Raw genomic sequence first — 117,761 nt, 5'->3', positions numbered from 1 at the left:
CTCAGGGTAGGGTACCCAGGCCCATTGCACATTGAGCTGGACCGGAGGAGGAAGGCTTAACCAGGTATGGGTGGGAGCGGTGCAGGATCGGAAAGAACATGCCCAGAGTCAGAGAACTGGTTTACTAGGGGGTCAGGTGGAGAAAGGTGTATTATGTCCTTGGGGAGGTGGCCAGGGGCAAGGTGGTCTGTGGGGCAAGGTGGTCTGTGGGGCAAGGGTTGTGTGTCCGTGCACCACTGGCCAGGGTAGGGTGTTGATGGGTGCTTCATCTGCATACTCAGGGGCTGTGGGGAGAACCTTATAAGGTCAAACAAGGGTAGAAGCCTGATAGCTGTCAGGGTGATACATTCTTATGAGGGCTGATGCTGGGGGAGCCGGCTGTAGCTCACCAGGTTGGGCGGGAGGAGATAGTCCAGCTCCTGCACGGCTGCCTCAACAGAGCCCTCTATGGAAACTTTGTGAGCTGAGCATGGAGAATCCTATGATGCTCCCGTGTGGAGTGGCCTGAGTGTTATAACACATTCTCACCACCAGGGGGCAGAGCATTCGTGGGTGCAAGAATTCTGGTCCAGGCAAGCGGCATGAAGGCTGTACCTTTCTCGGAGGCAGGCAGCGAAATTATCTGCATGTGTTCATCAGCATTTAGGTTGCTTTGTCTGTAGAAAAGATGCTGTGCGGGTTGGAGGCTTGGCTCAGTGTTAGAGTATTTGCCTAGCATGTGCAAGGTCTCCCCCAACACGTAGGGGAGGAGGGAGGGAGGGAGGGAGGGAGGGAAGGAGGGAGGGAGGGTGGAAGGAAGGAAGGGGCGGGGGAGAGAGACACAGGGAAAGACTTTTATCCTTACTTTTCGGTGTCTAGCGTTCATATCCTCCAATCGTCTCTCTGCTGAGTTGTGCTCAGTGTTGAAAGTCTTTTGAATACTGAGAATCGAAGCAGCTTATCTCAGGGCCATCCCCCTCATTCCTTCTTATCATTTATCACCCTCCACTCTGGATATTTCCCACGATGAAATAGTTGTTATGGAACTGATCCTTCTTTCCTTCTCTTTCTCTATCTCTGTGTGTGTGTGTGTGTGTGTGTGTGTGTGTGTGTGTGTGCTCTATGTGTGTCTTTCTTTGTATGTGTATCTTGGTCTCTTTCTGGGGTGTGTGTGTGTGTGTGTGTGTGTGTGTGTGTGTGTGTGGGTGTGTGTGTGTGTCCCTCTCTCTGGATCACCTCCCCTGGCCTTTGTACCATGTTTGAAAAGGTCGATAGATCTGCAGTTATTAAAATGAATCTTGGTGGGGCTGGTAAGATGTCTCAGTGTAAAGCACTTGCTGAGACTGCAGAGGGGACCCCAGTACCCACAAGCGCCCTGTGCCTATGGTCTCAGTGCTAGGGAGGCAGAAAGCCAAACCCCTGTGGCTTGCAGTCCAGTCAGTCTAGCCAGAACAGCAACCTCCAGGTTCTATGAGAGAGACCTGACCTTAAAATATGAGGTGAAGGGGCAGGAGAGATGGCTGAGCGGTCAAAAGCACTTGCTCTGAGGTCGTGAGGGGGCTTTTGTTGCTAGCTCTCAAGCCACAAGTCTGTCATTCCCCTAGGAACTCCTGGGAGCTCAGCGCTGGGAAGGACAGAGACAGGAAGATGGTTGGGGTATGCTGCTTTCTAGCTTTGCTGAAGAGCAAGCCCAGGGCTCAGGAAGAGACGCTGCCTCCATGGAATAGGTGGGACAGTGGGGTACATCGGACGCCCTCTCGTAGCCTCAGAGTTTGATCAGGCACGTGTCCTACACCCACGTAGACATGTACACAGACAAACAGACAGACAGACACACACATACACACAAGAAATTTTTGTGTTTGTTCTTGCTCCCTTGTGGCTTTTTTCCCTAAGTCTTGTTGGATCCACCGACTACCGACTCACTCCGTCAGGGGGAACCAGCCTAGAGCAGTGATGAGTGAGATTTGCCCTTGGCAGACACCGGCACTTATGCCCCATCCATGACTGACTGGGAATTCTTTTTCCCACCGGTATGAGACCCACAATTCCTTTGTAATATTCCCTGAACACCGTTAGCCTGTTTGCAGACAATCTGTCTGCCTGTGTTGATGCCAGAATGAGCCACTTTCAGTTGTGTGGTCTTTTGATCTGTAAACCACTCACAGTGATACTGTTTCATTACCTTTCTTCTCAGCGTGTTCTTAGCTTTTCGTGTGTGTTCAACTTTCCCATGTAAATCTGACATCCGTTTGCACGTGTCCATTTAAACGGAGTTCTTGACCTCTTCCTCTGAATAACGAGTCTATCCATCTCTCTCCCCTTACCCTCCTTGAACAGGGTAGTTAAGTTCAGAAGAGCTTGGAGAAAAAAACAGGAATCATTTAAAAATTCCTGCTAGGACTTGTGGTCTGCCCTGCAGCCTGTGAGGAAACCAGGGTACCCTAGCCAGGGCGTGGCAGGCAGCAACTCGAGCTGCTAAAGGTTGCTATTCGTCCATCAGTCCACAGTCCCTCAGAGTAACCAGAGGGACCGCGGTGTGGCAAGGGAGCGCAGCTCCCCACAGGGACAGAGGGACACATGCCTCTTTAGTTCCAAGCCTCCGAGGTGGAACCGTATTCAGTGGCACAGAGGTGGAGGTGGGATGAGAAGGTCAAGCTGCACCTTTGGAAAGGCGCCTGCGACCTTCCGGCCCGCTGTCTTTTACTCTCTTTGTATTCCTCTTGGACATTTGTTGTGTTTCCGGTGTTTTATCTTTTTTAAATCCTTCTGTAATGGAATGGATAGCCTGGCCCCATCGAAATCAATGAAGAGATTTGGCTCCCTCTTCGTGATTTCTAGTGCTAGATAAGCCAAGCTGAAGTCCCCCGCAAATGTCCGCAGGGACCACTTCTGAAACAGCGGGCGCCAGGCGACTCTCTGAGTGGTGATTTTTAAAGCTTTTATTTTATTTTATTTATTTTTTGCCATCTTCTCTGATAAGTAACATTTTCTGACAGTTAAAAGGTTCTTTGGGGGTTAGGTTTGCTAATTTACATTTTTAAAAACCATTCATTTGGTCCAGATTTTGAAATCCACACAGATCTAAACAGGGAAATAGTGGGATCCTGTGATTGTTCAGTTATTACTTTTGCATCTGTTCCTTCTTTACTTCTTATTAGGGAAGTTAATCCTCTGCTCACTTGATATGTTTTTGCCCCCAGGAAATTAGCTCTTAGACGAACTATTAGTTTTTTTCTGGGTTCTAAAATCTTTTGCTACTGATATTCACTCTATCCGTTTTGTTCCTCTTGAGAACTCTGGCCGGTGCACCAGCTCCTCCCAGGACACCGTGCACGCTGTCCTGGGCCTGTCCCTTCCTGCTGCACGTTTTCATCCAGGAGACTGTCAGCGAGGAAGCTGGTGACTCTTGGCCATGAGGTTCCCTATCCCTGTGATACTTGGGTGCTGGCCACACCTGCACCGGGTGCAGAACAGGAGCCGTCCAGGCTGGAACCGGCCAGCCAGTTTGAGAGCGAGCATGCTGGCACCACGCGCTTCCGGGTGCCCTGAGGAGAGCCAGGGGCTTCCTAGGCCTGTTTTTTCTTTTCTTTTCTTTTTTTCTTTTCTTTTCCTTTCTTTTTTTCTCTTTTCTTTTGTTAAAAGAAGGTCCTTTGATTTGAACCTTTAGAACAAGCCACAGACAGGCAGTGCTGTCTCTTCTGGGCTACAGAACAGTTGCTCAGACCTTCCGGTCAGTCGGTGGGAGGGGGTGGGGCAGAGAGAACTCCCCCTTGCAGCAGGCTAAGTCTTGCTTGGGATTGCTCTGCACTGTTTGGGTTTCAGGTTAGAAGCTGGTGCTGCCTGGGCACGCTGGGACTGTGACCTGCAGGAAGGAGCCCTGTCACCTGTCCCTCTCCCCTCTCCACTCGCCAGCAGCATCTTGAATTTGCCTCCGGAGAGTCAAGGTCAAGTCCTGTTCATGGAATGTGAGTAGTAAGATGGGCTGCTGGCACCCCTTGTTTATTTGACACCATTAAGTAAGAGGGTGGGAGAGCACACCTCTGCCACAGGATGGGTTTATCCGTTAAAATACAACTGCATCTTTTGATCAACAAAGCAGTTTTGTCATCAGTGATACAGTTAGCTTCTTTCCTATTGAGATGGGGCTGGTTTTAAAGCAATTGAACATATCTAGCCTTTAGTTGGGTACATTTTATTCGGTGCTTGAATATATAATAGCATTCTAGCAATTTCTAGAAAGCTCTGTGAGTTTATGCACCCATTGTAAGTTTAAATAAATTCTCTCGCACTAATTGAAATTTTACTGTATTCTTATGGGGTTGATTTGCTCTTTAAATAGTAATAGTGATTGTGAGATTCTCCCCTCGTGTCCCTCCAGTGTCTTGAACCATTCCACCGGCACTGGTGTAGGGTGTAGAAATGGCTCTGAGAGCTGAAAGTTATGTGATTCTAATCTCATTGGTCCCGAGCTTTGACACGGGTGACTTGGACATTCACATTTAAATGGTCCTTTATCCAAAATAAGTAAAGGTTATTCACTCATTTTGTCAAGGAACTCTGACTTTAAACATAGTGAGACTCCGATGTCTTCTTGCTTTAGTGAGAGAGCCGCTGGCAGATGTCCAGTGAGCTGCAGACGAGCCCGCGTGCTGGACCCTGCAGGCTGAGGTCAACAAAGTCACTGGAATATGCCTTCTCTGGTTCCCTCAGCACAGAACAGTTTTGAGTTTAAACAGCTGCTGAGATCTTAATCTCCTCACCAGACAAGGCACACAATGTCTTTACCCAGGGCCATCTCTCCAAGGAGATCAGAAAAGACAACCTGTACTCGTTCCTTTTTAAAATTAACACCAAGTGCACAAGTGAGCATTCTGCAGAGAGCCCAGCCCCTGCCCGCCAGGTCCCTACTCTAGGGGCGACCCACGGTGCCCATTTCCTGTGGATTCTCCCACAGTTATATCATACTGCTGTGCTTGATACGTGGTTATCAGCGCTGCTGGGAGCCGGTGGGACCCAGTAGGTGGACGTTTGGTTATTGGAAGAGCGACCTTGGAGGGGACTCTGGGAATCCAGCAGCCACTTATATTTCCTGGCCACCCTTTCTCCAGCACATACTTCCTCCATGGTTTGCTGCTCTGCCACAGACACAGAATCGGGGCTGGGGGGCAAGCGACCATGGGGTGAGACCTCTGAGACTCTGAGACCAAATGGCCCTTGCTCTTATAGATTCATTTACCTCGGGTCCTCGCTATAGGGAGGGGAAGCTGGTTAAGTATATGCACTCATAAGCTACAGGCAGATCAATGCACCCTCGGGTTTTCACTCTCTATGGTGTTAGCTGAAGTTGTTTATGTGAAATAGTATACAATTTGAAAATGCTCTGTGCACACCCCTGTGCACACTCTCCTGTGGGTTTCAATAGTCTTTACATCACTCCCAGTGAAACCTACTGTAAATGCCGCGTATCTATGTGGTTGTCACGTTGTACTGTTTAGGGAATAAGGGAATAACGGAAGGAGAAGGGTCCCTAGGTGCAGGACGGGAGTGCTTTCTTGGCAAACACTTCCTTTCTAGGACTGGTTGAAGCTGTGCCACAAATCTGGGGGCCCAAATACACTGTGCTGGGGAGCCTGGAGGACAAGTTGCTCAGGACAAGTGATGGGATTAAAGGTTAGGTCATTGTGAATGTCAGCAGAGCCTGCTAAGGAGACCTCCATGTTGGTAGGACAGACTTACACTTGACCATTACCCGACACACGGGGAACTCTGAAACTGTGTAAGTTGGCAAACCAGTAGATGAGAGAATGTTGACTTGGTTTGAACCCACACCACCTCATGCAGACCCCGTGAAGCCTTTCTCCTGTGATCTGATCGTGCATTTTTCCTGAGATTTTAGTTTTTTTTCCTTGTAGGACAGAAGGCTGGTAAGAAACCCAGCTGTATAACTGGCAGTGTTGCTGCAGTTCACCATTTGTATTTTGATTTCTTTTAAAGGTTTATGTTTTTTATATATGTGCGTACACTGTTGCTGTCCTCAGACACACCAGAAGAGAGTGTCAGATCTCATTACAGATGTTTTTGAGCCACCATGTGCTTGCTGAGAATTGAACTCAGGACCTCTGGAAGAGCAGTCGGTGCTCTTAACCACTGAGCCATCTCTCCAGCCCTGTATTTTGATTAAAAATTAATAAATAATAATTTAAAAAGCTTTTAATTATGTTTATGCATGACTCTTTGTGCGTAAGTGTGAAGGTGCCATGAAGACCAGCGGGGCCCTGGGACCTGGGAGCTGGAGTTACGGGTGGCTGTGAGTCACCTGACAGGGGCGCTGGGCACTGATCACATCCTTTGCGAGGAGAACATGCATTCTTACCCGCTCAGCTATCTCTCTGGTCTCCTGCACTTTGGTTTTCTGGCACATAAACACGTTCAGACAATTTTAAATGTGGTTATATTTGATGACGTTATATCAACTACTCAAAAACTCGGTGTTTTAAACTTTTTGAGGAGAGGGTGGCATGTATGTTGGTGGGTTCTTGCCCATCAGACACAGAAAGCTTCCATTACTGTCCCGGGCACTCACTTCTCCATGGTTTGGTTAAGGGGCCTACACTCTTAGCCCAGGACACTTTGTCTCATCTGGGCCTTTCTGTTTCCTAGCAACCAAGTGGACACCCCAAGAAGCCTTCAACCAGACCCAGTCCAGCTCCCTCCTGCGTGACCCGGTGGAGGGGAAGAACAGCACCAATTCCACCAGGACCCTGAGGCTGCCGGATACAACTGGCGCTGCGTGGTACATCCTCACCATCATTGGCATCTATGGGCTCATCTTCATCTTCCGGCTGGCCAGTAACATTCTCAGGAGAAACGAGAGGTCCTTGGAGGACGTTTACTGCTCAAACTTACCTTCTGAACTCAAAAGGAAAGGGTTTCAGAGCAGGGTGGCCCAGTGTCCGTCACTGATCACCAGCAACGCCTCAACAGCTCGGCCTGGAACCAAAGTGTGAAGACAGCAGGCTCCACTGAAGTCAAGGCCGCCACACTGGTACTGGGAGGCCTCAGAAGGTTTGCAGGTGCAACAGTTTGAGGACTGCCTGTGATCTAGAGAAGGGAACTCAGTCCTGGATCAGGGCAGGGTGACCAAGGACATTTTGGGCTAGCAGAGTATGAACAAACCACAAGTAGCTTGTCTTCAGGTGACAGGGTGTCAACAGTCACCAGTTCTTGTCTTCAGGTGACAGGGTGTCAACAGTCACCAGTTCTTGTCTTCAGGTAACAGGGTGTCAACAGTCACCAGCTGCTGTCACCAGGTGTTTCTGGTGTGGTAAGAGGAGACAGTAGAAGCTGAAGGTTGGAGGGACCAGGGTTCTTAGAGGGTTCTGGATACTCCTGGGACAAAGGGATGGCTTCTTGTCAGGGGATGAAGGCTGGGCTTGGGGTTAGATGCTCAGGGTAACATGTGACTTCTAGGGATTGCATATATTCTTGAGTGTCTGTCTGTCACCTGGAGTATGTGGGAGTTGAGATTGACTGTCCCCAGAAGTGACTTTGTCCGTTGAATTTAGGACCAAAGTCATTCATAGCAGAAGCTAAGAATTCTTCTTTCTTTTTTCTGGAAGAGTCTGGTGCACTGAAAAAAGCATTCATTTTGGATTCAGGCGTTCCAGACTCTGGTCTGGACATGTTCAGCCCTGTTCTGATGCCTGGGAACTTATTGCTGCACCTCTCTGAACATAGACAGGCTTCTAGGTCGCACGAGAGGAGTGCTGCCAGCCAGTCATACCATGTGGACGCGCTCTGGTGAGACTGTGCCTGTGCGTGTACTCTGAAATGGAAGGGACACCTAGAAATAGAGGTGTGCTGCAGGCTGAAGGCTGAGGGGCACGGCTAACACTGCTTGTGAGGCGGCCGTGGCGGTGTTGATCATTTTAGGACCTGGTGCTTCTCAGAATTCAGCAAGTCAACCTTTTGCCTTTAAAACTGAGATTCAGTTAGACCTCAGGCTTGACTACTGTGTTTCCGTACGTCATTATACTATGTTTTTGTGAATGCTCCCTTGGCCCCTGCTCTTCTCTTGCTGGCCCCTCCCTTTTCCCAAAGAGTGTCCCCGTCTGCCTTCACATCACATGGTGTGACCCTCTCTTGTCCCTCTCCCTTTAGACCTCTGTGTCCTCTCCCATAGCCTCTCTCTACTTCCCTGTGTACACACACACACACACACACACACACACACACACACACACACACACACGGGATCTCATAGGAGAGGTGGGGAAGCAGGTAATCCTGGCTGGCCAGAAGTTGGGGTGTGATGTAAGGCTTCACAGGGACTCAGCACTTAATACCTACAGAATGAGGAGCCAGGGTGGACCACCTGAGGCCACAGCCTCTCTTGATTCTGGGGAGTCCACAGCATATGGACACCCCAATCAGTAAGACTCTCCCAAGCCTGGCAGGGGTGACATCTGTGTGGGGCGCACAGAGACTATTCTATCGGCTACAGACTCTGTCAGGAAGTATGCATGAGATGACCCCTAACCAATTACAACAGAATTGATTGATATACCCTAGGGCAGGTCAGGAAATGAGCTGTCTATGAGTACCAAATGAGTACCACCCCCTGTCTGCACTCACATTGTAAGTAGATGCCTGAGGATTTAACACAGCAACAGCAGTTGGCCACGTCGGTTGTACAGCCTGCCGTTCCATGTGTACACAAACCCTAGAGTTCTCTGGAGAATATGAACTCTGCAATTGTCATTTGTCAGGAGGATGCCGGACCCCACAGCGTATCCCTCCTGGGCCATAAAACCTTATCATTGCCTGCCTTCCACACACATGGCCACCAATGTCTGTTCAGGGATGGACCTGTCAGGGTCTCCTCATCAATATACAGGCATCAAGGCTTCTCTCCAAGGCCGGGCAGGTCCTTTGTCCTACCACCCTGACTTACATATCATATGGAGTACACTAGAAAGCTTAATTAGTGGAACCACACATAAAACAGAGGCCCCAGAGATCCCTCTCACTAGAGCCACACAAGATTTCTCTGTCAAGTGGTGAAAGCTGATCATCCCCCAGAGGGGCAGAACAAAGTCTGGCCCCTCAGAACCTAAGTCCCCAGAAGTCCAGAAAAGAACCCCAAGGTTTTTAGGTACCTGTAGGGTAAGGCCATTGTGGTTACTTCTGCATATCTGTGAGCAAAATACCTAATTTTATACCATATCCAAAATGTGCCACCATCCAGGGACAGAAGCATACAAAATGTGAGTCTGCGAGGGCACTTCATGTAAAACCACAGCACAGACACACCTCGGTCCCAGCAGTACCATGGTGGAATGTGCGGTGGCCTGAGCCCAGAGCAGGAGTTAGCAGGGATACTTCTAGGGGAACTGAACACCGGAGCCAAATTCGGGGTTGACTGGACAAGGAGCAAGGGCCATGAAATCTGCATTGGTAATCATTTAGGGATGGTGACACCCACATGGTGACACCCACAGTGGGCTGGACCTGTCCTTGTCAATTATCAATCAAGGCAATCCCTCTCAGCCCTGCATACAGGCCATTCTGACCTGGGCAATCCCTGAGTTTAGACTCTTTCAGAGGACTGTGTTCTAGGCCTGTCCTTGAACATTAGATCCTGCTCTCTCATTCTGTGTCATGTCTGGGGAAGATCCTGAGATGGGAAGATGGTCCTTAGTCCTGGTCGTCTGTCCTCAGATCTGGAAATTATGCCTTTAAAACTAGTTGTTTTCCTTAAATGGTTTCTCCTCTCCCTTCCCCCTCTCTTTCCTATCTCCCTCCCCCTCCTCTTTCCCTCCCCCTCCCCCCTCTCTCCCTCTCTCTCTGAGACAGTGTTTCTCTGTATAACTACCCTGGCTGTCCTGGACCTCACTCTGTAGACCAGGCTGTCCTCAAACTCACCTGCCTCCCAAGTGCTGGGATTAAAGTCCTGAGCCACCACTGCCCAAGGTAAAGGATTTCTTTATAAAGAATGCAGTCTGTAGAAAAACAAGCATGGAACCTTTCTTGGTTGAGAAGAAAACAGGGAGGGCCCTTGACCTCTCCCCTGTGTTTGCTTTGTAAATGGGGTGATGATGTTTGTTTCAATAACATGGGGCACAGGGATTGATTGACAGGTGGTAGGTAAAGGGCCAGAGCCACTCCCAGTACTGACATCAGCGCTCAAAGCATTTTTTCTCTCAGTCACTAGCAGCTGGGCCTTCACAGTGATCTTAGGAGGCAAAGTCACTTCTCATTGGGAGTATCACCCCAGGAGCACATTTGGGGAGACTGGAGAGGTCCAGTAAACAGGCAAACAGACACACAGACACTAAGACATACACACACACACACACATACACACGAGATGACACACACAGACACTCAGACATACACATAGACACACACACAGACACACACAATGACACAGACAGACACTCACATACATACATGACATATACACAGACACAGACACACACACAGAGACACACACACACACACACACACACACACACAGGGGTGGGGGGCAGGGTTATCTGCTGAGTTACAAGTTGGTTTTGTCCCCGGGGCTTCTCTCTCCCTTCTTGCCCTGACTAGCAGAGGAGAAAGCCAGATCCTCTAGAGACAAGATAAACACACCGAGGGAGCCAGGTAAGGGCAGAGGTGTCCTCCAGCCTGTGGGTTAGGGGACCTGTAAGGTTGCTGGGTCATAACTGTCCCGTGAAGGTGCCTTGTAGGAGCTGTGTCTGTGGGGCACGGATGAGCTGGGGCTGGCTCAGAGCATCTCAGTCAAGCAAAGACCCCAGTGCCTGGGCCACAAAGGCTTGGACCTGAGCAACGTCTGAGGACGACCTCACTGCCCTGAGCCCCAGTGAGTCTCTATTCAAGTCCGTAAACATGGCGGCTTTCGAACCTTGGGTCTGTGCACTGACATGCTGGCCCCAGTTCACGTCTGTTTACAGTGCCAGCAGCCTGGAGGCTTCCTGGTGTTTGGGTTCTTCAGTGTTTTGTATGACTGGGCTCTAAGTGCTCTGAGCTCTGAGTGAAGCTCAGCCAAGCTCTGGGATTCCGGGAGTCCTCCCTCAGCTGGTTCCCCTCCACCTCACCGCCCCGTTCCTGCTCTAACAGATCCCCAAACGCAAAGCAAGTTGTGCCTTCTATCAGTTCCGATTCTCGTTTATCGGTTTCACAAACAATGAAATGTTAACGTGACCATTGAATTGGCAAAGATGAAAACTTGTTCATATTAAGTAGCAGCAAAGGCCACAAGCCTTTCTGAGGGCAGTGTTTCAGCCGTGTGCGGTTTGACCCTTTCTGTCCTCTGTAGATGTAGATGTGCACACTAATGTGAGGGTTGACAGCACCGTGTACTGAGGTAGGAAACTGTGGTGGAGGGAACTGCTCTGGGGACTATGGGACCGCCAACGCTTCCAAGCACCCTGGCCAGAGTTGGTGTCTACATCAAATTTGATCTGAAAACTGTTTTAGACTGCTGAAGAAATGTCTCCAGAGAAAATGGCCACAGGACACAAACTGGAAGCTGCTGCCCGTGGCCTCTAGAAGAGAACGTCTGGTAACCTCACACTTCATGTGAACTTGGCTATGGTGATAGCCTGGGTTTGCCTGAGTCCCAAGAAAACCCTGGGAGATCAGGGTAGAGGGAGGAGATTCCCATTCATCCAATAGAGGAGCGAGGGCCAGACAGTCGTCTTGTCTGCACTGTCATTGGGAAGATACACTTAGGCACATTCATGAACCACTTTTAGCTTTGGTTAAAGGAAAAAAATACAAAGGAAATTCAAGTAAAAAGGTGGAGAGAAAGTGAAACAGACTGGCATTTTCTCAAAGTAGAAAACTGAAGTGCTACTCAGTATGGTGCCTGTCTATAATCCCATAACTTAAACAGCTTAGGCAGGGGAATTGCTAAGAGTAAAAGCCCAGCCTGGACCAAACGCTGGCCACTCAGGGTTACAGAGCAAGATGTTGCCTCAAAAAATGGTAGCAAATCAAATGTACTTCAGGTAATGTGCTGAGTCAGCTCAACAATGGCAGTCCCTAGGAGAGGCAGGCATGCAGCCTACCTCCTTTACTCTCTGCCACTCAGATCTCCCTTCAGCCACCCGGGGAAACCACCATTGACGTAAAAGTAGACAGGCAGGTGGCACAGTTCACACAAGTGCGCAGACAAACACACTCACACCGTAGGCCCTCCCGAACACATCATGAGTATCCTCCGCCACACCGCACAATGTCTGAGCCACAGAAGGCACACGGTAAATACCTTTGAGGTAAATGGATGGATAGAATATCCATCTCCACAATCCAAATGAAAAGGAACCAGAAACCTGACCGCCATGAAAATATCTATCCCAGGAGTGACGTGAGGTGGCCTTTTCCATGCCTTGCAGCGTTCTGCGTCTGACGTGTAGTGATGGCACAGCCCTCTGTGAGGTCATCCTCCTCCCCCTTCTAGAACTCCCCAGATGGGAAAATGTGAACCACTCAGGAAGAAGCCCCATGGCCCGCTTCACCAACTGTCTTCTGAAGGACATCATCATCAGAAGTCAGTTTGACAGCACCAAGAGGAGGCAGTGTCTTCAGTATCTCAACGCTCTGAGGTCGCTCCAGCGTAATGGATACAAGACCGTGTATTTTGGGGAAACTGAGATCCCAGAAACTCTGGTCACCGGGGAAGACTTTAGTGATAACGGTTACATGCATACGCCATCCTGGTGTATTCTACATGCTGGGGGCAGTCAAGGGTGGGTGCCTTGGAAATACCGCATGTTCCTGAAGGACGACCTGCACATCAAGCAGGAAGATGGCCTATTTTTTGAGTTCTGCGACATTGCGAAGAGGGCCTATGGCAAGTGCGCCATCGTGGTCAAAGGGAGAAGGCAGCAAGATGAGACGAAGTTAAAGACAAGCAAAGGGGAGGAGGGCCAGGCCTACATTCCAAGAAGCATTAATTTAACAAGCATTGTGTGCTCCCCAGGAGTGGCCAAGTCCTACGGCCACGAACTAATCTCTCTGCCTCTCCCCTATAATTATCTGAACCCCTTAGACTCAGCCTGGTCTTTCGTGAAATGGTTTATCATAAACAACCGGAAAGAGTTTTGCCTGAAGTCTGTTGACAACGTCTACACTTACCAATATATACTCTTCAGTGACTTAATTACCAAAGGGATTGAGAAGGTTAATCTGACCAAGTGGAAGGCTCTAACCAACAAGGTTCGGAGGTGGGAGAACTATTATCTCGGGAAGTTCTCTTAAGGGCATCTCATCCACAAAGCGCTGAGCTGAATGGTCTTTGCTGCTAACCGTGGAGTCCAAGTCTGACTCGCCATCACCAAAAACACTCTAGGAGTGACCTCGAGGGATTACCGTCTCAACTGGGAGGTTCCTAAGGGTTATCCGCAAAGTCCTGGGGTTGATAGAGGCTCTTAAAGTTTGTTAGTATTGTATGGCATCTCAACTCTCATCTTGTGATGGCTACCTCGAGGACCATGCTTAGGGGAGGATTGGAAAGACTCTAGCCCAGTGGAGGGTTCTGGCAAGCAGGATTAAGGGACGTGTGAGCAAACCCTAGGTCTAAGAAAAACAATAAACACTCTGATTTAAATACTGAGCCGATGAACTTTAGACTATTCCACAAGGATCCACCATGCCATGAGCAAGAGACGTGAGCACACAGCTGTCGAGCCAGTGCTATTCCTCTGTGAGGTAGTGGCCGTATGTCCAAGCCACAAAAGGAAGCCATGAGGACATCAAAGGCTTAAGGGGTCTTAGGAAAAGGGGGGCTATGGAACCCACATATCCAACCTGCAAGAATCCCATCCCAAGGGTCCAAGGTTGCCATGGTGTTTATCTCAGGCCTGCTGAGCCACCTGCAGTTGGTACAATCTCCTGCTCAAACCCGGGGTGCCTGCTGTGGGCTGGAAGGATCTGTGCTTGCACGTCTGTTACAGGAAAAGCCTGACCCCTGCGAAACCCACCACAAAGATCCTGCTTCCTTATGCATGTTCAAGCAATGACTCTACAACAGAAGCAGTTACACTGGGGTGCATCAAATAATGACCTACATGAAAAATGTGGGCAGCCACCAGGTGGGAGCAGAAAGGCCGTGAGAACTCAACTTGGTCTTCAGGTTTGCTGAACCTGCAAAAAATAAAAATTGCTCTAAGGACAAGTCTATGAAAGGACTAGCTTACAAAGATGTCCACCAGTTCCCAATGGATTTAACTGTGGACGAAGTTGTAAAGCCAGGTCACTGCCAATGCGGAATGCTTCCTAGTTCAATCTTGTCTTCCTCCTTTCCAGAACCTTCTGGTGTTATTCAGAAAGAGGCTGTGGGATGAACAGAGGGATGGACAGAGGCATCTGCAGCTTTAATGCTCTTCAGTGGTAAGCTGCAGGTTCAGTGGTCTTTCCAAGTTGGAGCAAAGGGGATGCAACACACGCCTTATCTAAAGGGTGTCGCACCCCACACCACCAATCGCTTGGACCTACAAACTTCACCTGTTGCAGATCCAACTCTTACGCTGTGCTGTATGAGCTTCTGGTGGCTGCTGTAACAAAGGGCTGCGAACTTGGTGGCCGGAAGCAGAACTTTATTCTTTGCTGTTCTGGCTATGGGGAGCCAGACGTCATTTTCACGGACTGTCAGCAGCATGGCCACGCTGCTGCGGACTCTAAGGAAGACTGCCACAAGTGTCTCCCAGTTTCTGATGGCCCTCTTGCCCTTGGCTAGTGTCATCTGCTGTCCATGAAGCAGAAGCTGATGAACAGGCTCCATGGGCTTCGAGCCAGAAATGCTGGAAGAGTTAAAGGCCTCCGAGGAGAAGTGAGGAGGTTTGGGCAGCCTGCATGGGGTGGGTAGCCGAGGTCCCAGGTCTCTTCCTGTGAATGGTCAGCTATGGCAGAAGTGACAGTACCAGTGGCAGGTGCTGCAGGGCCAGCAGCAGGAGCCTGGCCAGCTAGGCTGGTCCAAGGTCCAGCCATGAGTGTTTCTAGAGAGAGATCTCTTCCCCATGCATTACAGCTCAGTAAAAACAGCCAGTCTCAGACAATCCTCGGTGAAATAACGTGTGTGCTCTAGTCCATGTGGGCAGGGACTTTATAAACATTGAGAGGTGGGATGGGACTTAGGGGTGGGTGTTTCCTGCTGACTCAGTTTGACCTGTTACTGATGCTCTCTTTGCACGGGAAGGGACAGGTCCTCTCCTATGTGACTGCCTGCCATGGTCCTCTCAGCGGGTGTCGTGTTCCAGAGTAGGCACAGGAGTAGATGTAGAGTGGCTGGCCTCCTGCTGATCTCAAGTCCCCGAGATTCCGGAATCTGAGCTCACTCAACCCCTCCCCAGCTCTCCTGTCTGGTGGCCCGGCCCACTTGCCCTACAGGCCTCATCACTTCCCTCTCCTCTGAGTCCAGCCTCCTGTCTCTGTACTGATTCTCCATTTGCATGTTTGCATCCTACCTGTCTTAGTCAGGTTTCTATTCCTGCACAAACATCAGGACCAAGAAGCAAGTTGGGGAGGAAAGGGTTTATTCAGCTTACACCTCCAATTGCTGTTCATCACCAAACGAAGTCAGGACTGGAACTCAAGCAGATCAGGAAGCAGGAGCTGATGCAGAGGCCATGGAGGGATGTTACTTACTGACTTGCTTCCCCTGGCTTGCTCAGCTTGCTTTCTTATAGAACTGAAGACCACCAGCCCAGGGATGGCCCCACCCACAATGGGCTGGGTCCTTCCCTCTTGATCACTAATTGAGAAAAATGCCTTATAGCTGGGTCTCATGGAGGCATTTCCTCAAGGGAGGCACCTTTCTCTGTGATAACTCCAGCTTGTGTCAAGTTGACACACAAAACCAACCAGTACACTAATGTACTTAACTGGACCACATATGCAAAGACTCTCTTCCTTAAAGAGAAGCCATGGGCTCTGGGAATCAGGAGTGGAATGCCTCTTCGGTCATCCACTGCTCTGAAGCTGTGTATGTTACCTTACTCTGCCCACTGAAGTGTAGCTCTTCCCTTTGGCAATTTGTGTGGTCTTTTCTCTACTCCACATGTGCTTGGAGATCTAAATTCCTTGAGAGCAATTAGCATGGTCAGTATTTAGATCTCCTGTCTCTCCAGCTGTCACTGGGTGTGTTACACCGGGGGTCTAACACGCCCGAGTTTGGGGGCGTAATTGTGCCTCACCCTTTGATTATATTGATCACTGTCTTGGGGTTTCTGTTGCTGTGAAAGCGCATTGGGACCAGCGATTCTTCATAAAAAAAGCATTTACTTGAGACTGGCTTACAGTTCCGAAGTTTAGTCCATTGTCATCGTGGCAGGAAGCATGGCCCTGTGTAGGCAGACATGGTGCTGGAGAGTAGCTGAGAGTTCTATATCTGCATCCACAGGTAGCAGGAAGAGAGAGTGACACTGAGCCTGGCTTGGGCTTCTGAAACTCAAAGCTCACCCCTAGAGACACACTTCCTCCAACAAAGCCACACCTACTCCAAGAAGGCCATACCTACTCCAAGAAGGCCACACTTCCTAACAGCACCGCTCCCTAAGAGAGTGGTTCCTATGGGGCTGTGGGATAAGAATCTTGAACTTGGCTGCCAGCTCTTGGGTCCCTGGTTATGTATATGTCTAAATGATCTGGTTACTCGTTAGTTTGCATGAGTTAATTAATCTGGTTCTCACAGCAGCCACAACTGAATCTGTATCATACAGATGTGGAGATCTGGGGTGCAAAGCACCTGTGTGAGCTGCTGCTGTGCACGGAGCTAAGACTCAAACGCAGTTCACAGTTGGGGTGCCACTCACAGTGCCTTGTTTATCGTGTGTCCAAGGTAACCCTGCCAGGCAGCCGCTAGCATCAGTTTCCCCCTTTGACAGACAGCTGGAGGTGAGCCAAATCCCCAGGGTTGTCAGTTCCTAAAGACAAGGCTGTGCTCACAATCGCCATGCTTGCTTCTCTTGTTTACTTGTCTTGCAAGTAAATCAATGGCTGGTGCCACCCAGCAGAGTGGCCAGTGTCAGCTACACACCGAGCGACAAGAGTGCATTTCAGCACAAAATGGAAGGGAGGCAGGACACCCTACAAAGCATTGTGAGTAAGGTAAACAAAATAATGGCATCTCATTTGGGTATTAGATGACCAGCATGGGCTAGCGGGAGTGAGTCTCACCTAGAAGTAAAACAAAAGAAAGTTCACCGTAACCAGTGCCCTCGAAGGGCCACACAATGTACAGTTTGCTTGTGAGGCATTAGCACAGGTGTGGAACGAGGCTTTCTGCCACAGACACTCCAGTAGAAAGTCACAGGGCACACTGAGCTTGGAAACCAGTGGCCCCTGCTGGAATCTTGTTAGTGACGAGACCTTGGGTAAACTGCCTTGCTTCCTTGAGGCCCGAGGTACGAGTAGCTCATCAGGAAAACAGGATGAAGGCCTTAAAATGGAGTCACGTGTGCCAAAGCCACCACATAAGCCCGGCCTTTACCAAGAGCTCAAAATGAAGCTCATGTCAAGCCTGAGGTGAGGTCAAAGCAGCTGTCGTCAGTTAAACTAATGTCGCCACAGTCACTGACTTTTTGTTATCTGAGGAGCAGGCTTTGTTCCCTGGCATTCCTGGCCATCTGCAGTCAGTTAGGGGGTTCACATGCTCATCCTTGTGGGGCTGGGGCAGCCAGGCTGCAGAACAACTGGACGCTGGAGGCTTTCTGGGAAGAAGCAAGTGAAAGGAAGGGAAGACATTTTCACGTACCGGTGCAGGGTTGAGCAACTTCACTGCAGACGAGTCCTCCGGAGTAGCCTTTGTGGTGTTGGAGGTGTTAGTCTCTCTGGCCTTTCTGTCTCCAGCTGCTATACCTCACTGTCTTTCTGTGGGCCAGAGATATCTGAGGAAGCAGTGGTCTAGAAATGATGCTTTCTTAGAACCAGCATGAATAAGCGTGGATTAGATATAAAAGACCCCCACCCTGTGATGTGATACCTGGTCCTCAGCTGTGGCACTATTTGGAAGTTGTCGGAAGCAAAGGGGGTCGCTGTGGGGAATACTTTGAGGGTTACACCACTGCCTTGCCCTGCCTCCAGTCCTTCCTCCCTTGCTGGTGCTAACCCAGAGCTGTCCTACCATGACAAGCTGTACCTGAGCCCAAGCAAACCCTCCTTCCTCTTAAGGCACTTCGTCCTAGCATGAGAAAAGGAAGGGACATTCTAGGGGAACAGACCCTTTACCCTTTGGCTCTGCCCAACCCTGCTGGACAACCACACAAGTGGTTTACACTTCTCCCATGGGTGAGTATTTTTTCTCCCGCACGGCAATGACTCTTTCCACACTCAGCAAGGCCAGGTTCACACATCTATGATGCCCAGGGCAGTGATCTTTATGATCATTTTACAAACACAGCAAGGTTGTGTTGGTAGCTGGCACCTAGACACATACACACACCAGTGGCAGGATGCTGAGGCCCGGGTGTATCTGGCCTTTGCTACTTTGTGGCTGCTTCTTGTCCCCACCCTTTATCTCCTCCCCCACCCTGTTTCACCTCCTTCCTAACACTAGATAGGAGAGAAAGAAGGGTAGAGGGAAAAGAGGAATTAGGAAAACCCCTAAACCTAATTTCTTTCCTTTTGTTTCTTCTTTGACGACAGCTACTAACATCACACAATCACAGAAACTGTCTACGGCTGGCAAAACCATGCCTCTGCTAGAGCATGAGGCAAATCACAGTCAGGTGCTGCGGACGGTTCGAAGCAGCCCCACATTCCCACGCCTGGGATTAAAATGAAAGCACCGTTTCTTAAAAAAAAAAAAAGACCAGCAATATTATACCAAAATTCCAGAGTTGTCACTACAACAGAATCCAGGACTTTCTACCAGGGAGCCCTGTGCCCATCTCTTCTTGGTTTCACGTGTCATTAGATTGAGCCGGGAGTCCACGGAGATGTCACCAGACGGGCGGGTACTGAAGTCAGAAGTGCCAAGGGGGCTGTCCTGGTACACGTGATGAATGCCAGGCGCCAGGGTCCAGGGTGCCAGCTCCGTGGGACACAGAGGTCTTTTCACCACAGACTACTAGGGAAAACTCCCTAATGATAAACTCAGACGCTATGCCAGCCATTTAACTAGCTGCGATGTGACAAGTACTCCAGTTCCCCTGGGTGGCTGGTCATTGGCAAATGCGTTCATTCCAACCTAAATAACTAATACCTCCTCTCATATTGCTAAGCAATTATCTCTCTATGTCCAGGTTACTGAAGGGCAAGAAAGGGGCTTAGAGAGGACACAGAGTTTGCAAAGGCCTCATTAAAGGAAGAGACAGAGACTGGATAGACCCTGGGGATAGGGGTGGAGGGTTCAAACCACAAACTTCCCACCTCTCTCCTCTAGGCCCTGAAGCCACGTGGACCCGACCAGCTCCAGACTCCTTCCATATCTGGAGCCACGAGCAAGCTCTGATAAAGAAGCTGGTCCCTGTCACCAGGGCAGGAGGAAGCCCAGCCCACCATGACCATGGACATACTTCTGGCAGTAGAGTGGGCTCCTAATAAGTTGTGCCTGAACAGCTATCTCTGTACCTGGGAGCTCGGCACCGATCCTGGCACTGAGCAAAGCTCTGGCATCCTGACCAGTGAAGCCACAGCGAGAGGCAACACTGTGAAGGCTGGGCACAGAAGTCTGGGGAGCCCGTCGTTGAGCATCTATGATTCCCTCCAAGGAAGCTGAGCCAGCACAGCCAGGGCTCTGCGGTCTCCGAAACACATCACGCAGACCTCTGCCTCCTAATCAGAGTGTGGGCTACTTTGGTTTTTCCCTAAGGTCACCACGAGGGACAAATGTCATCACATGGGTGCATGACGTGAGGCTGCCGGCCAGCACCTCCAGTCTGACCTGTGGGGTTCAGCTGTGCTCTGGCCTGGTCCGCTTGTTTCTCTTGCTATTTCCCTCTCTTCTCTGGTGCACCTCAGACTTTGCCAGCTTAGCCAAAAAGGCAGGTCAAGGTGTGTGTGAGATTAACAGGGGGCTGCCTGAGGGACGCTGGGGACTTCTCATGGGGAGAACATGGTGACATCTTACAGATACCCAGGGATGGCTATGCTGTTTTCTCACTGCACCCAGCTGCTGACTCTGGCTGTGGGCTGCTCCATCCAGTCTGCCAATAACTTCTAACCACTGCTTCCAAAACTACTATGTAAAGTACGGCTCGGATCCCCTGGGTTCGCTTACACAGGCAGTAAGACCACAGCACCAGCAGGTGATCGACCGTCTCCCCCTAGTGGCAGAACGGTGCATTCGCACAGTAAAGAAAGACAACTCCATCCTGTTTTAAGGAAAGCACTGGGTTAAGTCTAGCCGCCCCCCCCCCCCCCCCCCCCGGTCATCTGCGGAGTGATCCAAGGAGACAGTTATGCGTTCTGCAAAGCCAAGGGGTGAGCTCTAACTCCCATGGCCCGGGAGGCTGTGCTTCACACAAACGCCTGCAGGTCAGGCAGACGGGCTCCCTAGTTTAGGTCAGTGGGTCTCTGTCTAGAATACAGAAGGAATGTGGATGGGCCTGGTGGTATCCAGGGCCCTGCGTCTGAGGTCAGGCATGCTCAGAGCTGACTGTGTCCTAACTCTGCAGAGGCGTGAGAAGGGGTGGGGCCACCGGCAGGAGGCTGCTCCGGAGGGTTTAACTGAGACATGAGACTTGCTTATGGTTCAGGGTCAGGCATGAGCTCCATCTAGGCAGACCCACAGGATCCAAAACCTTGGACTCTGCTCATCTATGCTCCAGGATAGCCCCAGGTCCGAGTGGGGCCTTTGAGAGGAAGTGGCTGCTAGCGCCCAGGCAAACGCTGGAGCACCCTTCTTGCAGGTGGGGAGTTTCCGAGGACACAGCCTTTTACCTGTTGTGACATCTGCCCTCTGTGAGTGGAGGGCCATTCTGTACTGTGATCTCTGATGCTGTGTGAATCCTCCCCTGGTTCCCAGAGTGGTTAGCAACCATAGTAAAAATTTAATATAAGCAATTTCCCTACTGTTCATGTTCTATCGAGTGGACAAGAGTGACGGACATGCTACACACTCCTGTGGCCATCTGCAGTGGGACCCAGCACTTTCCAGCACACCAGGGCTGGTTCCCGCCTCCATCCTCCATCCACACAGTGTACCATGAGGTGAGAGAATTAAGCCTCTAAGCACCTTGGTCTCTTAGGTGCTGAGGGGAGGAGCTCACCATTGTTTCCTCTCAGGAAAGCATCAAACTGGTCGAGAAGTCGCTAGCACAGGCTAGCCTCTATCTATCAGCAGTCCTCCTACCTCAGCCTCCTAGGATTGCAGGTGTGAGCCATCATGCCTCTACAAGACTGATAGCTATGGACTCTTTCTAGACTGAGGTACTGTGATATCCCATGGCTCTCACCCTCCCCACAGAAACCCTCCCAGGCCAGCACAGGGTCCAGCCCTCTCGACATAGACAAGCACACAGCTTCCCTGATGGTACGCACAGTCACCATGGGAACAAGCCACACAAGCAGAAGCAAGTGGTGGCAAGTGGGGACATGCTGGCCGAGGCTTCTACTGGAGCTCCCATTGCTGGGGACTGTCCCCAACAGCAGCGTCACCATTGATGTGGGCACGCACATGCACCAGGATTTGCTATCGTAACTCCACAACCAGAATGTAGCAGAGAAAAGAAGGCTTGAAAAGTCCTCTTATAAGGTGTTCTGTGTTCGGGGGAGGAGGTGGTGAGAGATAGGGAAAGAGTGGGGGGGGAGAGGGAAAGAATGCAGACAGCCTTTTTAAGAATAATGCATTTTATTTCAGTAAACAAAATACTGGTTCTTCTAAAAACTTATAAAAATTCACGCTGTTAATCATTTAAGTTAAAGGTCTAGGCCAGAACTGTGTCCTCCTCTGTTAAGTCTTTCTTCTCTCTTCGCTGCTGGAGTCCACCCAAGCTGACATTTGAATAGGAAAATCTAGAAAGGAGGGGAGAGGACAGCAGTGAGGCAGGCTGGGTAGAACAGCATGGTGCTTTGTATGGTCAGAGCCAACTGCCGCTAGCTCTTGGAGACCCCAGGGAGGCCACTCAGTCTGACCTACTAATCAGTGCATTTGGACACCATGGGCTTCTTTCTTTGACACAGGCTCTGGAGGGGCTGCTAGCCTGAAACAGGCCAGCTCCCAGGCCGGGTCTACGTGGTGGTGTGCGCATGCGCGCGGTGGCCCTGGCTCAATGAAAACGTGAACTTAACCGGCACCGACGAGATCACTCGTGATCTTCCTGCCCTCCTCTCAGCTGACAGGAAGCATGACTCTGACTGCACCATAAACCTAACCACTTCCACTCAGCTGTCTGCCCTCGGCATTTTAAACTGCTGAACACCCCCTCACCTCCGACCAGCCCTGAGGTCAAGCACTTCCTGGTTATTTATGGTTTTCCGTCAATAAGACGCTTTTCGAAAGGCAAGGTTCCACGGTGGTAAGTTCTGCCTGGAACGTCTCCACTCTCTGAGGAGTGGCAGCAGGCTTGGGTGAGCGACATACGGCAGTGGTTCTCTGGTCTCATTATTGTACACTTCGGAGGTGGCACAGCTGGGGAGTGAGTAGGGTGCTTCACTTCCCAGATCTGTTCTCTCAGCCTGTTGTCACCTCGGGGCACTGTCAGGAGGGCTGAGGTGTGACGTGTTTAGTGAAACGCTTGCCCCAGTCTCACTGTTACCAAGGAGTCCGAGGGAACGCCCGCTTTCAGAGCATCAGGTGGGCAGTGCCATGACGCCAGAGGCGGTTCCCACGGTAACCCAGAGCTGACCAGACCATATAGGAATCACCTGTTGGACGTTCAAAGGACTAACTGCCCAGACTGAATGGTGGACACACTGCCCTTTCCTGAGGCTGGACCCTAGGAAGCTGTGGTCTTAACAAGCAACACAGCGGGATCCAGCAGCCATGTATAGAAATTCTGATGAGAAACCAGTTGGATTCTGGAACCAGAATCTAGAATCCTTGCTCACCTTATTTGAATCCCGATACTAAGAGAGGCTCGGAGTTCAGCTTGAAATGTGAAGAAACAGATTCCCACATGAAAAGTAAATAGTCAGGTATATCTGTGGCAAGGCCTTAAGGAGAGTTCCCAGGGCCCTTGAGTCCTGACTTCCCCACACATGCTCCAGAACCCTCCCCCACTAAAGCACGACAGGCAGGGAGCAGAGGACTGATCCTCTAATTGGTCAGCAGCGGGGCCGAGGCTCTGGCTCTGCACCCTAGCTGCAGTGCCCATGTGCCCTCTTGCTGTGACAGAGCAAGGATGCAGAGCTCTCAGGCCACCATACCCTTGGCCGGGCACTGCAGCCCTCTGGGCAGGTTTTGTCTGCAAAGCCCAGTACCTCTAAGGTCTCTTCAGTTCTCTTTCCTCTCTGATTGCCGCTTCTTCTCAGCTTGCAGTTTTCCTTCCAAGCTTCTCCTCTGGTACATTTTCACTCCCGCAAAGGCCAGGCAAAGGATCAGGGTCTTTGCTGCCAAGATATACAGCAGCAGAGGCACGTGTTCGAGAACCTCAAGGGAGAAAGACACAGGCTGATTGCTCTAGCAGTGACGAGGAGTCCTGGTTCCTTCCTTCTGCAAATGTTACTTAGCAGCTACAATGTTCCAAGCTGAGGCTAGACTCCTGGAACACACTGGTGTCCTAGTTAGCTTAACTGACAACTTGATACAATCTAGAATCATCTGAGAGGAAAGTTATGATTGGAGCATGTCAGGAGCTATCAGGATAGACTAAGGCTAGTAGGTGGCCTTCCTGGAGGCAGCCCACCATTTTTGCATGGTCTGTGATGGGTGAGCTCCATGATAAGTTCCAGAGACTTCATCTCAGGATTCTTCTTCTTGCAGCTGATATGTCTTTCCTGTCATTATTAAATTGATATAATAATCTCTGGGCACTAGTCCATACTATTGATCAGATAGATTCATGCAGATTAACAAGGATAAACTTCCATGAATTAATGCCATTTAGATGAATTAATGATTCTATAGACTTCCTGATTTGATTCAAATTTTAGGAAGAAAATTTTAAGAGATGGTTTTAGCGGCTTTGGTAGAAATATGTAACAAAGTTAGAATCAAGAACAGAACGTGCCCACTCCTCATAACAATAAGTAAAGGTGTGTAATAAGAAATACAATGAGCTTTCATAATCACACTAAAAAGAGAAATCGACTTGGGACAAGTTTGTGTTCAAGGAAAAACATTCAGGTCCAGGGATGAAGTCATGTACTATGAAAAGGCAAGACCACACACACACAAACAGTTGCTTTGAACTTATATCCAGCATGTTAGAATGAAACATTGCTTTGAACTTAATATCAACATCATTCTGTAACTCCCATTTTGTGTAACATTTTATCTATGAGGCAATTTTCTAAAGAACTTTTTGTCTAAGAAGGTATAAAAAGACCAGAGGAAAGAAATAAAGTTGTTGGTTGGATGGTTTGGCTTGGGGAGCTCTGCTCCATCCACCCAACCATCCACCCACCCATCCATCCATCCATCCATCCATCCATCCATCCATCCATCCATCTGTCCATCCATCCATCCATCACCCATCCACCCACCCATCCATCCAAATGTATATGTCTACTTGTTTCTATGTACATGTGTAGGTGTATGTATGTATGTATGCATGAAAACTTATTTGTGACATGATCAGGCCGGCCAGAGTGTGGGTGTGTGAATGTATGTGTCTGTGTGTGAATGTATATGTGTGTGTCTGTGTGTGAATGTATATGTGTCTGTGTGTGAATGTATATGTATGTGTCTGTGTGTGAATGTATATGTGTCTGTGTGTGAATGTATGTGTCTGTGTGAATGTATATGTGTCTGTGTGTGAATGTATATGTGTCTGTGTGTGAATGTATATGTGTGTGTCTGTGCAATGAATAAAGCATGTTGATTCTTTTCCTCTCCTTCCTCTCTGGTTCACAGAGAGTTAACCAGCCTAGCCAGAGGCTCCTGGCCCTGGACAGAGAAGGGAGTGAGAACAATACATTTTTTACTAAATCCACCGGCCAGCCACTGGGCAGCAGGTGTTAACCACCTAAGCCAGCATTTTTTTTTTTTTTTCGGAGCTGGGGACCAAACCCAGGGCCTTGCGCTAGCTAGGCAAGTGCTCTACCACTGAGCTAAATCCCCAACCCCCTAAGCCAGCATTTTTTAAGCACAGAATAAACAAGAAAGTTTTTAGGGTTATTTAGAAGTTAACAGCAACCATTCAGTATAGTTAGAGAGCTGGGAGGCCAGAGACCATCAGTCTTTAAAGCTACCTCTGTGCCCAATGCTGTGTCCCATTTCAAACCATTCCAGGCTGGGCTGGCTCTGGGCAGGAGGAGCCGCTTAGACCACACTGGCCTGTGGGCCTGTCCTTGTGGGACTGTCTTCATTATTAATTGATGTAGCCGGGCTCAGCCTACTGTGGGCGGCACCAGTCCCAGGTAGGCAGCCCTGAGACATATACGAAAGCCAATGTAAGGGGCTGGAGAGATGGTCAGGGTTAGAGTGAAGCCAGTCCCCAGCTCCTGATTCCAATTTATACACATCCATGTCCCTGCAATTATATCTAGACCTTTGGTGATTCCCTCTCATGTGGAGCAGATGCAGCACCAGTTGCTATTTCTTGGAAAGTCTGTGTGCCCTGTGCTTTCTGTGGACTGTCCCCTTTCGTGGGCCCAACAAAGGGTACAGACAGTCCTGACTGAACAGATGAGGCCTGTAACTGTGGGGAGGTGGCTGATGGGTGAGGAGGAAGTTGGATCCACTGTGGATGGCCGACTCTCCCATCACTGAATTTTCTAGTAACACGTTTTGCCCTTCCACCCGAATCTGGTTTACAATTAAGTCCTGCAGGTCAGCCACGACTCGGCTGGACTCGATACCTTAGACACTACTTAACTATTAGGAATGGCTACTGAGGGTTTCTGAGGATATTCTTTCTGGGATAGAATAATATAATGAAACCATGGGTGAGGAAGAAATACATTCCAGTTGCTTAATTTAACTAGGACAGTAACTACGTCCCCTTTCAGCCACTCTGTCACCGAGGAGTGCGGATCCCACAGCTTGGGTGCAGTGGAGGATCGTGATGATGTCAATACAAAGGACACGAGGGGCAAGTACCCCGATAATGGCCTGTCTCGTGGCTGCTCCTGAGCGCTATTGGACAAGCTCGACTCCATGCTCACAATCTAGCCGGTGGGGGACGTGAGCGCTGCCACATCACCCTCAAGTTCCCCAGGCTGCTCAGGGCTGAGACTGCCTTAGATCTGGACAGGGTAGTGTCTCGTCCCTACGAATACATCCTGGGGTTCTCGTATCATGGAGCCCATGCCACAGCTCATGGTTCTCTGGGATACAAGCCCCAGACGGCATCAGCGAGGGCAGGAGTGTGTTCTCTGAACAGGAAGTTAGAGAACAAACTGAAAAGGACATGAGTTAGCTGGTTCCATTATTTATTTTCTCTTTATGGGGACTGGAGAGGCAAGAGTTTCCAGGAGGGGGTGGGGTGGGGGTGGGGGTGGGGTGGGGTGGCGATGCCAGAGGGAGGGCGGATGATGCCAGCAGAGGGCAACCGTACTAAAGGGCTCAGAAACTGGCTTCAGCTGGCCTAAATTTCTCACTCATCTCCTCTTATTCTTTAAGTTCTTTTTATCTCTCAAAATAGGCAGACCTATAGGGAGAAAGTGACTACTGCTGGAGTGTGTGTGAGATCAACTGTGTGTGAGTGCATGAGGTTATGTGTGTGTGCGTGTTTTTGGAGAAGAGACTCAATTCACTAAAACTATCACTCTACTGATACAGTATCTCTACTGTTGCTCTTGCGTTAAAGGCTTGGCCCCCTAGTCCGCTACCATGAAGTGCAGTGAACTTTCAGAGAGTGGAGCCTTCCAGAAGGTTCTCAGGTCACTGGAATTATGTCCGCAGAGGTTTAAGGGACTCTGATCTGTCCTTCCACTCTGCTTACCTACTTCTGTTCTCTACCAAACGCTGTCAGTCACCCCCCACCACCCACACGTCCACAAAAGGGCTGGAATTTCCAGACCCCCTGAGCTCAGGTGTTCCACTAGTAGTGCGACAGACATCATATGTGGAGAGACAAAAAACCAAAGCAAACAAAAACCAAACTACTTTTTGAAACTATTCTCACCTTCCAGTTCATGGCGGGCCAGCTGTGGTTCACTTGTGATTGACGTAACCGGTACACATCAGCATGAGAGGCAGCTGCGAGGTCAGGACCAAGGAGCTGGAAGTTCTGACCTGGGGAGAGAGAGACTGAGAAACAGGTCAATGCAGGGCTTCCAGAGGAGAGCACTCTGGGAAGCCGCGTCTTTGACAGAGAGAGGCCTGTGAACAGAGAGCACGTAGAGGTGGGGCAGGGGTTCTGCACAGGTGACCCTGCTCCCTGTGGCTCTCTGCAGTCCCCTGCCCAGCGCTGGTCCTGAGTCACCTGTTCCTATCTGACTCCTCTGCGCACTTAACGCCCTCACTTGGAAATGGACCCGGCCTTCTCCTGACTCGACCGTGAGCTAGTTTGGGAAAGAAGGACCTTCTGAATGTTAACTGTGCTCATCCTGGCTTAAAATAAAAACCAAAAGTTACCTGGAGGGGAAGAATAAATGACAGCAAAAAAACTGTCCTGAGAAAATGGCTGGCTCATACATAAAATTTCTTCTAAAAAGCAGAGGAGACCTAGAGCAGGGGACAGTGCAGTGACAGCCCGAGAACAGAGGCTCTCCATGGCCTGTGTCTCATTAGCTATGACACAGGGTGGGCCCCTCTATTTCTGAAACTTGACTTTATGGGAAGTTATCCACAGCCTGACTCTACTGTGCTGTCTGTGCTGCCATGCTTAGATGAGCTAAGCCAGCGAGTCCGTATTTTACCCCCTTTAAGGTGGGGAGGAAATAAGGGGTAAGTGTGTGACCAGCTCTGAACCCACCCACCTAGTACCAGAGGTCTCTGTTCCAAATGGGTGTCTCCAGGTTCTTGGCACTGCATTTTAAAAAATTGAAGGTGTACACAGATGGGAAAGTGACAAGGACTTTTGTGCAGAAGCAGACGTAGTACAGGCCAGATACTCTACAAGAGGCCAACAGACTACTTGAGCTGGAGTGGACAAAGGCTGTGGCTTCCTTTTGTGGGTTCTGGAGGGGGAGGGAGCTCACTGCTAGCAGTGGGGTGTCCTTTAGTTCTAATTGATATGGGTTATGTAAGCTTTAGTTCACATCTCTTCCCACAATGCATTTGACTTTAATCCCAATTACTCATAGCCGAAAGTGGGCAAATGGAGATCTTTCCCCCAACACCCTCAAATGTTCATTTTAAGGTCATAGTTTGCCTTACTATGCATGCACCCAAAACCAGTATATGCTAGATCTAGCCATGTCCCCTAGCTTCAGGATATGTTTGGTCACCAAAAGGACTTACTGAGGGTTGTTGCCAAGGAGCTATAGTTTGGAGTGTCCATAGCCTTTTTTTTTTTTTTTTTAAGAGAGGTGTGCCTGCAGCTCCACACGGGCGTGGGGGAGACCCCAGCTTGCTTCACTGGGAAAGCACTCTGTGTAGCTCAAATCAAGCAGACCCCCAGGTTTTCCTCGCCCTTGCCTGTCTCACACCCAGTCAGTCAGATCTGGGAACTTTAGCCTCAGCAAGTCACCTGGATACAGAGGGAGAGCTTCAAAATCACACTCCTTCCTACGAACTTAAGGTTAGAATTAGGAAAGCAACGGGAAATTTCATACGCCTCATAGAATGGGCTTCCCGAAGTAAACCTCTTGGGAGACAGTGTAGAAAAAAGAAATTCCAGTTATAAAAAAGTATCTAATATATAAAATTCAGACCTCAGTCTATTCAAGGTTATAGAACTTTGAAAACCAACCAGCTATTGGCTCAAGATAACCAAGTTTTGCCTTTGACTTGCGCAAAGTCAGATAAACCAAGGAGCATATAATGCAAAGCCCTGTTTAAATGCTATAGCGGTGGTTAAGGTGCCACAAGTGTTTGCCTTTAAACAGCAGCAGATTCCAACCTACGCTGGGAAAAATGAGTTCTTTGCGTGTTATAACCTGCTGCTGGAATTTACACTTTGAACGTCTAGTAATCTTAGGGATTAGCCGTTCTGTATGTTAAAACAAAATAATCGTTTCCATTTTATTTTCATAATTCTTTCTTAATTAAGTTGTGTACATGTGATATGGTAGATGATTTAACTGTTGCCCACAAGTCACCTGTATGAATTGATACGCACGGGACGTTGACTCCCAAGGTCAAGGAAAACAAACGGGCCCAAGGTGCTTACAAGAGGAAATAAATGGAAGAAAATACCCAGGGGTCTGGAGATCTGGTAAACCCATTACGCTCAGCAGCAGTGTGACCTTGGCCTCTCAAAGACTCCTTCATTAGTAAATTCTCCTTCAGGAGTTGGCCAGTAATCACGAAGAAGCATGAGTAACACACAGAAAGCATTACTGTCTTGAAAATGTCTCTCCTTTCCTAATGGTCCTACCAGATAATGAACAGCGATGGGGCAGGATGCAGTCAGTACAAGGCGCCAGGCATGGGATAAAGACTAAGGGCAAGGAGGAGGAGGCCAGGACTCTACTCCGGGTGGCAGTAAGGGACAGGTATGTGACCTGGGAAAGCCATTAGCCTCCTGAGTCAAAGTGCTCTTGGAATATCAGGGTCCAAAGAGTAAGTCACCCACTCTGGAATTTACAACTCTTCCCTCTCTCTGATGTCACAGAACCTGATGTCAAAAAGACTAGCAAGTAGAGGGTTAAAAGGTAAGGTCTCGGGCTGGAGAGATGGCTCAGTGGTTAAGAGTCCTGACTGCTGTTCCAGAGGTCCTGAGTTCAAACCCCAGCAACCACATGGTGGCTCACAACCATCTGTAATGGGATCTGATGCCCTCTTTTGGTGTGTCTGAAGACAGCTACAGTGTACTTAGCTACAGTGTACTTATATATAATAAATGAATAAAAAAAAAAAAGGTAAGGTCTCAAAGAGAGAAACAGGGCTGAGGGTGTGGCTCAGAGTGCTAACTCAAAGCTCTGGGTTCAACCCAAGTAACTCACAAACAAGCTTGGTGCAGGCCTGTAATCCTAGCACTTGGGGGGTGGAGGTCAAGGGACGGGAGTTCAAGGTCACCAAGGTACAGAGAAAGAGTGAATTTGTGGCCAATCTCAGATTCACCTAATTGTGCTAAAGAAGGAGAAAGAGAATAAAAACCGGGAGTGGGGGGTGTGTGGTAAAAGCACAAGGAACTAACTCTGTAATGGTAGTGGAGTGGGTGGGGTGAGGAGAAGAGACCCAGATCATCCTCCATCATTGTCACCCACCGCTTTAAAATAAACTACACAAACCAAAGTAGATGACTTCAAGGCACCTTGTAAGCTTTCTGCAAATCGGATGACCAAGAAAGCTAAACTTCTCAGTGAGCTGTCTGCTCCAAATCACGGACTACTGGTGCCATTCAGAAACAAGCAGCAGCTGACAGCAGAGAGTGAGTCAAAGACAGCAGGGTGAGGACAGCTGGAGGCCATTAAAATATAAGAAAAGCCATTCAGGCCTAATTCTTCACGGTAGCAAAAGGGCTTAGACGATACAACTGCTAGTAGGTTTGATCTTTATTGCAAGGTATCTTGCCAGGTTTTATTCTAGAAACAAAGAAGGTATTCATCCATTCTGATTACACCAATGAAAGCAACATGGCCAATATTCTGCTTACAAGCTACCTGGCGGGGCTAACCAAGACGTGGGTCCACCAATCTCAGCATATTACCCACTCACTCCAACCGCTCATCACCTGAGCAGCTTGTGTGAACTGCCTGAAGCTGTTTTCACTCCCAGTCTCTACCCCTTTCACTCCAGTTCCTCAGCCAACCATTTAAAGCATCGGTAGGTTCAGCTCTCCCCTGATGCCTGGACCTCACTTAGCCCGCTCAGCACAGGCCTTGGTTTTCAAGAAATCTAGCTAGACCCACCTTATCCGGGTGGCCAGACTCCAAATTTTAAAACTTTGGAGAGCCCGTGAATTATGGTGCACCTCCCTATTAGCTGGAACGGCACACCTCATTTGAGCAACTCTAGCACCTGTGCGATCTGGGGCCCCACAGATCAAACAGGGCTTTGCTATCCCTGGGTACTTTAAGTGCCCAGCCAGGTTCTCGCCCCCACGCATGCGCTCCACTAAGGGGAGAGGAAGAAGGCCAGGAGTTATCATTGCTCCCTCCCTGCGTCCCCAAAACAACGGGACCAGACTATTAAGGTTCCCATGCTCTGTGTGGCCGTAACCAGCAAGTGTCATCCAGGGAGAAGCACGAACGCGAGGTGACCGAGGGACCCCCAGCGCCCCAAAGATTCAATCACACACTTACAATTCAATGCGGCGGGGCCTCCTCGTTTGGTGCTCACAAACCACGACTCCCACAATCTGGTCGTGAAAACTACATGTCCCGAAATGCACCGCTCGGAAAGGAAGCGCCATGATGAAGGGCACCGTTTGATACGCAGGCGCAGTGGCTCCAGGGTGGCTGCAGAGGCGCTGAGGGCAAAGACGGTGTTGCTCCAAGCGCAGGCGCTGTGGGCGCCAGGCCAGTTGCTCAGGGATCTGAGGATATTGAAGAAATCCAAATGGGACCCCTGAGGGTGGTCCGCAGCAGGTGGGGTGCGACCTGAGACCCATTGTTCAAGTGCATTGTTTGTTGACTCCTGTTCTCTAAAGCTGAAGACAAGAGGACCCAGGTTTTTTGTCGTTTTGTTTTTTTAGATTTAGCATTCCTCCGCGGGGACAATATGAATGCGTCCCTGTTGGGATAACTGAAGGATGCCCTGGCATTAGGTTCCCAGTTTCATTTCTAACCAGTGAACCCCGAAAGCGTGCCGGGTAGGGAGGGCAGACAGCAGCCCTGTACAAGATGGCTGTGGAGATGGAAAGTTCTCACCGAGCTCTCCACCTCAACTCCCTCTTTTGTGGAGTGGGGAACTGATGCCCAATGCTGACACTAATGGCAGGGTGGATACTTGAACCCAAGAAATCTACCTTCAGATCTCATTATGCCTCTTTGTGGAGATGAAGTAGAAAATGTTAGCTTGCAGAGGGCTTCACAGACCTGGTTGTGCCATCAAGAGAATATCACTTGAGACTTTTCATTTAATTTAATTCTACGAGGCATATAAAGGACACGCTATAATTATAATATTTCATAAATGATGAAACAGAAACGCAAAGAATGGGTTACCCCCCAGAGGTTTAGTCCAGCATGCGCCAGACATGGGGCTCACCATAGGTTGTGAGACTAGGATCAGATCAGCCCCTATCGCCTGTTCCTTTTGAGATAGCTTTGAATTTGCACTTTATTTAAGACTCAGGCGTGTGGAACCAGCAGGCTAAGCAGAAAGACTCTAAAGGAGACATGGAGAGAAAAAACCCCAGCTGTTTGACTTGGCGTTTTCGTTCGGAAAGCCTCACTTTGGTCTAAGTTGATACTGGAGGGGGAGCTGGGGTAAATGAATCAACAACTGGATACCTGTCCAACGTGTTAGTTACCTGCTGTTAACCCAACAAGAGACTTGACAGAGCATCTTAGGGAAGTAAGGGCTTGTCTAGGCTAGCTAAAGTAGGGTCCACAGCCAGGAGGAGAGTGCTCGAGGCTTGTACTTGCTTGGCCTTCTCCTTTAGGTTCCATCCAGGATCCCAAACCAGGGAATGGTGGAGTCCATGTAGAGTATGTTTACCCCCTCATTATAGCAGTCTATATTCCCCACAGATGTCCCCAGAGGCTTGTCTGTTACCTGAGTCTAGATCCTGTGAAGGTGACCGTATTAACTACCACCTAAAGATGTAGCATTTCTCTTGTTCCCCCTAAATAAAACTGACTGATTGATGTTCATGTCATAAATATACTTAATAAAGTTGACCGATTAATGTTTATGTTGTAAATATGTTTTCCAGTGATGACAAAGTACACGTAATGAAAGCCTGGATTTAGCCACCGATACGTTTTCCTGGCTAACAGATGAGCCAGTGAGCGTTTGGCTTACAGTTTAATTCTACGAGGCCTCTAAAGGACACACTATAATTATAACATCTCACAAATGATAAAAAGGAAATACAAAAAAATTTCTTTTTTTTTTTTTGGAGGTTTAGGCCAACCCATGCCAGACCTTGGTAAATTTACAAACACTGGGAAGGAGGCTGTGTTTTGTGTTGTGTTCTGAAGGGGAAAAAAAACTCCCTGTACATGACTTAGACCTGCAAGGGGCATGGCCAGCCGTCTAAATGACTGCATTTCAGAGAGATGTTTGTAGAAGAATTGTTCTTGCAGGGTCTCAGTGTTTGTGTTTCTAAGAGACACTTTTTAGATATAAGAATTATTCCTCAAAGGGAAAGAGAAAGCATTTGTAATTGTAAAAATCTGCTCTAGGAGAGGGTTCAGTAGCCTGTCTGCCTACTTTGGCTGGATTGAACAGTCGGCTCCCCTGGCCCAGGTTCATCTGGATAACCACTGTGAGCTGTTAGAAAAAAATATTAATGTTTATCCGAGTCTCTTAGGATATGAAGGCCAATGAAATAATTTAAACCAAGAATATACGATATTTACTGGTCAAGGTTGGGGCCTATAGTCAGGAAGGAGGCTCAGGGAACCTTGACTTGATACAAAAAACGAAAAGTCATTACCAGGGTAGAAAACCTGGCTGGACACAGCCCCAGGGTAGGATCTCTGGGTCTGAGCTATCCAGGTTGGACATGTTGGTGTGCAACAGGATGTTAGGCTTCTGGTCTGAGGGAGGAAGCCACGTATAGCTCATCTGCTCTTGGAACATGAGAGACTTATCCTAACACCATCTAGTTTCTCTGGTAGCACAAATGCGAACATGTAGGAAGCAGATGTTTCATGCACATCATCTCTCCTATAAAGAGACAGATATCGCAGTTGGCTTTATGGTGTGTGGCCACCAAAACTCACGTTAGAACTTGAGATGAGAGGGAGGCATGGCCTTCTGTGGCGGGAGCTTTACCCTCACTGGGCTGCACTGACTACCAGGGCACACACTGGTATAATGAGGTTGGATCTGGTATTTGGTCGTCCTCCCTCTGCATGCATTAAAGCCGTGTGATACCTTCACCAGGAACCTCAGATGCTGGTAGCTTTGCTCTCAATCTTTCCAGCCTCCAGAAGAACAGGCTCATCATAGCCCCTACAAACCGTCCAGTCAGGCACTGTCTTATGGGAACAGAGATGGCCTCCTTTGAGTCTTGCCTTTGTACTGTGAAGCTGGAAGGCCCACTCACAATGGCTGTGCCCAGAGTAAAGACACGGGGTATGGAGCACAGGATGCTGAGAATCCACACGTCTCTCACTCACCCTGGACGTCCTACCTGCGCTATCATGTCCTCATTCTCGTGTCTCTTTTTAGGCCGTGTCCACTTCCTGTTGAGCTCTGTTAAGAGCTGTCACATTCAAGTGCACAGCTGACTCCCCTCACCCCGTGTGTTAGCTCCTCCACCTCCCCACGCCCCATCTCTAACCCCCAGGAGCTCCCTCTCCTCTCACTCCCAGGTCCCAGGGCCAGTAACCCAAGCAGATAAACATCACGGAGTTGGATTAGTGAAGAAAACATCTAATCTTGATAGATTGCAGTCTTCTCATCTGTGGGTGAAGTGGCACAAGGTAACAACCTCCAAGGTGCCCTTCAGCTCTGGCATGACGACTCTATACTCCTTTGTGCAAAGCATTCACTTTATTTTTTTTAAAGGACAGCTTACATTGTATTACACACATAACATGATATATTGAAGCTATACACATTGTGGAATGACTAAGGTATCATCTCATGTAGTCACTCTTTTGTGGTAAGGATACCTAACTATCCTCTCAGGTAACAGTGTCTAAGGACAAAAGGCACCTTTATTGACCTTGGAGGGCAACGGGTCTAGAATGGCTTGGACCCTCAGCTAGTCCTTCCCCCCTCAGTCTCCTGAGGGTTGGGTTATGAGCGTGCATCCCCAGCCCCATTAAAATGTGTAGCCTTTGACCAACATCTCTTTAGCACCTCCACTGTGGTGCAAAGGATTAAGCAGCCACTGTCCAGCTTGCAGCAAATATCTAGCGGGGTGTTCTGTAGCTTGCGTCATGTCAAATGTGTGTGAAAATAAGCTATAAATGGGATCTAAAACCAAGTAAAGAGTACGATGTTTGGGAAGGAAGGCCACACTGTGTCAAGCCAGAGAACTTTTAAAGCTTAAGTTTCCTTGAAAAGTTAAAAATAAGTTGGGTTGCACTGGGGGCTCTTGAATATTTGATGCCTCTGGTGTGGGTTATTTGTCCTTTCAGTGTTTGCTCTGTCCGGATGTCCAAATCAGTTAAATACCAGGAAAGCTGTAGATGCAAAATAACCCCACACTTTTGTTCATTGACCACCTCGGACTCGCTGCCCATAAATCAGTGAGTAAATGCTCTCCCATCACTTCTGCAAGCCCGAGATAGATTTAAACCCCAGCGTCTGGACACTTTTGACTTACTCATAAACTGAATTTGCTACATTCAAACTAATATTTTATGAGAAAGAAGGTTGAAAGATTTGTAACTCTCTGCTTTCTATCCCCGCTGCCCGTGCCCAGTCCCGTTGCTTCATGTTTGCCTCTGTTCTCATGATTGGAATGGACTTAAATGACATTTACATTGCCTAGCAAGCAACAAGAGACCCTCAGCATAAATCTCACCCCACCAGGCTCACCTAAACCACTGAGATAGACCGCTACCTGCGTCCACCGCCAGCCAGGCTGCACAGAGGAACTAGCTTTCTTCCAAGCAAGGGCAAGTGGGGCCTCAAGGCGGCAGAAGCACCCCTTCCTGGGCAGATGGACTCTCGTTCTTTATCAGGGTGACACTGTGAACCCCGTCGCCCCCAGGTTCTCATGGATGGTGGCCTTGGAGTCTTCCAGATGCAAGATCTGACTCCTATACTTCTGCTGCCAATCCTCCACGATGTACTGGTGGTACGGGTCCTGGGAGTGCTCCCGCCGCTTCGACTTCACCGTGCTCACCAGGATGGCCACCACGATGAAGGCGAACATGCCGATCATCACCATGAGGTACAGGATGACGTAGTAGAAGTTCTCGGCATCCACTCTGGCCTGGAGCGCCTGTTGTTCGGCTGTTGTGTTCCTCCTCCAGCTGTCCATATAAGTAATGAAAACCTTTTTGAAGGCATCCTCCAGGGTCTGCGTCAAGTTGGCTAAAGTGGTCATGTTTCCCCCTTGCTGGGACGAGAACAGAGATCAGTAAAGGTAAGGCTCTTCCTCCCTTTGGCTACCTTCAGGGAGGTAGGGAGGTAGGGAGGCGAGAGAGAGTGGCGAGAACTCAGTCTCTAAGCCAGGCTAGTGCTGGCTTGAGTTAAAGCTTGGGTAGTCTTTAAGTCAAACACAGTCACTTTTTAAAATCCATTTTTTAATGCACCGTTACAATAAAATGTAATAGAAGGTGTGATGCTGTATAAAGGCGTTTACACACTAGATACACACAAAATGGAGAAAGACTTGAAGGAAGTAGAAAAATGTGTGCATATATATGGATGCTTATATAATCATGTATCTTTGGGGTTTTTTTGTTTGTTTGTTTGTTTTGTTTTGTTTTTGGTGTTTTTTCTCGGAAGTTCTTATCAATCATCTTGTATCTGTTTGTGCGGAGAAACATGGGTGACCTCTCGGCCACTAGCAAATGCATCCCTGTGTGTACATCATGCATGGCATGCATCCAGCATGCTTGCTGTTCAAAGAAGCAGTGGCATTTCGCTCTTACAAACTGCAGGGATTTACGTGCAGCAATAAGGCAAAAAATTGCAGATTTTTAAAAATATGTCCTATTTCCTAGGCTTATCAGGTGTGCCCAACCTGTGGCCCAGATAGCCATATATGCAGCCTTAAAGCATAAAGCTACTTAAAGCACTAAGAGGTTATGAGGTACTGTGCGTGTGTGTGTGTGTGTGTGTGTGTGTGTGTGTGTGAGCATGTGCGAGTCTGTGTGTGACATAAGTGTGTGTGTGTGGTATGTGTAGTATGATATGTATGTTTGTGTGTATGAGGCTGTGTGTGCTGTGCATATGTGGGGTGTGTGTGTGTAAAAAGTATGTGTATATGTGGTATGTGTGTGGTGAGTGTGTGTATGTGGTATGTGTGTGGTATGGTATGTATATATATGTGTACATTTGTTGCAATTTATGCAATATGTTGCAATATTTCTTTGTAACTACTTCATTACACAATTCTTCTGTGTGAACTTTGTTGATGACATTTGTCACAACGTCAAAAGGCTGGCTGTGGCTGGTAGAAAAACTTACACACACACACACACATACACACACACACACACACACACACACACACACACACACACACACTGGAAAAGAGTATTTTAGGTAGTAACGCCAAAAAATGTAAACGGAGCTTTCTTCACAGTAAAATTCGTCTCTCACTTTCATCCCCACAGCCACCACCATCTCTCTGAAACACTGTGTGGTCCTCCTGGAAACATCTCTTTAGGTTGCGAGTGCCCTTCTCTCCCTGCACAAGGACACCCTCTCTACAAGAAGGGAAGTAGACCTACCATTATCTTACATCACAGGGCACAGGACCTTCCTGCTATTCTTAAAATAACCTTGTAATTCCTTAACAAGATTTACCTGGCCTGCCCTGAGTTCCCACCTGACCCACTCCTGGCTTATCCTTATGGGGGATACAGCTTATGTGCACTCTAATAGGAGGGATACAGCTTATGTGCATTGTAAGGTGAGGGATATGGTTTATGTGCACTATAAAAGGAGGGATATGGCTTATGTGCATTGTAAGGTAAGGAATATGGTTTATGTGCACTATAATAGGAGGGATATGGCTTATGTGCACTGTAATAGGAGGGATATGGCTTATGTGCACTGTAATAGGAGGGATATGGCTTATGTGCATTATAAGTGAGGGATATGGTTTATGTGCACTATAATAGGAGGGATACAGCTTATGTGCATTGTAAGGTGAGGGATATGGCTTATGTGCATTGTAAGGTGAGGGATACGGCTTATGTGCACTATAAGTGAGGGATATGGTTTATGTGCACTGTAATAGGAGGGATATGGTTTATGTGCATTATAAGTGAGGGATATGGTTTATGTGCACTGTAATAGGAGGGCTACAGCTTATGTGCATTGTAAGGTGAGGGATACGGCTTATGTGCACTGTAATAGGAGGGATATGGCTTATGTACATTATAAGTGAGGGATATGGTTTATGTGCACTGTAATAGGAGGGCTACAGCTTATGTGCATTGTAAGGTGAGGGATATGGCTTATGTGCATCTGGCTGGTCACACCTCCTTCTTTTCCTCCGAGCCATGTCTTGTCTGAGAACATTTCAGTCTTGCCCTCCTACCTAGACTGTTATACCCCCTCGTGCTGCACTTCCTTGGTCCCAGCATGTGAGCTGCCTTGAACACGTGGCAGTCCTCTCCCTCATGGACAGGCTGTGTCAGGCATCCTCATCTGGAGAAGACCGCCCATAAATGCCCAGAAATTCTCCCATAAAACACATCCTCCCATTCCCTCATTTAAAACTCTACTCCCAATGTATATTTCACATCTGACTTTTTAAAGGGGACATATTTTTTAAAATTTTGTCCGTGTGTGTGTGTGTGTGTGTGTGTGTGTGTGTGTGTGTGTGTTGTCTGCATGTATGTATGCACACCATGTGCATGATAGGTGCCTCCGAAGGCCAGAAGAAGGTGTTGTAGCCCCTGGAACTGGAGTTACGGATATTTGTGGGCCACCATGTGTGTTCTGGGAACTGAATTCTGGTCCCCTGTAAGCACAACCCTGCCTGCCCCTCATCTGACCGTCTAACGTTTGTTCTTCAAAGGTCTCTAAGATCTCTCTTCCTGCCACTCAAATCCTGGCCGGCTAAGGAGAAAGTTAGCAAACAGATGAGACTGGTCCCAGGGACACACCAAGCACATTTTCCAAGAGGTGCGGCAGAGGAATGCATTGTCCTTTAAACAATGAAGTTTGCTCTGAAGGAGAAGAACTAAGATTATTTGTCTCCATGAAGTTTATGTATGCATATAGGAAGCTCTAAGTTCACTTTCAGGGGACCCCTAGGCTCCCCAACATCCACAGGTATCTCGAGGAGAGAGACTTAAGCAATGCACTCTGCTGCTTCCTGGTGTGGAGGTGTGGACACAGTTGGCAGCTCCAAGGGTGGAGTGGCCTAACTACCCATTGTTTGCTCAGCTCTTCTCTGCTAAGCAGATCGAGAGGACTTTTTTGTTCAGGTTTAATCTTAGGCTTGAAAGAGCCCACAGGGAATAAATAAATGCCTGAGTGCTACCCTCTGCCCAGGCTGAGGAAACCGAGTCTGAGGGGCTCACTGGTGTACACCGAGGCATGGGATGTGGCCTGGCTGGGAAGTTAGCCAAGGCACTGTGCGAAGGCCATTTTATTGATAGAGACTATGTTAGAAATGCTAAATGCTAAATGCTAAGCAGAACACGCTAGTAGGGGGAAAGGAATAGTGGGGTGAAAGGCAGTCAGGGAGACAGAGGGGAGCTGTAAGGGAGGACTAACCAAAGCTAAAAACGCAGGAGAATGCCACAGTTTGTACACCAATCTCCAACAGTACAGTAAGGGCAGGGGAGATGAAAGTTCGGTGGGCAAAATGCTAACTGGCTAACTGACAAGCCTGAGGGCCTGAGTCTGGAGGGGTGGCTTGTGTGTGTGTGTGTGTGTGTGTGTGTGTGTGTGTGTGTGTGTGTGTGTGTGTAATCCCTGTGCTTCTGTGGAGAGATGGGAGTTAGGCACAAGAGGATCCTGGGAAGCTAACAAGCTAATTTGTCTGATGAACACAGCAGTAAACCTGAGACCATGTTTTAAATGGAGCTCTGCCCTCTGACCTGTCCATATGAACTGCAACCTGTCTGGGCTTGCAATCACACCACACACCACACATGCACAAGCACATGCATATGTGTACACACACACACACACACACACACACACACACACAAATTAAGAAAATTAAAAATCTGCAAAGGGTAAAGGATAGATAACAAGCTACCTTTAAAAACGATAAAGGGGTTGGTTGAGATTTTGATCCCTAGAATAAGCAGTGACCTCACTCACATATAGCCATGTTTGGCCCTCATTCTCTTCCCCCATGAATCCCATGCGTTTTGCCCTCACTCTTTTCCCCTACAAATCCCACTTGAGGCACTGTGCTTTCGGGATACCCAGAGAACCCAGTGTGCATTCATTGAACTGTATGAAATCGCTGTGTTTAGGTGTAACTGGTCACCATCACATGGTTCCACCTATGGGAACTGGATTTCACTCGCTCAGTGGGTCTTGCTGAGTCTCAGAACAGGATGGGCCCCTGGGGAACACGGGGACAGCTTGCTCTTTGGTGGGCGGCTCGATGACAGCCTACACAGCACTAAGCTCCCTTCCTCTAAGATCAGGGCTCTCACATTGGCCACTGTGCCTGGGCTAGGAGCAAGCAACCCAGGCCAGGCCAGGACTCAATCTGTCCGACAGGAGGCCACACATTCCAGTAGCCTGTGTTTCCCCCTCCTGTGACTGGTTGGCTCAAGTGTATAGAAGACAAAAGACCAAGACCTTGCTTGCTTCTGTTGGCTGAGCTGCGTCTCCCGGCCACCAAAGGACCCCCCTGTTCCCGCTATTCCTACCACAAGTATATGATGTGATCTGACGGCCTCTCTGGACAGTACAAGGAGAGACACACACGTTTGATCCCAGTGACCGAAGCTTTCTTTGCTCAAAACACGATGGGTCACTGCCCTTATCTGAGACAGACAGCAAAGTCATGGATTTTTTTATGTGAAGAGTAGGAAAAAAAGTTATAAATACCTACATTTAGCATGAATCCTTCATTTAATAAAACACTTTCAACACTCTCACCTGAAGGCATTTACTGAAGAAAGGAACTAGGAAAACGTAGGGAGGAACGGGGTGGGTTGGGAGAAGGCAGGCAGGCGTGAACGAGACCACATGCCCAGAAAAAAAAATTTTTTTTTTTAGTTTTCTGAAATAGGAATAAAAAGTTATGTGATTTCTTTTAAAAAGATAAATAATAAAACTTACCTATGCAGTATGTGAGCTGTGCAGGAAGCTTTCAGAAAGCCAGGCTCTGCCCCTCGCTGGTGTTAGCTCTCCGGGGCTGTACTAAATCTCAGCGGGCTGGGCACTTTTGGCTTGAGCCCAGTAAGCCCTTGCTGCCTGGAGCCGGCAATCCTGGGCTTTTAGGAATCCGAATGTTTAATCTTATGTGGAAAGTTAAATACTGGTTGGCAGCTGGGAATTAACCCTGATGCCTGGACAGGGGTGGGGCACAGAGCTGCCCATGTGAAGCTCGGCTGAGGGTGAAGTGGCTCAAGTTCCCTCTGTGCGACATTACGTGAACTTTTCCTGGGGAGATGCTCGTGGACACCTGCTCACCCCGGATAGGGCACAAGTAACGATTCCATCCAAACTATCGTGGTGAACCAGAGTTTATCAGAGTCACTTACAGGATGAGAGATTCCTCACAGGAGTGCTGATATCCCTCCACGGCTGCACGATTAAAGAGCCCCACGCACGATTGGACGAAGATTTCCCCACGGCTGCACAGATGGAGTCCCCCTCCAGCCAACCGTCCACACTGGGTGTAGTCAGCACCTCCTGAGAGCTGGGTTGCTTGCTGCTGGGAGGGGAGGGCACAGAACAAAGTGAGTGAATAGAAGCGCAGATGAACTCCCGTGAGCCTCACCGAGACCTCGGAGGGAAGGTCTGTGGGCACCAGCAGCCATCTTGTTGAGGGTCAGAGGTGGTCAATGTCTACTCTGATTAAGAGGGAAGCTATGCTTGGAGCATCCCACACCAGGGACGCAGGATGCCCTCCTGCACCAGCTAACAACAAAGGCAGTCCCTCACCGACGCACTCACAGGCCAAGCTGATCTAGGCAGTTCTTTCATGGAGCTGTTTCCCCGGATAATTCTAGGTTGTGTCTAGTGGACAATCAAAGCTGACTGGGCAGGGGGTCCTCAGAGCAGGGGGACTACCTGAGACCTATCGTATGTGAGCATCGCCATGAGCCTGTAAGACTCTCAGCGAGAATCTTCCCTCAGGAGGGAGATCCTCAAGCCCAATGACCAGTCCGAGTCCACAGGCTGCAATCAGCAAGAGGATTTTTATTGATCAGGATACACAGGTATCTGTGGGCGTCCCAGTCAATTCGGAAGACTGGCGCGCCTAGCAGAGCCAGGGTGGGCTTTTTATAGTATTTTGGGGAGCAGAAGCAGGCTTACAGAAGCAGATGCATGGTTACAGGGATGTGATTGGTGGAGTACATGGTGGTCAGGGCTTCCGGGGGGTCAGGGACTTTTTCTTTTTCCTGTCAGGTGGCCCATGGAGTAGTGCCCATAATTTAGTCTGGTTTCTGCATTTTGTTTTCTTTTCTGGTCTGTTTCGTCTAAATGATGGGTCAGCTTGTCCCACATATCTAAAAACTTACTTTTTACTTCTATAGTTGAGGGCCTTGGGCTTGTACAATTCCCTTTCTGGGAGGGGGTCTTTCATTCCCCCATTTTCTTTTTTTGTCCTTGAGTGGAATCTTCCACTCAACTTGTTTTAGGTACCTCTGTTTTTTTTTTTTTTTCACCATCTGATACTGTTGTCTCAGCACAAAAGTTTGAATGACTGAAAGTCTGTATCTCTTATTATTCCTGTCTGATCTGCATAGAAACAACATTCTTCTTTTAGTGTAGCACACAGACTCTTTCTTTAAGGAATATCAGGTCTAATCTTTTCCTATTTTGAAGGACTACCTCTGAGAGGGAGGTTAGGTGTTCTTGGAGGTCAGCTAAAAAGTCTTTTTTACTCTTTTTATATCTGAGTCAATGGCAGTTCTGAATTCTCTATAAGCCTTGCATTGTAAGGCAACAGCAGATGTCCTTGTGCTGCCCTTGTAGCACCTAGATAGCCTTAAATAATTCTCAACTCTCTTTTGTGTCTTATTAAGTCTTTAGCATCAGGATTCTAATCTGGACACTATCTGAACCTATACACCAAGGTCTTTTAGAACTTCTAAACTTATATAGGTTGTGATCCCTGAGGCACAGTCCCAAGAAGTGTTAGGAGTACTAACATATGTAATGTTACATCATTTGTAATAAAAATCAAGCCTATCCTTACACCTATTCCGAGGGAACCCAGGGCAAACAGGCAAACATGAAATTCTTGTTTCTAAAACACACTCCTCAAGTGAGCATAATAGCAACCTCCTAGTCACTTAAGTCTAGGGAGCTTTTTGAAGATCTGAGTGTCCCTCTAGGTCCCAGCTCTCAGCCCCAACAACTAGTACGCTGCTGGTGAGGGCTGAGAATTGACGGCTGTCAGGGTGGTCAGCAGCACCAGGTACGGTCCTTTCTATCGAGGCTCGAGTGTCTGGGCTCAGTGTAGCTGCAGTCTCTAACCTGGAACTGATGGGATGTCTCAGGGGTCTCCGGGGCATAGGCTGCTGTCAGCTGTGAGCAGATTTCTTTCTGTATCACCTGTAGGTCTTTTAGCCTGGCATATAAATCATTATTACTATGACATGTTGGTTCAGTAACATCATCTAATACAGTCAGGGGAGCTGAGGCCCCATATAAGATCTCAAAGGGGGTAAGGCTGAATCTGGAAGGGGTATTTCTTGCTCTGAAGAGAGCAAGAGGGAAGGAGTGTCACCCAGTCTATGCCAGTCTCCATGGTCAATTTGGTCAGGGTCTCTTTTAGAGTTTTATTTATTTCCTGAACTTTGAGGTCTGTAAATACAACGTAATTTTCAATCAACCTCTGAATACTTGGCCACACCCTGGCTTACCTTGGCAACGAAAGTAGGGCTGTTGTCTGACCAGATTACCTTGGGCATTCCAAATCGGGGGAAGATTTCTTCCAGTATCTTCTTGATGATTGTAGAGGCCGTCTCTTGTTTGGTGGGGAAAGCTTCTATCTATTCCTGAAAAGATATCTATAAACACTAGGAGACATTTATAACCATATTTTCCTGGTTTTATCTCTGTGAAGTCCACTTCTCAGTAGTATCCAGGCCGTTCCCCACGGAGCCTCCTACCACAGTCAACTTGCCTGAAAACAGTTACCTTTTGGCATGGTATACATCAGTGCACTATCTGTTCCACGAGATACTTGAGACCTGTGACATAATATTTAGTTTTTGAAAACGTCTGGATGAGTTTGCTTACCCCTAAGTGAGTCCATTGATGCATTTGTTTTTATCATGGCCTCTGCCTATTTTTGTAGCAGGATCTTCTTTCTCGTTGAGGTGTACCAGAGTCTCTTCCTCGGCCTGGCTGGGTCATGGAGGGCCCTTAACATAGCCAGAATCTCTTTTTTTTCTTGCCCTCAGATGTCAGCAGGCCCCTCTGCTGATGGGCTGTAGCAAAGGCATACGTGCTGTCCACATAGATGTTAAGTCTCTTTCTCAGCCCAAGGGCTTTGGTGAGGGGAGCGAGCTCTACCCTCTGAGTAGAAGTGCCTTCTGGTAGGGCCTGAGCCCATATGACTCTGTTTTCATCTATCACTGCTGTCCCAGCCCATCTTTTTCCTTCTCTAAGAAGCTGCTCCCATCTATGAACCCATCTACCCCCTCTGGTGGCTGGTCAGTCAGATCTTTATGCCACTCCTGTGCTTTAGTGAGCTCCTGTTGACAGTCATGAAGGGGGGTGTCTAGGTCGGGGTCCGGGAGCAGGGTTGCAGGGTTTAGACTCGTAGGGGCAGTCTGGAATCACAAGGAACAAGTGGGATACCCGGCCCACGCCAAGGTCCACTGTTCTTCGGGTAGTCCATGATATCATTTGTTGCCAGTAGCCCCCGTATTCAAGGTCTTTTGCTGGACTCTAGCCCATTTGGGCGTAGGAGCACAGAGTGTTGGGCCCCCGTATTCACAAAACAACTGGGCAGGCTTCCCTTCTATCTTTGCGCATAGCCAGCACTCTAGGACCAAGAGGCTTGCCTTCCGGGCTGCTGGAGAGGCCCCTCTTGTTCTTCCTGGGGCAGTCCCTAACCCAGTGTCCTTTTTCCTTGCGATAGGCACACTGATCTTTAGCTAGGAATTCTCTTCTGTTGCCAGGTACTGTCTTCCTAGGTTCCCTAACTACTGTGGCCAGTATATATTCCTCTCCTGTCTTTTATCCCTCTTTACCTCTCTAGCTTCTTTTTCCTTTTGTCTCTTTTCTTCCTTAGCTTCCTGCTCTTTTTACCTTCTTTCCTCTTTCTCTTCCTCAGTCTCTCTCTCATATCTTCTGCATCTTCCTCTTCCTCTACAGCTATTAGATGCTGTCCACTTATGTAACTACACTTCAACTTTACTTTCTCTGCAACGTACACTAACCCTCAGCAACTTAGCTTAACCCTTCAAATTTCTGTAACTTTCTCTCTTTATATCTTTTCCTTATCTTAGCCAGATTGGTGGGGCATTTTCCAGCCCCTCGGAGACCCACCCTTGGAGCCTGGTGGCAGACCTGGAGCACTCCCTACCTTCAGGGGTATTCAAGTCAACAGTCAGGAGTGAGGGTCTTCCATCCATGTCTGGATTTATCTTTCTGGCCTCCAGTAGGATTCCGTCTTTCCTCAGTGGTAAAGAAGACCTGTAACAGTTACTAACAAGCATCTCAAATGGGATGGTGAGAAAACAAGAGAATCTTGAGAATAGAGGTCCACTGAAGAGGACAAATAGCATTTAGTCACACAGCTAAACCAGGAGGACTTTTTGGGACAAAAAGGCTGTTGTAAAAATAAGCACAAGCTTTGTGTCTGTGAAACAGAACGGCAAGCAGAGGGAGCTGATCTGTTACTGACCATCTCTCTGGACTTAAGAACTAATAACAAAAGGATGGAGAGATGGTTAGGACCTGGGTGCTAGATACCAAGTGGCTGACAAAAGAATTGTAACCAGTTCACCTGGGACTTTCAGGACCTCAGTAGCAGCCCTTTACCAAACTGTCTCAGTGGGCTAAAGGCCCATGGAAAAGAAAACATTAATCCTGACCTTGGCCACAGCCAAAGCCTGAATTCTAAATTTTGACTGGCAAAACAAAGTTCTTCACAGTTTGTTGCAGATTCTTTTTGAAACTATTTTAGGGGCTTCTCTGTCCCCCAACCTGGGGCATTTTGACCACAGGGGCAGGAACTGGCTGCTGTGGGGATAGGATCAAAGGCACTCTCCATATCAATGATGACTAACAGGGAAGGTGACTTAATGTTGGAGATCAACTCCTCTCTTGGAATAGGGCCAGCAGATAAGGCAGGCTCCCTTAAAGAACTTCTCTTAATGAACACTCTCCTTCTGTGAGCAAGTGTTGAAGGTCTGGTCACTGAAGGCAGCAACTGGAATTATTATTTTTTTTCAGGGCCAAAAGTCTCATAAAACAACCACTAACTCTATATTATCTTATTGTTGTCAAAGCGTCAACCCCGGCCGGCCTCATCACCTTGAAACTCCTCTTACGCTGACTTGGCCTGAGCTGCGCCACTGCCCACGCGCAGCCTGCAGCTTGCTAGCAGGCCTGCATGCTTGTCACCCTCAGCCCCTATATTTTCCTACTCTGTGCTGTCCCTTCCTTAGAAGCTGTGAATGTTTAAGCAACAGGGAGAATTTTTCTTCAGGATCTAAGGTAAAGCTTTCAGGCTCTTGTTAATACCTGCTTCAGACAGGGTCACTCACTAACCTGGAGTTCTTCATACACAACTGTTAACAGCAGCTAGAATGGACAAGGGGAGCAAAGGGAGGGGCATCTCTCCTTGGGGAGGAGGCTAAGAGAGAAAGATAAAACTCCCTAGCAGAAAACAATTTTTCTCAAGCAAATTATTTCCAAGTTAAGCACCAAGAGGATCAAGTAAAACTCCTTGACAAACAAAGCAAATAGTTTCATGATTTTAAACACAGTCGTCAGTCCAAGATTTTAAACACAGTCGTCTATCCAAAGTTCAAAAACGAAACAAAAGCCAAAAAGACACTGGACAATACCACAGAAAACAAACCAGACAAACAAGACCAAGACAAAGCATCCTATAACCAATTTCCACAGATATTCAAAGAAAATTAGGACACAAAGAAGACAAACAATTTCAACAGTCAGACAGACAGACGCACCGCGCGGCTTCGGTGTCAAACTGAAACCAAAAATTCAGACAGAGGCGACAAGGGTCCGGATCCTTCAGTGGATCCGGCTCTCTCCTCTCTCCTCCAACCCAAAACCATGTATCCTTCCGATACAGGCTGAGCCCCGAAAAACCGGGCTCTAAACACCCTTGGAACGTCTTCCAGGGCTGCGGGGGAGAAGTCCAAGCTCGTCAGCTCCTTCTCTGGCCCGCCCAAATACAAACGGTCTAGACCCAAGCCAAGTAACTAAGCATTTACAGAACAAGTCACAAAGCAAGACAAGACAGGACAAGACAAATGCTGGCCAGCTTACCTCCCGGTGGGTGGTCGGTGGTCTCTAGGCAGAGGATCTCCGATCCCGGACGAGCCCCCATATGTAAGACTCTCAGCGAGAATCTTCCCTCAGGAGGGAGATCCTCAAGCCCAATGACCAGTCCGAGTCCACAGGCTGCAATCAGCAAGAGGATTTTTATTGATCAGGATACACAGGTATCTGTGGGCGTCCCAGTCAATTCGGAAGACTGGCGCGCCTAGCAGAGCCAGGGTGGGCTTTTTATAGTATTTTGGGGAGCAGAAGCAGGCTTACAGAAGCAGATGCATGGTTACAGGGATGTGATTGGTGGAGTACATGGTGGTCAGGGCTTCCGGGGGGTCAGGGACTTTTTCTTTTTCCTGTCAGGTGGCCCATGGAGTAGTGCCCATAATTTAGTCTGGTTTCTGCATTTTGTTTTCTTTTCTGGTCTGTTTCGTCTAAATGATGGGTCAGCTTGTCCCACATATCTAAAAACTTACTTTTTACTTCTATAGTTGAGGGCCTTGGGCTTGTACAATTCCCTTTCTGGGAGGGGGTCTTTCAAGCCGGTGCTTCTCCAGGGGCTTATTAGCTTCATATTACCATCGCCACAACTAGACACACAATATACTATTGTGACAGCTGGGGGATCCTGCCACGGGGAGGTGAAATGAACCACACCAAATGTGTGCCCGGATTTGAATCTAATTTGAAAAGGGCCAACCAAAGTCACTTAAGAGCTGTGTAGCTGTCTGTGGCTGTGCGGCCCATGCTGTGGCTAGGAAAAATCAAATAGAAAGGCTAACTTCGTTCCACAGGTGGGTTTTTGATGGTCTCCAAAGGACATGGTTAGAAGTGTACGGGGTGTTAGGGGAAGGTAGCATTACTTATCTACTGGGTGTATCTCTGTAATCCTGCACCAGCTTCCCAGGAAGCCATCTGTCCCTGCCTGAGACGAGGCAAAAGCCAACCACAGAGAGACGACCGGACCATAGAGCTGTGAGCACCTCGCAGCAGTGGAAGCCGGGGGTTCACACGAGGACTCGCTAGGTGGTTGCGCCACCTGTTGGTGGAAAGAGTAACAGGCGTCTTTCCTCTAAAGCAGCCTTGAAGCTCTGAATCCCGTTGTCAGTAGTCAAGTCAGTTCAGGAGAGAGGTCTGTCACGGAGTCAAGCCTTGGACGCTGACAACCTACGTAAGGAAATTCCTCAGCGCCTTGCCTCTGTCTTCTTCAGCTGGAAGACGAAGGTGGCAAGAGTCCCTAGTTCTGTTGTGGTCAAATGAGACAAGGAAGACATCGCACTTAGCACACAACCTCGCACCTAGTAAGACAGTGTCATGGTTTGAATATGCTTGGCCCTGGGAGTGGCAGGAGGTGTGGCCCTGCTGGAGTAGGTGTGTCACTGTGGCCTTTAAGACCATCTTTCTAGCTGCCTGTGTATGGTGTGTATGTGTGTGTGTGTCTGTGTGAGTGTATATATGTGTATGTATGTGTGTGTTGGGAGGGTGTGTGTATATGTGTGTGTCTGTGTGAGTGCATGTATGTGTGTGTGTGTTGGGAGGGTGTGTATATATGTGTGTATGTGTGTGTCTGTGTGAGTGTATGTATGTGTGTTGGGAGGGTGTGTATGTGTGTCTGTGTGAGTGTATGTATGTGTGTGTGCGTGAGTGTGTATATGTGTATGTATCTGTGTGTTGGGAGAGTGTGTGTGTATGTGTGTGTATAGTGTATATGTGTGTATGTGTATACGTGTGTATGAGTCTGTGCATGGTGTATATGTATAGAATGGTATGCATGTGTGAATGTGTGTGTGTGTATATGTATATGTGTGTGTTGGGAGGGTGTGGGTGGGTTACTCATAAGTGTTATCACTGAGCTACACAATGAAGCCCAACATTTTGTATGGCAACTAAAAAATTAATTAAAAAACCCAGCATATCTATATTTTATAGACAATTAAAATACCTTTTGAAAAATTAAAGTATTCAGGAATATTTAAGGTACAGAAATTATTACAGTTCTGTACAAGACTAAAGTATTTGTTTGTTTTGGAGTAAATGTATTTCATGATTTCCGTTCCGTATCTACTGAAATGGGGATCATTTGGGGACGGACAGCCATTCTTGACCTCAGTCTTCATTATCAGTCTTCTCTGTGGGCAGATGCTTTTGGTAAAGCTTCTGCCTCTGATGGGACAGAGGCCAGGATGGGGCGGGTCTGGCACTAGAGAACAGTCTCCAGCTGCTCCTGGGATTGGTCTCATCGCCGTCACCGTACGTGCCCACTCTTCTCCCTCCTCTGAAGCAGCAGATCTACCTCTGCAAGGCCTCACCACAGCTGACCATGTGCTACCTTAAGAAGTCTTTGAAAGGATCCTGTGCCCTTGACGTTTAAAGGGGACCCTTCTCCAGGCATGGAAATGAAGGCAGGGGTGGACATGTAAATATACTAATGGGTGTGTGAAATGGGGTGCTAACCTCCACGGGGCAGAACCCACTGCATGGCATATTTGTATGCCCAATGGTTACATTGTAGTCATTGAGTACAGAGCTCAGACAGAGACAGTGACATGTCTGTAACCCTGGACTTAGGAAACAGGGGTGGGGCGAGTTTAAAGCCAACCCGAGCTGTGTAGCATAGCCACATCTCAAAAATCTATACAACAGAGAGAGAGAGAGAGAGAGAGAGAGAGAGAGAGAGAGAGAGAGAGAGAGAGAGAGAGACTGACTTCTTATTTGGAAATTCCCTAAAAACACCCAAAATAACCCAAAAAACAAAACAAAACCCTCCACCTCTTTCTCTATGCACACAAACACGAATATAATAAGGAAAAAATTTTAAGTATTAAAAAGACATTACAACTTCCCAGGCACCCCTGAATCTGGAACGGCATTGAGATGTTGCCTCTGGTGAGTGCTTTGTGTGTGACATCAGGTCTTCCACTGATCATCCAGAAAGAAAGCGGCCGCAGGAGCCCGTGGTCCATATCTAGAAAGCTCCCAGCTGCCACATTTAACTTTATCGTGTCTCTAGCCTGGCTAATCGGGCTGTTTGTAATAGGTTATCCTCTGTGAGGTCTGCAGAAAGGGACTCTAAACTCAGAGGCTGTGGTATTTGAAATGGCCACACTGTGTCTCCACAGAACCGTCAAGTGTGTGCTACATGTAAGACAGCAGTTGAAGTCGGAGGTTTCTATCTCTATGTAAAACGTTAAGAAAAAAGCCTTGCACACCCTCTGAGTGGACCGTGCTCACTCCATTCTGTCTCATTTGGTTGCTAACAGCCCCCAGCAAGACTTTAGAGCGCTCCCCCACAAAGAGTGGGGATGATGGATTAACTGTAGTCACAATTTCACTGTGTGAAGGTATATTATCAGAATGTCATGCTGTATACCTTAAGTATATGTAATAAAAGGATAATTAAAATATTTTTAAGTGTGTGTGTGTGTGTGTGTGTGTGTGTGTGTGTGTGTGTGTGCTGTTGCCTACTGAGGCCAGAAGAGGGTGTCTGATACTCGAGCTGGAGTTAGGTTGGTTGTGAGCCACCTCAGCGAGATACTGGGAATAGAACATGCATCCTCTCTGACAGCAGCCAGTGCTCTTAACTTGCTGAGCCATCTCTCTAGTCCTTAAGAGAGGAATTTTTAACTTCTTTACACTTTCATGAAAACTTTCTGAGATAATTTTAGACTCATAGAAAATGTTACGTCCCATGGACCATCCACTCAGCTTCTCGTGGTGATTACATCATCATAACTATGCAGAATACAAGAAGTAGGTTACTGATTTTGATAAGACAGCAACTATGAAACACACAGACCAGTCAGACCTTACTCTCGGGCACACTGACACACGCATGTGTTTGATGGACAAGACTCAAGGTACCGCCACCAAGCCCAAGAGTGCAGAACTTCCCCCATCCATCAAAAGCCACATCATGCCATTCCTTTCTAGCTGAGCCCTGTCTACCATTAGCCCAGGCAACTACCAAACAGAAACCCCTCTATTAATCTGTCACTGTGAGAGTGTTATGGGACGTGGAGCACATAGTAGGTCACTTGTGAGACCAGCTTTTCCCACACAGTCTAATGTTCTTCTGATCCATGCAGGCTATGGCAAATAGCAACTGGTTCTTTCTCCTTATTTTAAACTAGTATTCTGCTGTAGAGATGTGTCTCACAATCACAGTTCCTGTGGATAAACCTGTGAGTGTGCACAGAAACTCTCATTTCTCTGGGCTGAATACAGTAACTTCCCCACAATGATGGCGGGTGCATGTTCAGATTTATAAGGCATCATGAGACTAAAAATCCAGGGGGTCTCCAGGGTCACTGTATCATCTGACTCTGTAATTAGTTGTGAATACAAACCCTAGTTGCTCCAAAGTTTCCCAGCAGATCTTTGGTTTCCATTGTCCTTAGCTAGGAACGGCTAGGACTCTAGGAGATTTGAACCCTGAGGGGCCTCAGAGTTGATGCAGTCCAGCCTGAGGCTGTAGAGGAAGCCACCGGGATGCCAAGAAGGGGCCTGGCCGATGACTCCCCTGCACCTCTTTTGCTATTTTTACCGTCTTTTCTCCCTGCCCAGAGGCAGGCAGAGCTGCAGTCTCTGTGGTCTTGTCAAAGGTCAGACGGGACCTAAGTGCCTCTCAAAGCCTCAAAAAAGTCTTGCCCAGGGGATTTGACCTCGTGCTTTGTGGTCTTATAGGAGTCAGGCTGCAGTCACATGTTCAGACCCGAGTCAGCCTCTGACCTTAAATCCATACTGTGTCATCTGCTCTCGGGGAACTACTAATGGTCCAAGGTTCACATTCCATCAGAATTTACAGCCTGCAACCGTCTGTCTCAAGTTCACCCAGGTCTGTCTGCCTGCCTGCCTGTCTGTCAGAGGTTCACCCAGGTCTGTCTGTCTGCCTGTCTGTCCATCCATCTGCCCGTCCGTCTTTCTGTCTGTCCTGTCAACACTTCTTGCCAGTGCTCAGCTCCTCCAGTCTCTGAGTGTCTATAGAATGCCAGGCACTTTAGAAGGCTCTGGCCCATGCTGTCTCTGCAGTTAGGGTCAGAGAATGGCACTTGACAGATAAGAAAGAAATAGCCTTGAAATCAGAATCGCTGGGAATTCCTGACCCCATGCCTCAGGGGAAGTCTGGTCTAGGTCATTCCTTCCTATGGCTCCTGAGCACAAAATCTGTGACCTGTGGTCTCTGTGACTCAAACAGCAGCTTTCCTTCATTTCTGAGTTTAGAAATTTGAGTGTCTGTCACCAGGGGGTGCCAGAGAAGCGACTTAGACAGACAGGCCAAGAACCTTCTTGCTGATTGTGCTTTCTGTGTCCAAGTTTTGGGTTTAGTTCCAGCATTTCTGGTGCATCAAGCTCCTTATCAAAATAGCAGACGTCCCTGCTTCACTAAGGATCGCAGATGCCATCTTTCTGAAAGGGGCACGAATCAAAAAAGTAAAGAAAGCTAACAACACAGGAGTTTTCCCAGCTAGTTCAGATGCTCCTGGGACATAGAAAATGTCCCAAAGCCACACTCATTTTGAGTGACCTAAAAGCCATTCAGTTCTCCGTGCAGAAGAAGTTAAGTCAACCATAGCTTTATTCAATGTCAGGTTTGTTTGATCGACTTTGAAGGGCCACCATGATTTTGTTCTGAGTGTCAGCGCACAGTTCCTCATGACTTACTTACTAATGTCTTCTGTGTGGACAGAGAATGTGTACTCCTTCCGTCTCCAGGACCGTAATGTGGGGCAGAAACGGTGGTTTGTGGGTTCCTGGTGGGCAATATCTCATGATTCTTTTTCCTGATTTGGAAGCTTGCTGTATAGGGACTTTTGTCTGTAGTCTTCGGATTGCAGATGCTGGGATCAATATCAATGTTTGCCTGGGAACTTTTATACAAGGGCTCCTGATGAGTCCTTGGCCCCATCCCTCACCATATGTCTTAGCTCAAAGCTCTTAGCTTTAAGTCCAAGGAAAACACCTGTGTCGATTGAAGGCTAACGGGTTAAGATTCAGCTTCAGTCTCTGTGGTGGGTTTCAAGTCGAAATGGATCTTAGCCTCAGATCTGCCCTTCCTCTCTCCCTCCATCCCTCCCTCCCTCCCTCCCAGCAAAGCTATCAGTAAAACTCATCCTCCTTTGCGTCCAAAACCCATCTAAGGGACTCTTAATCTGGCCACTTTCCACCACAGTGTTTCGAAACCAACACATTGTGTCTTGTTCTTCCAAGGCTCACAAAGCATCTAATTTGAAGATGTCTCTTCATGGCTATCAAAAGAGTGGCCCTCTTCTTCACGATGCCACCAATGTCATTATGCAAGGGTTTGCAGCCTTGAAGGCTAGGAAAGCTCCTTAGAGGGAGTAGAAAGGAGGCCAACACAAGATGTCATAATGTCCCCAAGTCTTGGCTCTGATCGGGAGATCAGTGTCCAAAGATTTTTGGAAGCTGCCTCAACCTCCAAGCTTTCTTGCCACCCTTCTGGGGATCACAACTGCCATTGCTCTGTTTTCCCGGGATCTCTGTGCCTGTTTACAGGAAGCCTTCGCTCGGGAATAGTCGCATGTTTGCACCAGACCCCCAGACTTGAAGAAGATGAAGTTGTGGTGGCTGGGGTGGAGAAAAAGAATTTGTTGAGGGATTGTACTCCATTCCCAAATAAGTTCTGTCTGTCTGTCTCTCTCTCTCTCTCCCAGCCAGACTCTCTATAAAAGGGAAAACTGGACACCGGGCGGTGGGGAAGGAAGGGAGCGGGTGCTGGCAATTCTCCATGAAACGCGGACACCGCACTGTTTACAAATTCCTGCAGCCAGCCCTGGAATCCAGATGCAGACAACTCTGTTTATGTAACAAAAATAGACCCCAATACCGTGTGACTGGAGGTCGGGTCCCCCATGAGGAGACATTTGCTGCAGATGAAGTCAGAGGGGACATATTCCCTGGGGCTCCTGAGCAGGTAGGATGGGGCTTTTTTTGTGTGTGTTTTTTGTTTTTTGTTGTTGGTTTTTTTCGGGTCAGTCTTCTGGTTGAGGTCCCTTGCAGGACAGACATGTCTTTAAGATGTGTGGGAGCTGAAGGAAGAGACACCCCGGCATCTTTTCCTTGTTGTCAGTCACAAAGAGACATGGCCTGAAAGTCTCAGCCCTGTCCTCTCCCAGCATCGAAGACTGCAAGCCAGCCCATGTTCAGTACGAGGCTTCCTCTCATGGCCCCACCTGGAGAAGACTCGGTCCAACACATGGTTCTCATTGGCCACCCACGGCCTGGTCAGCAGGGAGGTTTGCATGTTCTAGAGTTGGCAGATGTGTCTCCAGTCAGACATTCCCTCCAGTTCTGGTCCAAGCCCCGCTTTCTTCCTAGCCCTTGTTCCCCAGGCCAGTGAACGGATGGCCGGCTTATGGCATGTCTCTCGAGACTCAGATTAATGTGTTCCCCTTCAGTAAACCTCCAGCTGTCCCCATCTGAAAGGGCACAGGGATCCCTTGTCTCTAGATCTTTCCCTCTCACCAGGGTCACCTGTGACTTTGAAGTCAGGGATGTGGTTCATCTGCCTAAGCCTTGCCCCAGACCTGGAGCCCCGCACAGGGAGTCAAGTTGTTCAGGGGAAAGCAGTGACATCAGATGAGGGTAGGAGCAGAGATCCTGTGTCTCCAATTGGGGATCCCTATGTTATTGGTTTTTCTATCACTATACTGAAATTCCTAAGGCTGGGTAACTTTAAGACGCAAAGTGGTTTGTGCAGTTCAAAGTTCAAGAACATGGTGCCAGAAACAGCTCAGCTCTAAGGAAGGATCTCACAGTGGAAAGGACCAGGCTGAAATCCAGAGAGACCTCCAATTGGGGCCCATTTCAGGCTGAGGACTGAGCCTCTTACCTGAACCACTGTGGGATCCATGTTGGATCCAGACCACAGCATGGTGCAAATCATGTCCCCAGCTCCTATGTCCCTAAGGAGACCAGAGCGCTCATATATGGAGGTCAGGCCTGAAGTCTCTGGGTCAGGTCTGTATACCTGGATTCTTGGGCCTCTCGAATAGCTACGTACCAAATACTGTATCGTCTCTTGAACCTGCTTCCTTCCCCTCCCTCCGTATATCCACTTTTCCTGGACACTCTCACTAGTCCGGTCTCCACATAAATGCTACCTCCTCAAGGACAGATACCCACACAGCAGCTCCTCCCGCCTAGACACGCTGAGCTTCTTACACATGTCGTATCACCTTGTGGTAATCACACCCCTGGTTGAAGGCAACTCCAGGTAATGTGTACCCTGTGTCACCTCTGCAGCTGGGGCAGCGCTTGGCAGTTCTGACGTCTGCTTTCCTGCCTGATTCCTGGACAACAAGAAACCTGTCTGTTCCCACCATCTTCCCAGCCCCTGGCAACGACTGTAATATATTAATGAGTGAATTAATGAGTGCACCAGAGGTGGCCCGGCAGAACACGAGACAGCTGGGGCACATGTCACTTTGAGAGGACACCAGGCTTGAACTCCACCAGGACCCACCATACCTAGGGCTTCCAGCTGCTAGCTGGTGATGATATCTAACCGCCCCCTGGGACCTTAAAAGGAAGAGAGGCCCCTGGTAAAACGGGACTAATACACAGTTGCGTGTAGTCATCGTCCCTTTTCTTTGGAGAAATAAACACAAGCATGTGGATATGAGGAGGGGGAAAGTTCCTGACACTCAAATCTCTGATCTTAGATGCAGACCCAAGGACAAACAGGGGCCGTGGAAGTCACAATTAGATGCCAAAGTCATGGTGCAAAGCAGGTCGAGATGGATGCCAGGATTGGCGCATGCACATACTGAGTCATTCACTGCCCATGGCCTCAGTCCCTTCCACCCTCCCACCTACCCCGTGTGCCCCCAGCAGAAGACAGAACCTTCTGTCTGGGGGCTTGAGTCGAGCCCTGCACAGAATTAACTGTAATAATTGGCAGGTGGGTTCCTGTTCCTGGCTTTCAATCCACCAGGGGCTCATGAAAAAAAAAACCCAAAAACCCTTGGATGCTTCACAGCTCATATTTAGCTTTGGCTCAGAGAGGCGTCAGTCTGTAATGACCAGAAAACAAACTGTGGGGAGCAGCTGCCCTGGGCAAACAAGAGATCCAGAGCAGCCTGAAAGGTCCGGGCTCCTCCAGCCCACGGTCAGCTTGCTCCCTGGGGAAGGAGGGAGCAGGAGACTGGCCTATTGGTCTTCTGGAGAGTGCAGATGTGGAAGAGGGGGAGGCTTGTCCAGATGTCTTCCCTCTCTTTTTAGAAGAGTAACCATTACCTACCTAGATTCTCCAGACCCTCAGTCCCCATGTCAGCCTTCCCATGAACAACTCTGGTAAGCAGGACCGTAGGTGAGCCACCATACGAACAGCATCTTCTGCCCCCATGTTCTCTCCAGTTGTGTCTGTTCCAGCCATGGCTAATCATCAACGGTGCTATCTTTTCTCCTGAGGTTAAGACTCCTTCACTGGGAACTCCAAGAAGCCATAACAGATAGATAAGAGTTGCTGTGAGAGCTAAGAAGGACTCAGTTCAGTTTAGTAATTCAGAAGAAGCTCAAACATGTCATCTGAGAGTGACTAATAAAGAGAAAAATGGAATGAGACATACTTGAGGGCCATGGTGTTGAGGCCAGTTACTGACAGAAGGGTCACTGTGCCTTTTCAAAACCAGGGTCCTCTCATGATAACCTTTGAGGAGGGGACCACTATATAGGACTTCATGAGAGACCTAGCCATGGTGGCCAAGGCTGGGGTAACATGTCCTTTGTGCTCATCCCATTTGTATCTGGAACCCAAAGCCTGTTCTCCTGTGTGGGGTGTGGGGTGAGGGGTGTGAGGTGTGAGGTGTGAGGTGTGAGGTGTTTTTCTTTGTCCTGGTTGGCTTTCTATTGCTGTGATAAAGCCATAATAAAGCCTGGAAAGGAAAGGGTTTACAGTCCATCATGAAGGGAAGCCAGGGCAGGGACTCAAGGCAGGGATCTGGAGGCAGGGACTGGAGCAGAAGCTATGGAGGAAGGCTGCTTATGGAGGAAAGGTTCAGCTACCTTTCTTATACAATAAAGACATCCTGCCCAGTGGGCTGGGTTCCCTCCACATTGGTCATTAATCAAGAAAATCCCCACAGACACGCTGGCAGGCCAATCTGATGGAGAACCTTTCTCAGACAGCGTCTTTCTTCCCAGACAACCCTTGCATATATCAAGTTGACAAGAACACTGACCAGAACAGGTTTGGTTTGGCTGATTTTGCTTCCGTTCTTCTGTCAAGCCTGAGCCAGCCTTCTACCCAAAGTGAACTCTGGGAATTCTGGGGGAACAGCCCTACCTACCATGGATGGCTTTAGGGTGGGCCTGCCTCATGTCTACCTCACCACTAATTCCCAGCAGATTAATTTATAGGGAAGTAAGGTGAAGTACTTGGGGCCTTCTTATGATTGGAGTTCATATTTAGGAACAGAACTGACAATTCCATGGCTAAATATATTTAGAAAACATACAAGACTTTTCCCCTGGGGCTTTACCATTTTACATTTTCTCCAGCCATATGTAGGGTTTAATTTTTCCGAATCATACATAGGAACATGTTAGCCCCTCCCTCCTCTTAGTCATGATCATGTTAATGGATGTGAAGTGGTATCTCATTGTGTTTTTTCAATTATTACATTTGCTTATTTATGTATTTACTTGTTTGTTCAGTGTGTTTGGGTGTGCTGGTCAGAGCACAACTTGCCAGACTCGGTCCTCTCCTCCACCTTGTGGTTTCTGAGGTCAGGTCTGAGGTGGCCAGACTTTGTCGCAAACACCTCATACCCTCTCACTGGCCCTTCCTTGGGATAGATACTACTATCTTGCAGTTTTCTAACTACTAATGGCGTTGAGCATCTTCTCGTGAGCTGGCTGGTTATTCAATCTCTTTGAGGAAAAAATACCAACTCAAGTCTTTTGCTGGGTTTTAAGGTGAGCTGTTCATCTCTTGTGTTGTTTTCACTGTGGAATTTAGGTCAATTGTTAGCCAATGAGGTCAGGGGTGAGTCAAAGGGACATTGAGGTGTCTGTGGGGGAGGGCGGGGTGGCAGATTTAGAGTCCAGTAAAATTATATGCAGGAAATAAATAAAATTCCTTTATTTTGTGTTTAAAGTTCTTTGTCCTCCCTTCAGGTTTTTTATTTTGTTTTGTTTACTGCTTCTGGGGGATGAGAAGATTAATTTTAATCTGATATATGCTTTATAACTCAGATCCTGAGTCATCTGCCAGCCATGCTTGGTCTTTCTAAGAAACCCGAAAGCAACACAAAGTCTAAGCATCTACGCTTCCTCCTCCTGGCCTCTTCCATACTTCCCTGGGAGTAGGTGATGGTGGTGGCAGTGTGGCTTTGCAGCCACAGAGCCCAGGAAACATCTTACCACCCTTGGCATGGTAACTTGTGGTGACTTCTGACTCCTCCGACCTCCTGTGTCATGTCCTCATCTGCTGGCTAAACCTTGCCAGGACAGAGACAGTCACCAAAGGCCAACTCCAGGTGACTTGGTTTTTTGGCAGAGGTCTGGCTGAGACTTCCGCCAGATTCTTCTCATGGAGAATGCACCTGACTGAGCTCAGTTATGCCGTGGGCTCCTCTCTTGAGTCTCCTCACCATGGGTAAACTCGAGCAATCTTGGGAACACACAAGCATTAAGACCTTCTTTAGAGCCAGTCTGCTTGGGTGAGCTACCATCCCATGTCAGGCAACTGCCGCATCCTCCCAGAACCCAAGGATAGTATTGCCAGTGACTCAGAGGAAGACAATTCAGGAAGTGGTCACTAAGCCAGTCTTGGGAACACACACTGGGTCTCTTTCACCTCTACAGCATGAGATACCATGGTGAGGACAGGTGGTCCTCTGCAGTCAGGGCCTCGAGCTGACCCTGAAGGATGAAGGCCTGGAGAAGTTCAAGACACACCTGAGTGGCTATTTCTTGTGTATCTAAGAGAGGACATTAACTGGACATCTGCTACAGTTTGACTATGCCCCTCCCCAGAAGCACATGCTGAAAACGATGCCCAGCATGACAGTGGAAGGAGCTGGACCTCATGGGGAGTGTGTGGGCCATGAGGATTCCACACCCCTAAACAGAGGTCCGGGAGCTCAGTTCATCTCTTGCTTCATGATGTTCCTCTTGCTATGTGCCTGCTGCCCAGTAAGGTGTAATGAGAAGCTCCCTAGATCTTTGTTCCCCTCGGCCTTAGACGTCTCAGCCTTTTAGAACTGTGAGCCAACGGACTCCCACCTATCATAAACCACCTGGCCTATGGTATCCATTCTAACCTCATCAGAAGGAGCAGGACGCTATCCGAAGCACCATTCACCATGGGCATCTCCAGCTCACTGCTCACAGTGCGACAGACGCACAGAGACTACATTTAAAGCTCCTCCCTGCCAGCCCTCCAGGAGCAGAAGGTATTCTGCTGATGTGTGTCTCTTCCGGTGTCTCTCCAATGTTATGGTGGGCATTGTTTTCGGTTCGTGCTTCTGAGGAGGGACATAGTCAAACCAAAACAGGTGTCCAGTTAATGTGTTCTAGATAAAAAAGAAATAGCCACTCGGGTATAACTCGATCTGCCAAGTCATAGCTGCTACTATATTAAGCTGAGGCAAGAAGGCCTCAACCTGTGGCCCCTTCAAAATGGAGGCATCTCCATTATCTAAACATTGCCTCACTTCTTGGGCTTCTTCCTAGGGAGAATGGAAAGCCAGCCCCAAAGACAGACCCCTTGAAGGAACATCGCCGAGGTGAGCTAGGGATTGCTTTAGATGAAGGGGGAGGGGTGGATAGGAAGCTCCTCCCACTTCTCTGACAGGAAGGGAGTTGTGGCTAAGGTGGGCTTTAATGAATCTATTCAGACAAGAGCAAGGCTGCTCCCCTGGGAAATGGCCTACAGTGTCAAAACCTAGAAGGGAAGGCTTAGGAACATCAGTATTTGACACTGTAGACACTGCAAGACCATCTCAGTGGACAGAGTAACTTTCCAGTGCTCAGTGTTGCTGAGAACGGATGCGTTTGCCTTGGAGACTGACTCCTGGGAACACATAATAGTCCTCCAGAGCACTGGGTGGCACTTGGCACATCTTTAGCACACAGTAACCAATGCCATATCTTGCCATCTCCCTATTTAGCCTGTCCAGCCATTCTAACACTGGAGTCCCACACCCCTACCTGTCTGCTAGACCTAGCCTTGGGTTTGAGAGTCTCCCTTGGCTGAGGTTTCTTGGCAATTTCAGAGGTTGCGAAACAAGGACATGGTTCACCCGGCCTTCCTGGTCCCCTGAGGTACACAGTGGAGCTGGGCCAGAACCCCAGAGATCCAAATGAGGAAATGTCAAGGCACCCTCAGGGAGACTCGGGTCACTCTGCCAACATTGGCCAAGATCTGAGCCGAAGGGCACAAAGACGCAGGCTTCCTGTGGGCAGTGTCTCCAGGGATTTGCACTCCTGACCAGTTGACAAAGTCCTCAAGCCCAGCTTGGGGAGGAGAGATCCAGCTTTCTGTGTAGCCCCACACTGGCCTATCGGGCCTGCAAGGACTGGCAACTGGCCCAGTGTAGATTTCAAGGCCCCTGAGTACCCGTGTTTGTCTTTCTGCTCAAGAGCTCAGCAATGTGTCCATTTCAATAACGATTACAGCAGTCTTTGGTAAGATACAGACATTGGAGTTATGTCAAAGTACAGTAGAACAAAACATCCTAAGGGAACAGTTCTGTGCGGTGACGGCTGCAGAAAGAATGGAGTAGGAATTCTCAAAAGGCACACGGGTCTCAAGTACCTCTGTGAGGACAAGATGTGAAGACATTACAGTTGGGAGAGTTGGTTCCAGCCTGTTCTGGTCATCAGACAATGAAAGGCATAACATCTGGAGATTCGGTCACCTCCCGGTGCTGGGGACTAGTGGAATACATTTGGCTCCTGAAATGTCCCAGTGAAGCAAGAGATAAAATGGGACAAGAAGCTCTGGCAGAAACTAAGCCTTTCTCACAGCTGTGGCAATGAGCAGTGAATCCAAGAACAGCCTCTACCCTGGTCTACCCCTGTGGGGCCCTGGCGGGATGCAGCAAGCAGGGCTTAGTAGCAGCTTGGGAACAGGAGTTATCTATTCCCCCTCGCCCCGCAAGGCTCCTTGTGTTTGGTGCACTGCAGCTATAAGGCACGCCATGTCTGTCTCACTGAGAAAGAAATACTGAAAAGAAATGAATCCTTTCAGACTGAGGATGCCAGGTATCCGGGTACCAGGGCACATAGGTATCTAGGTGCCTAACTATCTGTTTCTTTCTCTCTCCTCTTAGGAAGACGGCAGCTTCCCCATCACACATTGACATCCCTGGGGAAAGCAGCCTTGTTATCCTACCTGAACCAACAGGAGACAAAGCCAGCGGAGAGGCTTGCCCATTGGGATCTCAGTCATGTGGAAGATGCTGAGCGAGCCTGGCAGAGCCGCTGAAACCTCCATAAACAATAAAAAGATGCCCAGGGCCTTCAAGCCTGTGTGGGGTAGGACCACTCATGGAAAAGTCAGACACTGGCCTCCTCCACTGGCCATAATGAGGACCAGGTGACGATGGATGGATGCGATCACACTGGGTTCGTTGAGTCTGAGAATTCTGCTGAGCCTGGAATGAACCCATCTACAAACAAGCGAGTCTGTCTGTGGGGGAGCTGGAAGGAATGGGGTGTGGAGAAGGCTGTGGGGTAGTGTGTGCCATCGATTACTTGTGGCTCGCAGAGAGCCGAGGAAGCCTGGACGTACAGCTTCTGAGCATCTGGAGAAGTCTTTGGACAGCATCTGAGGTCCTCTGGATGAATTGAGGTCATTCAAACCAGCCAAGCCAGGCCAGATGGAGGCTGGAGTGTGCAGTGTGCAAATGGCTCGTGGCTCGTCTCAGCTATCCTGCTTCTTGCCTGAGTTCTTGGTGGTCCGTTCCTTCCATCCACCTCACACCGGCTTAGGGTCTATCCTCCCCTTCTAGATACACTGCAGAAAAGGATCCAACCCAACTCTTCATTCGTGGCTGCAGAGATGGTTCAGCGGGTCAGATACTTGCCACAAAAGGCTGGGGACCGGAGCTTGAGACCCAGATCCCATATAAAACTCAGAACATGATAGTGTGTGCTCCTCATCTAGTACTAGGGAGACTGTTGGATTCCGAGGGCTCTCCAGGCAGCCAGCCTCACCTAAAGACTGAGCTCCACATTCCAGTGATAGGCTTTGGCTGAAAAATCAGGTGGGCTGAGTTCCTGAGGAACAACACGCTAGGATGTCCCTCCAGTTCCCACCCTTATGCACATGCATGCCCATGTGTACACGTGAACCCACATGTACCACATACACACACAAACACACAGAAACACACACACACACACACACACACACACACATACAACACACAGAGTTCATATTTGCATTTTAATAGGAGGGGATGGCTTCCGATAGAGTTCTTGCTATGGAAATGGAATAATGAGGGAAACAGGAATCACAGTGCTATGTGCGAACTGCTTAAAGGAAGCATTTGGAGGTGGGTCTTGTTTGACCTGCTCTGCCTCTGTCTCTTCCTAGGGCTTTGGCCTCCATGTGTTGGTCTCAGATTCCCAGTTTGTATTAGGTGAAATACAGCTAAGATAGTCGTGACACACCTTCAGTCTTGACTAGTATGGAGTGCAGGTCAATGAGAAAGCTTCGGTCCCAAGAACAGGGACCTGTTGGGCCCTGGGGACAACATGCTCATCACAAGCTATTGATCTTAGCTTGCCATTGGAGGCATGGTAGAAATAAATTGATAACTTGATGGTTCACAGCTTCCCCTGTGCCCTTCAGGGGACCACCGGGAAAACAGACTACCCTGCCCAAGCTCCCTGAGTCCCAAAGAGAGCTCTGATGCCTTCCGAGGTCCCCTGTTGTCATAACAGAAGTACAGTCTACAGCACCTCTCTTCCAACATCACCTAGAACTTGTACCAAAAAGGTGCTTCATAAACCCCATGGACCAATCTTGGAAGTTTAGGCCACAAATGTATACTCCTTATTTTGCATTTAAAAATAATGCAAAAATAATATTAAAATAATAGTCATCGGTTTTGTGGATTTGAGGTTTCATCCATGTGAGATATATTTGAGTGTCCAGGAGTAAACTTTTTAAAAAGTCACTTTTTATAGCAAATGAAGACTTTTCAAATATCACCTAACAAAAGGCCTCTTTGAAGTTGGGTGGGCAGAACACAGCCACAATGGGTACCCTGCTTACTTGCTACAAATGGCTTATTTTGCTACAAAATGAATGGAGAAGAGAAGACTTCAGAGATCTCAGCCTCAGAAAGAATTCAAGGAACCTCAGAGCCATCCCACAGGCCCCACCTCAACTATGCACTGTGGAAAGATGTTGTGCTTGGCGTAGTTCCCCATTGGCTCCGGCTTGGCCCTGGTGTGGGCTGGACGGTGACTTGGGCTCTCGGTGTGCTCCTGTTTTAGATCTTAGAGTAAAGGAGACCAGTTCATGAGTATTCAAGAGTTCAGGCAACAGAGGAAGGGAATATAGGAAGGGAGGAAAAGATAGGTTTTCTCTATTCATAACTTTTTAACCCCCATAACCTCCCCACTCCTTTGTACACACATAAACACATACCTGCATATGCATACATACATGCACGCACATACATACACACATGCCATACATACTCACTCATTTGTATATACATAAACACACATGTGCTATAAGCAAACACATTCACTTGTACACACATAAACACACATACATACACATACATAACACACACACACACACACACACATACACACACACACACACACATACATCAAGGTCTGGATTGCAAAATGTGTCTTCCCTGATTCTGAGAGGGGGTCTCACTAGGTTCAGTGTCCCATCCCCACTCCTGTTTTCCACCTTGCTCTTAGGAACTTAACTGCGCTTTCCTCATCTCTCTGTGTCAACGCCTTAATTCCTGATCCATTGGAAGGTGGCTGCAGTAGAGACAGGGCCTACGGAGAGGTGGTTCTTGTCAGTGAGATAGTTAGGTAGGCTCTGATGCAGTGAGAATGGCGGCTCTGTATGAGGAACAGTGGCTACTGCATCAGTCAGGGTCCTCCACAGAAGCAGAGCCACAGCACGCACAGGCAATGCAGGGGGAGTCATTGGGTTGCTTCACACAGTGCAGCCCTGAAATGGCTGTGCACTGGAGGCTGAGCCCCCTGGTGGCTGTTAATTAACCAACTTGGATGTCTTAACAGTCTTCTGCACCTTGTGCTGAAGGCCTAGAAGGTTCCTGAAGAGCTGCTCATCTTCAGTCTTCCTTGGAAAGATCTCTCTGGGCCACCACCATGTGGTGCTGTGTGCTCTGTGGGAGGATTTTCCCCTTCAGTTTATCTTTCTAAGAAATCCCTCACAGTCCCTGCCCAGGTGAGTATTTCTTATTTAGTCATTGATTCAGTCAAGATTAACCAGCATGGCTACTTAGAGAGACAGGCAGGAGGAGAAACAGATAGAAAACCACACGGGAATAACAAGAAAACGCTGTCTACAGACCAAGGGGAAAGGCCTTGGGAGCAGCCGTCCCAGCTGCCCACAGCTCCCGAACCTTTGGCCATCAGGACTGCAAGACCACAGATAGAGCAGGAAGGGTGAAAACATCATGAGACCGGGGACTCTAGACCTTGCTCCCGCTCCCCATGATCTGCCTAGCAACTAGAGTGGGTTTTTTTTTAAACTTTTTATTGATTCTTTGTGAATTTTTCCCATCAAGCACCCAGGTCCTGTGCATCTCCCTGTCCACACACAGATACCCTTTACCACTGCAACCTCCCCCCACAAAATAAAACACACACACACACACACACACACACACCACCACCACCACCACCACCACCACCAACAACAACAACAACAACAACAAAACAAGGCAAAAAGAAAACAACAAAAAAATCTCATTGTGGAAGCTGAGGCACATCACAGTGTGGCCCACAGCACATCCTTCAAACAGGAGTATTTGTAAACGATATTTTTATTTTGAATTCTGTGTATTTGTGTATGTGCCTGAGTGCAGAGCCCACAGAGCCCACTAGAGGGCATCAGATCCTTTGGAGCTGGAGTTACAGGTGTGTTATAGGTGGCCAATGGGACCCGAGCCCTGGTCTTCTGGAAGAGCATCATGCGCTCTCCACCACCAGACATGAATGCTAAGGATAGAAATAGAAGATTTAAGGTACAAACACTACTCAGAACAGGGGTCAATATCCTCTGCGGGGCTCTTGTGAGAATCACGAGTGTGAAGCATGGACCCAGGACCCAGGGACACAGAGATGACACTGTCTAAGCCACTGTGACCGTCAGAGTCTCCATCGAAGATGTTGGAGGGAGCCGGTTTACAGCTGCTTGTGCATCTTTGCCAAGTGGCAGCCCATTGAGTGGGTGCCTCAGTACTGAAACATTTGGTGTCTGAGACGACCCTGGGGATTCTTCTCCCCGGGATACTAGGTGACCTAACTTTCAGGGTAGGTTCACAGAATCTGTTATTCCCGAAACCAATTTTCCCTCTTTACATCCATGGACCTGCTGCTACCTGCTTACCAACTATTATGGTTTGGATCTGCGAGGTCCCTCACAAGTCCATGTTCTGCACAGTTTCTGAGCTGCTGGTGCTATTGGGAGAGGCTCTGGAACCATGGGAGGTGGAACCTGGCTGTGGAAGAAGGCCACTAGAGGCAAGCTTTGTAAATTTGATGGGGAAATTGATTCCTGCCTGGCTCTTATCTTCCTGGCCTGCTATGATATCATCAGCCCTCGTCACACACTTCTGTCACCATTATCTAAGCCGTCCACTATCCCTTTCCCTCCACAATGAACCGATCCCTCTGAAACCAGGGGCCCAAGCACATCGCCCCCTTCTTCAGTTGTTCTGTCGCCCTTCACCGTGATATAAATTAACCAGTTGATCGGTGTCACAGGAAGGCAGAATTTCTTAGGTAAGATCAGGCTTTGCTGAAAGGTTGCAAATTATACCACAAGCCCGCCACCTTCATGCCAGCCCCACTAAACTCCTCAGGGATGACTTTGCTTTGGTTTGCCTTCTCCTTGGAAATACTTGGAATGTTTATGATCCTAACCTCTTAGACATGCCCCTTGGGACATACCAGAGGAGCAGGGCTGCACACAGCTGCTCACTTCTGAAATGGGGTTTGGTCTCTGTGGCTACATTTAATGTCGGTCTGTACCCTTCCCAGTAACCCTGGACCCTGAGCTACATTTAGTCTTGGAAAATACTGCACACTGATTTTGTCTAAAAATCCAACATCCAATTGGATAAATTAGAATCTCTCCATAACTTCTCCCAACCCACAGTGCCATGTATGCCAGCCAATAGCACTTCCGTACTTTACCTCTCTCTAGATGAAAGGTGACTCACAGCCATCTGTGTTCATGGTCATAGATTCTTGGCCAGGATTCTTGGCCATAGATTCTCCTTTAGAACAAAACTTGATATAAGCACCCGGGGCCAGGAAAGCCCCTTCCCCACTGGAGATTATTTCAGAAGGCTCATGCTGTGCCAGTGGGGGATCCACAGCATACGGTGACACTGGAGGTGACTGCCTGGCTCATATTTGCAGCCTTTAAGGCATTTTCTCCGTACATCTTCCAGAATGTATAAACCAAAGCAGTTGCTCCTGTGAGTTGTTCCTGACCCACGGTCACGAACCAGAGAGAGTCATGGGAGCCAGTTTGCAGAACCCAAGGTTTTGACCCATCAGTATAGATTGCTGTGATATTTGAATAAGCTCAGTGGAAGATTCCATCGGCTCTACAGCACATTCAGAGAGAGATGGGTTGCAGGACCCTCAAGAATAAAGAGGTGACGGAGCCACGTGACGGAACAACAAACACTGCTAGGGCTTCCACTGTGCACCCTGATGCTATCGTGCTTCATACTGCAATGCCTCGTTTATTGACTTCACAGGGTCCCACGGCAGAATGCTACGAGTATCACTTTCCCATTGGGGTGAAAATTCACATGGTCAAAGAATATGGTGGTCTGAAAAGCTCTTCTGGTAATTATAGAATCTGTAGGACGGACTGAGTTCTTCACCTTGTCTGTAAAATTGTGACCCTGGCAAGTCACCAGCTCATCCAAATGGTCAGAAGTCAGGAATGATCTCAATATCAATTCAAATTTGATAAGGGAGACTGAGTCTGACGCATCAGGCAGGCAACAGACACCACCGAGGTTTAGACTTCCGGTGACATTAGGTCTGGTGGGTTTTATCTGGAGGTGTCACAACCGCTCTGGAAGGTGCAGCTCCCACCTTGAAAACTGTCTTGAACCCTAACATCTCAAGGTACAGGGTACCAACTACTCTGAGAAAGAGCCTTCCACTCTCAGTTGATATTTCCCAAAAACTCCCTCCCTGACCTTCCCTGAGGCTTGTATCTTAGTGGATTCCAGTCCAGTCAAGTTGACAGATCAAGCATCACACCAGAAGAACTTAAACACCCCCAATTTCGAGGTGTCCACAGCAGTCATTCCTGCAGCTAGACACCCGAATCACAGTGACCCGAGTGGAAAGTACTACACAGCCAGCATGTTGCTTCTGAAACATCCTTCCTCCTTTGCCTTTGACTGGGCAGAGGTTAACCCCCAGACATCCAGAGCACCAAGCACATCCCTACCTGGTTCAGACGCTTCGCTGTAGCAAGATCTCAGGAGAAAGCAAGGGGGAGGGGGCCACATGTGCAGAAAATCACCATAGGGGGGCTGGGTATCTAAGAACTGTGGGGAATCCTGTAGGGAGTCAGTAGCAGCACTGACACTCCATCCGATGGGCATGAAGGACAAGAGGGTCTCAGAACACAGACTGCAAGGATTATGAGGAGTTGAGGCCACTTCACGGAGATGATGGGTCCAGAGACCCTTCCTTGTCTGCTTCTGATCCAGGGCAGATGCCTCTCTAGCTGAACCCAACTACATAACAGGATCCTTAGGTACCTAGGGCAGAGAGTACCAGACAAGGCACAAAGTTGGCTGCCTCTAGAAAGGAGGAGGAACTTGACGCTGAACTGCAAACCTCACCATCTTACTGCTTTTTATACTGTTGATGGTTAATATGTCAGCCTGACAGGGTCTAGGCTCCCTTGACAAATATGTCTCCGGACAGCATGTGAGGAAGGCAAGATTAAGTTAACTGAGTTAGGCAACGCTAGTGTATGGGGCTGCAGTCCAGAACTGAATAGGGAAGGAGAAAATGAGGAACTCACAGATGACTCTCTCTCTGCCTCCTGAGTATGGACACAGTGTGATGTGCTGCCTCAAGCTCTTGCTGCCACGGCCACGACTACCCTCATGACAGACCGTGCCCTTAAACTGCAGGCCGAAATAAACCCTTCCTTAAGAGGCATTATTCTGGGTATTTCATCACGGCAACAAGACAAGGAACTAAAAGTCCATGTCATTGTGATAACCCTCCAACCGCTTGGAGCCTGTGAAAGGACCCAGCATTTGAAACTGAGTTTAATCGAATGATCAGGGAAATTAGTTTTGAGACTTTGCAATCAATACTTCTATACAAAGGAGTCTTTTAATTTGTAAATTCTTAAGTCTTTTTATTAGTCTATAAGTGAGGTTTGAATTTTTAAAAGAACATTATGTGCGTATGACATTGAGGCCCTGTGTATTAAATTAGCTACACACAGGACTAGCACTGCTGTCCATGCACACAGCTCAGAAGCTCCCGAGCTGCTCATATTAGTGCGGACCAGGACCCCACGATGCAAGCTCCAACTCCAGAGCCCGCCAGAAAGATTTCATTGTTCCTGCCATGGACTGCCCTTCTCCTAGCTTGCTGACTGCCAGGCATTCTTGTGGGGGTGGTATTTCTGCTGCATAACCTTGTTCTTATCCTTTTGCTTTTGAGGTACATGTGCTTGACTCCTAAACAAGGCTGTGAAGTCATTAGGGGACAAGGTCTCACCCTTCAGAGTCTTTGCGTCCTTCCATGTCCTGTTTCTCTCAATATAGCGCTAAACACATACATCCTCGGGGAGTGGGGGTCGATTGCTTGGATTTGTTTAGCCTTGTGTGCAGTGAGTACTACGTTACTAGTTGATGCTGTCAACTTGGTGGGATCTAGAATCACCTAGGAGACAAACTTCTGGACGTGTCAATAAGAGAGTTTCTAGACCGAGTTGACTGAGGTAGGAAGACGAATCCTAAATGTGCACAGCACCCACCGTTCTCTGGCCTGGGGGTCCAGATGGGCAGAAGGAAGGAAGTGAACTGAGCACCAGCACCACTCTTTCTGTTCCTGCCTGGATGCTGTGGGGACAGCTGTCTCAAGCTCTTGCTTCCGTGCCTTCCCCCTGGATGGTACCCTCAAACTGGGAGCCCAGATAAACCCTTTCTTCCTTGAGTTGCTTTGGACAGGCATCTTGATACAGAAATAGGAAAGCAGTCAATACAACCACAGACACAGTCCTGAATGTGTCCAGGTTTGGTCAAGGGAGATCTCCTAGAGTACAGTAGAGGCCATGGGCATGGCCCACCTGAGGTTTGAGTACTGAGGAGTTTCACCAGGATCTCTACCTGTTGAAGCTGCTTCCCTCTGCAGGAGGAGACTCTGTCTCCAGCTCACTTCACCGTCACCGTCAGGGACAATGGGACTGCCTGCCTGCATTGTGGATGTCTTAGATGCTGATATCTTCTTTGGATATAAGTTAGGCATTTTTGATGAGCTTCAAACTTTGTTAGGAGAATTTATCAGTGGGTATCTGTGATGTACCAGGCCCTGGGGTCACAGTGGCAGAGGCCCCCAGACAATAATATAATCCAGTCAGTGTTCAGAAAATGACACCAAACAGCATGTGCTCAGTGACATGAGCTCAGTGACATGTAGCCACTGCTGAGTGACACGATGTCAGAAAATGGCTCATGAAGAAAGGGACAAGGAGGCAGCATGGGAATCAGACTATTCAGGGACAAAGAACAGTGTAAGACTGGTGGGTGTGCACTTCTGATCATGCCGTGTTATCCAGGGCACCACTGACGGATTCCTGCAGGGGAGAAAGGCAGCCTCTGAGAGGATTCAGTGTCAAGGGTTCAGGATAGGCTTTCAAAGTGGAACTGGGGATAGGATGTACTGAAATTAGTGTTCTTCATTTCAGAGGTCCTTTTGGTTTCTTAGCAATGGCTATGCCATAGTTTGGGGCATTCCAAAATGAGGATTTTAAAATGAGATGTAGCTAAGGATGGGTGGCGTAGAGTGGAAATAGGACTGAGAGAAATGGGCAGGGGACATGAGGAATCTGGAAATGAGGTTCTGCTCTTTAGGAAGAACCAATGTTCTTAGTATCCAAAGGAATCGGTTCCCAGATCCCCATGGACACCAGGGTTCACAGATGCTGAAGCCCCTTTATGAAATAGCAGTTTCCAATGACCTGTACACATCTTCCCACACACAGGAATATCTCAACTGACTATAATGCCAACTACAGTAACCAAGTCTATAAATGTTCAACACAGAAGCAAATTTCCCCAAGTATTTCCCACACAGAACTTGTTGAATCTATGGTGTAAAACCTGCGGCTACCATGAGCCACACACACATACTCACAGATGAGCTTGCCAGGTGCTCACGCACCAGTGAGTGCTGGAGAAGGCTGGTCCAGACCTGCTTCCTGACCTCCTCAACCCCACACATTGCACAACAGCCTCCTCTAAATTCAAACACTCCCTTCAGGAGGAAGTAGAGGGCATGTAAGACTCAGGAAGCAAACAAACTTCACATACTTGGAAAACTTACAAGACTCCTAAGGGCTAACCCCTCCGACTCCAGGGTTACAGAAGCCGAGAACAACTGTGGGGAACGAGGTATGTTCTGACGAGAAGGATCGTGGAGGCAGAGGCTGAGCTGCAGACAGGAGATTCTCAGCCGTACTGAGATTCCATGCTTTCAGGAGTCTTGTCTGTGTCAGGCTGGGCTTCTCAGTGCTGCTGCTTCTGAGACATCCTGGCTCCTGTAAGTAACCCCCCTTTCCCAGATTCTTATTGGGAAAGGGAATGAAAAACTCACTGGTCCCCTAAATTGGACTTCTGCGCAATCGTTACTTTGGCCTGTCACGGTTCCCTTTCTGATCAGGTGTGGAGGAGAATGCTGTGATCAGGGATACAAGAGGACCCAGGAAGGCTTCGGGATAGGAAATATGAACATGTGTATGGGCAGTGACCCAGAGCTAATGAACGCAATACCTCCTGCCCACCTCCAAAGGTGCAGAAGTTCCGGAAGCAGTAAGCAGGGCAAGGGAGATTGACATGACCCAGAATTTATGAACACATTAGTTTTTACTGCCGGGAAAATTAAAAGCTTGAATGGAATGCAGAATCGGTTATTACAATTAAATTCATAGCAATCGAAATTATGTACATCTCTAAATTTATATTCCAATATTTGAGTCACATGTTTAGGCCTCAAAGGAGAAAGCAGAGACACTTAAAACAAATACAAAAAATAAACAAGAGATGGGGGCAGGGGAGGTGTCCTAGAAGCATAGAACTCAGGGGAGAAAAGAGATCCCGGGAGAGGACCCTGAACTTCCCAAGGGCCAGGGACAAGGCCCTGTGTTGATGAGCATGTTATGGGACACAAAGTGTGACCTCTGAAGGTTCAGAGACTACACACATGAGCAACCACTGGGGTATGCCCTGTATTGTGAACTTGAGGGGACACAAAGTGTGTTCACCTCTCATCTGGGAGGTGGTCATGCCTCAATACAGGCCATCAACTTTCTCTGAGCCTGATACAAGATTCCTTCTCAGAAAGGTTATCCAGACTCAGGACAAATAACCACAAAGAAAATGTATCCCAGTTTTATGATCCTACAGAATTTCAAGTCCTCAGGTTACCTCAGGACCAGTTTGGGAACCTTCCCTAAATGCACAGTTTCAAATGTGCACGAGGTGAGGCTAGGTAAGCTGAGAGCAGTGCAGTGCCCAACAACCTGACCAGACACTGTGACCATAATTGGTCCCTTGAGTGACCAGGCCAACACCACACCAGAAGCCACTAGCTGTGAAACAACTAAGCAATGACCTGCTTTCCTGAGTAACCCAGCTATCAGGGAGACAGTCTGCATCGTAGGGATACGTTCTGTTCTGTTCTTCAATACTAGCTTTCTTCTAGTAGCCTGGAGCCAAGATACTGCAACTGCTGACCACCAAACCATCAGGAGATGGTTCCTAGTCCGTGTGGGTTTAGTGAAAGGGACTCTGGATGGCAGGGTGGGATTCAGCGGCACGATCTTAGAGGAAGTATCAAAAGCCTTGAACATGTTATAGCTTGACCCAACAGCTCCGCTTCTATATACTCATCTAAGAAATCGTCGTGGATGGGCGCTCACTGCTGTGACGGGGACAGTAAGGCAGAGGTGGGAAACAAGTCTGGCTCAAACAATGGGGTATAATTCCATAAATTATGAAACGCTTACACAAAAGAACACGGTGCATGGAACTATACCATAGGTGGATATCTAATGATGTGGGAAGAGCGCAGAATAGGACGCAGCAGAGGGCAATAAGTCGGATCTCTGGCCTCTCAATAGTTTCATGTCTACGAAAAAGAATGGATGCAGCCAAAATCTAATAATGCTATTCCTCAAGAACTAAGGTTAAAGGCCATTTTCTCTTTCTCCTTCGGGCTTCTCCTGTCTCCTGTAATGACATGAATTGTGCTTGTAATCGGGGTTTTAAGTACAAACTTTGACGGAGGGTATTTTGTACACAATCCCTCCTCACCTTCTGAGGCCAATCAATCTCTAGAAATAACTCAGTAAACACCTCACCAACAAAGGGTCTTTTATTTGCCTGGCTTGGAATCTTTGGTAGCATGATTTTAATGATTCTGGGGGAACTTTTAGGTCTGTGTTTTTCTTTTTGTCCAGATGGTTGTCAAGCTGTAGGTAGGGAACGGGGACTATCACTGCCAGTGGTTTTGCCTGATTGGAGGAAGGAGAAAGAGCCCTTTGTGGGCCAACGTCCCCCTCTTTCTACCAGTGATGCACCAAGGTTGCAATCAAGTTCAGCATGAAAACTTCTGGCTGTTCACGAGGGCCAGGGAGGCTAAGCAGCCACGAGGAAGGTCTCAGGCAATGCTCTGTAAACAAACCTTCAAAGAGCAGTTAGAGAACATACGGGTGCTCTTTCTACATGCTGGCCGTGTAAATGTCTCTGGTCTCACCCTTGTATGCTAGGATGCAAAGACAGGACCGCTACAGGGAGAGAAATATAAGAGCAGCGAACACTTGAGGGGCCTCCTATGGTCTAAGATCCACACAATTAAAAACAGCAAATCACTCTGCCGATGACCTTGACTAAATGCTCTGAATATTGCGAAGCCACAGTGTTCCAGTTCTCTTTAGGTAAGTGACAGAAATCTCCTAAACACGGGGATCTGCAGCAACTCTGTCACTGAGCTCTGGATTCTGTGGCTCAAAATGAGACAGAGCTTACGGTCATTGTTTGTTTCTGATGCCCTGTGGTCTTGATTTTCAGTGGGGTCTGGAATTCTCAGATCTCTTCACACCAGAATCAGTATTGATGAGTGAACTCCCTACAGCACCTTCTCAAGGCCTCTTTGTTTGGCCAGGCTTCCCTCAGCGGAACTCTACGGCCTTGCCCATCCTTGTCCTGAGCCATCAGCCATTTCATCTCCTGCCTTCTGTGGGCTAAAGGAAAATCCCAAGGCAAGGTCAGATTTAGCCGGAGGGGAGTTAGAGTCTGTCTCTTGTTGACCAGTGGCAGATTCACCTTGTTGAAGCTTCACCAAGTGGGGAGCACGCATCTGGTGCATGCTAGACTGACTGGCCACCAAGTTCTCCCTGCCTGACACTGAAGTCACAGGCAGGTGCTGCTACACTCAGTGTCTGTTCACGAACACCAGAGACTCAGGTCCTCACAGGTGTGCAGCCAGCACTTTACAGCCTGAGCCATCATCATGGTTCCTCCTTGGATGCTGACCAGGGCTGTGTTAGCCTGCTATCACCAAACCTTCTGATCTTCAGGAGAAGCCTGCTATCTCCAAACATTCCCCTCCATCTCCTCTTTCTCTCTGACACTCTAAGAGCATGCCTCAACCCTTATTTATGGGTCTCCCTTCTAGTTTCCCCTCACTTCTATAGATCAAAGTACCTATCCCTTCTTCAAGCAGTAGCGCTGCCTCTTGATAAAGACAAGTTCTCAACTTTGGACACACAAAGAGAGAGGAGAGGTGAGACATAGGATGTCACCCAGGGATTCTGAGGGGGGCAAAATGAAGAATCTGATGGTTCCAGGCAGAGAAGGAACAGGGTTCTAGAGGAGAGAAAACTTGCAGGATGGGCAGAGGTCACCCTGCAAGTGGCTAGGAAGGAGGCCATGCTTTTCTTCTGAAGGAAAGAATGAAGGGGATTATGGGAGGGTTAGCCCAACTGATGGAGCAGTCAGCCAGACTACACACAAGGCATTGAGGATATCCCTAAACCTGTGATGGTCCCTCTTGGTGTCTTCTTTTGTGTGGGGGTGAAATAGGGGAAGCACTGAACACTGTGGAGAGGCCACAGACGACAGGGTCCTCTGGTAGAACAGATCCAAGGCAACATGTATGTGCTATGAGAGGAATTTGTGAGATCTGCTTGCATAATAGAAACTTATTACAACTGTTATCTGCACGCTGGAGAAGCTGAGACTCCAGAAGCAGTTCAATCTATGGAGCTGGATGCCTCTGCCATCTCAGTATGTTGCTGAAACTCTGTAAGGTTCCTAAGGAGATTCTGGTCTTCATTCACGTCGGAAGGCTGAAGCTGGATTCTGACACCAGCGAAGGCCAGTGTAGACCAGTGCAAGGCAGGTAGCAACAGTGCTTTTGTCTTGGTCTTCATACCTGGCCACCTTTTGGAAGGCATTGCCCTTCTCTGAGGTCAGGCCTTCCTTCTGGGTTAATCCTCTCTGGAAGCCCCTCACAGACATCAGAAGTGTGTCTTCTAGGTGGTTCCAGATACTGTCAGGTTGATAAGCAAGATTCAGCACTGGTGGTGGGGGCTCAAGGGAGGGAGTGGTGGCCAGGAACAGTAGACTGGAAGCTCTCTGTATCTGACTGACAGCCTTGCAGAAATTTTGAAGCATGATTTTGCAAATAGGTGTCCTTTAAGCACCTTTCTAGGGCTTCAGAGCAGGGGTAAGAGTTCACTTAAGGTCACAGGGGCTGCTTTTACCTCAGTGGTAAAGCACTTGTCTTGTAGGTGGCAAGGCTCTGGGTCTAATTCCCCAGGACCAGATACATAAATAAGTCTCAAAGATGATCCGACACTGGGGATTAGAGCAGAGGAAAACCAGTGGGTGAGCGGGCTGGCTAGTCTTGGTTGCTAACTTGATTACATCGGGAAATAACTAAAGCCCAAAAATAGAGGGAATCTTACCTAATTCAAAGTGGGAAGACTCACTTCTAATCTGGATCTGTTGAGGTGGGAACACCTAGCTCTAATCTGGGTCATGCCTACTGCTGACAGTCTATATAAAGACACAGAAGGAGGAAGCTTTTGTTCTTTGCTCTCACCTTGCTGGCAAGTCCATGCCTTCAATGACGTTAAAGCCTACTTTGGGATTCTGATGTATACTGGAGACCAGCTGAGACATACATACAGCCTCCTGGACTGAAAAACTACAGGTGCGATCCAGCTAGTCCAACAATGGCTCTCTCTCTCTCTTTCTCTCTCTCTCTCTCTCTCTCTCTCTCTCTCTCTCTCTCTCTCTCTCTCCCTCCCTCCCTCCCTCCCTCCCTCCCCCCTCTCATCTATCTATCATCTATTCAATCTGTATAAGTTCTGTTACTTTAGAGAACTCTGACTAATACTGTGAGGTATAAGGCTTTGATTTGTAGAACCCAGGTAGAGACAGACCTTGTTGGAAGCAGTGGAAACAGCTGTGGCTGAGTTAAGAGGAAGCGTCATGTGCCTCCACCCCTGGTTAGCCAAAGGATAGACCTGTCTTATCCTGAGGGAGTGTGGCCTTGCACCACTGAGATCCATCAGCATCACAAGTAAATACATCACAGCGTAAGAACATGGCAGGAGACTGGTGACACAAAGGAACTCTTTGTGTAAAGGGAGGGGTGGCTTACTTGTGTGACATTTCTATCAGGTCTAATTTGGAAGGACCTGACAGAAAACGGGTATGTGCTTTATTCTACAGCCATACAGCAAGCAATGGTCTCCCACTTGGGCTTTCTTGAAAACTGTTTTGTTTTGCTTTTTAAAGATGAGCAGTTAGAACCAGATAGTGCAAGACACAAATGATTGAAGGGGGAGAATATTAGACAGCATCTATAGATGAACAAAACAGCTTTCAGCACACACAGAGACTCAAAACAGGCTCATCAAGTCCAATCCGTGCCATGAGATGCTTATGTAAGAACATTCAGGAACGTGTTTAGTTCCTGTGAAATGAGGCATGCCTTCCCAAATTTCACTTCCAAAGTTAAATTTGAACCTGGAATAACATTCAATTCCTCACTCATCATGCTATGCATCTGTTGGAAGCAAATTCAAAACAAATTTTCTATTGTACAGCAAAAAATGAGTGTCAGCTCACCCACTGTTTCTCAAGTTCTCTTTGTATTCTCTCTGTTCCCATAACTCAGAATTGTGTGCTCACTTTCTAAGTGAGCCCTGCTTTCTTCCCCTTAATGTCTCCTGGTTTACAACTTATAGACATGGGAACCATCTGAGGTTGGAGACCATGGGCCAATGACTAGCCCTTCTTTGGGTCCTTGAGACTACCGACCTTGAACACAAAGGTCCCTGCCTCATAGACCCCCATAATCGATGTAAATTGCTCTTGAGAAAAATGTTAAAATCTTAATGGGAAAGTAAACACGAAGCCACACAATTCCTTAATTTGTGTTTCAAGAAAACAAATGATTGTCTTAACGCTGCGGTGCCCCTGCTAAAATAATCCAACTGCTGGAGGCCTAAAATATTTGAATCTTGCTCAGAAATCCCATCCAGTAATTTGACATTGGCACCCTCTCCCCCGTGCTGGGCCTTCAGCTCTGGACTGCCTCTCATCCAGCCTGGCCGGTCCTCGTTCCAGATCCCTCTGGGATCGTTTTAACTATATGGGCGTATTTTCAGCTTCGAAAATATTGAAAACTCTTACAATGCGTTTTTACCAATTACTGAGGGTTTGAGTTTTGGAGAACAAATTTCTCAAGTGGGCACCAAGTTAGGGACATTCTGGAAAGAGTCCTTGTGTATTTGAAATGTTAAGGACAGAACTGAGGTTACATCCTTGCCAATCCGTTCTCCAGTTTTTCTTCCCTTAGTTAGAGCAAGGCAAGTTCAAGGGGATAGCCATCAAGGTCAAAAGAGCCAGGTGGTCGCCATGAGCTGACTTAGGCAGCTAAAAGGTTAAATCATTGGACAGCATAAAGACATGGAAACCATTCACCCTGAGTTAGCCATTGCACTATAGTGACTGGGTTGGGGTGTTTTACTCTGTGGCTACAGGGGGATCCAGATGACATGAGCTAGACATATACTCTCCTGTTACCAGTTTTCACAATGCTAAGTACAGAAATTAAAATTCTGTGGCTTTTCAAATCATGCACTCTAGTCTCTGGCAAACAGTACACAGCTTCCTTGCAGCATAGTCTCCTGTCTGCAACCCATAGGGTTGACTTTGTACAATCGATAGCAAAAGCCTCATAGACGAGGGTACCACTCTGTGCCCGCAGGTTTTAATCTGCCTTCAATCTTTCTCCACCAGATCCCCCCAAATGTCAAGGGGGGTTGTGCAATCTTACAGACAAAATTGATTTTAATTCAATAAAGGGGAAAAAAAAAGAACAAACATATCGTAGCCCTTGGGGGTCTGGGGAATGATGGAGGGAAGCTTGTGAAATAATTATTTTCCATCATCCATGGTGAGAAACCAAATCTGCTCTGTGGGAAGGGCTGTCTGAAGATGTAGTTTTCCACTTAGGAGAAGCTGGGCTTAGGTGACAACTCATAACTGGGAAAAAGGATGGGGTAGGTGAAGAAGGGATTGGTGAAGAGGCAAGGAAGGCATCATGGTGGGAGCCATATTAGGAAGTGTTTGTGGGTAAAATAGTAACATTAGGGACAGGAGAAAGGACTTTAAGAAAGTCTACCTTGACTGGCTGACACCAGTCTTAAGTAGCTTTAGTACTTTGAAGTCATTGTGGTCTTTCAGAGAATGGTGGAGTCTAAAGCCTGCGTTGACATCCTGATCCTCTAGTAGCCATGGGAACTTGAGAGATGTTCTTCTTCCTTCTCCTTTGCGTTTGCTCACAATGATGTATCACTTCTCAGATCACTTGAACAACCGTCATTAACCAAGAGTCTCTCTAAAATTGGGTGTGAAACCCTTTCCTGTCCATCTGTCATTTCTGAAGCAGGTAAAAGAAGAAACCAACCAATAAACATCAATCCAGTAAGGAAAGTCTGCTGTCAGCTCCCTCTGTGAGTCAGGCTGACCATGACATCAGCGTCAGGTCTTGCCATGATCCAACTCTGTCACTGATCAGCGGGCATTGTTACTCCCTTATAAAATATGCAATGCCATTCATAGGGAGACGTTCAGCTCCTCTTGTCTTCTGACCTATCAGGTTTTAGCCAGGCATCCAGTTCCCTTTTGCACGTCTGTGTTCCAGTCTGATAACATTGCTCATTAATTATGAACTCTATCCCAGGAAGACTCCTTCTCCCTGATGCTCAGAAAGATGCTCACGGCATGATGTGGGCCCGGCCTTGTGTCTTTCTGACATTTCTTTTAGATTCTTAAAGGCAGTTTTCAAAGTTCAGGTCCACAGCCATTTTGACACATCCTAGTGACATTCCCACACAATGCTCACAAGACTGCATTTCTGTATGAATCTCCCTATGTTTTTAGACAATAAAAAGTTAGAGGCATAGACTAGTCATCTTTGTGTTCTGAATGCACACCTGTTGTGGAACAGTGGATTTTACCTCCCAAGGGGTAGAGTCCACAGGAATAGATTTTGCCTAAGACATGAGAGAAATTTTCTCTAATAGTTTTGTGTGGCCCCAAAAGGGAACCACTTGCTTTGGGACAGAGAAGCCACATACTGGAACCCATAAAAGGGTAACCCAGCAAGGTTTTAAGGGACTGGAAGCTATTCACTAGAGAGATAAGTCAGTGCTGAGTAACTCTGTCTCCTACACAGACATGGGACCTCAAGTTGGGCCCCTGACTATGTCCTAAGTAACCCTCTGTGAGATGCAGCACCCCCAAACATGCTTCTTGTTGTTTCCTCAATTACCCCTTTTAGTAGAGGCTACAGTTTATGGTTTTATTTTTAGACTTGAATTCTAAGTGGGTCTTTGTTTTCTGCTTTCTGAAATTGGAAGTTATAGTAAAAGTGTGTGTGTGTGTGTGTGTGTGTGTGTGTGTGTGTATGTGTGTGTATATGTGTGTGTATGTGTGTGTGTGTGTGTTGTGTGTACATGTTCACATGTGTGGAGATCAGACAATATCTTATGGGAGTCAACTGTCTTCTTCCACAGCATAGATCCTGCAGACTGAACTCAGGTGGTCAAGCTTGGTGGCCAAGCACTTTTATTTGTTGAGCCATCTTGCCAACCTGGTTGTCTAAGATGTATTTGCGTTCGGCCAAACCTGGTGTACCTTCTGTACTTCCAGAAAGATTGAAACAAGAAAATCAGGAATTTGAGGCCAGTCTTGGCTACATGGGAAGACCTTGTCTCAAAAAAAAAAAATGCTGATAGGTCAAGTTTATTTACATTTAAATTATGTGTGTATTATATATATGTATATATGCATGTATGTATATTTAATTTCACCATTAAGGAAATGGCATATTAAAGATTATCTCTAAATCAAGAGATTTTCCTGTCACAGTCCTCCAGCTTTCCGGACCTGAGCTGTCACAGCTTACATGCAGAGGACCCTTCTGCCTCAGGAGACTAATCAGGGTGCGTCTAGAGCTCAGCTCCTAGCAAATAAAGGAGGCTTCAAGTTCCCAGGCTCCCCCAGGTTTCTCTGCAAGATGTCACAAGCAAATTCACACTCACAGAACAATCGAGTTGTTTCCCAGGGACCTCACTGCAGCTGGGTAGCATGGCTGCTTAATTCCATGGACTCAGTACCGGAAGAGGGAGTCAATCCCTACCCCACCCTGACCCGTTCCTTTCAACTGTCTGTCTTGAACGCAAGCATCCTTTGTTTGTTATCGGCCATTTGTATTTCCTGTTCTGGTAATTAATTCATTGCTTTTCTCCTGTTGGTTTCCTCATGTGTCAGAACACTAATTCACAGTCAATTGGATATGTCTCCCATGCTGTTAACTTTTAATCTTGTTTTTGCCAAAGGAAGATTTATGTTTTCTGTGGAGACGGTTTCAATTTAAAATATTTGGGCACATCCTTTATGGTTCAGACTTCACAGAGCCCTTTAACGCCTCCTTTTACCCTCTTCTGTACCTCACAGTGGACGCATCCTTACCAGCTTTAACATTCTGGAAGTATGTTACTTCTGTTTAGGCTGACAGGCAAGGTGCAGGACATAAAGAGTGAGATACGAATCCCATCTCACTGATCCTTCTCCTTCCCCAGCTCTCCCACCACCAAGCCTGTAAGAACTTTTCACCACCGCTGAGACCACAGGAACGAGGACTCCAGCCTGCACCCATTCCCTATGGCTGCCCTGACAAATTTCCACAGATGTAATGGCTTCAGCCATAGTACACATCTCATGATATCACTCTGGGCATGAGACATTCCGAAGTCAGGATGCAGGGCAGTCAGTGTTCCTTCAGTTTCTGTGCCTTTACCATCCGGACTTCCACCTCCACAGTGCAATCTTCTCTTCTACCCCCATGGACTCTGTGAGCCCCAGGATCCTGACACCATACACAGCAAGATCTGTGACAGGACAGGAGCTATAAGTAAGGTCATGTTTTCAGGTTCCCGGGAGCAGAATGTGGGCCACTTAGTGACCCTTTGTTCTTCCTCTCAGTTGAAAAAACTGCTCAGTAAAACAAATTTCAAGGGAATTAATGTCATTACATTCAAAGGCAGAGAATTCGGAAAGAGTGGAGGCGCTGAAAGACTTCTTACATTTTAACTAAACAAAGAGCTTTTAAATTAATGCCTTTAAACCAACTATTAGTACCAGAAGTTTTAAGAAATAGCCTTTTAAGTCCCTGTTAAACTTAAAAGGTGCTGCTCTGGTTCTTTTGGGGTGGGGATGGGGGTTCTGGCTTGAACCCTGTGTTGAGTTTTTCCCATATCCAGTTGATTTTAATCCCCAGTGTGCAAATGGCCTGTTTTCACTTAGGCACTCTCCCCCTGTGCAGCCTCGGGGCACAAGTGTCCCCAATGGCTGCAGTGCCCTTCCTATCCTCATTTCTTAGTAGCTTATGCAATAGCAGGAAACGGGTTCCAATCCAGGAAGGCAGAGCTGGGGGCGGGGTTGGGGGGGCACAGGAACACCATTCTTAGAGTCCAACACCATCCTATTTTCTGTTGTTGACCCTCTCAGGAAGCCACAGGCAGCACATTCTTCTCACCAAAGACCTCCAGCAACATATGGAGGAAGTGAGTGTCACAGACCAACAGTGGCAAACTAGAACCTGCCTTCGGCAGTGGCACTGTGGGCAGGGAAAGCCACCTGCAGACAGACTCAAATGAACACACATGAACTTGCCAGAAACCACACTGGGCGTTTCCCGTGGTGCTGGGCTCCCCCAGGCACAGCTGAGTGATGGGGGAGGGGGTGAGAGTGCTGGAAAACGGTTTTGTTCCCAGCAGGGCCTGAGTTAGCGAAGTGAACTCCACAAGCTGTGGAGAGGGAGTGTGTTTATCGGCAGCTACTTGTCCTTCCATCATGGCGAGCTGCCCTGATCATCTGTGCGAAAGCAGAACAGACAAGAATTACACATTTACACACGCATGCACAGACACACAACCGTTCCTGTGCATTCTGGCTACCAGCACACCACTCTACCCCTGCCAGTCTCTCTATACCACACTGGTATAGTACCTGCATCTGCATATGCTAGTGTGTCTACAGGTAGAGCCTGCTTTTCACAGAGAAGCAGTGTCAGAAATAACATCTGTCAACTTCCTTCACAGCCTCTTCCCTTCGCCTCTGATTCTTTTTTCCGTCTTCTTCCCCCCCTCTTCTTTCTGCTCTTTATGTGTACATGTGTGTATGTGTCTGTGTGTCTGTGTGTGTATCTGTGTGTGTATGTGTGTGTATCTCTGTGTGTGTGTGTGTGTATTCTTATGCCCTCATCTTTTTCTTTCCCTCCTCTTGCTCCCTTTGTCCTTCTCTCCCTCTTTCCCTCCCTCCTTCTCTCCCTCCCTCCCTCTCTCTCTCTCTCTCCCCGCCTCTCTCTCTTCAAGAGAGAGATAAACACCATATAGCCCAGGATGGCTTAAATTCACCAACCTCCTGTCTGAGCCTCCACAGGCTAGGAGTATAGGTGTACACCTCCCTGCCTGGCTTCTCAGCTCTTTTCAGGGGTTTCTGAGGTGTAGGCATTTGCCCAGCCAACTCCCCCATCTCAGCTGCTGTGCACTGATCTCTAGACACCCACCCCCACCCCACCACACCCCAACTTCTCACTCCACAGTGGTGATGATGTCCTGGGTCTTTACTTCATTACTCATTCCCAAGCTCCAGATGGCAATGCTCTTGTCTCTGTCACTCTCGGACCCTTCCAGAGAGCCAGAGACATGATTGGGGCAGGTACTTTCTTAAGGCCCTAGAGTATTTTTTCCCAGTTGATGGCAGATACTCTGACAATGGCAATACAACCTCAATACAATCTGCAAGCTCTTTATAATCAATAAACTTAAACTGTTTAAATTAATAAACTTTTAGATAACAATCTTAGATCCACACAGAAGAGTGAAGTAGGAAGCACTATGAATATTGTACTTATACGTCCTCCACCTCCAGATGGCATGCATGCCTTTCAACACCCCGAAGGCTGGTGTGTTTGTTCCAATCAGTGAACCTACGCTGGCAGATCACTATCATCCAAACACACACAGGTTCATGCATACTGCTGTGCATTCTGTCTGGACAGACATGACGCAGCCAGCATTGCTGCGACCCAAGGAGTGGTGGCACAATCTTAAAAACCTTCCACACATGCCCTTCTTGCCTTCTCTCTCTAGCTGCTGTCTACCGGCCCTTCTCCTGTTTCCACACTTGGGTGTTTTCCCGAGAGTCGTGGGTTAGAGTTACATGGTGGGTGGCCTTTGCAGACTGACCCCCGCCCCGTGGTGACCGAGGAGCACGCCTCTGTGCTGTTTTGTGTCACCTGCAAAGGACACTCCAGTGTCTGGAGGGCCAGTTTGTATTTAGTCATTCACCTACTGGGTTGCTTCTAAGATCTAGAAACTATGAATAACACTTCATTTTGTGGGTTTTTGCATGAGCACAGCTCTCAGCTCTGTTCAGTAAGGGCTCAGAAGTACAATTGCTAAGTTGTAAGGTAAGATATATTTAGTTTTCTAAGAAATTGCCAAACCGTTCAGAGCATTTAAATTTAGCATCTGCCTAGCTCCATTTTCAACACTGTCATTAATGTGCAGCGATACACAGTAGGAACTTAAAACCCTCCTGGGTTGACACTTTAGATTTTCCCAGAATTCTTCAACTCAAGAATGTGGAAAGTTTTTACTAGTTCCTGGAGTCTTCCCAACACACCACAGTCTAGCTACCCTTTTAGCTTTCACAAATTGTGATGCTTTTAACTGACAACTGTTTCTCACAAATTTGAAAAATATTTGTTTTATAATTCCAAAGGATTTACCTTACAATCAGGTAGAGAAATTAACCCAACATATTAAGACAAAGAGGTAGGTGACAGGCCAGGCACACTTGAAGTCAGACAATGTGCTCCCTAGACACACTTCTGGACGTGTGTGTATCAGTGTCCCATGAACAGAGGGCTTCTGGGCCCCAGGAGAAGACCCAGACACATGAATAGGTCCCTACAGTCTGGGTAGTAAATTTCTAATGAGATCCTAAGGCCCAGTATTATTAACCCAGTCTAGTCCTAGAGCATGTCATCAGTGGGTTGTCCTAAGGACCTAAAACAACAGGAACATAAGAACAAGAGGAATGCTAGGAACAACAGAAACACCTCAGATCCATTCATTTAAAAGGAAATGAGCCAAATCTTAACTCTAGTGGCCTTGCCATCCAGACAATGAAATAGTTTGTTGGCTTACCCTATGATATGATGACGCCATTCCCAAAAGCACTAAAATTGGTTGCAACAACATTAAAAAAAAACTTTCAACTGAAGCTGAACATCAAAAGAGATAAATCCTGGGGGCACCTGGAGAAACAGCTCAGCAGTTAAGAGTACGTCCTGGGGGGCTGGGGATTTAGCTCAGTGGTAGAGCGCTTACCTAGGAAGCGCAAGGCCCTGGGTTCGGTCCCCAGCTCTGAAAAAAAGAACCAAAAAAAAAAAAAAAAAAAAAAAAAAAAAAAAGAGTACGTCCTGGGGAACCTGAAGTCACTTCCTGCACCCATGAGAAGAGGCTCTCAACTGCCTGTAACTTCAGCTCCAGGGGATCTGACACCTCTCTGGCTCCTTGGGCACCCTCGCACACATGATGTACACTCACATAAACATACACATGTAACATAAAAAACAAAACAAATTCTTTAAAGAAGAAAGCAAACACAGGAATTTTTAGATCAGAAACTTAGAACACATTAATTCAGAGAATATGCTGAGACAGAGATGCCCAGGAGGTCAGTCATGGTGGTTCAAGTCTCTGTGGGTCATGCAGGCACCAAAGACAGACAGGGCAGAGGATGAACAAGGAGACCCCTCATGCAAATCCCAAACTACCACAGACAACACCCAGGAGACATCTGCCCCTTGGAGGGACCCAAAAGGAGATGTGTATTTGGAGACTTTCAGAAGTCCTGACCTAACACATTGTCGGGGCAGAATTTCAGACAGAGAACAGAAACAGTGTGGGAAAAATAATATTTAAAGAGATGACAAAGGGATGGAGAGAGGGTTTAGAGATTAAGTGAACTGTATGCTCTTCCAGGGGATCCTGGTTCAAATCCCAACACCCACATGGCAGCTCACAACTGTGTATAACTCCAGTTCCAAAGGATTTGATTCTCCTCTTCTGATCTCTACACAAGGTACACAGACATACACATAGGCAAAACACTCATATAATAAAATAAAAATAAATGAATTTCAAAAAAGTTAAACAAGAGAAAACAACCATGAATCCCCAAACCCGTCCATCCATCACCACATACAGAGAGCCGGAAGAGCACTAAGTTACAAGAACAAAGAACACTGAGCTGAGAATGACCTGCCTTCTGGGTTCCAAAGCAGGCTACAGTTAGAAACCATGGAAACTGGCTAATGTATGACCTGAGCCTCCTAATCACATACTTTTGGGATCACTGTCCCTGAGAATCACCCATAACACAATACCACAGGCGTGGGTATGTGAACACTTGGTTCTCAGTCATAGTCTGTTTGTGGAGGTTACAGAAACTTCAGCTGGAGGAGCTTTGCTGCGGGCTTTGAGACTGGAAAGCTTTGTTTCCTTTCCCCTTGCTCTCTCTGCTCCAGGTGTGGCTGAAACACAACCTCAGCTTTCTCTCTTCCTGTCTTCCACCATGTCTTCATTGCCATTATGGAATCAAAATAAACTTCCTTAAGTTGTTTTTGGTCGTGGTGTTTTATCACAGCAACAGGAATGTAACTGATACAAGATGTCGTCTTCCTACCGTCCTGGCATCTCCAGCTGCCAGCCACAGATCATGCCATAGCAGACAGACAACACGTGCTCAAGACCAGTGTGTTGTAGTTTTCCCAAGTGTCCTGACCAGTTGCCATTCCCAAGCTGACAAAACGCAGCTGCTGTGCAGAGGAATGTTGGGAATTCATCAAGCTTTTCACCTACAATTTCAAAATAGCACAATATTGAACCACCAGGAGAACAGTGGATTTTATAATAGGAAAGCCCTCAAAATGGCCACATTAATCACATCTTCATGGTTTATAGGCAAGAAGTCCTCAAGTTGATTTGAGTGAGAAGTAAAATAAACAGTTGGGGTTCTCCTGCCACTTGCTGAGATACTTATGCACTTAAGAGACTTATGCTGGAAACCACACTCTCGTTCCCTCCGAGTGCTCAGCCATTCCCATGGAGCTGTTTCTGGTAGGCATTATTGTAACGCCACTATGAGTATTTGTTTAAAGCTCACCGCAGTTATGAAGACCACATTTGGATCCCCACGGAAATCTTGGACGAGGCAGTTGAGAAAAATAAGTGTCATAAGCGAAGTTCACAGTGGAGGAAGAATGCGAAGGGAAGAGGAAATAGAAACCAGAAACCAGAACACAGAGCCAAGGACAGGGATGCCATGGGTCTCTGCTCAGGGACTCTATGCTGGTGGGCATAGAACCCGAGTTTAGGAAAGCAACCTTGAAAAGACATTAAGCTAAAGTTGGCCAATGACCTCAAGAGGTGTGGTATTGGGTCATTGAAGAGTCGGGGGAGGGAAAAGTCCACGTGGGACAGAGGAGCAGGAGAAACAGTGGGAAAGTGAAGAGCCTCTTTACACAGGGTCTCTTCAGGCGGCAACTTGGACTGCTTCCAGGACCACTAATACCTGGGAGGTCAGCTGCCAGGTGACATGTCCCTGGGAGACTGGACTCTGTCCTTATCAACTAAGCCACAACTCCATTCTCTGTGGATCTTAAGGGAACTCAGACCGTTATGGTCATAACTCCGGATCCTCTCCAGCTATCATTCCAGCATCAATATATCCTCAGGGCAATAGATGAAGACATTCAGAGAAACAGCAGAGTGGAGCCCCTCCCACTGAGACAGGCCTGGCAGCAGACATCATATAAACAGGGTCACCAGAGACCTGGGAAGGTAAAATGAGCAACGACTTCCACACACATCTACCCACAGCTCTCTTCGTATTTCAGAAACAGATAGCTGACAGACAGTTTTTGGGGTTTTATCTGCACTATGTCTTTAACGAACAGTAACCCTGAGTTTGCTTCTGCGCTCCAACTGTAATACTTTCAAGCATCGATTTCCTGCATTTTCTATTTATTTAGTAAGGACTAGACATTTACCACACAATGTGCAAGTCTCCAAGGGAGAGTCACCAAGTGACAGGCAGTGACAACTGTGGGAAGAGGAGCTCACAGCCCACTCAGGGACATGAGCTGTCATCTGACAACGGCTGCGTGGAAGGCTCTGTGCGACCCCACTCTCGTCAGACACATGGCTCCTCTGCTAAAAGTAGCATGTCTCCTCTGGGACTTCAAGGACAGGCAACATGGGACACCATCAGAAACATCATGTCAGGGACCCAAGACACAGATTACTGAACCTACTGTTGGCACAATAGTGTTCAAAGATGTCTACACCCGGATTCTAGGAATCCCTGTACATGTCACCTCAGAAGGAGGATTTCATCAATGTGATTTCATGGCGGCAATCGAGACAGAGATTTCCAGAACAGTCTATGAGAATCCAACCAAACAACAAGGCATAAGAACAAGGGAGGGAGATCAGGGATGGCAGCAGAAGCTGGAACCACGTGCTTTGAGGCAGGTTGGAGAAGCCACAGCCTGGGAATGCAGCTGCCCGCACAAACATGTTCTCCCAACAGCTCACCTCCGCCTTTACTTCAACCGGATTTCAGTCTCTGACACCTAGAACTGTGAGTCAACACCCCAATACTGTTTTCTCAAGCAATAAGTTTGAGGGGTGCTGTAGCCACAACTGGAGACTAATCTGTTCTCCTGTCACAGCATCCATTTTTTTCTCACACTCTGGTATTTCCTTCGTGGCATCGCCATCATTTGGTGAAGGGGCCAAGGTCACCTGCTTGGAAAACTTGTCATCCACTTGCCATGAAAGATGCAGTGTTAAAGAATGACTTCGGGAGTTTTTAACAAGAGCCTTACTGGTTTTCTTTTCTCTTTTTTCAGTTTTGGGTGTGTGTTGTGCATGGGTGAGCATGTGTGATTTTGCATGTGTCGGTGTATGTGGAGGTGTGTGGTACACGAGGAGGCCTGTAGTTGGTGTTGGCAATCACTGACGGTCTTCCATGTTACTCACTGAGGCACAGCCTCTCAATCGAGTCCAGAGCTCACAGATTTGACTAGGTTTGCTAGCCAGATTGCTCTGAAGACTCCTGGTCTTCACCTTCAGAGGCTAGAGTTCCAGGCAGCTTTCCATGCTCACCCAGCATTGATGTGGTTCCTGAGCATCAGAACTCTGATCTTCATGCTTGCACTGGAGCTCCTTAACTGCAGAGCCATCTCCCGGACTCCGAGACATCAGTTTTAGACTTTGGAAAAGAGCAAGTGTCTAGTTTTAAAGATGTGGTTTTGTTGGCTACCGCAGTTAAGAAATTTTACTGCCACAGGGGGAGGGACGGAGGCAGGGAGGGAGGGAGGGAGATCTATATATATATATATATATATATATATATATATATATATGTATATATATATATATATATATATAGATGTCTGTTCTACCTTCCACAATGTCTTTTTAAGTAAAATTAGTGAGTTTCTCTTCTCTAGTTAGTAAATTCTCTCACAACCCAGTCAGAGAGCATCCCCACTTTAAAATAATTTCAGTAAATAGATTGTTTATCAGTATTATTGTTTATTTGCAGTGTTTGGCATTCAGCCTAGGACCTCACATAGGTGCACGCGCACACACACACACACACACACACACACACACACACACACACACACACACTTTACAAATATCCCCCAGTTAACAAGTTGGTGATGGTCACATATCACAGAAAGTCTGGAAATTTGTAACACTGATCATGTCATTGTCAAAGGAATTGAACGCCTGGTCTCTAAGGACAATCCTTTTAAGTAACTTTGAATGGTCATGCAGAAGATGGGACACACCCTTCCCGTGACGTCTACTTCCATTCCAGAAGACTCCAAAGACTCACAGGTGCTCACAGCTTCTTTTGACTTCACTTTGTTCTGAAAGTTTGATTCATCGCCATCATCCTCTGGAAGTTTGTACCCTCCAGTGAAAGCTTTAGAACAGTTTGCCTGTGGAGGGGGCAGTGAATAAGTCACCCTTCGTCCCACCTCTGTGGGGCAATCAGGGACTCATTTTGTGAATATTCTGGTCAACTTCACGGCAGCATCATGGATGACACTAACACTTTCTCAGTGAATCTGTTCTTGCTACAGAGATCGCTTAACGTTGGAAATACCTTCTCCAGGGCATCTCTGTTAGTGGCTTGGAGAGAGTGGCTCTCGATCGTTCTGTTCCTGAGCAGAATTGGCAGGTTCTGTAAACCGAACCATGTTAGGGGCCCATGACTCTCAGCTGCTCCGTGATGTGTTCAAGGAGTCTTCCAACAGGATTTGCTGACAAAGGCTACATCTTGGTTTACCCAGCAATTTGTGTTCCGGCCATTATTTCACAACTGTTGTCACTACATTGTGAACAACAAGGCTTCTGTCTGTAGTCTGTAGCTGTTTCCGTTCACTGTTACGTCAGGAACCCCAACAGGGGCTTCCAGACGTTTATCATCAAATTTGTAGTGACTTTTGAAAGGCACTGGGCTGAGACAGCATTCAAAATAGAGACATTCACCTTCATGTTCTAAATAACATGTTTTAAGACATTTTGTAGGTCAAAATGGCTTTGAACCACATTGGTAGTACAAGTAGCAATATGCATTCAGACTTTTCAACGGTTCATGACTGTTGTTGGTATTGCTGTAACAACCACACCTCTACAGCCTTACTGAAAGCTATGTGTCCACTTTGAAGAAGTCCATGTTGATCATACAGACCAACCACTCACATAACTAAATTCACGTGATCTGTAATTTGTCATAGCTCGGTGAGTGCAAGCAAACCATTGTAGAGGACCACCCAACCCTGTGGACATTCCAGGAATAAGGGGAGATGCCCCCTGAGGACTGGATGCTTATCTGTGTCAGTCCACAGGCAGATACTAACTGCACAGAGATTTCCTAATTCTTTAGACTTTGTATCATTGTGTTGTGTTGTGTTGTATCGTATTGTATTGCTGTTTGTTTGCAGTGTGAGGCATTCAGCCTAGGACCTCACACAGTTTGAGAAAGTGCTCTACCACTGAACTATACCCACAGCCCTTGGTTGTTAAAAGCAACATTCTAATACAGCTTCCTCTCACCAGTAGACAGCATCTGCTACCTTGATGTCTGTGTAGTTTCCATGGAGATGACCATCACTTCCCTAGTCTGTTCCCCTAATAAATGTCCCAATATGTTTATCTGTGAATGTACCTATTCCCAAATGCAGGCTGGTCAGCTGTTCTCCAAACTGTTTCTTCTTTCCACAACACAAGGTGTATATTTCTTACTCTGTTTGTTTCAAAGGCTACAGACTACATTCTCACCGACTGACTACTCCCTTTCCATGACGGACCAGAAAATTCTCCTCACCATTCTCTGCTTCTACAAGTACAGTGTGAAAATCAGTCAGAGTTGTAAGTGTTGGTGGTGACACTGCCACCAGCTGGTGGCTGCTAGGTGGTAGAGACCTCTTTGGGCCCACCCCTGAACTGAGAAATCAACCTGTGCTGTGTGACACCAATTCTTGGGGAGTCTGTAATGGCACTTGATACTACCCTTAATTTGCACGCTCTCTTCATGCAGGGCCTTCGTGTTTGGAAGGCTGCAAAATAAACATATCAGTGACTCCAAGAGTATACGTGACAGGCGTGCAGTCTTATGGGTCAGCCACACTAAGCACAACCAAAGCTCAAGTGGATAACTGCCCCAATTAGTATGACAGCAAAACACACCAAGGGGAAGAGATTTCAATAGAGATGAGGAGGGGCTGCCTCTCAAAGGAAAGGTAAAACTTTCCTGTTTGAACTGGAACTTGAATACCTGAACTTGATGCTTGAAGGAAGAGCTGAGTGGAGGAAGACAGAGAGTCCTGATGATAATTTAGAAAGAACCCTCTGGCAACAGTGTGGGGTTGATTTGAGGACAACTGCAGTGCCCCAGCTGTTGTGGTTCAAAGCTCAAGTCTCAGGGGTCAGCTGACCTCTTGTGATTCTTGCCCATCTTGGGTAAGTCACTTTACTGAGACTCAGTTTCCCGGGTGGGGAGGGTGGAGAATAACAGAAGGTCCCTCGTACAGTTGATGTGTACAGTGTATGTAAGGCATGAACGCAGCATCTGGAACAGGGAACACACATGTTTACATGAACATGATGTGTCCCCAGTACTCGACAATAAGGACGTGATCTGGGCTTGGTTCTGGGATAACAAAGAAGGTGGTGGATGTAAAATATATGGTAGGAGCACGTGTAATCAATGTGTGAGTGTGGCGTAGAACATTACCCTGCATGTAAGATAGAGGGTGGTTTTGAGACGTAAAGCAAAATAGCATTTACCTAAAAGAGCTGCTTGCATGTATGTCTATGAATCATGTGAGTACATGTATGTTTATTTACCATGGAGACTAGGAGAAGGCATCAGGTCCTCTGGACCTGGAGTTACAGATGGTTGTGAGCCACCACATGAATGCCTCTCCCTGGGTCCTCTGGGAGAGCAGCAAGTATTCTTAACCACTGAGCCATCTCTCCAGCCTCCAATCAAATAGCTTTGTCCACTGAGCAAGTTCAAGGTGTTAAAATAAAGCCAGAGAGAGGGAGGAAGCTGAGGTAGAGGATCCCAAGAAGTGGAATAACTGTAGAGACAGGACAACGTGACCCCAAGATACAGATCAGCATCTTGCTGAGATGAAGACACACAACCCGCTCTACCTCTTGGACAAAAGAGAATGAGAATAGAGGAAACATCTAGAAAAACTATGCCATACAAGTCATACAAACCAGGGTGTTGCTAGGGGAACTGGATTGAGACTCACCCAGGAGACACACCTTTGGGGCATTCTAGAGTTTAACTGAGCAAAGGCACCTTGAATGTGGGTGGCCTGGTCCCTCAGTTAAAGTGCCAGACTGAATGAAATGGAAAGCCAGAGAAAACCTATAGAACATCAGCATTCCTGCTTCCTGTTCTACCCGGATGTAGACAAGCAGCCGCACACTCCTGCCGCCATGCCTGAGGGCCATGCCCACCACCTTGCCTTCCTTACTGTATTCCCCCAAACCCCCAGCTAAAATAAACACTTCCTCCTTTAAGCTATTTCTTGGGGGCTATCTCTCACAGCAGTGAGGAAGGTAAACCACACACGGACGGCTTAGACAGTTCTGAAAAGATGGTGCTATGGATGAAACCTAACTTCATCTTTGGACAAAGAGATTGTCCATGCCTAGGGATGGATGCCCTGGATGTGGCCTAATATGACTGCTGAGGCAAAGAAAGTTTCAGCCAAAGTTGATCTTGAGCAACTCAATTTGGAAACTCAGAAGTCTGAGAACTCCCAGCAGGATGGCAGCCCCCCAGCAGGCAGCAGCCTCTTGAGAACCTTCCTAATGAAGTGCAGTCTTGGTCATTTTCCCTGGTGGAGGCAATTGCATGTGACATTTCTTTGAATCCTTTATTTATATTTTTCCTCCTTTTTAGCATAAGAAATTAAACAGATGGGAAAAACACTTTTAAAGGTTTTTCTTATTACTGCTGGCAGCCTTTGGATCCAGACAACCAGTTAGCCTCTTTCTCTGGCTAGAACTAATGCCTGGAAGTGTTTATGCTGTCTTCAGACACACAGAGGGACCACATTTCCCCCATTTGCACCCTCCATCAAAATTTTCTTCCAACCCTTAGTACAAAGATGTCTTATTGGGGCCCTGGACCCCACTCAGAAGCCTTTGGGTTAATTTAATTCCTCTTTGTTGACATGGAGAGTGTACTGAATCATGTCTCTATCCACAGGTTGTGACAAGAATCCAGAGTTTCTTGTTAGAAGGTTGGGCTTGGATGAGAACATCCATGGCAGGGGACTTGGCTAGAAACATGAGCAGCTGGAGACAGGACAGGGAGGAGGCTGGGTCACACAAAGGGGGACCATTTCCTCCCATTGGAAGAACTGCTAGAGGAGACAATACATCAGACCAGCATCTTTTCAGGTGAGAGGGACCCAGGAACCTTTAGGGGGGATAACAGCTTCCTGTGACTCCCAAGAATGTCATCTCCCTCAAACCTTCAGCCTGATGGAGGCCCAGGACATCTGCTGTTAGACAGCATCTTCTGGGCATGTCAAGGAGAAATTGTTCACGAACTCTTTTTTTTTTTTTTTTTTTTCCAGAGCTGAGGACCGAACCCAGGGCCTTGCACTTGCTAGGCAAGAGCTCTACAACTGAGCTAAATCCCCAACCGTTCATGAACTCTTAACAATATGGCTGGCCAGACAAGACCAATGTAATGACATCAGCTGACATGCCAATTACCAACAGGAGAAATCTCATGTGGTCCCAAACCTGGGTGGAGAGCTGTAGGTAGTCAGTGACTGCTGAAGAAGAATAGTTAGTCTCCCCGCTCCCAGGATCAGCCTCCACAACATGGATGTAGAGTCTCAAGTGGACGCATGTACACAAGAACAAAGTCAAGTGAACTCCATAAGTTAAATACATATGGGTGCACATTCATACTCATATATACATGTAACAATAATTAAAGAAGAAAAATGGGGTGCATGTTTCTCTCTCACACACTGATTTCCACCCACTTCCGTCCCTGTCAAGAAGGGAAGAGCTGCCATAGTAGTATAGCACTACCCCCCCCGCCACCAGTCACTCACTCCCTCCTCACACTTGGTCTCTAACCATTCCTTTACTCTATCTGACATCACATCCCAGGTAGAGGATCCTCTGTTTGTGCTCCCATAGCATCCAACAGTACTCTCTCCGTCACTAAACTCCCCACAGTTAGAAGTCAGGACTACCCTGTGGTGGATGGGGCTTTTGGGGGATCAGCACAATGTCTGACTCATAGTTCCATAGCTCAGATCAAATGAAGATGTCAGTGAATGAATATAGAAATATCTAGCCATCCGACCCCTCCCGACTATCCCAGGTCCTGCTGTGCGCTGGGCACTATGCTGTGCCATAGAGCTATCCTATGATGGGGAGAGTTGGGACTTTAAGTTCTACCGAGGTATTGGACATAAAGGGAACACTCTGGCTACTGTCTGGGTAAGCAAGTTTCAGCTAGGGTGTGGATCTGGGGTGGTCCGTCATCACAGTGTCCCTTTGACTCACTTCCAGTGGATCTGGCCTGTCAGCAGTGTCCCTCTGACTCACTTCCAGTGGACCTGGCCCATCATTACAGTGTTCCTCTGACTCACGTTCCAGTGGACCTGGTCCGTCATCCAGTGCCCCTTCTGATTCATTCCAGTGGACCTGGTCTCATTATTACAGTGCACTCTCTGACTCACTTCCGGTGGATGTTGTCCCATCATCACAGTGCCCCCTCTGATTCACTTCCGGTGGACCTGGCCCGCCATCACAGTGTCCCTCTGACTCATGGTCCAGTGGACGTGGTCTCTTCATCACAGTGCCCCCTCTGACTCACTTGCGGTGAACGTGGTCCCATCATCACAGTGCCCCCTCTGATTCACTTCCGGTGGACCTGGTCCGCCATCGCAGTGTCCCTCTGACTCATGGTCCAGTGGACGTGGTCTCTTCATCACAGTGCCCCCTCTGACTCACTTCCGGTGGACATGGTCCCATCATCACAGTGCCCCCTCTGATTCACTTCCGGTGGACCTGGTCCGCCATCGCAGTGTCCCTCTGACTCACGTTTCAGGTTCATGGTTATCATTGTTCCTTGGGACTATTTGAAGCCTTCTCTCTATCCGTGATTCCTTATAAGTGAGAACCATTTTAGCAATTTGAATGGTATTTTTGTCCCACTGACATTAGTTTGGCGGGAGTGAGGACTGTCCTCTGGAGAACAGCTGCCCCCATACCCTGCCTCATTGCTAAATGCTTCATCAGAGCTTTAGGTAGGTAAAAGCTGGGCTCTGCTTTACATATAAACAAAGTATTTCTCAGAAGCTCTTTAAAAATGCTGAGGTTTCCAGGAATGAGATTAGCGTGTAAAGTGAAGGAAGATTATATTGTTTACCGAGAGCCAACCATCACTTAGGACACGATGTTACCACCAGCAGTGCCCTTCAGTGCCGGGGGTCACACAGCTGGCCCGCAGCAGGCTGCACGTGTGCGTCGACGTGACCAAGAGGCTCAAGCATCCCCAATTCACCCCCACACTTCCACCTCAGCACTTACTTGAGGAAATACACATTTGCTTCTTACTATAAATTTCCTTCTAATTAGTTCTAAGTTCCAGATTCTGTTAAGATAATCGTTTATGTGCAGGGATTAAACGTTGAAATATCTTGGGCTGAATGGTGTTCCCTGGAGAAGACCTGTCAAAAGTCTATGCTCCAGTAGCTTGTAACATACTTATATAGGTGTAAGGCCTATATAGAAATAATCAAACTAGGAGTTGGGGATTTAGCTCAGTGGTAGAGCACTTGCCTAGCAAGTGCAAGGCCCTGGGTTCGGTCCCCAGCTCCGAATAAAAGAAAAGAAAAAAAAAAAGAAATAATCAAACTAAAATGAGGTTCAAACCTCATTTTAATCTAAAGATTTAAATTAAATAAAGTATTTTATTTTATTTCAATAGATTAAATAAAAATAATTTAAATAAAGATGACTGGCATCTTTATCTAAAAAGCAAACAGAGACACAAAGACACACGGAAAGAGAGAAGATGACAGAAGAGGAGGACCCAGTGGGGTGGGAAAGGTGGGTCAGTGGTTAGAGCATTTGCTGCTCTAGCAGAGACCCAAGTTGGGTTCCCAGCATCTGTGTCAGGTAGCACAGTCTGCTGTAGCTCTTGCTCCAGGTGATCTGGCACCTTCTTCTAGCCACCAAGGTTCCTGTATTTATGTGCACAGTCCCATACACATACACATAATTAAAAGTAAAATAAATCAGAGACGGGCAGATCTCTTTCTAGTGGAGTCAACCTAGGTTACACATTGAGCTCCAGGCTACATAGTGAGACCCTGTCTCAAATAAATAATTAATTAATCTTTTTATTTATATATACACCTTTTATTTTGTTGTTGAAACAGTGTCTTGCTGTGTCATCCTGTCTGGGTTAAAACTCACAGTGATCTATTTGCCTCTGCCTCCTGAGTGCTGGGATTAAAGGTGTGTCCCACCACATCTTCTTATTTTAAAGGACACAAAGTTGCCATCTACAAACCAGAGAAAGATATGGAACAGAAACAGGCGTGGGAAGAAGGTGGCCTGGCCTACACTTGGATCTTTGACTTCTGCCTCCCAGACACTGAGACAATGCATTTGTGGCTTAGGTTTCTTGAGCCACATAGTCTCTGGTTTCTTGTTATGTCACTCTTAGCTAAATAACATGATTTTATTCCAGAGAATGAAAGAGAAGTGAAATACAGTTCAAAAATGAAAAGGTTTGGGGTATGGTGTGCTCGACAGACTGTCAAATAGAGCTGCTGAAAAAATGGTTCCAAATGGCAGTGATAACATAAAACTCAGGCTTGGCCTGACCACAAGCAACAGTGGAACGGTTTATTACACTATCAGAAATAAGGAAAGCCTTAAACATCTAGCAAAAGCCAAGCAAACCTGCAGCCCAGAGACTTCCGGAGCTTGAGAAGGATAGACCACAGCAATTAAGTTAAAAAACAAAGACATTTCAGCCTCGGGGATGTGTTGGACACTCGTCCTGGTGTCTACAAACAGCTCCGCCTGGGTCCAATATTTACTGGGCATGAAGTACCTTGTGTCTTAGGCAGCTGAACTACTCCAAAGATGTAGGCAGGGCAGAGAAAACTATCCTCATTTTAGAAATGAGACGTCTGTGGCTGTTAGACTAATTTGCCTAGAGTCGAATAATCAATTCTTGTTTTATTAACCATAATTTATCTTGGTTATAAGAAACAGTAAGCAGTGTTAAGTACTCATGTAAAATAATTAATAGAACAGTTTCTCCCAAGCTACGTGAGACTGGTCTTTAAGAGGCCAGACCCACAACTTCCCCTGAGGCCCTGTCCTACAGGGAGTGAAGGGTCTTTACCCACACAGCTGCTCAAAAGATGAGCCCGTGGCCGATCCTCGAGATCTCATTCTCCGATCAAATTTCCAACTCCCTGGTGAGAAAATCCAACTGTTGAGTCTGCTGCATAAGTCTACGTTCCTAAACTGTGGCCTGACAAAAGGGTCATGTGATACAAGCAAGGTGTGGTAGAGGCTTGGTAGAGAGAGGAAAACCACATGCCTGACCAAGAGGCAGGGAGATCTACCCTCTGGCTTTCTACCCCACCCAAACACTCCAGGCTGTTCTAGTTTGTTTTCTGTTGCTGTGATGAATATCAGAACCAAAAGCAACCTAGGGAGGAAATGATTATGTTTTCCGTAATAATTAGGTGTTTGGATCAGAATTCTTTCTCATACTTGGGTCATCTGAACAGTGAGAGGCGTCATAAAAGGTATACTTGTCACTTTAATCCAGAACTCCGGCTGGCGCCCATATTTGCCTTTTTGGCCATTGGTCAGTTTCCTTTCCTGCGATCCACACATATGAGGGATCCCTCAGAAAGCGGGAGAATGAGTTGTTTGAACTATATCTCAGAGTCCTTTCATACCTTGGTGTTTGCTACCATTTTGACTAGCCTCTGCACCTCTCACCGCTGCCTGTGTGTCTCCTGACTGGCCAGTCTCTCAGAAGCCTACTTAATCCCTCGTTGATGCTGCCAAAGGTTTACCTCAGGACTCACAGCTACTCAAATTCTGTGTAAAGATGCCCAATGCCTACAGATGGCGTCCTTGTCCCCATCCCCAGACTCCCTCTGCTTAGGTGTTAAGATCAATTTGACTCAGCTCTGCACATACATTCCCTTTAATTATCACCGTGGTAAGCATGATTGTTCTTACTTTCCAGCCTTACAGACGTCAGTTCTCAGATCACAAGCCAAAGGTCACAGGCCAGTAAACAGCAGACTTACATTTCGAATTCAGATCTGAGTGGAAAGCAAATTCCTTTTCTACTTGGTCATGTTAAATCTTAACTAACATGTTACTGCTCTCCAGGGACACCAAACCAGAGAGAGAGAGAGAGAATATATGACAGAGACAGTGACGAAGGTGACTGGGAAGTGGCTTAGGATGAAGATAAGAAAGCCTGAGATACAGGGTGTGGTGTGGTGGCTCACACCTTTAATCCCATCACCCAGGATGCAGAGGCAAGCTGATCTCTGAGTTTGAGGCCAGCCTGGTCTACAGAGCAAGTTCCAGGACATCCAGAGCTACACAGAGAAACACTGTCTCAAATATGAATGAATGAATGAGGCAGGGAGGGGCATACATTCAGTGAAAGTCCTAATGCTTGAGCACCTAAGGAAGCTGATGCTCTAAGTCGCAGTCTGGTCTCCCTCTTCCATTCATTCTACCAGTGAATACCCATCCATATTCTGCAGCCACTGATTCAAATGTCAACTGTGGAATCAAACACAATGGGTTGACTTCTGGGTGAGTGGAGAGCTATGCAGCAAACATATTCAAAGAAATAAAAGAACAGGTTTTATTACCTCCAATGAACTTCCCAATGGCCTCCCTGACAAAGGAAAGCCAGGCTTGGTTTAAGCACTTACACTTACCATCTAAGGAAGAACTTTAGGGGAAGGTACCTTCCTGAGCATGCTCCGTCTAAGCCTGCAGATCAAGGGGAAGATAGTGAATCCATTTATAGACATGCTTATGTCATACATTATGGGGCACGCACTGGAGACATCAAAATGGAAAAGAGCTGTCCTTTGGGGCAGTCTCAATTAGTGTTGTAAAGAGGATGCTCAGTTTAACAGAAAGAGGTAGGCAGACATTTTGAAAGTATATTGATATAGGCTTTTGCCCCTAGAGATGCCTGCTTCACTCAGAGGCTCTAACAGTGTCAGCCCAAAACACCCTTACAGAAACACCAAGAAATATTGCTCCATAGAACCCTCCTGGAAGTCAGGTGAAACATAAAATCAACCATCACTCCCAAGTAGCCATGGCTAATTAGGCAATGTTTCCTGTATGGGAACCATGAAATCCACCATAGAGATACAGTGTATCTATTTAGCTGGAAGTGATACTTAGTGTTGACTGCACAAGGAGCTGAGGGCCCGACCCCACCAACACATGTTGACTTTCACACTCATGTTGGTTATAGAAGAATAGGCAGGACAACAAGAAGGGGTGAAGTTTTGAGGCAGGAGCCAGGGGGAAATAACTCACTGCTGCTTCTGGGCTGGATGGAGTGACAGCATGGGACCTTTACACAGAAATGATGTGCAGCGGCCTTGGGGTCAAATAGAAGTTTCAATGCACATTGAGGTCACTATATAGTGTCTTTTTGGTTTGTCCTGAAGCCATTCACTAATTCACACCTTATAACTCTTCCTTCTTCCATCCCCCAGCCCTTGCCTTTAAATTTATAACAGCTTACGAGTTTTCTTCTTTTCTATTCTTTTCTTTTCTTTAGTTCTTTCCTTATTTTTAAGCTCTGATTTTTTTTAGACTGGAGCTTTCTGTACACTGCGCAGACTGGGATTTGACTGGCCCCCCTCCTCCTCCTGGGTCTCTTAGGTATTCACTACCATATGTGGCAGAATTTTTCTTTTAACATTCGAGAAATCTGAGAACAAGTAAACTAGATAAAAGAAGATAAATTAGAGAGTGAAAACCAGTCCAGAGGCTGCAGTGATGGGACAAGATGTGACAGCTGTGAGGAACAGAGACTGATTTGTATTCGGAGAGCAGGGCACTAGTACAGATGTCCAGTATAAAGCAAAAGTCCTAAGGCTGGACATCCAGAGGGGCTTTGAGTCGGCACCAAATGGCCTACAGTGGAGTCCAGAAAAGAAAGCAAAGACTGTAATCTATTGTAGCACCACTCCTAGCTAAATGACGTCTTTGTGTGATTTTGACTAAATATAGCCCGGAGATCAGAAGCTTTTAGCTCTGGCCTTACTTTGCCAGACTGGCTGTGTGTGTGTCTCTCTCTACAGGCCTCTCTCTCTCTCTCTCTCTCTCTCTCTCTCTCTCTCTCTCTCTCTCTCTCTGTGTGTGTGTGTGTGTGTGTGTGTGACTGTGTGTGTCTTTTTGTATGTGTGTTTGACTGTGTGTGTCTTTTTGTGTGTGTGTCTATGTGTGTGTTTGTGTGTGTGTGTGTTGTGTCTGTGTGTCTGTGTGTCTGTGTCTGTGTTTCTGTGTGTCTGTGTCTATGTGTGTGTCTGCCTGTGCATTGCCTGTGCATACGCTGACAAGAGCCCAGGTCCCAGATGGCGTGTGCCTGTCTAGCACTATGTAGAGTCCTTTGCCCACAGTGAATTAACTATGCCTCATCTCTCTTCATTTTCCTGGCCTCCCGTGACTCTCCTATTTTCCTGGTGTGGAGTTTTGAATAAGAATGGCCCACAGGCTCACACATTTGAATGCTTGGTCTTCAGGGAGTGGCACTACTTGAGAGAGATGGGGAGCTGTGGTCTTATTGGAGGAAGTGAGTCACTGGGGGTGTGCTTTGGGGTTTCAAACACTCAAACCAGGCCCAGTGGCCCTCTCTTCCTGTTACTTGTGGATCCAGAAGTAGCTACTTCTCCAGCATCACATCTGCCTTCTGAATAGCTACGCTTTCTGCCGTGATGACAATGAACTGAACCTCTGAAACGGTTTCACTAACTAAATGCTTTCTTCTACAAGAGTTGCTGTGGCCATGGTGTCTCCTCCCAGCAATAGAGCACTGACTAAGACTCTCGGCATCAGGGCTTCAGCCTCCAACAGCCTGAAAGGGAATCTAAAACCGGAAGGCTGGGAGAAGCCACATCCAAAACCAATCAGGGGGCTACACGAGACGAGAGTCTGGGAGAAGCCCAGCAGGTGGGGTTCTGACCAGGGTGACATCAAGGGATGGCCCATTGTCGGAAGCCAGGCTGGTGGACAAGAAAGCTGTGTGGACATGATAGAACTAGTGGGGACCCGTCTGCTATGAGATGGATGGACAGGGGTTGTGCGGACTCCATCGCCAGTGGGTGTCTCCATAGCACTGCACATCTACAGCCAACTTGCAGATCTGAAAGCCTCGAGATGCTAACAACGCTCAGGCCAGGAGTTAGACCTTTCTTCCATCTCACCCAGAGCCTATTAGCTTCTTCTGTTCCTGGCCCGAGAGAGGGGACTCACTGTGAGAGCTATCAGCAGAGTGGGTCATTAGTCACCCAAAGTGAAGGATGCTTCGGAGAGAATTCGTACTGGCCACCTACAATCCTAATCCTGTCCTCCTGTGCTGACTACAGCATTTTCCAGAAGGTACCCGCTATTAAAGTGCTCTCCATTTAGCTCTTGTTGGGATCCGCACCAGCAGTTAACTTCCAAAGGCAGCTTCAAAATCCTCATGGCTGTGCTCTGAACCCCGCCAATTATATTTGCCTGGAAAGTCAGTCGGGGCTAAAACCTGGGAGTGATTTTGAGGCCACATTTTCATAGAAGAAGGCAGTCTGTCAGAACTGACAGTTTTTGTAGATGCCAGTCTCACAGAGCCTTTCATGTGAGTGTTAGCAGATGTGGGGCTGGTTGCATCGGGGAAGGGGAGCTTGTCTGAAACACATACATAAAACACACACATTGTCCTGTTTAGCACCCAGTAGGCCTGGGGGATAGGGTCATCTGGAGAACATCATTGCCGGAAATGCAACTAGAGGCTTTCAATTAAAATTAATTACCTCAATTCTTTGCATATTATACTAGACCTGCCGATGTCATACTAGGGCCACAAACTGCTCTCTGGGGTAGGCTCTAGGCTGAGGGTTTTTTTTCCAGATACTACAGATGGTGTGTGTGTGTGTGTGTGTGTGTGTGTGTGTGTGTCTGTGTGTCTGTGTGTCTGTGTGTCTGTGTATGTATCAGAATGGAACCACAAAGCCTGGACCCTCTAAATGCAAAGAAACCTTAGGTGGGGATTATGGAAAACCATGCTGGTGCTTGGTCCCTTCCTCCTCAGTGGAGCTCAGTGTGTAGGCCAGGCAGTCTTAAATACTTTTCCTCTATCCTCTACCAAGTCCCACTCACCTGGAGGACAAAAACCTCCCAGGCAAAGCCCACAGGGATCTTTTGCCTTTGTTCCTCCTCACCCAGGCACTCCTGGGCACATGGCACAAGCCTGTATGCTCCTTCCCATCCTAGACCATGAAGTCACAGTTGGGGTCTCTCCTTGTTGGAATTCTCTCTGTGGCTCTGCGGCCCTGAAGAGAGTGACGAGGTGTGCAGACTTGAGGTGAGTGACACTTATAGTGCCTTCTGAGTTGGAGGAAGATGATTATTCAAAACAGCATAGGACTATCCACGCTGATCATGAATACATTGAGCTATGAGTGGTCCAGGTTGCCATAGTAACTCCCACAGGTGGGCTGGCTTTGACCAACTGAAATTTACTGGTTGACAATGGAGAGATTACTTGCTTATCCTAAACACTTTCATTTTCTTCTGGCGTTTGTACACAGTCCTCCTTCTGGGTATCTATAACCTAATTCTCCCTTCTCATGATGACGACAGGCTGATTGAATGGGAGGCCACCCTACCTCTCGCCACCTCAGTCACCTCTGAATACCATCTCATCCAAAAAAGCACTGCACATTAGGCCGTCAATATACAAATTTGGACGGAGACATAATTTTAGTCCCTAATAGTCACACGGTAAGTACCTAACAACTTTAGACCCTCCCCTTTTCTCTAGACCCTCCCTCGTCACACACACCCCTCACTAGCTAGAATGAAGCTTGAGGGGAAGACCTAGAAAATCAGTTGCTTCTAGGTCAGTGTTCTGGAGGAAGCTTTTGAAGGGAGCAACTGGTAAGCTGTCTCCCTGGTTCATGGGGGCCCCCAAGTACCTTGCAGTGTGTATGCGGATTGGCTACTCTGCCTTGTGGCTGTGACCCCAGCCTTCAGGTAAGAATCCTCCATATAGGATTCCCATCCCCACCACGGCAGCTGATGCCACTTATGCTTCGGTTCTGGGGAGTGGGGGAGACCCCACTCCTTCCAGGCCTGCCCCGGGCACTTGTGATCTCATAAGACAGAAGAGGCCACAGGCAGGCCTCAATGGAGATGGGCTTAAGGCACCAGCAACCAGAGGCTGCCAGAGGCCTCCTGCAGCCATTTCACGACTGCCTTCATCCTTGTCACTAATGAGCCTTCGATTCCAGGAAACTCTGAAAGGAAGAAGGGACACCTGCATCCTGTTGGGAGAGAGCCCTGACGTAGTGAAAAAGCACAATGAGACAGAGCTAGGAGTGGCACAGGCCAGATGAGGGTGACGAGGGCTCAGGAGAAGATGGTGACCCAGCTGAGTCTGGAATGGGGAGGATACTACAGCTGAATGCAAGCCGGAGGCCCAGAAACAGGACACACACGGTACAGGGGCCAATTTCCATGTAACCAGGTGAGCCACAGCCTGAGCAGAAGACCAAGTCCTCTCAAGCGGAGGCCGGGGCTTTGAACACACCTGAGAGGGTGCTCAAAGCCTGTCTGCCACCAGGCATCTCTACAGACAGACCCCGAGTGGGAGAGGCCAGTCTGTTCTCTCTCGGCCCCTACACCTCTGCTGTGTCTGAACTAAACCCTGCCCTGCAGCTTGGCAGCCCCAAACACTCTGCCCACTGTCAGCATTACTGCTTTCCAGGAATCTCCTGTTTTTCAAACTATTTTTGCCAAGATGTGTTTTTTTGCAAACTCCTGGGCCCACCTCCCTTCCCCTCAGTTGAACTGATGAAACCATTCATCTTCCAGCCCCAAGCAGACTCCCTGACACCCCACCCTCACTCCAACTCACTCCAGGTTCTGGCCAAGAACCAGAAGTCCTAGATGTGGAAGGCAGGCCTGTTTGTCTCCACCAGAGCTGGCGGCACCGAGGGGCTGTGGTCCGCTCGCCCCCTGGCAGTGCACACACTGGCAGACACTCCCCAGGGTACACACTTGTACTGCAAGCTACGTGTTCTGGCAAGAAACAGCAAAGACTCATTTCCGTCTATATTTTGACAGAGATTAAGGGCAAAGGCCTTTTCTAAATCATTCTCCAAAGAGCCATACTTCAGACTCGTTCTGCAGCTCAGTGTCTCCCGCCCCACAGAAGCCCATCAATACTCATCAATACGGTAGATATTTGTTCAAATTCCATAGTGAGTGCAGGTTGGCGATGGAGGAAGGGCTTCAGGCTTGATCATGCCTGGTGCCTGGCTATTGTTTTAACTCAACTGTGCAAGAAAACCATGGTGTTTACCAGCCCACAGCCATCCTTCAGCAGACCCCACAGACACCTAAGGATGGAAGATATATTGAGTTATGGAGTATGAAATATTATCAGAGTTTGGTGTCTATTAATGTCTTAAGGAGAATTCCATCCTATGGGAAAATCTAAAAATCCCATAGCAAGTACATAGATCCCACTCTCTTTCCTTCTCCCTGTCCCCAGATACCTCCTGGTTTAGTTACCCAAGAGCAGCCACGGTTGTCTCTGCTGCCTCGAGCTATCACAAAGGTACCACTCCGGGACACGGGTTGAAGACACACAGCCTTTTAACATGACATTTAACTGAGAGTTGGTGCCAAAGAGTCCTTGTGAGGAAGAGTCTCACTGTATTCGGGGCAGCTAGAGTCAACCCACGCGCCTCCCTCTGGGGCTCAAAGGACTTGGGTTGTGGGACCTGCAGGCACCACCGTCATCACCGACAGTCTCTTATCTTAAAATCCGAGCCCATCACAAATGGTGGGAACTCGGAGTGGAGGAAGGAGTGCGAGCTGCCAGAGTGGAGAGCAATGAAGATCTCCCCCAGGGACAGGAGCGCCCTTGGCCTGTGCCATTGGCAAGGAGAATGTGCCTGGTAAGAGGCAAAGAGAGTGGCGCGGTGGGGCTTTGCCGTCCTACTCCCCCGCCGCCCTCTCTCTCTCTTCGTTTCTCAACACAGTGACTTAAAGATCCACAGTGTGCGCGCAGTCTGCGGTCCTGGCAACGTGGTAGGCCCTGGGAGCGTGATGAGGAAGAGGACACACACAACCACCTTGCTCACGTAGTTTCTGTGGTCAGTAAGTAACAACAAAAGTCAACAATAAAAGGTCGCCACTCGATGACTACAATGAGGGATGAAAGAAACTGTGGAGACTCAATGACTTTTTCATACTGGTTTAGGGTCTCACCTATCCTGCACTAAACCCAGAGACTGTCAGACACGTGATATACAGAAAGCTGGAGTGCTTGACCTAGGCTATTTCTGTTGGGGTTTAAATCTCGGCCCGCGCCCGGACAAAGCACACCTAGCCAACACGGTTCCACGCGGAGAGGTTTAATGAGAGAAGAGTAGCAGAGGGCAGAAGTAAAGGAGGCCGGCCGTGGGCACCTGGAGGGAAGGGGGAGCTATGAGGAGAGAAGGGACAGAGGGAAGAGGGCAAGAGAGCAGAGAAGAGGAAGAGCAAGAGCAAGAGAGTAAGAGGGTGAGGAGGGGGCAAGCAGTCCCTTATATGGTATCAGGCATAGCTGGCTGTTGCCAGGCAACTGTGGGGCGGAGCATACCTGGGTGTTGCCAGGTAGCTGTGGGGGTGGAGCTTAGACAGAATGCCAACAAATTCCATTCCAGTAACTGAGAGATTCCTGACCTAACCACCTACTCATCTGTGTAAGGTGAGGCAGAAGACCATAGACCTGCCCAGAGGAAGGGAAGGGAAGGGAAACAGGAAGTATCTAGAGAAAACAGAAAGTTCAAGAGACAGGAAGTTAAGGAAACATAGACCCTGGAGATAACGGAATATGCTAGCTAGGGATAAGTTGTGTCTTAGCTAAACGCACTAGGTAGAAGTTGGCAAGACGGCGGACAGAGAGCATGTCATGAGGTTCTCCTCTCTGTGGATAGACCAGAACTGTTGTAACAGGTCACTAAAAGTTCCCCTGAGGGGACACGGGACACTGTAGAAGAACTTCAGCTGCCCCAGACAAGCCATGCTAATAAAAGAAAATGGAAATCTCAGAGCCCAGGAAGTAACAAATCGGTTCTCTTTGACTTGGCACAGTACTAACCACAATAGCCGAAAGATTTGAGCAGATATAACTTTTCAGAGAATCCTCCAAGCCTTTGGGGGTCTTTTGTCTAAAATGTCTGCTGGGGTTAAGGAGACAGAAGATACAGATATCTCAAGGCCACACATGTAGTCATGTTGCCAGAGACACAGAGAGGTGGTTCCTCATTTTTTCCACAGCGTCAGCTGGTATTCCTCATAAGACTCCAAACTGTGGGTATCTGTGGGCATCGTTCACTGGCAGCTATGTCTGACCAACGAATGATTGCTCAGGCTTTTCCCACTTGAATTCTCTCCTTTCAGTTAGATACCTTCAGCTTTTCTAAAGCACAGCCTCCCAGAGGACAGCTTGGATTCTAACAGTCTCTTAAGGACGGCTCAGTCTCCATTCCAATATGACAGACAAGTGTGTGAAGGGAAGGTGGATGATGGCTGCCATGAATTAGAAGAAGACATCTTTGACCTCACCACTCAAGAACTCCCCAGCCATATTCTTTAAGTTGATTTCTCCTTGCCTCATCACCAAGGTTCATAGCATTGAGCTGGAACTAATGATGGATAAAGAGGAGGCTACTTCTGTGTGACCAGGGTAGTGCTGGGGTAGCCTGTGAGAGGTCTGTTCAAGAGACTTACATTTTCTCAAATTCTTTCAAATTACCAATAACCACCCTGTGCCCCAACCATCAACTCTGGGTGGTTATTAGCATTGGTTCTGGTCTCTAACCTCTCCCTTTACTGTTAACCCAGTGCTAAGCCCTCCACACCATTGAGGAAATGACCCAGAGGCAAGAGTAGGACCTAGTCCAGACTACAGCTCCACAGGGAACTGTGTCAAGCCAAAGCTCCTGGGACAACTGGGAAACCTTTGCCTGTCGGTCCCTTAATGCCCAGCTAAGTGGTCAGATGACAGACAGGTAAGCAGGGGTCACCACCAGTGCGGTATTAGGTGTCTTCCTCTGTATGGGGTCTGAGTGAGAGATTGGTATAGACATTCTTCTTTAATGTCCCCAGGCAAGGATTCCACTAACAGTGATGCTGCGGGCTTCTGTCGAAATCAAACTGTTGTTCACTGTTTGAAGTTCCTCTACATTGTATGAAGCAATAGTTTTTCAAGTTGCATCTTGTCCTGAAGGACTCCATTTTACAAATGAAGGACCACAGGGACTCTGAACTTCACTGTCTAGCACCAACCACAAGGCACAGACTGATTAATGACATATTCTCAAAAGTGAACACATTATCACTCTACAAATGTATCAGAGCATCTTGAGACCATATGAGCCCATGGACATACAAAAATCACAGTAAGAATACCAGGCCTGAGAGCTAATCGAACACACCAGAAGAAGAACAACAGTTCCCACCAACCCCTGTTAGGCTTCACACTACTGCTGCTAAGTTCATCTTGAACTGCCTCCCATCTGTCCACCTGATGGTTCATCTAGACCCAGTCCATCCCTTTGTCTCTACGGCCTCCACAATCACACTCTTCACATGGGCAGCTCAGGCTGACCTCAGACGCAACTTAGCTCTGACACACCCTGTAGATCTGTAAGAGGTTAATTACATGATTCCAACAGAGGCTTGCTTTGCTTCTGTGCTTCCCCCCACCCCCCTACCCTCGCTTTGGCCTTTCAGTAAAGTCACCTCCTTGAGCTATATTTCTTTAACTATTTTCAACTATTTTGTGACCTACAGAAGGAGAGAGAGAGAGAGAGAGAGAGAGAGAGAGAGAAAGAGACAGAGACAGAGACAGAGACAGAGAGATAGACACAGAGAACAAGAGGAGAGAGAGCATAAGAGGAGAGAGAGAGAGAGAGAGAGAGAGAGAGAGAGAGAGAGAGAGAGAAATCTGTAGATTAACAGTAGTTAGATCAGAATAAAAGAATGTGTGTTTGCCCTGACTGCCAAGGGAGATGGGGTCGACTGGTCAACAAAACCAACATGGCTTGTAAATCTCTGCTATTCAATAAAGTCTTATGGAACAACATGAACGTGTTGATCTATGCTTCTGACATTCATGCTCATGACAACCCCACACACCCACCTGGAAATGCTACAAACAGAGGAGTGTGATCAAGGCCCCCAAGTCTGACCCAGAGATTTTCATTCTACGTACCCACAGTACCAAATCCATTGGGATGGGTTTCAAACTCTCTCTGCATGTTATATCCTCCCCTGCCCTGGAGCAATAGAGCTCAAGGCCTGCTTGTCACGGGCTGAAATCCGTTTCATCCATAATAATGAAAAAGTAAGACTTCCTGCCTTTGTTTCTCATGATGAAGAATTTTAAAAATCACCTCCTTCTCAACAAAGACTATATTTCAAGGCTTGTCTTGGTCTCTTTGCATCCCAACATAACAATTCTAATTATTTACCGGCCTCCCCCTGAGGAGCTCCAGATGGCTCAAGCTGCAGAAAGAGAGCTGGAAGGAGGCTCTACCCACAAAACACCGTGCGGAAAGGGAGCAGCTTGCAAAAACAAAGCAAGAAAATAATCTTTATTTTGTATATGTATTATTGAGACAATCAGATGCTTAGCCCCATCCTGTAGACACATTCTGATTCCCAGATGAGTCACACACACACACACACACACACACACACACACACACACACACACACACTCCAGTGGGTAACAGTTGGACCAAGTAGGGCTGGGGACAGCCCAGTCAGGAAAGTGCTTGCTATGCAAGCATGAAGAACTGAGTTCAAACCCCAGAATCCACATTTTAAAAGCCAGGCACAGTGGTACAAACTTGTAATCCTAGTGTTTGGGTAAAAATAAAAACCGATTCCTACATGTACCTTGGTGGTCACTAGTTCTGGCTCCAACGGGCCATTGGAACTAACGCTAATTTATCTCAGATTAGTATCTCCCCATGGCTCTCTGCTAGTCGCTAACTCTCTGGTTCCAGGTACCCGGTAAAATCAAGACTCAACAAACTGCAACCCAACAATCAGATTTACATGTTACATTCTCAGTCCACACAATACAATTACAACCAGTTGGTAAGGATATAAACCACTCACCTAGATAAGATATAATTTGCCCATCTAGACAACACAGAATCCAGTACACATCCATCCCTTAAGAATAGTCATAAAACCTCTAATATGTACAGAGAGGAATCTTGACATCCACCGCCATGTTCTCTCAGCTGCCTCCCTCTCACTCCAGCTTCCTCTCCTCTCTAAAACCTTTCTTCTGCCCATTCTTCCTTTTTGTCCAATGACAAGCCTCATTCTATACTGTACCTGCCTTCACCTGCATAATGACACCAACCTACAGCCTAGTGCTGAGGAAACAATGGTAAACTCTTCTTGGGGCTGGCAACCACCAGCCAAGCCTAACAGGCAAGCTGCAGGCCCAGGGAAAGACTTGTCTCACAAAATAAGATTCTGAGGAATGACACCTGGGGTTGACTTCTGGCCTCCACACACATGTAACACATGTATACAAATGCATGTACGTGCACACCCATACACGTGCATACACACACATATACACCACACACACCATACACACACCACACATACCAAACACACACCACATACATGTACACACACATGCACATACATACAACACATGTACACACATACACACAAACACACACACACCACACACACAGGCACATGTACATACATACCACACACACAAACACACATGTACACACACAAACATACACACAAGCACACCTACATGTATACACAAGCACACACACCACACACACATGTACACACACAAGCACACACACCACACACATCGCACATGTACACACAGCACGCATGTATATATACACAAACACATACACACAAGCACACCTACATGTACACACAAGCACACACACATGTGTACATACCTACTGGATGGACACTCAACCCTATATTTCCTACTCTCCCTTGAAATGGAAACTTCTAGTTCCTTTGGAAAGTTAGTTATGTCAAAGGATGTTTTGCTGGGGAATAAGAGTCTGGCTTGACATCCTGGATCTCTTATGGGCTTACCATAGCAGTTGGGTGATATTCTTGAGACCCTCTCAGCCTTAGTTGCTCTGCCCGTAGCAAAGTACTAATAATATCTGTCTTAGTTAGGGTTTTTTTTTTTTTTTTTTTTTTTGGTTCTTTTTTTCGGAGCTGGGGACCGAACCCAGGGCCTTGCGCTTCCTAGGTAAGTGCTCTACCACTGAGCTAAATCCCCAGCCCCCTTAGTTAGGGTTCTACTGCTGTGAACAGAAACCATGACCAAGGCAAGTCTTATAAGGACAACATTTAATTGGGGCTGCCTTACAGGTTCAGAGGTTCAGTCCATTATCATCAAGGTGGGAACAGGGCAGCATCCAGGCAGGCATGGTGCAGGAGGAGCTGAGAGTTCTACATCTTCATCTGCCAACCTCTAAGAGAAGACTGACTTCCAGGTAGCTAGGTCTTTAAGCCCATGCCCACAGTGACACACATACTCCAAGGCCACACCTCCTAATAGTGCCACTCCCTGGATCAAGCATATACAAACCATCACAATATCTATGCTAGTCCCTTCATAAGACATTTAAAAGCAAAAACGAAAACAAGGGGGCTGGAGAGATGGCTCAGGGGTTAAGAGCACTGACTGCTCTTCCAGAGGTCCTGAGTTCAATTCCCAGCAACCACATGGTGGCTCACAACCATCTGTAATGGGATCTGATGCCCTCTTCTGGTGTGTCTGAAGACAGCTACAGTGTACTTATAATAAATAAATAAATAAATAAATAAATAAATAAATAAATAAATAAATCTTTAAAAACAAGACAAAAAGCCAAGTGCGTGATGCCGTCTGCTCAATCCCCTCATCTACAGGAAGACTGACTCTTCCAGTTTCATGGTGGCTTTCCTGCCTGACACCTCTGCTGCCTCAGTGTGGGAAGGCAATAAGGGGACAATGTAGTCAGGATGATCTAAACCAGCCCTTTATTCTTGCTTCTGGGTGACTGGTGAGAAGAAGGTGCCATGACCGTGGTAGCCAAGGGGCTGTTTGGTTCTCAGTCTGATTAGTAGACATGTTTACGTGATGCACTTTTCTCTTTTGATCTTCCTTTAGTGATGAACTATGATCTGGAAGTGTAAGCCAAGCAAGTTCTTTCCTCCCTTAAGTTGCATTTGGTCAGAGTGTTCTGGTCACAGCAACAGGGAAGAGATTGAAACAGCGACAGGGACAGAAGTGATTCACTAGAACATAGTTTATTAAGTACTCGGTTGTATGGTTGAGGACACAAAGGATTTAGAAGTAGATTAAAAAAATCAATGCAAGAGAGTTCTCGCAGGGGACGAATGATGGAGAGGAGTCTATGTGGATCCTGTTGGCTGAGCAAAGAGTTTACACCAAGGGAGACGGCAAAGGCACAGTTGATAGGAGGAAGAAAATAAAAGTCCCAGTAAGAGAAGCAGAGACAGTGCCAGCACACAGTGGGTTAACTCAGAGGGTTTTAATGGTGTGCGGGTGCCGTGTCACCTTCAGGACATGTCAATTCTAACGAGAGGCTTCCGTTAGATGTTTCCCTGACTCTGGGCTAATGTTAGTGTTCTACATTAGAAGGCAGCTAGGCTAAGATAGATGTGTGGTGGATTGGATTTATAAGTTCATTTTCAGTTTCTATAGGTTTGCTGGTGCAGGGAGCTATGGAGTTGGCTTGGCTTAGCTGCCTAGGACACAAGCTAGAGTCCATTCCTCCTGGGGCACCTTGTGCCTTCCAGTTCTGGAGAGACAGATGCACTTCCTCAGTGAAGCATCCAGACCTCTTTGTGTTTCTCTGTATGTTCCCTTGGTGGTCGGGGAAGTGTGGAAGCTTGGCACGACAATTGCTCTTAGACATTAATCTCGTGTAAAACCCTGTATAACTTGCAAATGTCCCCATGTCCCGGCGACTACAACTGTATTGATCCTGGAGACAGTCATTACTTTCTGTTTCTGATAAAGGGATAAAAAGTCCAATTGTTCTCAATAACGTTGTCACAGTTTGGCCTGGTTTATTGTGTCTCGGCCATACCAGGTGACCTTGGCCTGGTGAGTAATCACTAGAGCTTACAACTGGCCTGCGTGTCTGCTGTGAGTTGAGTAGCCTCAATAACATATGCCAGCACGTTCAGCAGCCCTCTCCAGAGGAATGAGGAAGAACCATGTAGAGTGTTTTCATATGCGAAACGATTTATATCTTCTAGGACTCTCATATGTATTGAAACCCAGCAAATCTAGCAAATAGCGAGGGGCCTTTTGGGTCAGAACAGAAACAAGCTGAGACATGGTGTCTACAATCTCAAAGTCCCAAGGCTCTGAACTACTCCAGCTACTGGCATGACCTCACAGAACGGGCAATCGGGAAGAGAGACATATCGCTATATCGCCTTAATATATTTCTGCCGTGTGCTAATGCTCTCAGGACACCCAGCAATTGAGAAAATAATTAGGAAGCTGTGTTCCAAGACCTTCCTACACTTTTTGATATGATTAACTTAATGGAAAGTTCCAATAGTGTGTTCTTTAAACAGTAGGTTTGTGTCTTAGGGTTTACTGCTGTGAACAGGCACCATGACCAAGGCAAGTCTTATAAATGACAACACTTAATTGGGGCTGGCTTACAGTTTCCGAGGTTCAGTCCATTGTCATCAAGATGGGAACATGGCAGCGTCCAGGCATGGCGCAGGAGGAACTGAGAATTCTACATCTTCAGCCAAAGGAAGCCAGGAACAGACTGGGCATCCTAAGGCAGGTAAGAGGAGGGTCTCCAAGCTCACCCCCCACAGTGACACACTTCCTCCAACAAGGGCACACCTTCTAATAGTGCCACTCCCTGGGACGAGCACATGCCAACCATCACGGTTTATGTGTACCATGTAGATCACAGTCATTCTGAAAATGTAGCCTGGGCTCTTGGGAACCAGAGACTGCCCAGCACACTGTTACTTCACGGACCCAACACAGGGAAGTGAGTCTCATAGGGACAGTTCGTGCTGAACGTCAGAGAGACATAAAGTTCACTTTGTGGAGCCAGATTCTAAAGAGAGGGAAGACCCCCACCGCCACCGCCACCGCTACCGCCACCGCCACCGCCACCAACAACAAACCAAGAACAGTCTTAGATAAAGTGTTGTCAGTTATGGAATCATGGGAGATGCCAAGAGGACCCAAGCAAAGGAAGAGACCAGCGTGGCCTTTTAGGAAGCCCGAGAGCACTGCATGGGTATGGCATGTGTGGAGACGAGGGTGGTGTTCCTTCAAGGGAATCAAGGGAAGCTTGGAGTAGGGGGAGCTCTCCGGCATTGTGAGAGATTTTAAATCTGGTGCTCGGGTGGGAATAGAAAGTCCAGCCGGGGACCCATAGGATCAGTCAGGACAACTCGGAGAAGACCCGGAGGATGGGACCTGAGCTGCTGGATGGTGGCAGCCAGGGAGATACGTCTGTGCAGTGGACGAGTGTGAGGAGATACGGGATCAGAGCTTCAGAGAGAAGGATGCCATGGAAAGCGCCAGCAAGACTGTCACCCCTGGGCTGGCGGATGTAGAAGGAACCCAGGAGGCACGAGCTTCAGTTCCTGCTCTGAGGAGTCAGGTGAAGGAGTGAAGACCAGCAGAGGTGCCAGAGGAGGAGCACCAGTCAGCGGGTAGGAGGACCGGGCTAAAAGGTCTCCAAGATGGACCAAGGGACGAGGTCGTGAAGATGAATGGGCTAAAACAGAGAAAAACTAACTCCCCTTTCTTGGGGAATTCAATTCCACCCAGTGAGGAGGGATGCAATTCCTGTACTGCAGGCTAAGGCTGCGCCCTCAGCCAGCTTATCCAGAATTTGCCTCTGCACCATGCTGAACTTTGTAGCTCAGGCTGTCGAAAGGAACCACCGCTGGTCAGCACATGCGTACTAGGAAATCTCAGCGCCCTAAATCAAAGACTAGAAATAATGGGTGGTTTCTCTACTCATCAATGACCTAAAAAGCCAGATGCAGGGCACAGCAGAAGCAGCCCCAAAGACATCTTCCTATCCCCGGGACGTAAGTGTGGTTTGTGAAATAACTCAGTGGCTCTGTCAGATCATTTCCTTTGACAGGATCCTCTGAGACACCAAAACATATGAGTTTGACAGTTTGCAGGGGGAGGGGGAGATTTATTACATTTTTAGTGGCCACAGCCTGCGCATGGAGGTAAGAAGACAGCTCCTTCCACCATGTCAGCCTCTGGGATCAAACTCAGGTCATCGGGGTTGGCTGTATATGTCCCTACCACTGAGCCATCTCGATAGTTCCAGAGGGAATCTTATTAAAATATCCCCCACATGACAGAGATAAAACGCACTGTCTTCCTGCAGGAATGTGCTCGTATGTCTATAGTCGTTGACAAACACCAGGAATGTCCACACGAGGTTTCTGAGGGTTCAAACCACAGGAGCCAGTTTGACACTGTGCTCGACGCGCCTGCTTCCGGCTCTGTTTAGTCAAAGGAAAGCAGAGTCTGAGCCCAGAGGACGACGATACCACACCCCCCCACACACACACACATACACACCACACTCATTGTGTTTGACTTAACATATTTCACAGACACAAAAACAAAGCATCAGTTAAATTTCCAAATTTTAGTAATTCCACCCATTCTTTTTGCATTGTAACGTGCCAAGGGGAAAACAAAACAAATTCCATTTTCACTTCATTTTTACAAGGCATTTCACTGCTTTCCCTTCAGAATGTGTGTCTGTCTGTCTGTCTGTCTGTCTGTGTGCCTGTCTGTCTGTGGTCTTTCTGTTTCTAGCCTCTAAAAACGCCAAACCCTCTTGCGTTTTCCTGTTGTCTCACTTGAATGATAAGATATTTCTCCACTCTTTCTGTTCTTTATTCAAACTGCCCATATCCCTGGCACCACAATTCTTCCTATCCCTCCCTCCCTCCCTCCCTCCCTCCCTCTTTCCCTCCCTTCCTTCCTTCCTTCCTTCCTTCCTTCTTTCCTTCCTTTCTTTCTAATTCTCTCTCCCCAGCTACATGGATTGTCCTGCAATTAGGAAACAGCAGGAGTGAAAAAAAAACAACAACAACAACAAATAAAAATGACAAAACTGTTGGCGGGGCTTGGGGAAACAGGCAACCCAGATTTTGTGACACTGTGAGTAGGGGGAAAACAACTTCCGAGCATTCGCAGTATGTCACAAACCATAAAACCATCCCCCTCCTCTCTGACCCAGTCAGGCCTCAAGGGGGAAAATGTCCTGCGGAATAATTCCAAAGAAACAAGAACGTATTTGCAGAAAGATGTCTCAGGCCTGCCACATATTAAAAAAAAAAAAAAACAAAAAACAAAAAGCTGGAAATGACCCAAGAACCCAACTGGGAGGAAGTGGCTTTGGGGAGTGGACTCCATAAGGTAATGAAATATCTGGTGGCCTCGGGGAGTGACAGTGCTGTTTAGGAAGCCGGGGAGGGGTCAGAAGGGGTCAAAGGTCAGAATGCATGTTTTGTAGCATGCTGTGTGTGTGTGTTCACCTTGCTTCCCTACCCCTACCCCTGGCCCCTTGGACCGCTCTTACCTAGTGACAGTCCTGCTACTCTGCCCTGTAGGAGACAGAGGAACCTGAGAGGAGAGAGACAAAGCCAGGAGGTGGTCCAAGGCAGAGGCTCTCAGAGTCTAACCTAATTGATGTCATTTACACTGAATTCCCAGACTTCCTGTCACCACGTCCACACCGAGGTAACCGTCCTGCTGACTCATAACCGACTGTCTCACAGGGAGAGTAAACATCTGTTCAGCCACTCCGTGCCGGGGAGTCGGTACAATCGGAACAGGCCGTCTGTCCCGTCACCACGCACCTGTAACAGGTTAAGAGCAAATTTTCAGGAGAGATTTTTTTTGTTGTTGTTGTTAAGGGAGGAGCATCAAACGCAGGACTGATGGGTCTGGACAGAGAAACCATAAAGGTCTCTCATCACCTTGGAGGTGTAAACACAGCTTTCCTGTGTCCACGCACAGCGGTTTCCTTCCCCCTGTGCTTCGCTGGGGAGTCCGAGTCAGTACCTCCTCGGGGTTCCCTTTTTTCTTCTCTCCACCTCAGAAACCACCACCCACTGAGGCTCCTTCCCGCATCACCCCCAACGGCGGCCGTGCATCGCTCTCTAGGGAGAAGGCCCCTGATTCCGTCCCTTTGTCAATTGCCCTGGGGTAAAGGCTTCTGCTGCAGCTGAGCTCAAGCTGCCAACATGGCGGAATAGAGAAGAGCTGCACAGAGCTCCCTGCAGAGTGACATCCAGGCCTCAGATCTAGGTGGTAAGAAGACAATAAGAAAATGAAGAACTTCGAATATTTATTAGATTTGTTTCAGAGCGAAGCTGATTTAATTGCGAGCTTACAAAATGTGGTTTTTGCAACATTTTTAATAGCTCCTGAAATGTCTGAAATGTCAACAATGAGATCTTGCAAACCAGCTCTGACCTTCCACTCTGGCACAATGACCTATCTTGCCACTAAAATCTGACCCATAGCACAATTGCCAAACAGTTTGCTACTCTTTGGAGACTGCCCTTCTTAGAGAATTCTTCCATGGGCCAAGGGCAACACACGGGGGAGGTTTTCCTTTGACACTTCTAGCAAACCTTCTCTGCCTGCTTTTCCCGTTCCCCCATCCCATCTTCTTGGTGATTTTTGCATGCCACGCGTGTCTGATTTTCTGGTGTCTTTCTTCCCTGAGTGGCCTCACTCACCACTAACACAGAACCCATCAAAGAGGCCTGGAACAGGAACTATATTGGTCTATTTTTAACGACTGCCATAAAATACCTAAGTGGCTACTTCATGAAGGGAAGAGGCTTATTCTGTGCGTGGTTTCGAAGGCAGACTCCCTGAGTATAAACAGATAAATGTGCACCCGTGAGAGCAGCTCCAGCGGGGAAGGCTGCAGTGTGACAGGTTTCAGGCCTAGCGGGGAAGCTGCCGAAAAGTAAACCTGAGTGGAGAAGACAGGCCAGCCAGGGAAACCATTTCAGCTACAATCGGAAAATGAGGCTAATTCACCGGCTTGTTGGGAAAATGATAAAACCCTTTCAGTGACTGAACAA

General features: G+C 47.7%; 4 protein-coding genes and 4 long non-coding RNA genes across 22 annotated transcripts; 5 read left to right on the top strand and 3 right to left on the bottom strand.

Moving 5' to 3' along the window:
* The first annotated feature begins 3,892 nt into the window (after positions 1-3,892).
* On the top strand, positions 3,893-7,600 carry Smim34 (small integral membrane protein 34). Its single transcript, NM_001447441.1, is given in 2 exon segments — positions 3,893-3,947; positions 6,643-7,600. Coding segments are annotated over 2 exon segments (354 nt in total). The 5' UTR covers positions 3,893-3,940; the 3' UTR covers positions 6,990-7,600.
* Positions 7,601-12,496: 4,896 nt separating this feature from the next.
* On the top strand, positions 12,497-15,065 carry C11h21orf140 (similar to human chromosome 21 open reading frame 140). Its single transcript, NM_001017483.1, is given in 1 exon segment — positions 12,497-15,065. A coding segment is annotated over 1 exon segment (756 nt). The 5' UTR covers positions 12,497-12,501; the 3' UTR covers positions 13,258-15,065.
* Positions 15,066-21,768: 6,703 nt separating this feature from the next.
* Smim11 (small integral membrane protein 11) lies at positions 21,769-31,453 on the bottom strand. Of its 3 annotated transcripts, none has more exons than XR_015632556.1 (4): positions 31,396-31,453; positions 27,168-27,277; positions 22,367-23,527; positions 21,769-21,951 (listed from the first exon to the last, which is right to left on the bottom strand). XR_015632556.1 is itself a non-coding variant. In XM_087575192.1 (4 exons), the coding sequence occupies exons 2-3, from the start codon at positions 27,177-27,179 to the stop codon at positions 23,372-23,374; spliced, it is 168 nt and encodes a 55-aa protein (XP_087431318.1). In that variant the 5' UTR covers positions 27,180-27,277; positions 31,396-31,453; the 3' UTR covers positions 21,769-21,951; positions 23,359-23,371. The 3 variants fall into 3 exon arrangements, 2 of the variants coding, with proteins under 2 accessions (XP_087431318.1, NP_001124472.1); XM_087575192.1 differs by having other exon boundaries at positions 23,359-23,527; NM_001131000.1 differs by having other exon boundaries at positions 21,775-21,951; positions 23,359-23,527; positions 27,168-27,292; positions 31,396-31,423.
* Positions 31,454-34,743: 3,290 nt separating this feature from the next.
* Kcne2 (potassium voltage-gated channel subfamily E regulatory subunit 2) lies at positions 34,744-47,745 on the bottom strand. 12 transcript variants are annotated; one of them, XM_087575395.1, is made up of 5 exons: positions 47,209-47,386; positions 45,594-45,703; positions 43,532-43,625; positions 41,587-41,756; positions 34,744-36,284 (listed from the first exon to the last, which is right to left on the bottom strand). In XM_087575395.1, exon 5 carries the CDS (start codon positions 36,270-36,272, stop codon positions 35,901-35,903), a length of 372 nt encoding a protein of 123 aa, XP_087431521.1. In that variant the 5' UTR covers positions 36,273-36,284; positions 41,587-41,756; positions 43,532-43,625; positions 45,594-45,703; positions 47,209-47,386; the 3' UTR covers positions 34,744-35,900. The 12 variants fall into 12 exon arrangements, with proteins under 12 accessions (XP_087431521.1, XP_087431514.1, XP_087431524.1 ...); XM_087575388.1 differs by lacking the exons at positions 45,594-45,703; positions 47,209-47,386 and adding an exon at positions 47,531-47,745 and having other exon boundaries at positions 34,744-36,280; positions 41,587-41,759; XM_087575398.1 differs by lacking the exon at positions 43,532-43,625 and having other exon boundaries at positions 41,587-41,759.
* On the top strand, positions 35,643-63,622 carry LOC148002536 (uncharacterized). Of its 2 annotated transcripts, XR_015633318.1 has the most exons (3): positions 35,643-36,311; positions 54,205-54,464; positions 61,831-63,622. It is a non-coding gene; the product is annotated as an uncharacterized LOC148002536 (long non-coding RNA). The 2 variants fall into 2 exon arrangements; XR_015633317.1 differs by lacking the exon at positions 54,205-54,464.
* Positions 63,623-71,385: 7,763 nt separating this feature from the next.
* Positions 71,386-94,250, top strand: LOC120095624 (uncharacterized). Its single transcript, NR_190602.1, is given in 3 exon segments — positions 71,386-71,554; positions 93,490-93,683; positions 93,863-94,250. It is a non-coding gene; the product is annotated as an uncharacterized LOC120095624 (long non-coding RNA).
* On the bottom strand, positions 80,020-94,983 carry LOC148002535 (uncharacterized). Its single transcript, XR_015633319.1, has 2 exons — positions 94,901-94,983; positions 80,020-82,473 (listed from the first exon to the last, which is right to left on the bottom strand). It is a non-coding gene; the product is annotated as an uncharacterized LOC148002535 (long non-coding RNA).
* Positions 94,984-106,234: 11,251 nt separating this feature from the next.
* Positions 106,235-108,687, top strand: LOC102548079 (uncharacterized). The gene is given in 3 exon segments (NR_190603.1): positions 106,235-106,305; positions 107,001-107,611; positions 107,709-108,687. It is a non-coding gene; the product is annotated as an uncharacterized LOC102548079 (long non-coding RNA).
* Positions 108,688-117,761: the final 9,074 nt, after the last annotated feature.

Source organism: Rattus norvegicus, chromosome 11 (assembly GCF_021556685.1).
Source record: "Rattus norvegicus strain SHRSP/BbbUtx chromosome 11, alternate assembly SHRSP_T2T, whole genome shotgun sequence".
In the NCBI taxonomy this organism is placed as follows: Eukaryota; Metazoa; Chordata; class Mammalia; order Rodentia; family Muridae; genus Rattus; species Rattus norvegicus.
Note: the sequence above shows the minus strand (reverse complement) of the source record. Positions and strands in the feature narration are given on the sequence as shown.

Coding starts and splice junctions, on each gene's coding strand:
- Kcne2 (XM_087575388.1), bottom strand. CDS start 43,569: ATGCCCCGGAGACCCCTGAGACATCCCATCAGTTCCAG. Junction 41,760..43,531: donor AGACATCCCATCAGTTCCAG/GTTAGAGACTGC, acceptor CTCCCCTCCCAG/CAGCAAGCAACCCAGCTCTC. Junction 36,281..41,586: donor TGTGAGGAATCTCTCATCCT/GTAAGTGACTCT, acceptor CGTCCCAGCAAG/GGGGAAACATGACCACTTTA.